The 143,753-nt window shown below is 47.4% G+C and overlaps 4 protein-coding genes across 6 annotated transcripts; 3 read left to right on the forward strand and 1 right to left on the reverse strand.

Annotated features, from left to right (window-relative positions):
- Positions 1-5,928: 5,928 nt before the first annotated feature.
- On the forward strand, positions 5,929-15,519 carry LOC149325296 (thiol S-methyltransferase TMT1A-like). Its single transcript, XM_089564227.1, has 3 exons — positions 5,929-6,303; positions 11,647-11,796; positions 15,232-15,519. The coding sequence occupies exons 1-3, from the start codon at positions 5,929-5,931 to the stop codon at positions 15,463-15,465; spliced, it is 759 nt and encodes a 252-aa protein (XP_089420353.1). The 3' UTR covers positions 15,466-15,519.
- Positions 15,520-26,225: 10,706 nt separating this feature from the next.
- LOC149325297 (sulfotransferase ssu-1-like) lies at positions 26,226-49,892 on the forward strand. Of its 2 annotated transcripts, none has more exons than XM_089563113.1 (5): positions 26,226-26,258; positions 40,809-41,001; positions 42,910-43,059; positions 47,529-47,844; positions 49,056-49,892. In XM_089563113.1, exons 2-5 carry the CDS (start codon positions 40,817-40,819, stop codon positions 49,353-49,355), a joined length of 951 nt encoding a protein of 316 aa, XP_089419239.1. In that variant the 5' UTR covers positions 26,226-26,258; positions 40,809-40,816; the 3' UTR covers positions 49,356-49,892. The 2 variants fall into 2 exon arrangements, with proteins under 2 accessions (XP_089419239.1, XP_089419238.1); XM_089563112.1 differs by lacking the exon at positions 26,226-26,258 and adding an exon at positions 39,773-39,885.
- Positions 49,893-50,076: 184 nt separating this feature from the next.
- On the reverse strand, positions 50,077-85,319 carry LOC149325298 (thiol S-methyltransferase TMT1B-like). Of its 2 annotated transcripts, none has more exons than XM_089563115.1 (3): positions 84,514-85,319; positions 80,229-80,378; positions 50,077-50,332 (listed from the first exon to the last, which is right to left on the reverse strand). In XM_089563115.1, exons 1-3 carry the CDS (start codon positions 84,892-84,894, stop codon positions 50,099-50,101), a joined length of 765 nt encoding a protein of 254 aa, XP_089419241.1. In that variant the 5' UTR covers positions 84,895-85,319; the 3' UTR covers positions 50,077-50,098. The 2 variants fall into 2 exon arrangements, with proteins under 2 accessions (XP_089419241.1, XP_089419240.1); XM_089563114.1 differs by lacking the exon at positions 50,077-50,332 and adding an exon at positions 75,002-76,204.
- Positions 85,320-120,837: 35,518 nt separating this feature from the next.
- On the forward strand, positions 120,838-124,368 carry LOC149325299 (uncharacterized). The gene is made up of 2 exons (XM_089564228.1): positions 120,838-120,982; positions 124,112-124,368. The coding sequence occupies exons 1-2, from the start codon at positions 120,838-120,840 to the stop codon at positions 124,366-124,368; spliced, it is 402 nt and encodes a 133-aa protein (XP_089420354.1).
- Positions 124,369-143,753: the final 19,385 nt, after the last annotated feature.

A 143,753-nucleotide genomic window follows, 5' to 3' on the forward strand; every position in this document is an offset into this window, starting at 1 on the left:
TCTCCTCCTCTCCAGGAGGCGTCTGCATACACGGTCCTGTCTTGAGGAGTGTATGTTTTCTCGATGAATTCGGCCCTCGCTTCTGTTCTGCCTCAGTGGAGGTTGGGTTCCAAGTTCCTTGGTATTGGCCCTACCTTGAGGGTCTTGTGAAGCTTGTCGGGGATCCTTTCCGTAATCGTCATTTCTCTCACCGGCTCGCGGTATCCGAGTCTGTGTCAGAGCGCTCTTCCAATCGTTTTCTGTAACAACCTTAGTTTTTGTGACTCAAGCTGCGCCACTCGTACCTCCTCAAACGTGTTTTGCAGTCGCAGGGTCGCGAGTTTTTCACTAGACGTGTTGCGCGGTATTCGGAGCGCTGTCTTACACGCTTTGCGTAGCAGAGCTATCGCTAGTTGTATTTCGCTGTTTTTGAGGTACTGGTAGGGCAGGCTGTACGTGATTCGGCTAACTACGAGGTTTCTGACTAATTTTAGTGTCTTCTTGGCGCATGCCATGTCGCCTATTGGAGATGCGGATGGTCATGCGTGCGACTTGTACCGTTGTTGCTTTGAGCAAGGTGAAAGTGTGAGTACTGCGCTGGTTGGATTGAACCCACATGCGTAAGCTTCATATTGTTGTCTTTACCAGTATGGGCGTCCCTGCCAGGTAGACGTTGACGATCAGATCCTCGTTGGTTGGGACGGTCCGGTTTTGCTTGCCTCTCCAGACTCGCAGCAGTCGAGTATGCGAGTCCACTTTCTCCAAGGCATTGCTCTACATAGGAGGCCGCTTTCTGTAGCCTTTCTTCCTTCTCTCCGAGAGACACAGGCTTCCTTAGAGAGAAGGAAGAAAGGTAGGCATACCTGACGTGCCTGATGCCTTCGAACTCCTCTAGTTTTCGAGTTAGGCCTATAATAGCTATGCAGAAGAGTATGGGTCAGATAACTGACCCTTGGGGTGTTGCCTCGTCTGGCATGCGAATTTTGTCCGATCGAAGGTCTCCTATGCCGACGGTGGCGCTTCTATTGGACAGTAAGGCTTTGACGAAGCCGTGGAATCTGCGTCCGCAGTGCATGTCGTTTAGGCCCGTAAGGATCGCTTCGTGGCTGACGTTTACGAATGCCCCCTTGATTTCCAGGGCCATTATGATATTTTCTCATCTTCGCGGTATGTTTGGTAGCATATCTTGTATTTAGAGAATGTCCTGCGTCGACAGGTTGCTCTGAATCCGAACATAGTATGGGGTACACAGTCGTTATCTTCCTTGTAATTTTGCATTTTTAGCGTAGCAACCCGTTCGTAAAGTTTGCCAAGGCACGAGGTGAGCGAGATGGGCCTGAGATTTTCAATTTGGAGCTTTTTACCGCAATGCCTGCATGAATGCCGAGCTTTCCACTGACTCAAATGCTTTCTCGTAATCAATGTAATAGGGTATGGTGTTATTTAGCGCATTTCTTTACCACCTAACCGATAGTGTGAGTATGGTGTATTGTCAAGTATACTTTATGAAAGCCTGCCTAATCATTTTGTTGATTGAACTCTAAGGTTGTGCTCATTCTATTTCCGATTGCCTTAGTAAATACCTTCTAGGCAACTCACAGTAAGGTGATGGATCTAATTTTTCATGTCCTTGACGCCTTCTTTCTTATGAATTAGATGTCAGCCTTCTTCAAAGCTTCTGGTACGCTCGAGGTCATAAGGCATTTCGTATACAGGGTGGCTAGTTTTTCAACCACAACCTGTCCTCCGTCTTTCAAGAGATGTGTTTTTTACCTGATCCTCACCAGCCACTTACCACTTTGCATTGATCCTAAGTCTTTCTTTACTTCCTCTTTTTTTGTACTTGCGGGATGTCCCACTGCTGAGCGCTATTAGATTTGTAATTCACGTTCTGATCACATTGGCTGCTACATAGCTATGTGTGGAACTCTTCCACCACTTTAACTATGTTATCCATACTGCTAATGGCATTGCCCTGATATTGATAATTAATCTTATTTGATTACCGCCGCCTGAATAAAATGATGTGAAAAGACATTTACCCCCTTCCACGTGTTGATGATTGTGTGGACTGCCTACAAGGAGAGGAGCTCTCCTGTTCTCTATATATGCACTCTTGTCATTGGCAGGTCACAATGGCAGCCGAAGATTACCCTAAAGCCGTATTTGAGGCCCCTACCGGTCGGCATGAATTAAATGGCACGCCTTTCGGCCTGTGTAATGCTCTGCGTACTTTGAAGCGCATTATGCAGAAAATCCTGTGCGGCCTTAAGTCCATGCAAGTCTTGCCTGTGCGACCTGGGTGACGTCGTAATCTTTTCGCCCGACTTTCAGGCTCATCTGCCCCGGCTCAAAAATGTCTTGACCTGCCTTGCGGACGCTGACCTGAAGCTCAACTTCAAAAGTGTCGCGTTGCTACTTTGAACTCTGCAAATTAGCAATAATGATAATGGTAGTAAAAAAAAGTGGAGGCGACATTTAAGCTCCCACTTAAAGGTATGTCGCGATAGCTAATAGGTCAAAGCCAATATATGGTCATTCTCTACTTATCATTCATAGACCCATGGGAGTCCTCATACACTCATGAGGCAGTCGTGCAGCGGTTGTGATGCGCCACTGTGCGGGGACGGCAGATGTTGCCACCAGTGGGACTTGTGCATTCCAGGTTCCTCTTCCCAGCAACATCTCGCGAATAATATTGATTTAACTGCTACCTGCCACGATGCGCAGTTTGCTCACAATTCGATGAGCAGGTTGTGATGACGTCATAAGATCATGTGACCTAGCTGGCCCAACTACCTTCTAGGCTTCTTCTCTGGGGCCGGCCTTTCTGCGACATGAGCTCCTTAAAGCATTACAGGTCATGCTGTGCGCTGTGCAAGAGCAAGCTTAGAATGCGCTAGCAAGCAGTTGACCACACCAGCAGGCGTTTAGCTGTTTTCCAAACCACTGAACACACCTTTTGTCAGCCGGCCGCCGCGGTGGCTCAGTGGATACGGTGCTCGGCTGCTGACCCGAAAGACGCGGGTTCGATCCCGGCCGCGGCGGCTGGAATTTCTTTGGAGGAGAAATTCTAGAGGCCCGTGTACTGTGCGATATCAGTGCACGTTAAAGAACCCCAGGTGGTCGAAATTTCCGGAGCCCTCCACTACGGCGTCTCTCATAGCCTTAGTCGCTTTGGAACGTTAAACCCCTTAAACAAACAAACAAACCTTTTGTCAGCCACTGCAAACGCCTTTTATTCACTCCTAACTGCCACTGAACCACTGCCACCATCGTCTTCTTCAGACCGCATTCCTCTTCTTCTGTTTTCATTCCTAAAAGTGGCGTCGTTAGGACTTCGACACGCCAAGCCATTGCCCTTTATGCCTGTTCCATGTTTGCAGCGAGGTCCATGCGACTGGGCGGAGCCCCGAGACAAAAACTTTATTAAGGCAATTGTGTTGACCCCCCCCCCCCCCCCCCCCCTTGGGCACCTGGACGACGGCACTGCCTCACTCTACGTCGAAATGTTCATATGGCGCTTGTTCATGACGTCGGAACCCCGAATCACCGCAGCAAGCTGCGACCAACACAACCGGAGATGCCCAGGGACTGTGGGAGGGTTGTATGACACCCCTACGGAGCATGTCGTCCACGTGATCAGAAATGAAGCGGCGCTCGGAAGCCGGCACATGATAGGGGAGATGGCGCCGAGGTGCGCGTATACCGGTGTGGATGGTGCGCGCAGTGACAGACGTCAGTCTGAGGAATATCAAAGGAAGAACTGAAGTGCTGGAGGGGGGCGACGAGTTCATCACGTAACGCGTGCGGAAGGTCAGCGTCAACGGCACGTTGGAAAACGTCGGGGCGTGGTGGATCGGTCGCAACGTCAGAAGAGCTGAGCACATCCGCGTCAAAGCAAGAGGTGGTATCAAGAACTGGGTGAGGAAGGCAGGAATCAAGTTCCAATACGCCCGAAGCACTCACTTCGGAACACGCCTGCCGTGCACGAAAATGGGTTTGAGTCGTGAATTGCACTTTGTCCGTTGTTCATCGTGAGACAGCAAAGGAAAACAGGAGGCAGGGATTGTGGGAAACGGGTCGGAATGCGTGAAGAAAACATTTGAGTGACGCCGGCAAAGGATAGTGGTCCAAGGGCAACAAGAAACGGAGAAATGTCGGTATCAGTCGCGGCAAGAAGTTTGGCAGACTGGGTAGGTACGCTGCACAAGGAGCATCACACAGCAGAGAAAAGGCAATTTCCGCTCGGGCACAGCTATAGCAGCACGATGAGTCGAAAGGAAGTCACATCCGAGGATGATGTGCCAGCAGTGAGACAGAACAATGAACTCGATGCTGTACACAACATCTTGAATGAGGGCACGGGCCGTACGTGCGGCAGAGGGATGAATTCGCTGTAAGGAGGCGGTGCAAAGCAAAAAGTCAGAAATCGGGGTAGTAAATTTGCGCAGTCGACGGCAGAGAGCTTCACTGATGACGGATTCTGCAGCAACTATGTCGACGAGAGCGAGAACTTCGGCGCCTTCGACGAACACTGCGATTGCATTAGTGGGACGACACGGAGGACTTGCGGAGTTCGAAACAAGCGCATTTCTTTCCCTCGGAACTGCGACTGTTAGTTTCCCTCAAGGGCGGACGCTATATCGGTGAAAGGGAACGGCGACGAGGGGAAGGCCATCAGTGAGTGGCGTAAATTTGGCGATCTGGGAACACAAAGCGGAGACCGGTCGGCCTCCGCGGCGAGGATGGTTCGGCATCGTGCGGGTACGAGCGCAGATCAGGTCTAGAGGGCGGAAGACGCTGGCCGCAAAGTCGCGCGACTTGGCCGGGCAGACCACAGGTGTAGCGGATCGGTCGGTTCTCCACAGTGCGCCAAGGGTTCGTAGGAGGGGGGGGGGGGGGGGGGCGGTCTCTTGAGAACTGAACCTGAGATAGGGGCTCAGACGGCAGCGAAGGACGGAAAGAAGGGGCGGCTTGGTAGGAGATGGGTGCTGCACCCCCCCCCCCCCCCCGCATCTCCATGAATTGTAGGGGTGCGTTTATTATGTGTCTTGGGAGAGACCGAGCCGCTGCGTAGTATCTTGCAGAGTATCAAGGCAAAGCCACACACGCACAGCGGGGCAACTTCTTCTTCAGGCGCAGCGTAGTGTCGGCACATGCCGGTAGCGGAACCCGTCACTGTTGGCACACTATAATAAATATATATTATGCTCGGCTCTACTTACATCTCCTTGACGATATTATTGTAAGGGCAGAGTTCAGAGCAGTATATGTGAGCAAAAGCAAACGCGCCTACGGCACGTGCAGAGATGAAATCCACACGGCAAAAAAACGCTAAATTGAAAACGGTACCTCACAGCCGGATTTTACCTGCAGCCCAACATTTTTTCTAGTGTAGCGGTACTCGAACAATATCTCTAAGCACTTATTCTAAGTAACGCTCGTCAAAGCCCCTTCTATGTTTGTCGTCCACTTTTTTCATGCTGCAATCACTTTCAGCGAAGCGCAACTTTTTTTTTTTCATAAACATACTTTCCACCGTTTTAGAGTCGCAATTATCGCCTTGTCTTCTCTGCAAGCGCAAAGGAGCCTAGCAAGTTTCAGTGCAATTTTGCACATAAGCGCTGCACGTGACAGGGCTCGCCGGTAACCTCCCTGCAGCGACCGCAGCTGCGGTCGATTTTTCCCCGCTATTCGCAGCATGTACACGAGGCCTAATTGCTTGAACAACTGCAACACCGAACCTACAGTGCGTGCCATGAGGCCATCCTGACACCTTGATAAAGTGGAATATGAAGGCTACAACTCCCGCACATTCCTTGTTAGTTGCCACATGCAAGACCTACCCGCTTTGTCCTTTCCCCAGACATAGAATTCTGTTGTTCCAGCTGCTCCTGTGTTGCCCGGACTATAGTAGGCACGCGCCGCACAACTACGTTGAAGAACATGGAGCGGTTACGCAGCCAGATTTTGGGCCTGTTCCTCATCTTGGCAATGTTCTTCTTTGGGCTACTCCTCCTCCTGCCGTTGCTGCTGTCACAGAAGCTTCGGGAGCTCTACTTTGTCACCATCTACCGCCTGGTCGTCGTCATCCACGGAGAAGCCTTGGCAACAGCGCGACGCGTTGCCATGAAGCCGCTCCAGTCGCTGGTGTCGCATGACGACACACTCCGGGAGCAGGGTGCGCTCCGGGTGCTTGAGATCGGTGCGGGCCTCGGAGACAATTTCGAGCACATGACGCGCCCCGTGAAGTACACCAACGTGGACCCCAACCGGGAGTTTGGCCACGCATGCTTCAAAAGGCTGAAAAAGTACCCGCAGGTAGGAGCACGTCGGGATCAACGCAGGAACAGAGACCCCGTTGTCAAAGCAACCAAGTTGTATTCGGTGCGGGCGACAGACTGCATATGTCGGCGCAGGCGAGCTCAGAATTTTAAAAGTAGACTTCTAGTATAAAAATAGAGAAATACGAGAGGGTGGAAGGCACAATATAGTTTAACTGTGTTACGCAACAACGTGGCTAATTATATTCTAATAGTTAACTCTACAACTATTACATTTGGGAGAATGGCTTGAAAAGCACTTGAAGCCTGGTACACATAAGTAGCCCCGTCATATTTTTAAATTCGGCAACACGATTGAACACCGTTCTTTATCCCGATTTGGCTCACCCGGCGTGCCAAATCCGTACCGCGGCACCTTTGAGAGTGCGCTCCTGTCCCAACAACTGAACCTTACTCGGCACCACGCATGTTAACAGACCTGAGCTGGCACACCTGACGCAGTGTGCAGCCGCTTCTCGGATGAAAGATAGTCACGCGACCCGTGAGGCACAATGCGACATCAGCTCCTGTGCATGGCTGCTCGCGTTCTGCTGCTACTCGCCGTTCGGTTAGCACGCCTTGCGGGTCAGTTTTCATTGCACTAAAGCGGCGAGCGGAACCTCATTTTCAAAAATTCCAACTATTGACTGGGCAATTACCAACTCTCTGCAGCTAGCCTGTAATAAAACAATCGTGCCTAACTCTTATAGTTGGATGCTGACTACCGAAATTCAATTAACCAGCTTCTAATTTATGAAAATTGTGTGTTCTGATATGCGCCGGCTCTGATGTCACTATAAAACAAAAGCCAACTTCACCCGCGAAAGAATTGTTTTCGCGAGCTTCGCTAAAACACCTTGTATGTGGTGTGAAAACATCTTTCGACTGGTCAAAAGGACGGCGTCATCATGTAGTGCAAATTTTCCCGTGTTGAGGACCGCTTAAAAAGGTGACCTGAACCAGAAGCATGTCGTTAGTTTTAGTTCCTCTTCTAAGAAGGATGTACATACAATATCATCATAGAACGTGATATTTCTATCACTTTAAGGCACTAATGTAATGCATGTACTATGTACTGCATCTAATAATGAGTATTACCTTCCTAAAAACATAACACAAAATAAAACCATCAAACAATTTTTGTTAGCACTTAAGCAGAAAATTTTGACATCAACAACGCTCTATAAACACGCTGGCATCCCCGCCCGTTATTTCCATACGACGACTGGAATGACTCTTCAGCTCACGCGTTCTGAGTGTTCCGGTTTCGTAGGCAAAGTATCCCATTATTGCCAGTATTGGGACTTTATGTACACTTTGAGTCATATGGCGCTAGATATCTAGCACTCAAATATGGAAACGTGCATTTAAGTTTCCTTCCATTATATCGAAGTTTTCTTCCGTTAAAAGAGTCGACCAATACGGAAAGGTGCATTAGAATAAATATTTACCATGCATATGCTGTTTATTAAGTTTCATACCTTGACGACAGGTTGAAATTTCCTCATTCGTCTTTCATCAGCAATGCAGTTTCGCACAATTGTTCCTCGTGCATTCTTGCTGTCCGTATAACATCATTTGTTTTCTTCCTTTCTGCTTGTCTTTTGCATATGCGAACTGCTCTGCATCGCTTAACTACGCGTCACAGATGTAAGCCAACTTCTCTGCAAATGTAAAAGATTAAAACTGGGTGAACGAGTGGCAGGGTCATTGCACATGCCAGGCGCAACTGAAATGCCCAGTTTTTTATTGCGAAAGCAATACTAGTTTCACTTTCAGCCCGTCGCGTAGCGAGGCCGGTAGCTACCATGTTATCATATTCGAATGGATTGTATTGGATTGGATTGTATAACCGATGCATCACCACAAGTCTAACCACAAGCACCACCACCAGCTACACTACCAGCTGAACCATGTCGTAGCTACAGATATTGCTTTCGCAATTACCGGGCTTAACCAAGCTAAGCCACAGGCATTTTTTTCCGTTTCAGCCAAATGCATCCCGCCGCATGGGTACTCCAGCTCAGTACCCTCAACTCAACAATTTATTCAGCGCAACCAAGGAATTCACATTTCAGAAAGTGCGGATTTGGTGGCAGTGTTACACTTAAAAAGCAACAGTATTTAAACGGTACCCACCTATGGGGCACGAACATGGAAGGTAACCAAAAGGGTTCAGGTAAAGGTAAGCAGAATGCAGCGAGCTATGGAAATAAAAATGATAGGTGTAATGTCAAGTGACAGGAAGAGAGCACAGTCGATCAGGGATTAAACCAGGGTTAATGACATCCTACGACACTAAGAGAGAGGAATGAGCTAGGGCAGGGTATGCAACGCGAAGGCAAGGTAACTAACGGTCGTTGAGAGTAATGGACTGAATTCCAAGAGAAGTCGTGAGTAGCGGGGGGAGCACAAAGTTAGGCGGAGGGGATGTGATTACGAAGATTGCAGGGACAGGTGACCGCAGCTGGCACAGGAGAGGTGTAGTTGGAGAGATGAGGAGGAGGCCTATGACCAGCAGTGCTCATAGTCAGACTAACGATGTTTATGGAGAAGATGTAATGCGTTCATAAATTCTCACACCACTAAAAAAAATCAAAATAGATGGGTTTTCAACGTACTTAAACCGAGTAGACGTGAGAAAGCGCGCACATGTGTTCAGCATGTTTGGCCTATTCTTTTGCTTCGCTGGGTCGTCGGCACGTCTGACGACGATATCAGTTTGATTGGAGTAGTGGTTGATGAAGACGGCGACGTGCCATGCACGGCGCGAGAGTGTGTTGCAATTTAACAGGAGGCGTAATCGGCTGCTGCGATACCGTAGTGCCCTCGTGCTCATACCAGCGAAGCTGACCTGTTCGCGCCGCCGCGTTTCGAAACGCAGTCATGCCAATATTTATTTTATTTAGTTATTTATTCAAGGCAAGGATCCGGAGATGAAACGGCTTTTGCAACTTTGGACGTGAAGTAGGGCCCTCGCTCTGAAATTGGTTGGTACACTTAAGCGTTATCCTAGCGGCATTACCGACAGCAGTAATAGGTTAATTCCCGTATATGCGGAACCCGTCAACTTGTACTTAAAGGTGGAGGGAAGAGGAATCTGAACTCGTCTTTTTGCCGCCCGAACTCAATCTCCACGTTCCGAGCATTCTTAGTAGCTTTTTGCCCTGTGTGGCCGATTTCTCTATTTAAATCCAATTAACGTCCGGCTCCCCTCTTTTTTTTTTTTTAATTCTCCCCGTACGGTGGGCGGAGTTGACCAAAGCGTGGAGTGGCTTTCACCCAGTCCCGTGGCGGCTTGCCGCTCTGTCATCGGCGGAGTAATACGTAGTAATCCGTAGAAGCAAATAGTCCGCACGTATTTTTATTTCTGCGGGCTTATTTAGCGGCTATATTATCTGCGAATGAAACTATTTAATCACGGAAACCTAAACAACAAAATAAACCGAAAGCAAAGCCTCCACAGAGCTTGCTGAGAGGCACTCCAGGCGTTGATCGACCCCGCCCACCGTACGGGGAGAATTCAAAAAATAAAGGTGGGAGCCGGACGTTAATTCGAGTTAATTAGGGAAATCGGCCACACAGGGCAATAAGATGAAGTTTCTAAGAATGCTCGGAACATGTAGATCGAGTTCCCGCGGCAAAAAAAAAACGAGTTCAGATTCCTCTTCAGTGCACCTTTAACATACATAGATCCCTCGGAGTTCTCATATCGCTCCTGGTGCAGCGGTTAAGCGGTGCGCGACTGTCAGGGCCTGTGGTTGCAAATGCTGCTGTTGGTTGGACTCGTGCGACCCCGGTTGCTTTTCACGAGCGACCTGTCACTACCAATCATTTTTTTAGCTGTCACATGCCACGGTGGCCAGTTTGCTCACAATCCGGTGGGGAGGCTGGGATGACGCCACAAGGTGACGTGACCCTGGCGGCCCACCTTGGTTGCTTCTCCGCGGTTTTTCGCTCACAACGCCGACCAAGCGGCCGCATTTTCTACAACATAGTAGCCTCAACGATGTCGCGTTAAATGAATGTTCATTTTCATGTTTTCGTGTTCATGACGCAAGGGAAGCTTATTCAGAACGCAAGGAAGCTAAAGAGTTTTTTGTCTTCAAGAGGTAGGGTTAAACGCCTGTCACCCTAGAGAAGCCAAGCATAAGGACTGGGAAAGGCTTGAGCCCATTCCGAACCGGATTTGGTACCAACTGGCACTGCAGATGTAACTCTAGATCCCGGTTACTGAGGAGATGTTGAAACCTCTAGGACGAAGAGCTGATGTAGCGAATGCAGGTGAAGAGAAAGAACACTCTAATTGACCAGTAAAAGGTATTGCCTCTCCGAAGGCCTCTTTGGAAGGCGTGAGGAGTTCAAACAGCTGTGGAAAAAAAATGTTAGTGACATAGTTCTGGTTGTTGGCTGCATTGCGCATGCGTTTGCTGTTATCTGGCTGATATTTTTGGGCAGCTATTTATCCCTGATGTAGCAAGGCTGGATACTCGGGCAAGTAGGCAATTTACGACATAGATGTAACGCAGAAACCACGAAGGACGTAGTAATGAGACACGCACCACAGGCGCTAAGTTCAGAACGCTTAATTTCAAACAGAACCGTGCCGAATGTGACATGTAATGCCTGTAAGAGGAAAGTTAGAAAGAAAAAGGAAAACAAGAATGAATGGCCACCGGTGAAAGCCGGATATCATCGGATGTCGCCAATAATGGTATATACGAAGCGCCTCCAAAAGTCACAGTGCACCTTTGCGTACCAAACAACTTTGTGAAATGTATCGATGGCATTGTTTACAACTTCCTGCTTTCTTCTAGTAAGCAATATATTGGTAAATCGGGGAGGTGCCCAAATTAAAGGCTCCGTGAACCACAAAACAGCATGAGAACATAGGGAATCAATACTCGATCGTGGCCACCATCTAAAATTACCTTACTCGGGAAATTGTTCAAGCTGCACGGTTCACCGCTTTTCAAAGCAAAATTGTGCCAGCATGCCGTCTGTTTGCCCGTACTACATTTCTCATGTATTGCAGATCAGTAATTCGTGATGTTATCCGGCTTTCACTGGTGGCATTTCAGCCCTGTCCTCTTTTTTTTTTTGCTTTTTCGTGACACGTAAGACAAAGTCCTGACATGTCACTTTTCCCATGGTTGCCTTGGAAATTAATCGGTCAGAAATTAGTGGGTGCTGGTTCTGCATCCTTATTTTTTGTGCTGTACACTTATAACATCAGTTAAGTAACACATCTTCGCCTATGGTATGATGGTGCCCAGAATGGAGGCCAATGCACCAAGCAATAGCACCAGCACTCTAAGGGTTTCTCGTTATTCTTTTGCAGGTTGAGTTGGAGCGCTGGGTTCAAGGTTACGGTGAAGATATGAGTGAGCTCGAGAACGGCCTCTATGACGCAGTTATTTTCACCTACCTTTTGTGCTCAGCCAGAGATGGGAATAGGATACTCGAAGAAGCCAAACGATTACTCGTCAAGGTGTGTGCCACTCCATGAATATTTTTATGCTGCTCTCTTAATGTAAAGAATCTTCATAACACTGCCCACACTCCAATAATGACCAAAAGAAGGAAACACATACGTGTGGATAAAGTAAAGCATACCGTCAAGAAAGCACGGTCGTACTTCTAGTTGCGTACTAACTCGTCATAAGTGAATTTTGTGCCTTAAACAGTGCCTATCCTCGCGCTTTGTTTTTGCCTGAGTTTACTTTTTTTCCTTAAAATACTTCTAAATGCTTAGATTTCGTTGGTGCACCAACGCTTTGTTTTTGCCTGAGTTTACTTTTTTTCCTTAAAATACTTCTAAATGCTTAGCTTTCGTTGGTGCACCAACCTCAATTAGAGGATTTAAGAAAAGAAATACATTGGTTGGATCAGATTCTTGTACTTATGGAGAGAAATGAGGATCAAGAAACGGCATTGGAAAGGGGGATCAGGAAGAGGTTAAATATACGAATAGCGACAGAGTCGAAAATACGTGGGACGGATAGAGCAAGGCGGCTCATACGACGAGCATAAGATTGGCTTGGTTTGGTTTATGGGGTTTAACGTCCCAAAGCGACTCAGGCTATGAGAGACGCCGTAGTGAAGGGCTCCGGAAATTTCGACCACCTGGCGTTCTTTAACATGCACTGACATCGCACAGTACACGGGCCTCTAGAATTTCTTATCCAAAGAAATTCAACCGCAGCGGCCGGGATCGAACCCGCGTCTTTCGAGTCAGCAGCAGAGCACCATAAGAGCGATTCAAGTCCTAAGAACATGTATTTTCCAACCCTGGTCTTGTATCTTCCTGCGCCTTTGACCGACGACGGCACTATTACAAGGACTTTCGCAACAGCGAACGACCAAGCGTCCGCAAGGCTGAAACAGTGTTACACTGAAGCAGTGATGGCACTGTCAGGAGCTTAATGCGCATGCGAGAACACTACATGAAATTTTCGTTTCTTTGCAACAATTTCCGTTGTCAAGCACTCACGTCAATATTGTGACGAAGAAGACGAAGCTGGCAGCGGCGAGGGGCGGAGCGCTTACGCACCCTGGCCAATCCCCCGCCGTGGGTATGTGCCATTCAGCCCGAGGACATCATCATCATCATCATTACGCTAGGCCAGTGGCCATTAAATCATCCCGTTACCATCAGTCGTCTCGTCTCATTCGTCGGCTTGCCACCACGTAACGTTATGTACCGCTTTCAGAAGCTTATTGTAGCGTGGCACGAAAAGCTAGCTATTGTCTTCCATTTGTTCCGGAGTACGAAGGAGACAAGGGTCATGGCTGCGAGATGTGCTAGAAAAACTCAAGGGGCTTTCAGGCATTGCGAAACTTGTTTAAGTAGTATCTGAAAAGGGGTCTTACTATATACTATATTGAACAGGGTAAAATATGTGCAAGGGGGTCACCATCATGTTTAAGGGATTCATGGTTGCATGTGCCATTGACTATCCTGGGCTCTGGCATATGAGACGCATATTTTTTTTATAATTCCCTTCATTTTCTGCATACTCTCTAAGTTGCTCCGTGTGAAGAAGCAGTCGGGATATCAGCAGCCGAATACACTTCAAACAATGGCATAAGACACGTACATGTTTTTTACTTTCTTTTTATTTCTTCGTAGTGTCGATCTCGTTGAGACGGAAGAAAGAGTGGGAATATCAGCAGCCTTATAGACTTCACTAAATGGTATACAAAGTGGACAGTCTGAAGAAAGTGAAGGGTATTAAGCATCTATAGCACACAAACGGTTGCATTTGGCAAGATTGGGCATCATAGAAAACACCAAATGGGACGGCAGGGCACAAATTACGCCGACATTTTAAGATGTTTCATACAGAAAAACCGCATTGAATGTTCCGAAGAAATGCATCGGGTGTCTGTGTGTCTATCCATTCCTGCGGCAGTGTGCTGTAGTCTTCTGTAACCAGCGGAGGAAAACTGCGAACTACTCTTACACCATATGTATATGCGAATGACAGTGACAGATGTGACTGATATCAGGTTTAGAGCGATGCTGCAAAAATCAGTGGCTGTGGTCTGCTTTAGGGGTGGCTTCCAAAACGTTTGGTTCAAAAACGGTCCTGGTACTGAATTTTGAGGTACGTGCTATAGAAGATCACAGAAAGTTTGTTAAAACTCATTAGCATACAGCCTAGCGCCACCATACGGATACAAAAAAGGGCCTAGTAAAAGAAAAAAATTGGTGTGGTCCGAGGTGCGAAGCTCGGACCCTGCCGGTCCGGGGCAGTTGCTCTCCCAATATTTATTTATCATTTATTTAAAAGTTTATCATGTATTGCTTTTTCTTCTTAGGCGATTACAAGAATGGCCTTGCGTTTCGTGTAATGTGCTCTAAGCAGGGGCCGTGTCCCTCATAAACACTTCTGCATTTTATTCTGTTGCAGTATGTATTACCCTTTTGCTTGCGTTTCGTTGTGTTGTTGGCTCTGTTTCTTCATTTTATTTCCTTGTGACACTATAGTATAGGTTGGTTTTGTCTGCTTCCCAGATTCATGCATCATTCTCAAATTTTTTGTGAATTGCACGCGTCGTATTGCAAACAAATTATCTGGTCATCCTGCTCAGCAGTATTTGGGTGGCGCGACCACGTGAGGTAAATGGCATTTTTCTTTTGTCCCGTCACCTCGGACCTAGTTTGCCTTATCTAAAATATCAATCAGTGAATGTAATCACTTATTTAACGGCGTTGGTCGATGCTTTCTTGACGCATATCTCACGCGGCGTTGGGGCATGTACACGGAGATGCATGCGCGATGGTTCCTGTGCCAGATAGCCGAGGTCTTGCGTGGGTCCCCGTGCTCGGGCTGCCGGACCGATTCGCAGTTTCTCCCCGGCACGTGCCGCTCACCATTCCCGATTTTAGAACAGTGTGCGAACTTTATGTGGCCTTGGAATTTCTGCCGAAAACTGCCCCGCCGTTGCACCTTACACACGAGCAACACGTGCCTGATGCGGCATCTGCGGTTACACAGCAGAGAAAAGATATTTTCTTTCCGAACAGGGGCCAATAAGAGGGCCATGCACATGGCTGCTACAAAGAACGAGCGATAACTCAAAGGACACAAAACAATAGAAGTATATGCATACATGTACAGTGAGTATTTTCTCTTACTTTCTCGTGTTCTGGACGCGCATTTTGTCTTAGTGCACCGATATTAAGGTGCAGCGCGCTCAGCGCCGTGTTTCGCAGGGGAGTCTTACTAATTGCTACTCCAGTAATAAAGCGGAAAAGGGAACAGAAAAGTGCTGGTCGTTATGAGATACATGACGGAAGCCAACAGTCACTGAAACCAAAGCGCATAATGTTTTTTCAATTTGTGGTGTTCATTACTTGGAAATTAAGTTTTATTATTAACTGGCTATAACGACAATTTTGCATTCCCCACTCTTTCAGGGTGGGCACCTCATCTTCCTAGAGCACGTGGCTTACCCCCGGCGAACCTGGCAGAGGCTGCTGCAAGACCTGCTGACTCCGCTGTGGAAAATCACCTGTTGCAACTGCCACCTGAACAGGGAAAGTGTGCAGCTAATAGAAGAGGCTGGGTTTGCCCACGTCACTACATATTACATCAACGCGCATATGGACATCATACTCTCGCGCCAAGCGCACGGGATAGCTATCGCATGATGCGATCAAAGCTACCCTTTATGGGTTTCAATTATATTTTACCATGTCGGCGTTTCCGGGCGTTATTTTTTTGTTTTGTAATCAGGAAAAGTAAAAAATGTTGATCGAAAAAGGTGCGCAGTCTAGGATTTTGCATTTTTGGCCCAATCTCCTCAATGACAGTGCAGCAAAAATGCTGTACGGCAAAGAGAAACCTTCAAAGATGTTATTTCCCATTTCCATACAAAAAGCTATAATTTCTACAAATCACTGTTTTGTTAAATAAATGGTCCTGTAACTGGAGTACCGAGTACTCACTGTGGTGTTTAGACATCGTGCTAAACACTAAATATGAAATCCTGCCAGTTTTAGCTTTACACGAACACAGACTTTTAATGAGTTTCAAAAGTGCTTCGCGGTGCAATGAAAATTATGTTGGTAATTTGGCAGAACTTGCAAAAAACACCCATATTTCGCAAACCAGAAATAAAGAAATGTGGCTAGTTCCTACACCTAGAGCATATTACTCACAACAATCTATCTCGTATACGCTGCCAGTGCTATTAAATAACTTAAACAAAGAAATGTTTGACCCTTTCCAGCATTCAAATACTGTTATTAAGAAATTTTTTTCTGAACAAGTTTTTGTCATGAAGCTGCATGTATTTTTGTGTTGGTATTTTTTGCTGTTTTTTCAAGGTGTGTTATTTTCTTTTGTGATATAATGTATAGCGCAGAATTTATTGCTGCTTGTCTGTTGCAATGCCAGCGTGAAAAAAGGGGGCAGGACCTCTGTCAAGCTTCCGAGCTTTTAGTCCTGTCTCCTTCTCAAATATAGAGAAAATAAAAGGCTGATTGATTGATTGATTGATTGATTGATTGATTGATTGATTGATTGATTGATTGATTGATTGATTGATTGATTGATTGATTGATTGATTGATTGATTGATTGATTGATTGATTGATTGATTGATTGATTGATTGATTAGGGCGGCAGCGAATGGATAGTTTCTGGAAAGACAACACATTTTTAAACGCAGCAGATAAAGCAGAGTTAGTAGAGGTGTAGAAAGGACCAATAACCAGAACGTAAGTTAGATCAGCAAATTATGAAAAGGGAGGGTACAGGAAGCTCAGAAACCATGAAGGAGCTCTGCAAGGAGCAGAAGAAAAGACAGCACTGGAGTATATCGTAAGTACGCATAGTAAAACATAAGGGCACTGTGCTATTAGCACTTCGAATGAAAAAAGCGAAGTATAAAAGCGAGCACATATTGCACCTAAACGTAGTGCTAATTTTTTTGACACTGACAGTACTCTCGCGCATGAAAAACAAACAAATCTGACTACCTCAGATGATTGCATCTGTTTTGCAAGCGAATGGCCATTAACGCTACTTCCCATGTGCTACAATGGAACTGTCGGGGTCTTACTAATAAGCTCCCTGAATTGAAGCTGCGTATTCAAGACGGCAAACTCTCTGCCTGGGCTTTCCCTCTACAGGAACATGATGCCATCCTTCCTCTGTCTGGTTATTGTGCATATCACTGTCCATCAATACCCGACCGCCGAAGTGGTCTTGCTCCTGGAAAAGCAGCTATATATGTTCATTGTTCGACACCACATTTATTTATTTATTTATTTATTTATTTATTTATTTATTACAGTACCCACAGCGCCGTGAGGCATTACAGTGGGGGGGAAGACGACTCAAACACAGTCGAAAAAGCAGGAAATGCAGATAAAAAGAAGATAGGCAAGCAACTGAATTTACAATCAAACAAGCAGACAGGTAACACTTTCACAATCATTGAAGAAACAATGGCTCAATTACAATGCATATTTCGCAGTGAGGAAAAAAAAACATCAGTGGAGGTAATGGTAGCAATATCATGGGGGAGTTTATTCCATTCTCGAATTGTTTGGGGGAAGAAGGACATCTTAAAGAAGTTCGGTTTACACCTGATCTCTTTAATTTTAAAGGCATGATCAAGACGCGGTGAGACATAATCGGGATGTCGCAAATAATGCTCCCTGTTAATACCAGTCTTATTGTGAAAGACACTGTGGAGAAATTTTAGTCTAAGAAGTTTCCTTCGCTGCTGGAGTGATTCCCATCCAAGGTCATTCTTTGCAGCGGAGACGCTAAAATTTCTGGAGTAGTTGGCATTAACAATTCGCACGGCCAAGTTCTGGATCCTTTCAATCTTGTGAATATCTACCAGCAGCCAAGGGTCCCAGACACAACAAGCATATTCAAGTACTGGTCTCCCGTCGACCTATCTCGTTCGTGCAATACCCGTCAAGAAGTAATTGTCATTATTTATTTATTTATTTATTTATTAATACTGCAATCCATTACCACTAAGCCGCAGCGTACTCCAGTATTATTGGTCTCTTTTTATGGTCAGCCCCAAACCTCTCTACTCAACTTTGGATGGCTTACCTATCTACGCACCTCCTACCCAGGTGTACCCATACTAGTTGGAGCAGATTTTAATGGGCCACATAGAGCGTGGGGATACACTCATAACTCTAAACGTGGAGATCAGATTTACGACACGTTTTTCGACCAGTCCTTTACACTTCTGAACAACTCCTCTAATTATACCCGACCGCGTGCTCCTCCATCAACTCCGGACCTTACCTGGTGGCTGGGTCCCGGCAATCCTCACTGGTCTTGCGAAGCAGACACCTGGGGCAGTGATCACTCCCCCATTCTAATTGACTTTGTCTGAAGTACATTACGTAAAATTCGCCGCAAGCTTCATTTCACTTCTTGGGACTGTCTTCGTATGAATGGTCGCCTCCTCTCAATAACTCCTGCCTCGGCCCTTTCTACATTCAGGCTTGTCTTAACTCAGAACACAATTTCTTCTACTATCAACGAAGACCAACCAAATCCTGACTTTCACCGGCTTAATCTCTGGGCAAGGCGCAACAGCTGGACGTACACGTCACTCACCATCCATCAGATCAACACGCACGATCGGAACTTCATAGAGTCAAAGCTAAAGCACGTCGGTATTTTAAATGCCTTCTGCACAAGCGCTGGACAGAGTGGTGTTCTCAACTCAACACCCCTGTCGGCAACCGCCACTTGTGGCGTGTATTTCATTCCATGGAACGCAAGCCGTCCGTCAAAGACTATGCCGAGAGTATTCGCCTTGCCCTTCGTGTTTCTCCAGATGAATTCGCTTCGCAAGCTGCACTTCAGTTGTTTCCAAATTATGATTGCTTACCTGCGCCTGTTCCAGTCAGTCCTACACATGAGGCAGAGGATAAGATCACCTGCCCGTTCACCATGGCTGAGCTTATAGCTGCCATTGAAGATATCCGCCCTAACACTGCACCTGGTCATGACGGTGTACCTTATGCCTTATTCCGGAACCTGGAAGGGGAAGCACTGACTGCACTTCTCAGAATTTTTAACCAAATCTGGACATCCAGTGAAATGCCATCCGATTGGAAAGATTCAGTGGTTGTTCCGATACCAAAGCCCGGAAACCCACCCACAACTCTTGGAGCCCTACGACCGATTTCTCTTAACCCAACTATTTGTAAACTCTATGAAAAACTGCTTGCCACTCGAATCTCTTGGTGGCTCGACCATCATCAGAAATATTCGTCTGCTCAAATTGGTTTCCGACCAGGATACGGAGCTGAGGATCGTCTTGACCGCTTTGCCAACGACGTGATACGTCGCTCACCTCACAGCCGTCTCGTTCGCACAGTCCTGGCAACAGACATCACGAAGGCCTACGACAACATTCTCCACGCAGCCATTCTCAACACTATGTCATCACTTGGCATGCCCTTGCAGCTTTGTCGAGCAATTCATGCCTTTCTTTCGCAACGAACATTTGCTATCCGCGTCGTTGGTAAACCCACAGGCCACTTCATTTCTGATCGGGGTGTACCGCAGGGCTCAGTTTTAGCCCCAGTTCTATTTAACATCGCATTCATTCCTCTGATGCACAGTCTCTCCACCCTTCCTAATGTTCAGGTTCTAGCATACGCAGACGATATCACTCTCTGGTCCACAAATCGCTCAGCTCAGGTGCAGCAAGACTCCCTGCAAAATGCCCTCAATATCTCCACAACTTTCTTGCCGACACTGGCCTCTCTCTCAACCTCTCCAAATCCTGCTATGTCCATGTGGGCAATAAAGCTGGACGCCGTACTTTCAAAGCCACTCCGTTCGTGCTCACTATTGACAATGCCCCACTTCCTGAGGTGGAACATACCAATGTTTTAGGCCTGCACGTTCATGCTTCAGGCAAGGGCACGGCTTGGTTGTCAGCTATGCGCAAGAGTGCTATAAACACACTTGGCCTCATCCGCAGAATAGCCAATCGCTCTGGAGGTGCCCGTTCTGATACAGCTCGTCGACTTGTTCGTGCTGTCTTTCAACCTCGGCTCCTATACCAGGCTCAGGTCCAACAACTTACTAAACGACAGTGGTGCACACTTGAAGCACTCAACCACGAAGCCGTGCGAGTCATTACTGGCTTACCCCTAGCAACTCCTATTTGTCTGCTGCAGCAGTATGCGCAGCTCAACACACTGGAAGATTTAATTACCCGGAGACAAATCAATAGAGCACGGAAAGTTTCTCTTCCTCCGATGTTCGCGCCTCAACCACCTCCATGGGACTACTGTCACATTACATCAAACAAGCCTGCTCGTCATAAGAAGTCAGAGTTCCTCTCACCGCCGTTACCACAAACTTTTTCTACGCAACATGACAGCTGCACTCTTTACACAGTTGTTGCCATAACCCCAAAAGGAGGATCAGCTACTTTTATAAGCCCGACACACCCTCAACTCTACGGCCGACAAACCGACCGACGTGCTCTCTCAGGCGGATGTTGAGGCACCTTCCAGTCTGCCCATAACAAATTAATTTTATTATCTACAGACTGGAAGGTGCCTCAACATCCGCCTGAGAGAGCACGAGAGGTCGCTGGGGACGTCGGCCGCTTCTTCTAATCTCGCTCTGCACTGCCGTAAGGAAAATGACAGCGTGTGTACTCCTGACTTGGGGCGTGCCGACGTTGTCTTCAGGCACAGGAATCACATGTGCCGGGAAATAGTGGAGGCGTATCTGATCGCCACATCGCGCATTCCATGCGTTGCAAAACCTTCGGTGGCGTTACACCAGGTAGAACTGGAATATCTTGATAGTACTGCTGCAGTGCAACGAGGCTAATGCGCACGTGTGGTTTGGTTTGCTGTTTCTGTTGTTTTGATGTTTCATGCTTGGTGCGCCTGCGCGTGCTGGGTTGAAACCTTTATAACCACGAGTTTTTCCTAATAAAAATTTCAGTTGATAGTCAGCGCTTCTTTGTTTGCGTGTTTCTTCCCCTGTCTTAGTTTTTCGCGCTGTACATAATGTTGAACGTTCACCAACTCGCCCAGTTTTCGGTTCTGGTAGGAAACTTGCACAGGCGCCTGCCAAGGCTAGGCTTGCAAGTTATAAGGCGCTTGTATGACCAATGCTTGAATACGGCAGTATTATCTGGAACCACCACCAAACGTACCTTGTCAATGAATTGGAAAGAATTCAGAACAAAGCACTTCGGTTTGTATATTAACAGTATTCACGTAACGTCAGCATAACCGCACTACGCAACAGAGCTAAGATTAAAACTTTGGCGACTCGGCGACGCGTTGCTGCCCTGAAGTTTCTTTTCCTCCTTCATCATGACTGCATTCATATCAACAAACAAGAACACCTAAAACCGCTATACCAGCGCTCAGCCAGAACAAACCACGACAAGAGTATCAGGCAATTCATTCCCCACTGTAACACATTAAATTATTCCTTATTTCCATCAGTCATAGAATTATGGAATAAACTGCCACGTGACTTTGTGACCTCGGTATCTGCTGATTCACTTGTCACTAATATTGAAAGTTATTCAGGAACAGGATGCATCTTTGTAAAAAAAAATAAAAATTTATGGTAGCCAGAAAGCAGCGTATCTTTTCATGTGAATTTTGCTCGTAGTACGTTTTTTTTTTCATTAGATGTGAGTAATGTGTACCCTTTTCTGTTAGTCTGTACTGTTTTTATTTTTGTATTTTATTTACTGTTAGATGTATTGTTTGAATGTGTCGTATTGCTATAAATGTGTTTTTTTTTCTCACTCCTATATGAGCCCGTCATGGCTTACAGTATTAATAAAATAATAAATAAGTGCGTCCGTCACTACATAAGAACTTTTCGAGAGTGCCAAAGGCGCAAAACACCACCCACACGACAAGCTGATCTTGTCCAGCCACTCGAACCACCGCCTGTTCCGTTCCACAGCGTCGGAATGGATTTTCTTTGCACATTTTCAACATCGCAGTCGGGCAACAGGTACGTTGTCATAGCGACGGACTACCTAACGCGGTACGCGGAGTCCCGAGCTCTTCCGTTGACGACGGCTGTTGAGACAGCCCAATTTTTTTTTTTTTTTATTTGCCGCCGCAGTGGCTCAGTGGTTATGGTGCTCGGTTGCTGACCCGAAATACCCGGGTTCGATCCCGGCCGCGGCGGTTGAATTCCTTTGAGGAGAGATTCTAGAGGCCCGTGTACTGTGCGATGTTAGCGCACGTTAAAGAACCCCAGGCGGTCGAAATTTTCCGGAGCCCTCCACTACGGCGTCTCTCATAGCCTTAGTCGCTTTGGGACGTTAAACCCCATAAACCAAACCAAACCAAACCAAATCATTTTTTATTTAGTGCATTGCGCTCCATCATGGTGTTCCTGCCGTTTTGATCACTGACCGGGGTGCCGCGTTTCTGGCCAAGCTCACACAGGAGATCCTCCGTCTCAGTTGAACCAGCCACCGCCGAACTATTGCGTACCATCCGCAAACCAATGGGCTGACGGAGAGGCTGAACAAGATGGTGGCCGACATGATCGCCGTGTAAGTGGGCGTCGCCCGTTGCAGTTCGGACGAGGTACTGTCATACGTTACATTCGCACAAAATGCCGCTGTCCAGGAGACGACAGGTATGTCCCCTTTCCAGTTGGTCCATGGCAGAAAGGTTACCCCGATGCTTGACGTTATGCTCCCGCACGAGCCGCCTGTCGACGTAGCCGATGATGCCCGACTAGTCTTAGAGTGCGCCGAAGAAGCTCAGCAACTCGCTAGACTCCGCATCCAACCCCAACAGCATGGCGACGCTGGTCGGTACTATCTCCGTCGACGCGACGTCCATTTTTACCCTGGAGATAAGGTATGGGTGCGGACGCCGGTACACCGTCGAGGTCTTTCCAAAAAACTCATGAAACGCTACTTCGGTCCGTATACATTTCTTCGCCGCATTGGTGAACTTAACTACACGGTGCTGCCCGAAAGAACGCGACCGTCCTTACTTCGTTCATCCCGCCCTGAAATGGTGCATATAGTGAGGCTTAAGCCGCATTACGCACAATGATCGCCTGTCCCCTAACTGATTTCCCCACTTCCTTTTACATCATTCAGCACGACTTCCTGGGCGCGTGTGTGGTTTTCCGCCGTGTGCTTTTGCTGCCGTGTTAGCATACGGATAATGCTTCTTTAGATGGGGGATCGCAAAATGAAGCTGAGCTCAAATTTTGTATAAGGCAATGCAGGTTTTTTTATATTGAATCATAACTAGGCAAAATGTGAAAGGACCAGCGCTCGAGTGCTGAGTGAGGAGTACGAACACAGTGATCTCCTGTGGTTAGGAGGAACAAATAAATGAGACAAAAAGAATAGAATATTTGTATTAAAAAATAAAGAAACCTAGAATGAAGCTGCTCCTGAAGTAGCAATTATTAAAGGTGAAAAATCAGCCCCTTGAAATGAGAAATAAACGCAGCCAAAGGAATTCAAATGAAATTGAACTTGAGCAAAACCGCGAAACAATGCGCCTGATTGTTGCACCGAACAGACAAAGACGATGGAAGATAATGGCAGGTTCGCGCAGGAAAAGTAGCGGGCTGCAGAAGCTAAAAACAGCCCTCTCAACCTATTTCAAGTTCATGCTGTGTCACACACACCTAAAAACTAAAGTTTTAGCTTTAGTCTTAACCGTTTTGATTTGCTTAGCATGGCGTTCCTCTTGGCCCTTTGAACACAGTGGAGATTGTCATTGGATTCAGTGCGTCGAGAAGTTGGAACCGTGTGACAAACTTAGATCCGAGCCTCTGTCCTCCTTTACGTACTCGTCACGGTAGATTCGACTAATGTTGCCAAAGACGGCTTCCACTGGTCCGGCCCGATGTAGCACAGCTTTAAGCCAACGAAGTTACGGCCGCCTATTGCGTTGCTAGAAATTTTCAACTCTAGATGGTAGGAGGTGTCCTTGAATAAACGCGCTTCGCGCCTTTAGCTCGCATTCTAAGCGTGACAAGTCATTTCATAACAGGCTAACACATAAAGAATGCCGGTGGCGACGTTGTCGCGAGAAAGAGCTGCTTCTCGGAGCACTTCTGCAGGAGCGTTGCTGACAATACAGAATTTGTTCCCTAAAGTGACTCTGACTTCGTCTGCGAGCTGTAGACGGCTTCAGGTGAAGAGAAGAGCGACAACGACGACGACGGTGACACACTGGTTAGCGCACGTTAACGGCTAATGATGACAGTTTGTTAGGGTTAGGTTGAAGCAGCGTCTACGCAGTTTGCAGTGCGTTACAGAGCACTGGATCAAACATATACAGCGCATTTCAGTACGTTGAAACCCATTACTATGGTATATATTCAAGGAAACCTGCTTTCAAAAGCAGCTTATTTTTTCGAAATTTTTGTGCTAACTATAAGAAAACCTCAATGAAGTTACACATTTTAAGCATTAGTAATATATGGGGAAAATTATCACTACTTAAAAAATTTCGCCAATTTGGTAAGTTTTCCGGTAATTTTGCGGTTAAAGAGTTAAAGCTGCCTGCTCGCTGTCAATAAACACACCTTATATTTACGGATTATTCAAGCGCTCCCACGACTCTAACTGTTCGGTTTTATGCGACTGCTCGGCGTTTTCTACGATGCGCTCACGATTTTCTTCTTTCAGCTCTTGACTATCACCCTTGAGCTGTTTCATGCCATTAAGACCGTCCTTTGCACATTGAAGTTCTGCCCTCACGTCCCGTCTCATGTGTTTAATGACTTGCACAGTTTCAAGTCGATCTGGAGGGTGTTTAAGTTTTCTTGAGCACAAAACACTTTGAAGGAAATACCTGGACTTAATCTCCTAGATGTAATCTACTGCACTCGGCCTGTAAATTCATTTGCCTTGACGGCGAGCAGCTGCGCTGAAATATCTGGCTGCCAACGCCCAGCTGGATGGGCTATGAAAAGCGTTAAGAATGGGATACTAGTATGTCAGACGCCTTGGGGGATACGAGCGCGGGCAGTATTTTTCGCGGCCGCGCATGTATGCATTGGGAGTGTGCGTTCATCCCGTGCGCCGTAGTTCGGGACGGACACCTAACATCCATACAGACAACCCGGTTTCGTTGCTCGCAGTCGAGCTCATGTACGAGCTTACTCTAACGAGCCGGAAAATGCGCAGTGCGTAGAAGGAATTCAATCGAAAAAGGTCGTGTTGTGAAGCAGAAGATGGGCATTCCCGTAGCCGAACTGCCATCGCTGAGAACGAGACCCTGCTCAGCATGATCGATAACGGACTGTGTTTCATCGTCGTCATATATAAACGACTGTTACAATGGAAAAAAAAATCCTATTCTATGTAATGTGGAACGAAGTCAAATGCCTCTGACCCCACTTCCAAGTTACGAACTGTGCCCCTCTGGGTGTCGAGACCAGTGCAATGCACCAGACTCGGCATTGGGAGCGCACCGTCAGGCGGCGCCCGCATGCACCGCTGGGTTAGGCTGTCTTAGAATGCGCCGCTACAAAAGGAAATTTAACGAACATGATAACAAATGTGCTGTGTGTGGTAGATCTGTAGAAATAATTGAACACCTCATACTCAAATGTGATGGTATCCATCCGGATGTCAATGCAGGGGCAGGCACTCTTCCTGAGGCCCTAGGGTTTAGAGATAACAATGGTGAAGTAAATAAATCTGGGGCCGAAATTAGCAAAAAGCGATTGGAGGATTGGTAGCTGAAAATGATAGAGCTGACATGAGGTTACAAGCGTTGGAAAACGTATTGAAAGAAGATAGCGAATTCTAATTAAAATTTACAGCACAGCTAAGCAAAAATTTAAAGAAAAAGCCGAGCATGGTGGTAACTGCCACCACCCCATTCATTTCAAAGGGACGCTCCTATCTTCCATCCATCCATGTTCAGACACTTTTGACCCCGACTGTACATTTCAAAGCTAAAAACTACAAACTGCCATTCTGCAGCTGAGCATAAAGATCGGTCCTTTGCAGCACGGAGCCCACACAACGTCCGTATACTGACACAACGAAGAATGACCTATTTTTTTTTTTATTGTTATGGTATTCACGGCCGGGGAGTTATCAGCGAAATGCGGATTTCTGCATAATTCGTGGGGGCGTCCTTCAAGGGCAATAAAAAGCGGCGATGAGCACCACTTGGAGCTCAGCGGAATTTATACGATACCCCCGTTAGACAGCCCTCATTCAAGCCTAAGCGGAGCTGCTGAGATTAGACACGCGCGTTTGTTCCTTGGTGTATTCTGAGGTAATTCGGTTTACAACATCCAAGATAATGGGCTCAACGTGGATGTTTGTCCTACTGCTGTCGCTTTTCCTTGAGCCTTGTTGGCTTCTTTACACATTACCGGTAATTTTACTGGTGTTTTTGCTTACATATGTCGGTTGTACGGCTCAGCAAGACAGAAATTTGGGCGAGTTGGTAAGTATTCACGATTTTGTTCACAGCGCAAGAAGAACGGGAAAGACGAAAGACGAAAGACGAAAGAGTAACAGCGCTTGTTTGTGTTACTCTTTCGTCTTTCGTGTTTCCCGTTCTTGTTGCGCTGTGAACAAAATCATGTTGTACTGTTCTTTGCTTCGTCGATGTTGGGCCTTTTTTGTTCGATTAAGCGTACAACGCCAACTAGACGGGTAACGAAGCTCGCTGATACAGCGATATTGAGACAAATAAATTCTCAGAAAGAAGTAACTGTGCCTTACGTCAATACGGAAGAACCATTCCGCTCCTAGCCTTTCAAGCAGGTGCAATCGGCTATTCCAAAAGTTCATCTTAAAGTTTTAGCGCGAGAAATACAATGCACAGAAATGAAAGACTATATGTGTGCTATTGCAAAGGCTGTTGCGTGTTCAATCGCATCGGCCTAAAACCACGCGGCAGCGCTAATCAGCCGCTCATTCTTATAAGCTTGCAATATTATAGGAGGTATTCACATGACGTCATCCGCGAGGGGCGCTAGCGGCCGGCGCGGCATTCGCCATGTTGGTGGTCGCGCGCGCGGCCGCCGCAGCCAGCCGCAGCGTTAAATAGCCGGTGATGTGTAAAATGTGAGTGTATTTCGCGTCTCGCCATAGATAATTAGATAATTACTGTCCGGCCCGTAACACCGCGTTACTGAGAGGGTGTTCCGGGAACTGCGCGAAGCAGAAAAGAGCGGCCGCGCTCAAAAGGTTCCACTTTGTGAAAGGGTCGGCCCGTAAGAAAGCGGAGGCGCCGGCGCAGTGTGAGACGTACAGGACTGCTGCCGCGCGTTGAATTCACCGGTATAGAGGCCCACCTTGTGCACGGCTTAAGTTTGCTGGCAGGCCAAGGAATTAAAGGATATAAACCTATGAGAGGGTGCAATTACTTGACAAGCGGGTGAGTCCAAGAGCCGTGCTGAGGGTGCCGGCGGCCGAAGTGCCGTTTTTGAAGAGGTGAGTAATTCGAAGGGTCTGTTCACTTAGCTGCAGCTTAACTTGTCATCTCTATCGGCTGAAAGTGACGTGTTACTACTGAATCTAGCGGAATGGCTGCACACTGCGTTGCTGCGAAAGCGCTAGACGTCTGGTGCATACGAAGCAGCGATACGTAGCTACAATCAAAACTGCAAAATATTCTCGCTGTGTCTGCCATTCGTGCTGCGAGCGCATGACAGTATTTTTGTCTGACCGTTCTGTCGTGTAAATAAGGCAGCTATGACGCTTTGCCTTTCTGCTGAAAGACCGTCTGAGAAGCGTCAGCAGTTCGCGGACTACAGGCGCTTGAATTATCAACTTCTGCGGCGGCAGTTTTGGAATTTCGGTAATTAATTGTGCCGTTTATCCACGATGTGCCCTGCATGAATAGCTGACCGTTGTCAACTGATATTAAAAGCTGCCAGTCGTGTACATTCTTGCGAGCAGCGCAACCAGCCAGTTTTGCTGCCGAGTTGAGGCAGCTCGGTTATATCACGGCGCAGAAGAATTCGGCTGCAAACTTCATGCACAATACGCGCTCCACAAAGATAAGTGGTCACTGACGCATTCAACAACGTACAAATATGTTATGCATCACTAGCAGTTCAGGCCGGGCACCTCACGGCGCACCGTGACACTGCGCGAGCTGGCCTGAAACGACCGCAAACATGGCGCGCTTGCCGCGACGACGCTCGCGCCGTCTGGTAGCGCGGTCTCAGTGAATACCTCCTATTAGGCAAACGTATGTGTTCTTTGCTTGCAACCTTTTTTAAGTTAACAATGTAGCTTTGTTCTTTTCTTGTTTTTATATTAGCACTTTTATGGTGGACGCTCTGTAACGTACACTCAACTGCAAAGTTCCGTTTTATCCTTTGTTTTTATTCAGCATTCTGGGTTTTAGTCAGCGTTTTTAATTTTTGCTGTTTCACTGTGGAAATTCACTACATTTCTCTCCACTAGGGAGTATCCCACTGTCGTCTCCGCTCTTGCCATTCCTGAAAATTTTCAAATTGCATACTGGAATGAAAAAGAAAACAGCCTCGTGTGGTGCGTACTTCCCCTGTAATTTTCTTCTTGGCTGGAACAGTTCTTCTAACGAGCATTGTTCGGGGCACTACTGTCGGCCTCAGTTATCTTTCAGCACTAATCTTGAATTACAAAAAAATTATAATTGACGCCCTTCAAAGTACGTATGCAATCAGTATATAAGGGCAGCTGGTAAGTGGAAAGTTAAAAATCATCCTTATGCACAACTCTAAACTGGAATCAAAATAAATTTTCCTTTTACTACAAGGGTTGCAGGAAGGATTTGGTTAGTTAGTTTGGGGGGGTTAACGTCCCAAAGCGACTCAGGCTATGAGGGAGGCCGTAGTGAAGGGCTCCGAACAATTTCGACCGCCTAGGGTTCTTCAACGTGCACTGACATCGCACAGTACACGGGCCTCTAGAATTTCACCTCCATCGAAATTCGACCGTCGCAGCCGGGATAAACCCGCGTCTTTCGGGTCAGCAGCCGAGCACCATAAGCAGTGAGCCACCGTGGCGGCTTAGGAAGTATTTCAAGGATCAGTTTCCTATGGGACATTCATGTGATCATTGATATTATTTGTGATGCTAATAATTTTTTGAGTATCACTCGGAAACCTTCCACTTGAAAGTTTAACACTTAAGGATGCCTTCTGATGTCTCATCATGTCATATACAATCACTCAACTTAAATGGCATTAGCAGTTACCTGCAGAGTGAACTGCTATATGGAGTATGAATCAACAGCGGTTTTCTGCAGGGATGCTTTCTCTTGACAGCCTGTTCCTGCAGATTTTAGCTTTACTTTTATACCTGGCATGAAAGGATGACGGTATGCTGAAAAGACTGCATGATAATGTGCGAATGGAACGAGTTTCTTATCAACTCCTGAGTTGACGGCATTTACTCTCCTAAAAATTATTTGCTGACGGATTTAAGACGCTTTCCTGCTCACTTCCTGCTCAACGCAGTTTTAGCAATGCAATATTTTTTATATGTGCTACTTTTCTTAATTTGATAAATAGTGAGTATATACAGTGAAATGCCATTTTCACCACTCGCTCAAGTGTTTCGAGACTGCTTTTTGTGCTTATCACCGTTGGTACAAATTTAGATGATAAGGGCAAGAATTTCTGCCCACATTGCGTGCCCAGGTTCATTTACGTATAGAATAATAGTGCGTTATCAGGTCGGTTCAACAGCAACTCTGAACGTCTCGCCTTATCCAGTCGCAAGGCAGACTGTGTACCACTCACGTACACATAACCGATTTATCTATATTTACGGGCCATCGAAGACCAGAGCGCCAGAGCATATTGCGTTGATTGTATATTTAAAAGGGGCCCGTAGCGGGTTTTTGATATAAGGCGTTCTGTCGTTTTTAAATATCGACTTTTCTAGCTATAACCGCGATTTTTCGGGCACAGCCTAATCAGGGCTGCACAGCGTAAGATTACAGCTAAGTCCTGCCCGCTGTTAGGCTGGTCAACTAATATTCAATAGGTAACTTTTTACCTGTTACTTTTAGTCGCCTTATTTTTATATGTGGCATGTTGGCCACCATAAGTAATATCCCTATGACTTTTTAGAATTTCGAAAGCGCAGTTAGCCTTATGGCGGTGACCGAACAAATTCTGGATATTTAAACGAGGTACGTGTGCTGGAGGAGTTGCTTTACTTGCAAGGTTTCTGAAAGCGCATGAGTTTTGGCGCGATGTAGCCAAAATTTGTTTGGCCACAGCCCCGAGGGCAAGTGCGTTTTCAGAATTCAAAACACTGATAAGGCTGTTACTTAGTGTGGGCTACACGACTTTCAATAAATAAGGAGGCTAACGATAATAGTTAAAAGGTTAACAATCCCATATTAGTTAACCAGTCTACTAAGCACATACAGGGTCTGTTCTGAAGGTAGTAGGACTCTTTTTTTTAAATAACATTTACTCATGAGAATCAATCAATCAATCATTTATTCATTTTATTTCCTTAGAAAAGTAAAAGTACGGGACTAAAAGCTCGAACAGCTTGACGAGGTCCCGACCCCTTGTTAGTTGGCATGACAGCAGGATGACGGCCAGTCTTACACAAAAATGAAAAAATATCACAAAGCAACGGGTAATACAGAATGAAACAAGTCGGCAATCAATCGGAGAAGCATCAAAAGGTAATACAGATAAATCAACACACATAGGCAACAGTGGTGAACAAAATTAGGCGAATAGGAAGGCATGGTTTAGTCTTGCAAATGAATAAGTTGACAAAAACGTTTAATGCGACAGTTTCGGTTTCTGGAGGGATCAAAATTTTGTCGGTCTAGTAAGTTTAACAGTGAAGGTAATGTATAAGATAGAGATTGTTCATCATAGGAGGTTCTCGGGGTGTGTACAAACCACATTTCTTTATGTCGGGTCTGACGAATATTTATGTTTTCATGTAGTTTTGCCAGATGAATTATATAATCAATGCCAAACTTTACGAAACCTTTGTAGCACAACATCAACCTGTAATTATAAAACAAAACACAGGAAGAATTTCATATTTTCGAAAACGTGGTCCTGTGGAGTATGTATAATGGACATCAGCTATGTAACGTACAGCTCTTTTTTGTAACAAATGTAGTTTCTGCAAGTTTGTCATGCCAGTTGTGCCCCACACCACGATGCAATACTGCATGACAGATACCACCAGTGCATTGTACAACATTAATTTTACCTTGGTCGGGAGAATGCGACGCAGACGAGCAATGACACCAATGGCAGATGACAATTTTGATTGTAGGTGATCAGCATGCTCATCCCAGGTAAGGTGCTTTGAAAAATGCACCCCAAGGATGTTAACGGAGTCCACTATCTCTAACTGCTCACTGCCCAGACACAAATTCATATTAGTTGTCAACATCTTACCTCTAGGCGTGTACAAGACTACTTTTGTTTTCTTCGAGTTGATTTTTAAGCCGTTTATCGCGGACCAGCGTTCTAAGTCAGACAGCGTCTTATTAGCCTTTATTTCTAAATCTGTTTCCACGTTGCCTGTAATAAAAATGGTTGTGTCATCGGCATACGAAACGAATGTAGCATTATCTGTGCAGCTTGCAACGTCATTTATGTAAATTAAGAATAAAAGTGGGCCTAAAATGCTTCCTTGCGGCACACCAGTGGTAACTGCCTTCCGTGAAGAGATTGTGTTATTGGCATCTACAAACTGTGACCTGTGGGACAGATAAGATGACAAAAGCGAGTGGGCGATTCCACGCACACCAGACATTTCTAATTTGTTAAGAAGGATGGAATGATTAATTAAATAAAAAGCCTTAGAGAAGTCTATATATATATATATATATATATATGCCTAATGCCATATGCTTACACCTGAACGCGTCTAAAATTATTTCTTTTTGGCTCAGGAGGGCTGTTTCCGTAGAGCGATGTTTTCTAAAACCATGTTGAAAGTCTGCAATCAAATGGTGGCGGTTGAAGAATGAGAGTAATCGCTCATGCATTATCTTCTCAATGCCCTTAGAAAATACTGGAACTATTGATATAGGCCGATTATTATTCAGTGCAGTTTTATCACCGCGCTTGAAGACGGGAACAACGCGGGTGATTTGCATCCTCTTAGGAAAGGTACCTGTTGATAATATTATGTTATAAACATGGGCAAGAATAGGGCTTATAATATCGAGCACAAACTTTAGAGGGCGAATCTGGATACCATCGGCATCTAGTGACTTGCTATTGCTTGTAGCTCTGATACATGAAAAAACTTCAAGAGAGGTAGTGGGAGCAAGGAAAAGCGATGCTCCATTCCTGTTTACTGGAAGAAACTGAGCGTAGTTAGTGAGGCTGTGTTCTATGTCCTGCTGTGGTGCTTGAGTAAAAAACTTCATTAAATGCGTCTGGTACTGCATCTCCAGAAATTTGCTGCCCATCATGTTACAATATATCAGGAATAGCTGAGTAGGAGCTAGGCTGTAACAAAGCATTCAATTTGCGCCAAAGTACATCACTTCGCTGGTTAGCAGGGTCACTAAATATTGCTAAAAAATAAGCATCTTTGGAAGCTCTAAGTTTTTTTGTTAAACTGTTTCTGTATTTCTTAAACTTCTTAAGTAAGGCTTCATCCCTAGATTTCACAAATTTGGCATATAAAAAATGTTTTTGTTTAATCATGTCAAGAAGCTCAGGGGTCAGCCAAGGTTTCCGCGCTTTCGATGGCCTTGTAATTTTTTTGCGTGGAAAGTGTGTATCATATAATGGTTTAAAAATATTAATAAAAGCGGAATATGCAGAGTCACTGTCTTGTGCGCAATAAAGGCTATCCCAAGTTTGCTGAGCAATGGCGTGATTTGATGGCGTGATTGACTGAACATAAACTGGTTCCTTAGTTTTTTTAATCATATGATTGATCTTACTTACTAGTAAAATGATGCCTAGATGGTCACTGATGTGTACAGAACGTCGGCCTTAAACGAATGAATATTTATATTTGATATGAATACATCCAATAAGGAGGCACAGTCAACAGTCACGCGTGTTGCTGTAGAAATTGTATTCGAAAAACCGCAAGTTGTAATTAGAGTCTGGAAATGCTTTTGCAGCGGAGAAGATGACAGCATGTTTATATTGACGTCACCTCCTAAAACTAGATTTATTTTTTCTTCTATTGCATAACTAAAAAGGTTTTCAACGAAAGCAAGAAAGCGGGTGGCATCGCCTGATGGTGGTCTGTACACAACAGAGAACAAGTTTGTACGGTTTTGTGATGTTAATACCTCATAATCAGAAGTTATAGCGGTGAAATCGTCGACTGGTTCAGCAACAATATCATCTTTGAGCAAAAGCGCTACACCGCCCCCTCGCTTATCATGTCGACTACAGAAGAACGACTGATAACCAGAAAGCCAGAACAATTGTGATGTAGGCGTTAACCAAGTTTCGGTTAACATTATGACTGTAATCGGTATCCTAAAGCTATGTATTAACATGGTCAGTTCATCTGTCTTATGTGCAAGCGATCGAACACTTTGATGAAAAAATGTCATTGCTGGTTTTTTATCTGATATAAAATCTCTTACCTCGGACAGCAGATAACCCATATTTTAAATAAGGAGCCACCAGAAAATATGAACACATTTGTTGTTCCTAAGTCATTTTCTGCAAATCATCAAGATGGCAAATGGGGACAATGAGACTCCCTTCTGATTTCCGGGCGAAAATCTTGCCGTTTCGATACCAGGCATATTTCCAGCCGAGTTCTTTCTTTTTGCTGTTGACCGCTCCAAACAAGCGTTTCATGGGAGGAGATAAGTGTTCATTGATGTAAATCGGAGTACTGGGCTGCAACTCTTACTGTATATCTTCTGTTGTCAGCCGTTTTTTTCTTGCTTTCTCTAGGAAACAGTCGCGCTTGGCTCTCTGTGTGAACTGCACCACAATATTAGGACTATCAGCGTTTCCACTTTTCCTAACCCGGTGGCAAATTTCAACATCAGAATCCTCGAAAGGTACATCAAGTGCATCTGCAAGTGTTCTGGTTATATCCAGGGTGTTTTCTGCTGGCTCCGTTGGTACACCTTTGATTTCTATGTTGAAACACCTGGCATGCTGCTCATTTTGCATCAGCCTTACTTCTTGATCCTTGAGTTTTGCGAGCAGGGCATCTTGGTCCTTTTCCAGACCCTGTAGTACAAACAATTAGAATAGTACAAACAATTAGAATTTTTCAAAGTAGAAACCTTCCGCACCTGCACGCTGCTGCCAATGAGTTTTCCAGTTTTCGTACGCCTCCAGGAACGCCTGGACCGGAATGCTGTTTAGCTCCCTCTTCACGGCCTGTTGAACCGCCTCTACCGATCAGTGATGTCTCCCCTTGAGCGTCGATTTTATTCTCGGGCATAGAAAAATGTCTGGCGGGGCCAAGTCGGGGGGCTGTAGGGGGGCGGAGGAATCGTTGCCGCCTTGTGCTGGGCAAAAAATCGGGGTCCTCATTGACATGATGAAGAAGATCCTCGCAGATCGCTTTCCGGTTGGCCTTTTGCTCCTCTGACAACACTCACGGCATCAACTTCACGCACACTTTCCTCATGGATAAGTTTCATTTCATTTCATTTTATTTCATTTATTTCATGTACTGAAAGGACATGAGGGGGCGAGAGAAAAAAGCTGCCTTACGGGCAGCTTGACAAGCTCACACCCCCTGTTACATATGGACAAGTGCAGACACAGTACATGCGCGAAACATTAAGGAAATTACATATTTTGTAAAGCCATTAGAGTAATTAGATAACAATTATTATCAAAACACATGACAACTCTATAAATACTGTAATAACTTGCAAATTTGACAATCCAGAGGGTGGCAATTTTCCATTGCCGCGTAAAAAAATGTCGACGTAATACACATCACTTTCACACAAACATATACACATCAACTGCATTCATCAGAATTCATATACCATAAATAAAATCACCTGTACAGGACGTCAAGGTTTCTAATATGCTCATGCATTGTATGGCCTTTATTAAGATTATTTAACAGTCTTGGAATTACATTACACAACATTTGCATTCCATAGTTCGTTCGTGATAAGGGAACTTCCCAGAGTTCTGTGTGTCGTGTGTGATAGGGGTGAATGTTGTGACCTATGTTTGCTAACTGCAAGAGGAAGTTACTTTGTTTTTTATCTTTCACTAGGGCCTTGCATAAACAGAAATCATAATAGTGTTCCATGTTTACTAAGTTAAGTTCTTTAAGAAGTGCAATAGATGAACATATTGGAGGTGAGTTTGTAATAATTCTTACAATTTTCTTTTGAACGCGACCAAGTTTAGCAATATTTTTACATGTACTATTTTCCCAGACGCGAAAACAGTAACGTACAGTCGACATGAAAACTGTATGGTATAGCAAAAGTCTGACGTTAAATGGAAGTAGGTCGCGATGGCGATAAAGCAAACCTGTGGTGCGAGCTAGTTTAGTTGTTATGAAGTCGAATTGCAAGTCCCGCAGCATGTGCTCGGAAAATATAATTCCTAGAGTTTTGAAGTTACTCACGATATCTATGGGTTTTCCATTTAAGGAGAGATAATGGCCTTGTTCCACTTTATTACCTTTTGATCTGAAAACTGCAGCTTTTGTTTTCTTAATATTAATGGTTAGTCCATTACTAAAAGACCAATCAGTTTACTTAGATAAAACTTGGTTGCCACAGTGGAAAAGAGAGTCAATATCGCTATGTGCCATAAATAAGCTGGTATCATCAGCGTAGATTATATACCTTACAGACTGATCAATTTGTGTGATATCATTTATGAAAATGTTAAAAAGAAAAGGCCCCAAAATACTGCCTTGTGGTGCACCAAATGATGTTGTTTTAGTCGACGAAACCCAGTTATTTAGAGATACCTACTGTTTACGGTTCTCAAAGTAAGACTCCATCATATTAAGTGCGACACCACGTACACCATACAATTCTAACTTTTTCAAAAGTAAGTTGCGATTTAAGGAATGAAAGGCGTTACTGAAATACACAAATATTCCTAACACAAAGTTATTTTGTTCAAAATTTTCTAGGATGTATTCTTTTTGATTTAATAGGGCAAGTTCTGTTGAGCGATGTTTTCTAAATCCAAATGGCGAGTCGGATAATAAACGGTGTTTGTCTGTAAATGACGCGAGGCGAGAAAGAAGAAGACTCTCTAAAACCTTTGAGAAAATAGGCAATATTGAAATAGGCCGGTAGTTGTCTAGGTTGTTCTTATCACATTTCTTATAAAGGATATTGACTCTAGAAATCTGTAACTCACGAGAAAAAAATGCCAGCATTAAAACAAAGATTAAAGATATAAGTTAAAGGTCTGGCAATAATGTCCGCGACAAATTTCACTGGTCGAACTTGGATATCAAAAACATCAAGAGAAGTAGTGTTTTTTAGTTTCAAAATTACTGTTTGAACCTCAGATTCTGTTACAGGGTTTAAGAAAATTGATTGCGCACACTTATTAGTCACGTAGTGTGCATTGTCATCAACGACTAATGAAAAAGGCAGATTGACTAAGTAGTCATTGAAAGTGCTCGCCAGTTCCCTTCCAGTTACAATTTTTCCATCAATATTTAGCTCAGTGACTGGAATTTGGGACTTTCCGGTTCCGAAAAGTGTATTTATATTTTTCCATGTTGCTGCTCAGTCCGAACCTGTCATAAATACATTATTAAAGTATTCTGACCTGGTACGCTTAATGTCCTTGTTAAGTCGATTACGGTACTGTTTGAATTCTTTTAATAGCTCAGGATCACGCTCTGTAAGAAATTTAGCGTACATAGAGTACTTAACTTTAATTTTCTTCAGAAGATGTTTATTAATCCACAACTTTCTAATTTTTCGTGACTTTTTGTATTCTTTCTTCGGAAAATGCTTTGCGTATATTGCTGTGAATAGTGAAAGAAATCTGTCAAAGGAATCATTAGGATCATCCGTGCTAAATACATTACTCCAGGACAAGTTTAATATTTCCTCCCGAAAACTTTCGAGCTTTTGAGGTGAAATACTTTGCACGATCATTGGAGATTTAGATTCATCACAGTGATCCAGAATAGCCATGAATATTGGAAGGTGGTCACTGAGATCACAGGACAATACTCCAGCTTTTGTATTTGTGGTGGTTGAGCTAGTAAGAAAGATATCAATTAATTGTAGTTCAGAATGGCGCAAAAGACACACACACAGGAAAAAAGGGGATGACACAAAGAGCGCTCTTTGTGTCATCCCCTTTTTCCTGTGTGTGTGTCTTTTGCGCCATTCTGAACTACAATCATGAACCAACTAGCCCCAAAGCAAGTTCTTCTGCAACGCATATCAATTAATGTTGCATATTCAGCGGTAACCCTCGTAGGTATACTAATAGCGTTCATTAGGCCGAAACTTTCGAAAAGCCATTTTGTTTCATTTGCCATTGATGAATCTACGAGTATATCTATATTAATATCACCGCCACAGACTACTTTTAATTTATTACTTCTGCTGCACTCAAAAATATACTCAAGGTGCTTGAGGAAGTTAGGAATACTAGAGCTTGGAGGACGGTAAACTACCGAGACAAGATAACCGTTCAAATAAACAGATAGTACTTCACAGTCGGTGTCACTACGGATGAGGGCTTCGATAATGTCGCATCTGTATGTGTTTTCACTAATAATGATGCACCGCCTCCACGCCGCGTTGGACGATTTAGGTAAAAAACGTTGTAGCCTGGCAGAGTAAAAACATCTTCGTCTGTATACCATGTTTCGCTGAGCATGATCACATCAAAATGAAAGCCGAGCTGGCCAAAAAGTACTTGTAATGGTACAGGCTTACTTTTTGCTGATTGTGCATTTATATGAATAAATTTGATGCCAGATAAATATTATTTTCCGAGGTGCTTTCTTAAGTCGCTAGGAATAGTATACATGAAAGAAAGACCGCAGACTGCCGAAGTTTTTGTCTCCTAAGCAATAGCTGTCAAATCGTCCTTTGACCTCACAATCAGAGTCGAGTCTCCTTCGATACGCCTGACAAGAATTTTGCCGCTGCTGTGCCAAACAAATTTGAAGTTTTTTTCTTTCGACCATTGCTTCGTCAGCCACAGTAGTGAACGTGTTTGTTTGGTTAGGTTTGCGTGAATGTACGTCGATGAATTCTCATCCTTTAGCTGCTTGCGTTTTTCGAACCACTGTTCCCTCAGAGATTGCTGGGCGAAGCGAACAATTACCCCTGGGGTTTTATCCGCTTTTGAGGGCTGACGATGCATTGCAACGACATCACTGTCTTTCAGTTCGGGAAGGCCAAGCGAGGCAGCAAGTGTGTTAACTTTAAGACGAAGATCTTCGTGTTCTGTCTTCTGTATGCCATGAATCTCGAGATACAGCTTTCTGTTTTGCCATTCCAGTTCATCGTCGTCTTTCTTTATACTTTTTATTTCTTCACTGGTCTCGTTCTTTTCAAGTGTTTCAACACGCTCTTGGACTACCTTCATGCATTTTGCTTGTTGTGCCATTCTAGCCAACACTGTGTCGTACTTATCAGATAGCAACTGCATGCTTTTCTCGAATGCACTGACTGCGTCTTTCATGCTCTTTACGTCGGCTTGCAGCTCGGCTATCGCAACGATGTTCATGTTATCGGCTACGGTTTTTTGTTTAGCTCCTCGGCATTGCGGACAACGCCACTGCCTTCGAGTTGCTTCACCTTTTGATTTTAAAGTTTTCTCAGAGATACCAGCGCAGTTTCCCGAGTGATAGGAATGAGAACATTCTTTGCAGGTTATGTAGGCATCGTCACCAATCGGCAAACCACACTCCTGTCACGATCTCAAAAATTGGGTTTGAGGAATGCTCAAGTCATTATCAATCATTCTGATACTCATCCTACGACCACTGTTAAGTAAATGTTTCCCTCGCTACACATTTTCGTTGGTCTTGCTGGTCGAAGGGCATCTGAAGCGGTCGTCTTCCTCCACTCTTTCCTTACCTTCTCGGAACGCTTGTGCCACTCAAAAAACACTTGATCTATTGATGGCAGCGTCACCATAGGCCTCATTAATCATGTCGCGACTCTCTTTGGCCGTTTTATCAATATTTACACAAAATTTGATCGCGTATCGCTGATCCATAAACGCTCCATGATTCTGCGTGACGAGACGTTTCGACAGGGGTTCACAGTACAAGCGACCTGCTCTCTTCAACGGCCGAGAGCCGACTGCCGATTTTCTCCAGGATTCCCAGCATCCCCCTTCAACGATCCTGCACGCATAGACCGCCTCTGGCCCGCCCGTTCGCCCAGGAAAAAACCAGTCCTACTACTTTCAGAACAGACCCTGTAGCTCATTCGGATGGGTGGCACCGCTGCCAACTCTATTCTGAAAATGCGCTGTTCTAACATAAAACCTATACTAAAAATTTCAGAACATCCTAGGTGAAACACCAGGCATATGAACGCCATCAGAAGCCGTGAAAATAGTTCCAGTTACAACGGAGCTGAATAGGGTTGCATTGAAAAGTCATACTGGGATATGGGAGCTTTGTCAACTCGCGTGTACGGCTTTGTTTACAACTTCCTTTGCCATTTTACACAACTTAAATGAAGCTAAACTGAACTGAATTTAAGATAAAGTCGCAGCAAGTAGAGTCGTTATCCTCCCTTCTTGTAATCCGTGGCAAGCGACGCTATGGGAGGCGTTATCGGTGGCTGTAATCATCCTTCTCTTGATGAGGTAGCACTCCGTGTCGAAAGTGAGTCTTATCGCATCGTTTATTAGGCGGCCTTCTAGCCTTGTGGTATGTATTTCTCTGACTCAGTATTTCTAGATGTATTCTCCACGTGCGGTTCTTGTCTTTATCTGTCCTTCACCGCGGAACCGAGCTCGCACTAACACTCCCTGTCGTTCCTCGTGTCATGGCCCAGCCTACGCCATAACCTGACGCCGCTTGCCAGAAACTCGTGCCCCGCTAGAGGTAGTAGCAAGCAATGAAGTCGCGTGTTCCTCACTCAATCCCGCTTGCTGCAACGATGAACAGTTCGTAGTAGACGGCGTGGTGCGACTTCTCTCAAGGTGGCGTTTTCCATTGTAGTTGCTCCACGGGGTCTCGCATCACTTGGCGTTGGAATACAGCGTGCTGTTCTTTGAGATCTATCTACAATCTGTAGGCGCTTTTTGCCTCCCTTGCTATCGATTTGAGATTTATTCCCCGTTGAAGCTTCTGATAATAAGTGTTTATGCGTAATTTTCTCTCAGCCTCTCAGACCTCTGGTGTTTATTGCCTCATTTCCAGTGATGAATCGGGATTCTAAGGCGGTGGCTTTGCGGCTAGTGGGTTCTATTTTATCCGAACAACGTTTCTGGGGTCTTGTCTTATTGACAGAATTACTCTCAGAATGCCAGCATTTTTGAAAATTTCTTTTTCGTTTTCTTTGAGGATGCCGTAGTTGCCACACAGCTAGCTCCCTTACAGCTGGGGAAACATTTTGTTCCTCGAGAACCAAGCGACTTCTGTCATGGCAAAGGTCATCCAACACTACGGAAATTGTTGCTTTTTTGTACTACAGTTTCTTTCTTAAATTTATGTTCTGAAATATTACTGAAATTCTTCTCTAACCGCCGAAAATATTATCTTCTACTATAAGTGCCTGTCGCGTCCTCCTTCATAGCGTAGAGCAGCGAGTTCGGTAAGGACCACTTCTGCAACACTTCTATCGATGGGAAGTGAAAAAAGCTTCAAACGTTTAGGAAAGGCAGAGGTCACGGTAAAGAACCGTACGAGCGCAAATTACTCCACAGCACTTTATTACGAACGCTTCCGAGGTGTACCCATGACTTTTCCATCCGTCATTTAGAAGTTGTGTTCTTGTTAACTCTGGCCAGGATTTCTGTTTTCCTTGTTCACGCTTTTCCAGTAGCTTGGCCCGAAAGTGCATGGAATGCTGGTATGACGCAGAGCCTACTTGAAGATATTCTATCCACATTGAAACCTGCAGGTGCAGCGATGAGGCCCAAGCACGTGCCGGTGTACCACGTCATCGACGGACTGAAGTACTCTACGGGCTACACCGCCGAGAATGTGCGTCAGGCTCTGTCGTACATGCCTCGAGATGGCGACATCGTCATGGTCTCCTACGTCAAAGTGGGCAACAACTGGCTAGAGCAGATCATACAGCTTATCTTGCACAGGTAACCCCACTACGAAACAATCGGTTTGGTTGATAAGGAGAGATGCCTCTTTTTTTGGTATTCCAGACTGGCACCTGCAGAAGGCTTTCTTTGTACGGTGTTCGACAATGGCCTCAAAAGGAGGCTTAATAACTAGCACCTCTGCTTCCACCGGCATTCAAGAAAGCCTCTGTGGTGGCTCAGTGGTTATGATGTTCGGCTACTAACCCGAAATACACGGGATTGATCGCAGTCGTGCCGGTTGCATTTTGATGGAGGTGAAATGCTAGGCGCACTTGTATTACACGCTATCAGTACACACTACAAAAACACCAGGTTCTCGAAATTTTCCGGAGGCCTCTACTACGGCGTCCAAGGCAAGCCCGTAATGTTTTACAGTACGGTAAGCTTAATAGCAGGCCCTGCACGTAGATTTGACAACAAGTAATGAGTATTTTTCCTACGTTTCTAGCCTTAAGTGCGTATATATTCGTATATATCTCTTGAGTACTCTCTTTACAAATTTCGTTTTTTTTTATTTTACCCCTGCGAAGCACATCGCACTTTCTACTCAGTTTCGTAGATGCCTGTTTAAAAACTACACTTGGTGCTCTGCGTTGACAGCCTCAGAAATAAGCCTTTCTTTAGGCCCGCAAAAGGTACTTAGGCGAAAAAAAAATTTAAGAAACGACGAGCGGCAGTGTCAATGGGTAATATCGGAAGGCGAAAAATTTGAAAGCATGCATGAACAGGGTGTAGCTTATATGTACTAATAGATTCGATCTCAGCACATACTGAGATTCATATCTTGCGGCGTAATATGATGTCCAACGGCCACTTATGCCGCGCTAGCCTTAGGGGCCATTCACTGTGACTACTGTTAGTAGCAATGTGACAGAAGCCAACAGCCACAGAAACCAAGGGGCACAGAGTTTTTTTTTTAATTTATTTATTTAATTTGTGGTGTTGATCAATTTAGAATATTACTGAATATACTATCGCAATGGTATGTTGCTTGTCCTCAAAGACACTAAAATTAGCTTTGCAGACTGAAAACACTGCGGCCCAACGACGAAAACACCAGAAAGAAAGGACAACATGTGCGTATTTCTCTACTGACCTTCGCAGCAAAGAAAACAAATAAAAGTATTATTTGCAAGTTAAGCAAAATGGTGCAAACACCATTGCAGGTCTGAGAGGACATAGTAGTAGCGCTAAAAAACAGGGACAAGGGCAGACGAAGACAACACAGGCGCTACACATCAACTTACTGCATTCTAGAAAAGAACCACAAATTTATAGGTGACAATCAGGAGCAAAAAAAAAAATCAACAATCGAATCGCATGCGTGACGGCACTTCCTGATACAGGAACTTCAAATCTTTAGTACACAGATAAACATGTCATCTATGTCCTCTCAATCCAAACACCAACTAGCCTAGCTTTCTACCTTAAATTACATTGCAGGTCGCCCTCCCAAGAGACTTGAGTTCGAGCTGTTGCCACCTGTTGATCAATTTTGTCCATTTTGGCGTATCTGCCGATTGTTCTATTCTCCACTCCCCTATAAATAAATCCTCTTTTCTCCAGACTTCACATAAAGCAAATTTAGGACTTCGCGCAAACCCTAGGGATCCATTTTAGACTGCCGTGAAAATGAGCGGTATTACGCTGACTATCATGTCTGTCTTCTTCGCAACGTTGTTCCTGATTTTTGCTCTGCTCTTGCGGGAGCAACAATTGTACCCAAAGTGCGGTTTTACGAGAAGCGCATCATGAAAAGTAAAGGGGTCCCGCCGTCTCGAACACCTCTTCGGGAGGTTTTTACAGTGCAAAAAAAAAAAAAGTTTCAATTTTTTTACGTCTTAGTGCTGTCGACAGGGGCCATATAGTTCCCCGTCGAGTCTGGTTTCTGCTTTACTGGCGCAGGGGCGAGAGTGCCGCCGGCACGGCCGACTACCACTTGCGCACACCGTATCCAGAGCTGATTGGTACAGCGCTTCTGGAGGATATGCCGCCACCCCGATTTATGAAGACGCATTTCGCCCACTCCAGGCAACCAATCAACCCAAAAGCAAGGTGGGTGGATTCAGATATCCCATTTCAATGGTCTCATTACAAAAACCGCTATCAAGCCGCTAAAAACTTACACGTGACGTATCACATAGCGCACCACTACATCTGTTCTCTCTCTCTCCTGGCTCGACCTTAGCACGATATGCGTTAAGAAATGGACTGTTGAGGGGTAGCTTTTTTTACGCAGTAGAAAGGAACAGCGCGGATACAGAACGGTGAAGATTTTATGATTTTTCTATGTTATGAATTTTGTGATTTCCTTCTCATAAACTCTAGAGAGGAATAAGCCGGGCTAGTTGGTACATTATTTGCATAAAAACAGCGCAGTAGACCCAAGAAAAGAGAACACACAGACACATAAAGTACAGCAAGTCCTGTTAGTGCAGGACTTGCTCATAATAGTGCAGCTGTTGCTGCTACTGCTTGAAAAGCGTAGATATTAAATGAACACAACAAATTGAGGTACGCTAAACTACAGTAATAAACACTGTAGGTGAAGAAATTAGGACAGTCGTACAACGCGATGAAGTAGGCCAGCATCTTTACCGTTCTTTGCTTCCAAGCTTCTTACCTGACACTGAGGAAAGTTGCACGCTGCCCACTAGCCTCTCAGCTCTCAGCAAATGGCCCCAAACTAACGGAATCTAGCGTTCCTCTGAAGATAACGAAACGCATTGCAACGAAGAGTTCAAAGGAGTTTACTCACTTGACACACCATCTTGAGGGAACTCTATATTTGCAATATGGCTTGTTTAAAGAGCTGAATATAGGAGAAGAAAACATACAGAAGCTTCGCTGCGCAGAGCTGAAACAGTTACGGCGCTACATGGCCACATACCAGCAAAATAAAACTAGCGCTTACCGCTTTCTGCGGGGTTAATTTTAGCAGTTCCTCAGTTTTACCGGAAAGTAAGTCGCTTCAACTATTGCAATGGTATGTAGCGTGGCACAGGGAAACTGTTCCCAATGGTTCCTCAGAAAGTTTTCAAACATACTGTCATGATTACCGGTTTGAATTACATGAACAACGACAACAGCGGCCTTTCTGTTGTTTTCATTGGCTAGTTAGCGCTTCTAAGCAAGAAATGCGTTTTGCCCCTGCTGTCGGCCCGCCGCTTGTGACCTTGAAGCCAGAATGAAGAGGAAGGAACACGGAAGCGAACCTAAACGAACTTTGGCGAAGATTTAAGGCCGCCTGGTGCTAGGTGCTGCGCAGCCGTCGGAGCAGCTCATGCTTCAGCAACAGCGTATTTGTGGTTCTCTTATTGGCGAAGCTATGAAGCGGCACGAAGGAGGTTGATTGTTGCCGTGCAGCCCGAGAGACGCAAGCGCACTTCTGGTTGAACTTGATAAGTTAGGCGACAGCGCCGCCCGAGTTGCCGTCATTACGCTCTGCATCCGAACCCTAGAACACATAGGACAGGTATTGTGTCGACGTCTATTAGCAGGGTCAGTGATCAGCTTTAGTTTTTTGTTCGGCGTGGTGATCGGCGGAGGCGGTGACAGCGGCGTTCATCCGCACCGAATATCCCAGTGTTCTAGGTAATATGTTCTGGCACCACCCCTTCTTTTTCGGCGCATGACGAGCACTGGTCGCGTGGGTCACCGTGCGTAAGAAGTGACTAAGGCCGGGCGCGGTATCGCTCGTGAAGAGCTGAAGTGGAAAAAAAATGGCTCATGAGTGAAGCTTCCCAAAACTCGTGTGCATGAGTATCTGTAGGTCTTCCCAGAATAAGGTGCACCTTTCCTACAGTGAATTTCATACTTGCATGTACTCTCAGCGCCGAGATAGTCTGTAATCTTTTGGCAGGAGTTTGGCACAGTCTAAGCGGAAACTGCCGAAAAGTGGAAAGGGGTCGCACTTTGGGGGACTTATTGATATTCCTCAACTATTAGTCACTGTCAAAAGTAAATGCTGAGATTTTAACACTTACCTATTTTTTTTCCTGGCAAGCAGCGGCAGATATGAGCCGATAGGCACCGCTTCGCTCATAGAGAGTGCATATTCGCAAACTTGCTGCAACGAAGGAAAGTGCGCATATCCTTAAGGCATTCTCAAGCAGCTGACACTAGGTACGCTGCGAAAAAGTGTTGTATATATATCTTCACATTCCAAGCTACCAAGCGCTCGTGCCAATAAGTATGTCTGGCAGCAAGATGTTTGGCGTCGGCACAGGGAGCGACATTACTCTTTTTTGGAAAAACTTTGTTCGTATATAATGCGAAAGCACTTCTAGCTGCATTCTCAAAGAAACCCGAGGGATCATTGAAGCCTCCTGGCATGTCACGTGACTCAATCTGCGGCAGCTGTAATAACAGCTGTTAAGATATTTGGCCATAGCCCCGAAGGTTGGGGATTCGATTATGGCATACATTACACCCTGATATGGTGAATGCCAATATAGGTCATGAAGCAGCCGAAATTTGACTTTTAAATCACTATTGTAACCAGATACCTGGTAACCAGACGCCGGCCAGGGAACGGGACGCTTTATTGCGAGGAGCTCACTAGCAGCCTAGAACCAACGACAACCGTGCTTGGCGTCCGCACGGGGTTAAATACATTTGGTGAGACGCTGGCGCATGCGCAGCGGGGCATGGCTAACGCGACAAGCCACGAGCAGACGTCGCGATACGATATACAGTCGCCTTGGTCAAAATCAGCGAACACTGAACGCTGTGTTACGTCCCCATGCCTGAATATGGACCACCAAAAGTTTCACCTTGACTGACCTTGACCAAATTCGACGAAAATTGAGTGCTGGGTTATGGAGAGGTGGCATGAAATGGAATGAGAGGTGGCATGAAATAAGGCATGAACCACCAAAAATTTGCCCTTTAGATTGACCTTGGCCAAAGTTGACTGCCAGGGAATATTGATGTGCTCGGGTGGGAGACAGCCTTGGCCTAGTCACAAAATGGAACTGGTCCACCTCCAGAAATGGGCTTAGCCCACCTCCAAAATATGGATTCCCCGGAACAGAAAATTTGAAAATTGAGTTGACCCAAGTCCGAAACCGACCTGGGACACCCTCAGAATCAGTCTGACCCACCCACAAAATTTAGGTGACCCACCATGCTTCCGGACAACATTTTGTGCTCAGCAATGCTAAACCACCCGTCATTATTATTTTTTAGTTTTTGAGTACCCGGAATGATTTCGATTAGTAAAGGCAACCATTTAATAAGCACGAAACGTACCGTCAGTGCTGGCGAGACAAAGCGCTGGAGAGAGAGCGTGGAGCAAGTGAATAATGGGGTCTAAAATTAGTGTCGTTCGACTCATTGGTACTGCGGCTGAAAATTTCTCCTTGAAATTTGTAGAGGGCGTCTCCGTCCAGCAGTCAGCCTTTTCACTGGCCCAACTTAGTCACCGGGAGCAACAGTCGTCGTTAATCCCGAAAAGATTAAACCTCGCTTAATTTTTTTGCTGCTACGCTTGGTACACATTGCTGTCTGGGTTAGAAAATCGTCCGGCCGATTGTCGATGACACTTTAAAGGCGGTTAAGAAAGAGTTTAAAGCCTTCAGCGCTTGTGGCGATATTTTGTGATGATTTGCCTGCCCCCACGACATACAACAAGGGCCAATTCATCGACATTGAAAAAAAGGAATGGGCCACTTATTATTGCATAGAGTGTACAAAACATCACAGTTGCGAAGAAAATTACTGTGCGAAAAATTAAATTCATTTATGAAGACACTGATGCGAGGCAAGATGTTTATACGGCGCCTAGTCCAAATTTTAGCATCTTAAAATTTGGAAAGGGTCATCACGATGGCTGTCTCATGCGTTCACAAATACACGAAATCTATCGGATTTATGGGTTAAAAAATGCAGGTCAGGCTTTCTTAACGTAAATTGAAACAAGCCTTTTATGCTGTTTCAAGTCGTCAAACTTCAATATATCCGTTTGAAGAGCAAAATGAAATCATTCGACGATTAAGACTTTCATGGCAGACATCATGAAAAAACAGGTCACAGCTTCGAGGTTTGAGTTAGAAACTGATGTCACATGTCTTCGGGGAAAGCGCTGATTTGTCATTTCTTCCTCTTGAGCGACAAAGGAATAATTGCTTTGTTGCACTCATCGCTATGCCTGAAAACTTCCTCGATAAGGATTGAGATTGGCGTCAACTAAGTATTTTACTGACCATATCACGAAAGACAAAAGATTCTGCAATACTTCTGCATTTTGGGAGAGCTGACATCTTTCGTTGTTCATATTTCGCATTAAGCTTCGTGAAAGCAATATTATCGGCAAAACTATTACACACCTAACCGTCTGCTGGATGCTACAAGGGGGGCTAACTTAGTGACATGGCTTTTGTTTAACCAGCCCCCACTTGAAGTGGGCAGTACAGCCTATAACAAATGAAAAACACAATTTTAAGTATTTACAACTCCACTCTTAGGCAGCAGAGTCTGCGTTCTCTTAGCGCTTCTCCCCTGCCTCTTTGCACTGCGTGCAGGTACGTGTATCTGGCGCGTAACCCCCTGGACGTCTGCGTCTCCTTCTTCCACTTCACGCGCTCCATCGAGGCGTACAAGTTCAAGGAGGGCAGCTTCGACGACTTCTTCGACCTGTTCGTGGCCGGCGAGACGGACTGGGGCGACTACCTGGACCACCTGTCGTCGTGGTACGAGCACCGGCACGACGACAACGTCCTCTTCCTCACCTACGAGCAGCTGAAGAGGGACTTCCGATCCGCCGTGCTCCGCGTGGCCCGGTTCTTGGGCAGCGAGTACGAGGACATGCTCCTCAACGACGCGGGAGTCTACGACAAGGTACCGGAGACCGCAGCTATAGGAACATTCAGATTACGCTCAATAGAATAACTGTAGAGCCTGTTTGAAAAGCAGTGTGAGAGCATGTGAGGGAAGACCGCAGCCGCTCTAGGGTGCACTATCGTTATCTTCGTGCTAACATTTTGTGCCGAGATGGGATGCTCGCCTCCAAACACGAGAAGCTCAGTCAAAATCGGCAGGTTTACGATGGCCACTTTCATACTCTGAGCTGACACCTGCTTTAGTTTTTAGTGTAACACTGCATTGCTATGGTAGCCATCTAAATTATAATTGAAGCAGACATACGCTTCGAGAATTCGTTCAGAAGCTATTGCAAAAATCCAGCATATTTTGTACTAGCAGCAATAACTGAAACAATACCGTTAAAACACCAATAGCAAAATGAGAATTATCTTAGCCGGAGGAAGCTCAGTGAATAAAAAGACTCTCTCTGCCATCATAGAGAGTGGAGGTGAGTATGAAATGCTTTGTAGTACCGATGTACCACGTTCTAAAGACTGTGCACGGCAAGGTCTCGTCCCAGCCAAACATAGTGATTAATAGCCATCTGTACGCAGCGCCGCCCCACCAGCAAACTGCAAGTTCACTGTTTACAACCGAGTCCGTGCCGCGCGGATGGATGGCGCCACGGCTGCGCACGAGAGCGCGCATAGACCGCGGGTGTGTTGATTGTTCAGCGTACGGGGCTCTCGATTCTACCACACGTAGCGACGAATGCTAGTGGAGCGCTCGGGCTACAGGACAGAGCGTTGTTTTCATCGCACCGCGCGATGCCTTCGACCACCACGGTCATGACCACGGTACTAGGAAGACGCTCTTGTTGACGCGTCCGCTGCTCCGCGGAAATGCAGCACCTAGGCACCAGGGGCAGGCGGAAAGGCTCGTCTCCATGTTCTGTCTCCGCTTCGGCGCCGTGTTCTGCATTCGCTGTGATGCCGAGACACTTGCGGCGAGCTGAAAACGGGAGCTTAGTTGCGCAGGTTAATCCACTGCGAAGGTGCGAAGACTGTCTTCAGGAGTATTGATTAATATGGCTTGTATTTCGTCTCCAGGAGCTAATCTGATTGCATTTTGATTGTGTGGGCATTTCGGTTCTTTTGTTCGCGTTTATATTGTTCCTGATTGAACAAAGAAGTGCTGCATAAATGTCGTGCGTAACTATAGGCTCTGCTTTGCCCTTTCTCACGAAGCTCGTGCAGAAGAGCAGCATTCCATTTATGAAAAAGTTGCTGGAGGTGAACGAGCAGATCAAGTCTGAAATGGCTGCGACTGACAACGGTGCCGTTCACGACGCCATGAGCAGACTTCTGTGCGACGGCGAGGGCAAGGTGCGCCGGGTGACGCTGGTGCGGAAGGGCGTCATTGGCGACTGGAAGAGCCTCTTCACGGCCGAGCACCTCAGGCGCATGCGTGAGAGGATAGCGGAGAAGGGTGCGGCCCACATCATTGCCGACATCTGGGGCACGGAGGACTTGGGCGGCGTGGTGTGAACAGTTGTCGTTTGTGATGCTGTTTTTATCTTTCCTGCTGACACAAACAACGCAGTGCTTTGTGAAAGGGCTTGTTAAATGCGAGGGAGCAGACTAAAGGCGACGTGTCCGAGTTTGCCGCAGTGTTTGACCTGTTCACGCCCTGATACTTAAGACTTGACGTGCTCATCCTTTAGAATACATGAGATATTGAATAGACGGCAAATGTCGTGGGAAAGATGAACGAAAGAGGAAAGAATGTGAAAGAAAAATAAAATGCATTTCGGGATACACTTACATTTAATGAAATCAAACGCCTTCATTGAAAAACCGACATTTCACACAGGAGTCATTGGAATGTACATGTTACTTAGATTTTACCGTCCACTCCATGAGACATTGCATGGTGGACGTGACAGTTGTGCGAGAAAGCGAATACCACGGTAAAGAATTGTAATAAATAACGAGGCTAACACAACAAAAAGCCTAAAAATATATATTCCATTGCCAGGCGATATGTACAGAGACTGATTGATTACCTGGCACTTCCTGATTAGCCGGCAGAAATGACATGCAAGTAAAGTTATTTCTTTCCAGTCACGATGGCCTTCTCGTAAGTGAACGGCAACTATCCATCTCGCCTTAACGACCATGCAATGAGTGTGCTGAGCGTTTGGTATCCCCTCCTACGTATAAAAGGGTCCACACATTCTATCAGTAAAGTTAGCAGGAGCCCGTTGCGTCCCAAAACGCGTATTTATTTTTCACGCCACAGCGCTGCCATACACGTGTCGAGTAAGAATAATAGGCAGATCCAGGAGCGCCTCCTTCATGTGCACTTGGGCGAAGCTGGCGCCTCGTATGGTGTCTGCCGTGTTTCGGTTCGGACAGCAACCGCACCAGAGGAAACGCCAGAGAGGGGTGACGAGGTTTTGCAGAAACCAGCCGAGGCTGCCTTTGGGATGCGCTACGTGTTCCATGAAAAGGAGTCGGCCACCCTGCAAAATAAAAGTTTGCAGCATTGGCTAACCAACAACTGAACATCGCGTTATTGGTATTCAGAGCTGCGACGACCGCTTTGAACAAAAAAAAGCAGTTAAAAGTGGTACTGGTGGCGAAATTTCCCGACATGAAACCGGCAAATGACGTGTTACCAAGATCCTTGTTTTCAGAAACTATATTACGCTGCGGCATTTTCCATATCAATACTATTATTTGCCTCAAAACATTAGATCAGTGCCAGGTACAGTAAATGTGCCGTGTTCTCAACATACATGTCAGGTCACAAGAGAATTTCAAAAATAAGCATTGAAACTAATACTCCTCTCTGTTTTATGTTAAAGCACACGGTAAAATCGAGAACCACGAAAATGCAAAAAAAAAAGATGCCCAGGCTTAGCTTGGTTAAGCCAAGAATGCGTTGCATATTGCGCGGTGTTTTTGCGCGAGGTGTTGCTTGGCGGCACTCGATTTTCGCAGCAGCTTTTCCTCCGTGACGTATGGATGAATGGATGGATGAATAGGAGCGCCCCCTTTGAAACGGGGCGGTGGCAACTGCCACCATGCTCAGCCGTTCTTTTTTTTTCTCTTTTTCTTCTTTTTTGTTTTGTTTTTCTTTTTATGCGAAGCATACTACTTTAGCTACCACTTCAGCCCTTCACCGTGGTTATGCGCCTCCAAATCACGTGATACATGACGTCACACCACGTGACACGATGACGTCACGACAGTGGAGAAACGGGGGCCCACCTCGCGCCGTCGCTGTGGTTGTGCGCCTCCAAATCACGTGACACGATGATGCCACACCACGTGACACGATGACGTCACGACAGTGGAGAAACGGGGGCCACCTCGCGCCGTCGCTGTGGTTGTGCGCCTCCAAATTACGCGACACGATGATACTTCGCATTCTCCAGGCTTAACCAAGTTAAGCCTCAGCCATTTTTGTTTTTTTTCTCTTCACTGTGTTTGCAATTCTCACCAAGAATCGCCATCATCTTTACCTACGGTTTTTCCTCCGGCTGTCGTGACGTCACGTCACGTCGTTTGGTTGCTGCCCGGCCGCGCCCAAGGGCTGAACTGAGTGATTGCAATATGCTACGCATAAAAGTCTGTCGGGTTGCCAACAGTAAGCGTAAAAAAAGTGGCTGGGGTTGAAGGTGGCTTGAACCTAGTTGTGAGAGCGAAAGCTCTCTTAAGCGCGCTCTCCACTTTCTCAAATCAAATGTCAGGATCAAGGGCCAGTGGACAAGAACAAGGTCAAAGGCCAAGATCAGGTACCCAATGGCCATAGTCATATGATCACGTCGTCATACTAACCTAGCTTGGGCCATGCCACCACACAGTTTACCCTTTGAGGGTCGAATTATTTTGAAGAAAACTTTCCCAGGTGGTAAAATTACTTTATTGCGGATATTGAATCTACAAAATGTATATAATCGAGAATAAATAGTAAAAAAAAATAGGAACAGTACTTTGGTGACAGCATCACTCACAACTGGAAAATGTTCAATAGAATTTCACGAGCCACGGTGATAAACAAGCTAAGAGCAGCACCAATAAAGATAGAAATCAACTGCCGCCGCCTCTGCAAGAGAGTGCCCAAAAAGAGAAAACAAGTTTCGCGCGACTCCGTTGCGATCCCGCGGCGGAATCAAAACCGCGTAGGCGCTTTGCCGCAGAGAGCGAGAATACCTCGCGAGCAACGGTGATGAGCAAGCTAAGAGCAGCGCCAATAAAGATAGAAATGAACTTCGGCAGCCCCTGCAAGATAGTGCTGACAAAAAGAAAACTCAAATTTCGCGCGACTCCGTTGCGATCACGCGGCGAAACCAAAACTACAAAAGGGGTGTTGCCGCAGTCTGTGCCGCCGCGCTAAAGCTAGACATAAGTTCTGCTTATCTGCGTAAGAAGGCAGCACAAAATTCAAACACTTCTTGTAAGTCCTAAGAGGTGACAGCACCCCCCAGTGAGCACGCATTGCTCTTTTGGCGCAAAATTTCAAACGGAAGATCAAACCCGTACCCGTACGGCAAAGACCTTGCGGGACAGAAAACCGCCGCCGTACATATACGGCAAAAACCTTCAAACGGTTAAGTTCGGTTTTACTTTGAGAGGCACTGAAGGTCAACGCATCATCCACATCGTAATCGCGTTTTGCCCCGAGGAGTAGAGCTCTCGGTTTTAAAAAAAAAATAGTTTTAAGTAAAGAGAATGGTAGTCTCACACATTGGTGGACACCCGATCCCCGCCCTAAAGGAAGAGAGGAATTTGGAAGTGACAGAAAAAGAGGTGCTGCAGTGGAGGTCTTCGGAATAACTACGACCACCTGGGGATCTTTAACGCGTACTGACATCGCACAGCACACGGGCGCCGTTGCATTTCGCCACCGTCGGAACGGGGCCGCCGCGTTTCGGTTTGATCCCAGGTACTTTGCTAAGTATCTGGCTCGAATCTCGCTGTTTTCTGCTGCCTACCGAGTCTCACAAAAAACTGGGGAATGTCTTGCGTATGTCCAGAATCATGTTCTTACTCAGGTTAACTTCATGTTGTTCGGAAGACGGTCGCCGTAATTTGTCCAGCATAAGAGCTAAATGCATTTTCATGTATAAGCTTCTGTAAAGAGTGAAGAATTTACATTGTCGGTTTCAATCAGAAATTAGCGTCCCTGCAGCGTGCCTTCGAGTTCATACTGGTGTGGCACCACAGGGACAGAGACAGAGTGACGTGACAGAGACAGAGTGGCGTGAGTTTGCCATCCTTGCTGCTGCTTGACGCCGAGGTTGATTATCTTCAAAGAACACTAAACCATGATAACAGGTAGATTCGTCGTGATTTAACGTGTTCTTGCCTGTAACCTTTGTAACCGTGTTTGACTGTACATGTAACCATAGGTTTTGTCTGTATATTTTTTGTGCTTTTAATAAACTTTGTCAGTTGTTAGTGAGCACTTGTGTTGTTGTCACTCTGTCTCTGTCCCTGTCCCTGTGGTGTCACACTAGTATGAATTCGTACCAACTCGCCCAATTTTCAACCCTTTTGCCTTCGAGAACTGCATTCAATGGGCTTGATAAGGAGTTCGTGAATGGCATGTTATGATGAACGCAACCCAGCTTTCTTGCTTTCGAGCGTCAGGCAGCAAGGCTGAGGAAATAAAGACGAGTAGTGCGCAGCGCATACATACATAAAAAAGTAATCAAATGCTTGTAGGAGGCAATGCGCTAGCAGGAATGCCTATAGCCTCATCGCCATCTTTGCACGGAGGTAAGCAAAATATCGATAAATCATTCTTGTATGAAAAATAATCAAATTTCTTTTCAAAAATGACGTTCCACAACCTTTGACGGTGCGTGTGCTTACTAAATGTGACATATGGAGGAGAAGAAGACGAAGTTGGCACTGTCGCGGGACGGAAATCGCGGGCTAGGCCCTCTCGCCATTACGCATTTGCCATCGTATCATGTTCTGTTCTTCCACTTGGCACCGCGTGAGATTTTGACGGAAATGTTGGTGCTCGTCCCCATGTGAGCCCCGAAGCGTTGCGCCTGTTGTCTGCCCTCGCGGCCGGCCAAGCCGTCCTGGATGCCGCCGCCCGCCTGCGCCCCAGCTATACTTGAGCCGACATGACCACCCGCTATCCACCGGGCATGCCCGCTATGTGCATCCATAGGCCTGCGCCTTTGACTCGTGGCAACTGCTGCTACTTCAGCTCCATGGCTAGAACTGTTCAAACCAGTTCATTCATCACACAAGCAAGCTTGTCATTCTCTTCTGTTCCTTCCCTGCTCACATATCCACTGCAGTTTCATCCCTCACACTTTCAACCATACATCGGGACGATCCCTTGGTGGCCCCAGTTAATGTTATGGAAAACAAGATGGAGTGGGCAGTGGCGTAGGACAGAGCACTCGTACTAGGCCCGCTGGCCATTAAAGCATCTGTCACCCTACCATGTCGTTCTATTCCTCGGCTTGCCACAGCGTTACGAGAGCGTTACATTGCTGTTTGCCCCCAAGTCGGCCGTCGGCATCATAGCTCCTTACATATAGACAACCTTGAGAAAATGCACAACAAAGCAGCCCAAGCAGCACATGACAGTGGTCCAATGTAGGAATTGAGTTGGCAAACTACAGTCCTATGAAGGCCCCGCGTTGCCTATGTTCTCCCCGCCTTGGCTCAGCCATTTTCAAAAGTTGGCAGTATTGGACCAGATTCTCGGGCGTTTTCCCTGTCTTGGCTCAGCCATTTTTAGAAGTTGGAAGTATTGGACCAGTTTCTCGGGCGTTTTCCCTGCCTTGGCTCAGCCATTTTTAGAAGTTGGAAGTATTGGACCAGTTTCTCGGGCGTTTTCCCTGTCTTGGCTCAGCCATTTTTAGAAGTTGGTAGTATTGGACCAGTTTCTCGGGCGTTTTCCCTGCCTTGGCTCAGCCATTTCTAGAAGTTGGCAGTCTTGGACCAGTTTCTCGGGTGTTTTCCCCGCCTTGGCTAAACCTGTGCTACACGGGCACTTTCGAATGACATCTGAGTGGAATGGCAGTCGAGACTTGGAATGGCATTCGAACTCGATGGACTCCCGCGGTGCTACACGACACTTTCCAAACGCATTCGAAATTCTCAGCTCGTTTTCAGTGTACAACGACGACGACGGTCACACTAGTCCGACAACGGCACTATCACGGTGAACAGCAGCATGTGATTATAGTGAACTATCTAGTTCACTTTAATATTGTTGTAGTGGGACAAGTTTTTTGGCTAAACGACACCGACGAATCCGATCGGCGGACGGTCAGCCTTCATGCCCTCGGGAGTTCGGCGGCTAAGCGAAAACACGCTGATGAGGTGACGGTGGGAATACATGTGCGCATATACGTTATCCGCATTGGAAATAAGCGAAACGAACGGCTATATTTCACATGTGCACACTTGGACACTCACTAGCGATAAGCACTTGACAAATTAATTTCAGTCGACGACGACTCCGTTCCCTTCCGCGACGACTAGGCCTAGCGAGTCTGCAGGGTTGGATCGGTGACTGCGGTGGTTGTGAAGAACGAATTCACAAGTTCTAGCGAATGCAAATGGTCAACGAGTGTAGTTTTGACAACAGTGACATGAAATCAACTATTGCTTACATCGCAGGACGCGCATACGATGAACGGGAAGCGGCGGTGTGACTCGGGCTGCCGAGCCGTGCTTTACGGCCAGCAGCAGTCGTCGCCGTCGCTAGCTTGTGGGTAACAAGTTAGGCCGTTTCAGTTAACGCGAACGGTCGCCAAACATACTTCTGGATCAAGTAGTTTAAAATAAAGTACTGGGCATGTCGGAGGAAGCCGGGAAAATTAGCGAGAAGCGCCGGTCCTACGCGATGTCAACCCGGCTGTCAAGTGTTTCTCAGGCGAGCGATCGCGTCGGCGCTTCCCACAGATTACAACCGGTACTGAAGAGAAGAGACTATTTAATAGAACTAAAGCGCATATTTCGTTTTCGACGCTGCCTACGACATTGAGAGCAGTCTAGGAGCAGAAAAAAGGGTGGGTTAGATAAACAAAAAAAAAAGTCTTGATCCCCGTTCTGAAGTCACGAAGCTATGTTGGAAAGCTTTTTCTGAAATATGGAGATTAATGGGGCAACAGCCCTCCTGTAGCTTGAAAAAGAATTAGTTGAGCGAGAACGAAGGCTCTCTAAGAGCTCCGCGTTTACACAAATACCGCAGTAGCGCATCGTAATTCCCAGCGGCGGGGCTAGTTGGTGACGCATTTTCTTTTCCCGAAATTTCCTCGCGGAGGGGAGACGCCATGCTCGCATGTAAGCACACGGCACGCGGAAGTAGGGGGAGGGGGGGGGGGGGGACAGCCGGTCACAACTTGAGCGTGGTCTGCTTTGTTTTCCTTCCGAGAGTGTATTGTGTAGGCGCCCAGGGCGGAAGAGGGGGCCCCAAAACGAGGGTGTCTCGATGTGCGGGAGGGGAGAGCGGCGAGAAGCGCACGCACATCTAGGCGCCCTACGGCTACGAGCACCTGTTTCTATTCACCCCAGCACACCACTTGCACTTGCCGATCTGCGCCCTGCCTCTGGGATTAGTGCATTTTCCTGGCGCATTTTCCCTGTTTACATGAGTGGGATGCACGAGAAAGTTGACATGTTGCGCTGCTCTCGCGTTCATGTAAACGGAGCTTATCAGCCGTCCTAGTGTTATGCGCTTTTCTTACAGTTGCACTGTAAAAACTAGCCGTCACTTTGACGGTCATCCTTTGGTCAATTTTCACGGGTCCGCGGCGTATTCCGAAAAGACCATTCCTTCGGCATGGATCGGGGGGAGAGGGCAGAGCAACGAGGAGCACAAAAAATAAACAAAATTCTCGGCCTTCTGATTAGCTCTTCTTCGCAAACGTCATACGACCGTTGACCTATCGCGATGCGGTCGCGTTTGGCGTCGCGCGGACTCTGCGTGTGAAGCATTTCTGGCCTCCTCGTGCCATCTTGGCGTCGTCGGTGTGCGCGGACCTTGTTTTTTTTCGTGTTCTGGCGCCATTTTGTTTTTCCGCGTTGGTGAGAAGACGGCGAGGCTTGGATTCATGGAAGCGGCTGCTGTCTCAAACCAAGTGCGCCTGATTACGGTAGGTGTACTGCATGTTTACTATATTTGCTTACATTTTCCTTTCGGAACGTGGTGTATGACACAAGCGCGGAGGGTCTCGTTCGAGCCGTCGTGGCGTGCACACCGCGGCGGCCGGCGTACATACGTACAGGCGCGGCCATAAGTAAACGTAGCACGCTAGTGCGTTTGAAGTGCAATCACGTTTTCTCCATTGGTAATAAAGAAGCGTTGTTTGTCTACAAGAAAGCCCACCAACCTCCTCTACCAGCATGCGCGTACCACTGCTGGAAATTTTAATTAGGTGACGCGTGAAAAATATTCGAAGAGAATTGCGTGCTCCGTTTACTTTTGTCCGCGCCTGTACGTTTTTCGCCTCAAGCCCGTCGTGGATTCGTCTCGCGCTGTGTTCGCCCGCTTTCCTATACAAGGGTTACCATCGATGCAAACTTTCTTCTGTGCGTTCCCTGTGAGCCCGCTCCTTCCTAACGCGAGAGGTGGCCTTGTATGCTTCAACACTCAGGTGAAGGGAACACGCGAGCCGATCGCGCGCTTGTGGCTGTTGTAAACAACGCGCTGTCGTGCTTTTGCGCGGTCTGCTAGACTGCTGGTCGCGCGGCTGGTAAGATGTGATGTGACAGCTATTACCCCATTGTGCTCCTTCGGTGCGTATTTGGCTTTTGAATTAAATCGTCCTCACTGTTTTAAAACTCTTACTGTTCCAAAAGTATAGCACGCACGCATCGTATTGCTCAAGACGTGGCCTGCCTCCAGTTTTTAGAACAGCCGCAGGGGCTCGATCGGCCCGCATCGCGATGATCCCGCGTGTTCGCTGCCGTATTGCTTCAACCTGCATTAGGTGCGTTCGCCTTTTCCTTCGTTTTTTTGCGGGGACATCTCGAGCACGCCTGTATCGTTTACTTTCGCGCTCTGCCGCGCCTATTTCGTCTGTCCGGAACTGTCCTGCAGCTCTTCGGTCGGCTGTACTCGCCCCGGCTCCTAACGCTGCAGCCGTGCGAGGCGGCGGCGGTCGGCCCGCTGGTTGTTTTATGTTCCTGCTGCACTGGCCGTAGTTTGACGTGATAACTCCGAGGTCCGCTGTGCCTGCAGCAAGCTGTGATAGCTTCGTGCAAGCGGGCCCCGATTTTCTAGAACGAGCATCTTGCTAGGAATTCATATTCGAAAGCAAAAGATCAGCCCAGACCGAGAGCCTTCGCTGCCCTGTAACCTTAAGGGTGAACCGAGTATAATCTCTGATGTCTTTCCTATGGCACCAAGCTTGCCGTATGCATAGTTTGTGTTAGTCTTGAAATTACACAGCAAAACTTTTGACTCAATAGTATTACGTGCTAGTAATTTTGTTCCCATGCAGGCTCAGGTATGGGCGACATCCACCTACTTGCCCTTGCAGTCGACAGAGAGGAGTGGACAAGTCTAGACAAGGCAGTGGGACTCCTTCTTGGAGCCTTTCTTGGTTTCAACATCTGTGATCCACCCGGCAGCCCTCTCACTATGGAACGTTTGCAGAGGTAAATGAGTGTGAAATAATTAGAAGGACCTTTTCTATAAAGGTTGGGATTTCAGGACCAGTCAAATATTTATTCAAATAATATGCGTGACTTAAAATCGAGTACTTCTTCGAACGAAGAAGCTTAGGTGATTATTTTGAAACGAATTCAAGCGCACAACAACACGCACACAAGAGAGGAAAGACACAGGATAGCGCCTGTCCTGTGTCTTTCCTCTCTTGTGTGCGTGTTGTTGTGCGCTTGAATTCGTTTCAAAATAAGCTATGCACCATCTAGCCCAAACAGAAGTTTTGTTAAAGCTTAGGTGACCTCTGGTCAGCTTCCTTGGCTTTGCGGGTTCTTATAGGGTGCTGCAATACAAGGTGCAGGACTGAAATCTTTTCTTTCAGGGATTTATGGTTTATGCACTAGTGAGTAATCTCATAACTTGGCAGCCCTTAGCACAGCAAGCTGGCACTATTCATATCGTGCATCATCGCTTACAGCTTGAAACTTGGGAAAAACCCACCTAGGCACAAATGATTTCACGACACAAGAAAGAGACGAGGAGACAATGGACAAGCGCCAAGTTCCAACTATTTTTTGCTCGAAAAAAAAAACAACAACATACATTTATAGTCTCAGGTAACGCCCACATTTACACACCACGTGCCTTATCGCAGCCCTAACTTATCGCCTAGCACGAACATTATTGCTAAGAAAATCGTACTCAGCCGCATACAACCTAACTGAAGTGTCACTCACGCACAAGGCTGCCTTTTTCTTTATGTGAAAGGCTTCCAATAAAAGCCTCGCCTGCTTGAGTTTGCTTTTGCCCACAATCCTCGCCTTTTCCAGTCGAGGTGCACACTTGCACGTGTTAACGTGGCTCACCAAAGTGGCGTATTTGTCTTTGTTATTCACTACCTTTTTGTCATGTTCCCCAAGGCGTTTGTTGATGCACCTCCCCGTTTGCCCTATATAGGACATACCACAGGTCAGGGGTATCTCGTACACCACTCCTTCCGTGCAGCGTATAAAGGTGCGCTGATGTTTTATGCTGCACCCAGGGCGCTCAGTGCCACAAATCCGGGGTGTAAGTTTGCTCAACTTGTTTGGGGCTGAAAAAACAAGCGGTACCTTGTGCCTGTTAGCCACCTTCTTCAAATTGTGTGACAGTTTGTGCACATAAGGCATGACTTCAGGTTTTACCACAGGGCCCCTTTCTTCAAGATTCTTTGGACTGGTGCAGCGTTTTGTCTTTTGGAGGAGGGTTTCAGCGACAGCAGTCAACACCACCGAGAGGAAGCCAGCAGCCAAAAGGCGTCCAATCTGATTTCTTAAGCTATCGTGCATTTGGTGCGGACAGGACTTTGAAAGCAAGGACTCAAAGCATAACGAGGCGATGGCGCACTTCACAATTTTTGAATGCGCCGTATTGAAGCGCAGCAGTTCCTTGCTAGTACGAGGAAAATAACCCCAACATAAATGGTCCTCCCGGAACGCCAAGCTTAGGTCTAAAAATTGTAGTTTCCTCTCCCTTGGGAGCTCATGCGTAAAAACTAGGACACACACTTTGAAGTTAAAAACACTTAAAATCCTGGACACATTAGCTTTAAAAGAATTGTAAAAACCAGTGGATAAAAGGATAAGAAAATTGTCAACATATCTAAAAATTTTAAAAACAGATCCTCCTACCAATAATTGTGCAAGTTCCTTGTCCAAAGCAACTAAAAAAATTTCACATAAAATAGGGGCGACACAGGAACCTATACATATGCCTTTTCTCTGTAAGTAGGGTTGCTCATTAAAAACGATAAAAGTGACCTTAAGATATTGCTCCAATAAATTCAAAAAGTTTTCCACAGACATACAAGCAGCATCCCGGAAGTCCATTTCCCCTGTACCTTCAACACACGAAAGAACAGACGCCAGTAGCTCAGCATGCGGGACGGAATAAAACAAATCTTCTATGTCTACAGCAAAGGCAGATCGAATTTCTGGATGCGTTTCAAAACAATGAACTACATCTATCGAGTTCTTTACCCGAAAAGGGTCGTCCAGTTTAAGAGAGTTAAGCTTGCTTTGCAAGAAACGGCTAACATTATGCTGCCACGAACCATTTTCGCTCACTATAGTGCGGAACGGAATGTCAGGTTTGTGGGTTTTAGCAGTAAAGAATACGGAAAGACAGTTCCGTTTGCTTTTCGCTATATCACTAGCGAGCTTCGGCAGATGGAGGTCCTTACAAAAGTTAATGAACCTGGTTTTAACTCTCACTGCTGCTTTTTTATTGGCTATAAAATTCTTGTCTACTGCTTGCAATGCTTTTTCATTGTAAAGTCCTTTTTTCATGACCACAAACCTGCCATCTTTGTCTGACTGAAGGAGACACAGCTCATTCCTATTAAAAAAAAGAGGGAACATGACTGAATCACGTTCCAGTCGACTGGTTACAGCCATCTTAACAGATTTTTTGAGGCAGTCCACTCCTTCCAACAAAGACCGTTCTTGGTTTTCTCCTTTTGCTTTCGCAGCAATGTTCCTGTTTGTGGCGAGCAGTTCATGGGCAGGCACATCTGGTTGAATGCCGTACTTTGGTCCTCTCTCAGGCACATCTAACAACCTGTCTGGGACATTTGCATCCCCTAACACCACCACGCGGCTCGTGCTGTTGTCCTTTTTCTTGTTAACATCACCGAGCAGACCTTTTAGAACCTCCCTCCACTTGTCCTCTGTCCGCTGGGCAGCTTGCCGCTTGAAGAAAGCGTAGTTCTTCTCTGCAAGCCACTCTGGAAACTCACTGCGGCAGATGACATGTAGCCAGTCGTGAAAAAAAACGAACCGGGCGCCACAGTTCAGATCTAAGTATCTTGCCTACCCGCTTAACGTGTCCCCAAGAAGGCTTCACAGCACCAAATTGTAGACTTACATCGTGCGGAATAGTTCCTTTCCGAAGGCAGAAGTGTCTGTGTGTCTACTCTCCGTGCTACGCGCCAGCTTTTGGTGTGCTCCATTGTGAATGCCATGTGCCAAGCAAGACGCTACGCCTTCTGCCTTCGGAAAGGAACTATTCCGCACGATGTGCAACACGTGCACAGTGTTCCGCAACACGTGCAAGTGTGCACCTCGACTGGAAAAGGCGAGGATTGTGGGCAAAAGCAAATTCAAGCAGGCGAGGCTTTTATTGGAAGCCTTTCACATAAAGAAAAAGGCAGCCTTGTGCGTGAGTGACACTTCAGTTAGGTTGTATGCGGCGGAGTACGATTTTCTGAGCAGTAATGTTCGTGCTAGGCGATAAGTCAGGGCTGCGATAAGGCACTTGGTGTGTAAATGTGGGCGTTGCCTGAGACTATAAATTTTATGTGTTTTTTTTCCGAGCAAGAAATAGTTGGAAGTTGGCGCCTGTCCGTTGTCTCCTCATCTCTTTTTTTTCCCAAGTTTAAAGATGGAAAGCCTACTAGCCTGTCAACATGCCTTCCATCGCTTACAGCGTTTACCAAATTTGTTACACGTTATTCAGTGTTCTAGCAAAAAAACAGCAAAAACTGAGACACAGGTCGATGAGACGGTACACACACTACCGCCGAATTTACAGCTGATTTATTTTTGCAAGCGCATATGCAACTGAAACAAGCCCAGTCGTCATTCCATTCCTGATAAAAAGCGCCACTTTTTTTCTGTGATAAGGACAGAGAACCACTTATTCTTTTTTTATAATTTGTTAGAAGTGTTTCAAGCAGTTCTTGCTCATGCCTGGACTTACCCCTGCTAATAATGTTTGTACCACTTATTCTTTTTATAATGTGTTAGAAGAGTTGCAAGCAGTTCTTGCTCATGCCTGACTTAACCCTGCTAATAATGTTTGTGCTGTGAAACAGGCTGGCATCTGCTACAGTCCTTCACATACAAAGCAAGGTTGCTACAGGTGCCTGCTTGCAACTTCTTGCCATGTTATCTGCGACGTTCATTCAGGCATTGCCGAGTCTGCCTGATGTATACTTTCCCACTCGACATATGGATTTAATACACAACCCTCATTACACACACTGTGAACTCCAATTAGTGGTTGCTCTTGCAGGCTGAAAACACAAACTGGATACCAAAATTTCGGACACTCTTTCAACCCATGGGAAATTTTATGGAAGTATGAGACAAGAAACACTGAGGTGATCCTGTTCTTCCATAAAATTTCCCATGGGCTGTAAAGAGCGTCCGAAAAATTTGGTATCAACATGGTGTTTTCAGCCCCTCATGAGCTATCTGGTCTTTTCACCCGCATCTCTGGCTGTGCAGAGAACAAGCATGCAAGACCAACCACCAAACGAGGTTCACAAAGTGTGTGGTGGGATTTGTGTATTCAACCCCATGTGCTGTGGGAAAGTATACATCGAGCAGGCTGGGCAATGCCTGAATGAATGCCTCAGGAAACAAATTGCATGTGAGCACAGGGAGCAACCTGGCGTTGCATGTTAGGGACTGTAGCAAATGTTTACCACTGTTTCACCACACGAGCATTACTAGCAGACGGAAGTCCTTGCCGAGCGAGGACTGGTTGAAGCATTTTTAATAAAAAGAAAGAGCAATCCTGCATAAGCGAGCCATCTATCCTTATAATAGTGAAAGACTGCCGTTTTTTGCCTTGGATGGAAAGATGATTGAACTTGATTTTTTCATTTGCATCGGCGCTTGAGCGAGAAAATGGCTTCAAGTACATGGATGAGCCAAAAATGAATCATTTGTAAGTTTGCCAAAAGTGTGTGACTTCTTCTGGTCCTGTGTCACGGTTTTCAGGATATTGCAGAAAACACCTGGTATAATTGTTTATGTAATTCAAAATATCTTTGGTCATCTATGATGCTCACTTAGACTAGAAGCAAGTAATGCGTAACCCTATCAGTACATGTGTTGTACACCTTGTGATGGTCACAAGTGCTACCTCCAGAGTGATGCATTGATCTGCCAGAGTTGTCCAGTTGAAAGGAATGTTTCTGATACCTTCCACTTCCAGACCTGCCCTCCTAAGACCGCCTAGATTGGTTTATGTGCCGTTGCCTGCTGATCAAAGCTTTGCCTTGAGGAAATGTGATGTGTACTCTCTTTGACAAATTCAAGTAGAGTGACTGTGTTGCTTTCAAGTGGTAAATGTAAAGGTAATGTCGTGTATATAGCATGAATGGTTGCATCAACAAAAGGATGATGCAATAAGGGAACAAGACAGTACACCTTTTGAACTACAGTGTAAAATATTTCCGCAAGGTGCGATATATTACAGCGGTGGACTGTCGTCGCAACTTGACAAAGCCCATGCCTTGCAAGCCACGTTAAAGAGTTAGAGTCAGGTTAAAATTCATTGTTGTGCATGACAGTTGAAGTGCAACACAGTTCATAAATAGAAGTTGGACAGATGCGTTATCTCCCTTTTATAGAAAAGAGAATTATGTTTTGATTTCATTTACAAGTATTTAATGATGGCAACAAATTCTAGCTTTAGTAAATAGTTTTTCATGTTCCCTTTAATTAACATGCTTTCACAGTTTTATTTTAATCGTTTGGAAAGCTTATTGGAGCTGAAAATGCCCTTCGAACCTGCGGTGTGTAATAGAAGCTGCAGTCACTTGCCTTCTATTTATAGGCATCTATGATGCCACTTAGCAGGTGCAAGGTGGTCAACCGCAACGAGAAGTCAGTGTCAATGGATTGAGGCCCCTCTAGTGATTCTTTACTTGATTGTTTAGTTGTGTCAAGGTTTTGTATGTTGCCTTGATTTATGAGGCACGTAATAATATATCTGTTTACTATATTTTTTACCTGATGTCCTTCCTGACTCAGGTGCTCAGCTACTGATTCCAAGTGAGGGATCAAACACCATCCATAGTAGCTGCATTGCTCTGGAGGCTAAATGCAAAGAAGCACGTGTGCTAAGCGATGTCGGTGCATCTTAAATTAAGAACTCCAGGTGGCCAAAATTAATCTGGAGCCCTTGAGTACAGCATTTCTCATTGGCAATTTCCTCGAATTAATTTTCTACATTTTTCTAAAATGATGGACATGATTTTTGTGTGTTTGGAAATAATGTCTATTTTCTTTGTTCACTTTTCCTGTGCAGATACCATTTGCGAAAAACTGCATTTGATGTATCAGAGGCACAAGGTTTTATTCGCAGGTAGCTGCCCGGTTCATGTGATAGAGCGGGTGGAAGGAAGAGACGCTTTGCCGAAGTCTTCTCCCCCCTTCAACCAAGCACGCCACCTGCGAGTGCGGGGACAGCCCCCTGCACTGTGCCTGCATGTGTGCCTCCCAATCCCCTGGCCTCTTCCACTTCCCGAGGGCCCTCCCTCCCTACAGCCCCGGCCATCACCCATCCGACAGCACCTGCCACCACCCTTCCCAGCCCCTAACGATTAATTCTATTTGGACTTTTTCGTAAAATAAATGTTCTTTTCATGAATACTTTGGTTGTCTCATTTTATGAATATTTGCGTGGTTGCTTACGAGTGAACATTTGCATTAATGTTGCCCACTGAAGATAAAAATTAACATAGGCTTTACTGGTGAGTAGTAAATAGAAAAGGGCAGTGGCATGCCAATCTTTCAGCCACTGATGTGACAGGTTGTATGCGCTGTCATGAATGGAAAAGCCTGTGCTTAGTCTGCATTGACAGTGCCAAATGGCTGAACATATCAATCTTGGCATCAACAGTGGGATATAAATGGAGTATATGAAAGGAGTAGCTGGTTTTCAGTACATATTGGTATGGCCAAATGGCTATCCATGGGACTAATATTGGCATCAACAATGGGACATCAATGGAATAGCTGATATTCAGTACGTATTGGTAGTACCAGCATGGCTGAACATTGGACCGATACTTGCAGGACCAATGAAGTATGAGTGGATAGGCCAGTGATATGCCCATACTGGCAGTGCCAGAATGGCTGAACAATGGGACAATCTTGGTATGAAGTATGGGCCAAGGTTGGAAAATGTAGTAATGTGCTCCTATGCCAATGCCAGCCCAATATTGATGCCAATGTATTCCAACAATGAGCCATTGTTGGTACAATGCTGGCGTGCTGCCTGGGAGTTATATTTGTAATTGGTAATTATATTTGTTATTTGTTATTGGCAAACAAATGATAAAAAGTTAAGCATGAACAGCAGCAAACATAATCTTCGATGGACTGAACTGAAATACCGCCAGGAAAATCTTCGCCTTAAGCTATTCCATAGCGTATATTGCTCACACACAGGTATTGACCGCGAAAAATACATGTAACAACTTATTATGTTTCTCGAAGAAGGAACCACGAACAAAAAAAAAACAAACAGATTAGTCTTTTCCCATTAACCCACTTCGTTACTCCTTTTCTTTACGGATGGCCTGCAAATGGAACATACTGCTACCCGATACTGTGGCTATTCACAACGGTGATATTATTCTTCATGCTTTAATTGTCTGACAAGAATTGTAATGCTTGATGTTTTTGTTAATGTGCAGTGTTTTGAATTCTTCACCACTTTTTGTAACCTCCCCCCCCTCCTCCGCTTTTGCAATGCCGTAAAGGGATAAAGTATCTAATAAAGTAGTAGTAGTAGTAGAAGACGTTTATTCGGCCAAAATTTACAGGCCGAGCATGTCGACCGCCTGGGCGACCAGAAGTCGCTGTTCTTCCTCCCCTTCAGCGCCAAGCCAGTCGAGCCAGGTGGTGATGGATAAAGAACGTGGGGGGTACGAACCCGACTGCTGAGCAGCCGAGCAATAGAAGAGGCAATGAGCAAGGTCCGCATAGATACAGGGGCAGTTGGGACAGGAAGGGTCCGATCGATAGCGATAGAGAAAGAGGCGAGACGGGGTGATGATTGTATTCATTTGAACGTGCCGAAGAAGGCGAGCCTCCGGCACTGTGAGTGATGGATGAGGGGGAGGGTAAAGGCGTTTGTCGAGGCGGAGCTCGAGGTAGACCTCTTTTATGGTGCGGCGAAGGGTGAGTCTCCCACCGTCCTCCGAGGGCTTGGGCCAGGGGATCAACGGTGCCCGGAAAAGTGTGTCACGGGCGAGCTGATGAGCCAGCTCATTGCCGTCAATCCCTGAATGCCCAGGGACCCAGCGGAGGAAAAGAATGGAAGGCTGCAATGCGGAGACCGCTCGTTCGACCTCCTGTTGAAGAGAAGGGGTTAGGGTGCGTTTCTGTATGTGGTGTATAGCGGCTTGTGAGTCTGAATAGACTGTGTACTCTTGAAGAGAGGGAAGGAGGGCAAATGACTGGAGGGCATGCGCAATGACGAGGACCTCGAGGGACAATGCATCCGGAGGGCGTAGAAACGGCCCGCTGGTGTGAGTTTCAGGAGCGGGGAGGTGGGGGTGGTACAGGGCGTAGCCGCAGGAACCTCGAGGAGCCACGAAGGAGGCATCCGTGTAAGCTACACCCTGGGTATCAAAGAGGGGGGAATGGTGCTGTGCGGCCGCATGACGACGGCCGGCGTGCAAGACGGGGGACATGTTGGACGGAAGGGGGAGGATCCGGAGATTGGGAGCCGGGGTGGGAATAGGAAAGGTAAACGGGGCGCAGGGAATGGGCGAGATACCCGCTTGAGTCAGTAACCACTGACCCTGACGGGTAAGGGAAAGCCGGGCAATCTGCGAGTCATGATGGAGAGAGAGCAGAGAACGGAGAGGATGAAAGAGGCCTGTTGCAAAGTTCTTTGCAGTAGAGGTAGTGATAGGGAGGTTTAGAGCTGCCTTGTAGAGGCCCACAAGGGCAGTCTCAAGAGCGTTAAGTTGAGTCTGATTGAAGGAAACGTGGGGTGCAAAGTACAAGACCTTGTTGAGGGCCAGCGCGTGGGCAACTCGGCACGCATGAGCCTCGTGGAGACCTGAGCGCCGAGTGACCACGCGCCGCAGGAGGTATGTTACGGAGTGGCAGGTGGTGAAAGCACGGTGGGGGGCTTGCACGTTCTTGGCTGCATGCAAAGGAAAGCCAAGAACTTTGCACTGCGTGACGACAGGAATGGGAGGGCCAGAAAGGTGGAGAGAGACGAATTGGTTGTGTGAGCGCTGGTATGAGGAATAGTTGAGGAGAAGGAGCTCGGATTTTTCAGGAGCAGGAGAGAGGCCAGCAGTGGTGAGAAAGGAGTCGATGAGATCTAGGCCACGTTGCAGGGTGTCCTGTACGTGACCGGGAGAGCCAGACGAACACCAGAGAGTGATGTCATCGGCGTAAAATATATGATGCAGGTCGGGAATTTCAGCTAGCTGGGAGGCGAGAGGGGCCATAGCAAGATTAAAAAGGGTAGGAGAGAGAACAGCACCTTGAGGAGTGCCTCGGGTGAGGTTGTGGGGGTTGGACAGATAGGTGTCGACTCGAAAGCGAGCGACACGTTTAGAGAGGAATGAGCGGATATAACAGTACATGCGGGAACACAGTCTAGGGAGGCGAGTTGGGAAAGGATGTGGTCGTGGCAAACACCGTCGAAGGCCTTGCGAACATCGACGGTCACAAGTGCGTGAATTTGAGTGGGGGTAGGTGACAGAAACGTGTGCTGGAGAACCAGAAACATGTCCTGTGCACAGACGTGGCGTCGGAAGCCGATGAGAGAATGAGGGAAGAACTCCCTCGTCTCGAGAAAATTAGAGAGGCGAGTCAGGGCCATTCGCTCAAGGGTCTTACCAACACATGATTTCAGGGAGACTGGGCGGAGATTAGAGAGAGAGGGAGGCTTGCCCGGCTTTGGAATCATAGAAATGAGGGAGGAGATCCAGGAGCTCGGCAGGCAGCCGCTGTCCCATGCATCATTGTAGGTTTTAAGGAGGAATTCTTTGGCGCAGTCAGGAAGGTTGCGAAGTGTGGTGTATGTAATGGCATCCTCACCGGGAGCCGAGCGTGTAGCATTAGCAGCCAGAGCCGATTCCAGCTCCCGGAGAGTGAAGGATTGGTCCAGATCGGGGTTAGGTCTACCGCAGTACACCGGGTAGGAGGGTGCCAGAGGGGGCGGGAGATAGAGAGAGGCGAGCTGATCAAAAACATCGGAGGGAGTTCCTTGAGTGAGGGCTTTAGCTAGAGTGGGAGCAAGGGCAGGCTTAGTGCCAAGGAGGGATTTGAAGAGAGACCATGTGGATCGCGAGTGCAATGCAGAGTCAAGACGGTCACAAAGAGCACTCCAACGAGAGTGCTCGAGTGAGGCGCAGTGGGCGACGATCTCGGCCCGCAGAGCAGTGATCCGGGAAGAAAGTTGAGCATTGTGGGGTTGGCAGCGGAAGGAGCGTTGAAGACGTTTACGGCGACGCCATAAACGGAGTAGGTGAGGATCTGTGTCTGGGAGTGGGTGACAAGAGCGAACACGACGGCTACTGGACGTGAGCGCTGCAGTGATGCGCGACGTCCAGTCGTCGTAGGATTGAAAGGAGTCAGAGGCGAGATTAGCGCCTAAGGCGTGCCAGTCAGTATGAGTGACCGGATGACATCGAGGGATGTGGGAAAGAGAGGTGGAAATGTGGACAAGATAGTGGTCACTAAGAAGAGTTTCGGCTGTCACTTGCCAGTGAAATGAAAGTGTTGTGTCCCCTTGCTTTTGTGTGTGTGCGCCCCCTCCTAACGACCACTCGCATTCCCCTCCTAACGACAGTTCGCATCCTCCTCCTAACGACCACTCAATCCTCCTCCTAACGACCGCTTGCCCCTCGTCGCACGCTGTCGCCGGATGCCCCCCCACGGTGCGCCCCCGCACCCTCCTCCTGTTCTGGGAAGCCACTCCCTGCCGTGGACGCTTCTGCGCTCCCTCCTTTCTTCGGGCGGCCAGTTCGGCTCCTGCCTCGGTCGACGCTGGTCGCACCCTCATCGGCTTTAAATAAACGAAGTCTAAAAGTACCGTGTGCGTCTTTCGCTGCATTCAACACAGCGACCGGACACGACAGTGGCGACGAGAAAGTGGATTCGACCCGCGCTACGCAACGCTATTGACAAGCCATGGCTACGCGAGGGTTTCCCAATCAGATACCAGAATTCAACGGCTCATCGTGGTCATCGTGGGTTGGACGCCTTCAGTTCTACTTTGAAGCTAACAACATCACAGACCCAGCCTTGAAGAGGGCCAACCTGCTGACGCTGTGCGGGGAGCAGACCTACGATACTGTCTGCGCCCTTATTCAGCCAAGCACACCAGCGGCAGTGTCTTACGACGACATCGTAAAAGCGCTGCAAAAGCACTACGACCCAAGGCCATCCGAGGTCTACAGCCGGGCTCGCTTCCAACGACGAGATCAACTGGGAGGAGAAACTGTGAGCGCCTACGAAGCCGCGCTCAAGAAGCTCGCTGCCGACTGCAATTTTGGAACGCTGTCGACAACAGCTACCGGGCAGGAGGGAGACGCAGCTTCTTCTGCTAACACCACCATGCTTCCCTTGGACGTGATGTTACGCGACAGATTTGTGTGCGGACTGAGTGACGAGTCACTGCAGCAGCGCCTGTTCGCTGAGAAGGACCTCACATTCAGCAAAGCTTACGACATCGCCGTTCGAGCGGAGAGCGCCGGTCACCAGCAGAGAGGGATTCGCCGGAACACCGAGCCGGTACACCAGACAAGCACCCAGGTGCGCAAGCCTTCTGTTGTTGTAAAATCGGTCAAAAAGGCACAACGCTGCTGGCGGTGTGACGACCAACACAACCCCCAGGGATGTCGATTCCAGTCAGCCACGTGTAATTTTTGCCACAAGCGAGGGCATATCGAAAGAGCATGCATTACGAAACGGAGACTTGCCAAGATAAAGTCACCTTCCCAGCCTAATCACAGCGTCAACGCCTCAGAGAATACGCCGCTATCTGATCTCCATGGAACAACATCAGCAACATTATCTGTGTTGTACGACCTGAACACCATGAATCTCGGCACGCGACCGAAGATTTTTACAGAAGTAAGCGTACATCACCAGCTGATTAAGTTCGAGGTGGACTCCGGCGCAGCCTGTACTCTGATCAGTGAGGACACGTTCCGAACTTCATGGCCATCTGACGCACCAGCCCTGCAACAAGACGACACGCACCTGCGAACGTGGTCAGGACAGAATCTGCCACTATTGGGCTCTGCCAACGTGCAGGTTAACTACAACGGCCAGACCCATACGCTACCTCTGCTTGTTGTGAAGGGCACAGGATCAAGCCTTCTAGGGAGAAACTGGTTTTCTCCACTAGGCGTGATGATATGCGGCATACACCAGACGCCGAGCCAGAACATGGTTGAGCAACTGCAAGAGAAATACGAAAGAGTATTCTCGGAAGAGATTCCAGGAAACGAAGGGCCCCCGGTCACACTGGAGTTGTTGGACAACGCGCAACCCAAATTTCTGAAGGCCAGGCCGGTGCCGTTTGCTCTCCGAGCTTCAGTGGAAAAGGAGTTGGACAAACTGGAGCAACAAGGCGTCATCGAGCCGACGCAACATTCACAATGGGCCACACCACTTGTCGTAGTTCGCAAGAAGAACGGAACCATACGCCTCTGCGGAGACTACCGGAGCACCGTCAATCTTGCGACTAAAGCGTCCTCTTACCCGCTACCGACACCTGAAGAAGTATTCAGTGTACTGCGTGGCGCAAGAGTCTTCAGCACATTGGACCTCACCCAGGCGTATCAGCAGCTGAAGGTGAGCGAGTCAACTGCTGAATTATTGGCAATTAACACACTGAAAGGCTTGTACAAAGTCAAGCGACTGCCTTTTGGCGTAGCTGCAGCCCCGGCCATATTTCAAAAATTCATGGAGACAGTGCTTCAGGGCATCCCAGGAGTTTGTGTCTACCTTGACGATGTCATCATCAGTGGCACTTCCACTGAAGAGCATGCAGTGCGCCTAGAGCTCGTTCTCGAAAGGCTAGCAAACGCTAATTTGTGCATAAGCAAATCGAAGTGCTGTTTTGCGGTGCCAGAGGTGCAATTTCTGGGACACCGAATTGATGCGGAAGGCATTCACCCTACCGAGGACAAAGTGCGAGCGATCACAGAAGCACGAGCACCAACAAACAAGCAGGAGCTACAGGCTTTTCTCGGACTCTTGACGTTCTACGACCGGTTCTTGGAACAAAGAGCTACCGTGGCCAACGACTTATACCAACTCCTTCGGAAAGATGTGACATGGACATGGTCGCCACGCCATCAGCAGTCATTCGATGCCCTGAAAGACCTGATTCGAAGATGTACAGTCCTCCGCCACTACGACGAAAGGAAGCCTCTGCTTTTGGCTTGCGACGCATCACCGTACGGAGTCGGCGCGGTTCTATCGCAAACTGACGAGCAAGGAAGGGAAGCTCCCATCGCCTTCGCCTCACGTACGTTGTCGCAAGCAGAACGCAACTACGCTCAACTTGACAAAGAAGGGCTAGCCATCGTCTACGCGGCGACACATTTTCACCAGTACATTGCCGGCCGGAAGGTGACCTTTATAACCGATCACCGACCGCTATTGGGCATTCTGGGACCACAAAGGCCTATGCCACCAACTTTGTCTCCGCGAATGACACGTTGGTGCATCAAACTCTCAGCGTACGACTACGCTCTGGTCTACCGCAATGGGAGTAAACATCAAAACGCCGATGCGCTAAGCCGTCTGCCACTAGACGCAACTGTTGACGAACCATTTCCACCAGGAGACGTTCTGATGTTCGAAGCACTGCCAGAACCTCCGCTTACAGCAGGCACAGTTGCAGCATCTACGCAGAAGTGCGCAGCTCTCCGGCTAGTTTACACAGCTGTTCAACAAGGCAACCTGCATAAACTCAAAGGGGACAACTTCGACGCTTACCGCAGGCGAGCTACAGAGTTGAGCACCCATCGCGGCTGCATCATATTTGGGTCCCGAGTTGTGATGCCGAGAGAACTACGCGCACAAGCTATGTCTCTCATCCACGCCGGACATCGGGGCATCGTTGCAATGAAAAAGTGTGCCAGAAGCTACATGTGGTGGCCTGGCATTGACAACGACATCGAAACAGTGGTGCGAGAATGCAAGCCTTGCCAGAGCAGCCGGAGCGCCCCGCCGAAAGCTCCTGTCCCAGAATGGGAAAAGCCAGACACACCATGGCACACACTGCACATTGATTTTGCAGGACCAATTGAGGGCTGCACTTTCCTTGTGGTCGTAGATGCCTACACAAAGTGGCTTGAGATAAGGCAAATGGGACAGACGACTTCGGCAGCAGTCATTGACAACCTCCGATCACTATTTGCAACGTTCGGCCTGCCGCGCAAGGTAGTGTCGGACAACGGAACACCGTTTGTGTCTGCGGAGATCCTCAAGTTTTATCGCGACAACGGGATCTCATCAGTTACATCGGCCCCCTACCACCCAGCGACAAACGGACAAGCCGAGCGCTACGTAGCCGAGCTAAAACGCGCCCTTGAAAGAGATCAGACAGGCTCGCTGCAGCGCCGCCTTGCGCGCTTTCTCTTCAAGCAGCACACGACGGTTCAGAGCACAACAGGCGAGACCCCCTCGAAAATGATGTTCGAGCGTGAAATGCGAACCCAGCTCACAGCCATCCTCCCCGAGCCAAAGGCAGAGACGTTCCGGGAAGAAAAAGCAATTCCGCGCTGCGGCACGCTTAATGAGGGGCAGCGCGTCCTCGCCCGACAGTTTCTGAAAAAGCCACGCTGGGAGGAAGCTACAATTGTCAGACGCATAGGCCTGCGCTCTTGGCTCGTCAACATACATGGCACAGTAGCACGCCGACATCTCAACCAGCTGCGTAGATTTACGACGCCGTCTGAGAGCTGTCCGCCAGCGGAGAGAACACGTGCACCATTTTCCCACATAGCCTGGCACCTCTTCCCGGAAGAAGAGACTTCGCCCAGGACAGACCCAGGAGACACAGCGAACAACAGCCAGCCTACAAGTGTTTCTCCCCCGAGCGCACAAAGCCAGCGCGCCTCCACGCGTGAGCGCCGACCCCCTGCACGATACCAGGCAACTTTCTAAGGGGGAAGGAAGTGTTGTGTCCCCTTGCTTTTGTGTGTGTGCGCCCCCTCCTAACGACCACTCGCATTCCCCTCCTAACGACAGTTCGCATCCTCCTCCTAACGACCACTCAATCCTCCTCCTAACGACCGCTTGCCCCTCGTCGCACGCTGTCGCCGGATGCCCCCCCACGGTGCGCCCCCGCACCCTCCTCCTGTTCTGGGAAGCCACTCCCTGCCGTGGACGCTTCTGCGCTCCCTCCTTTCTTCGGGCGGCCAGTTCGGCTCCTGCCTCGGTCGACGCTGGTCGCACCCTCATCGGCTTTAAATAAACGAAGTCTAAAAGTACCGTGTGCGTCTTTCGCTGCATTCAACACAGCGACCGGACACGACAGAAAGTGAACCCCGAGAGAAAGTGAGATCGGGTGTCGTGGGGCGCTGTGAGGCAGTGCCCGCTCGAGTAGGGGAGCCAGGAGTATTGAGAAGGGTGAGGTGGCGTTCCTGGGCCAGACAGTGGAGGAGGCGGCCGGGTTTGAGGGTTTGAGGGTAGCCCCAGAGTGTGTGAGGGGCATTAAAGTCACCACCAAAGAGGAGATGGGAGTTAAAAGGAAGAGAGTGAAGGAACTTGCCCAGGGCGGAAAATAAAGAGGTGGTAACAGGGGGGTTGTAGAAAGACAAAAGGGCGAGTGAGACGCGGGAAGAAGGGTGGTAATAGACCACACCAACTAAATATTTAAGAAGGACGGAGGGGATATTAAGTGGCTCCACGAGCACGTCGCTACGTACATAAATAGACGCAAGTGGTGTGGCCGTAGTGACATGGTAGGCGCGGTAGCCTGGGACAGTGCGGGCCGTCCGGGTCTCCTGGAATAGGAGAAAATGGGGCAGGTAGGGGCGGGCGAGTAGATACTGGTGGAGGGGGGTCTTATTATGGCACAGATTTCGGCAGTTCCACTGCACAATCTCGAGGTCCTCGCCAAAAGCCATTATGATAGTGTAGAGGTAGAACTTCGTGAGGGTACGCGTTCCTTCTTTTTGGTCGGGGGCAGTGACTCATGCATGGATTGGAGCGTAGAAGTGAAGGATTCTAATTGTTTGGATTGTGCTTGGAGGGTGGTAAGAATCTGCAGAACCGATGTCTCTAGCTGAACCAAGCGAGTGTGGTGTGCCTGTGTGGTGGTTTCGAGAAGATCAGCCAAAGGGGTGACCTGGGCGGTGGAGGAGGGAGTGGTGAGTGTGGCAAGGTGCTCATTTAGCTTGGTAAGCTGGGAGGTAAGAGAGGAGGTGGTTGTCTGGAGGGTTTGGGTCAAGGCGTGGATCTGTTGTAGGTCGTGGGAAATGCGCTGTTGCTCTCGCTGCTGGCGTTCCAGCATAGCGAGCCGGAGGTCGAAGGAGCGGCTCTCGTCAGTCAGGGATGGAGAGGGTGGTGCAGTGGAAGAGACGCTGGAAAGGGACGCTGGAACCGAGGAGCCTTTAACTTTGGCGGCGTAGGAGCCTGGTGGTGACGTGACCCGAGCTGACGGAGGTTCATGATTAGAGGAGGAGGAGGGGGTGGGTTGCGTGGCCCGGCGCAAAGCTAGGCGTCGTAGCTACGCAGCTTTGGCACACTCACGTTGCTTACCGAGGAGAAAGGGGCAAGTGGGGTCGAGGGAGGGGTGGGTGTTTACCTGGCAATGAACGCACCAGGGCTGGACACATACATGAGCGGAAGGGTCGGCGGGTAGAGGAGTAGCACAGCGACGGCACTTTGCCGGAACGCTGTGCTGTGGACACTGGTGGGCGCGGTGTCCAAGAGCGAGACAACGGGTGCAGGTGGGAGGCTTAGGCTTATGGGGACGGCACCGGAAGGCAACGCGTTTGAAATACACAAAGTGGGGGATTACGGTTCCAGCGAAAGTTATGAGCACCCATTGAGTGGTGCCCATCATACGAGCAGCAAGAATATCGGTTTTGAATGATTCGATATCATGCATGAGGTCATCAGGGGTGAAGTGGCCACCGACGTTATGGATGACGCCGAGGCATGAGATGGGAGGATTAGGGGCATATGTTTTAATGGTGATAGGCTTACCGTGAAGTTGAAGATGCGTGATAGAAAGCAGGTGGTGGGCGGTGAGAGGGGAATGAGTTTTTAAATAGACGAGGCTTTGGGCTGGTTTGGCCTGAAGGGTAATCTCCGCACTGCTCTCGGAGGACAGTTGTGCAGCGGAGACGACTGCGGCGAGGACGTCGTAGAGCGGTATCTTGGGGTTGAGGGTCCCAGGGGGAAGCTGGATGGCAACTGTGATGAGCTCGGTGCGGGGCCGGGTGGCGGAGGCAGGCTTATGGCAGGCACCTATGGTGGTCCAGCCGACCTCAGGGGCCGGAATGAGATGGCCGTCGACCGGGGACGCCGTAAGGTCCATGTCTGCTGTGTCGTCAGCCTGAGCCGCAATCTGCGACGCAGGTACCAAGGTGCTGGACTTGCTGTCAGCGGGAAGTGTGGTCCGAGTAGGTGCGGCGGCACTGGCGGCGGCGACGAACGCAGTCGACTGCGATGCGTCTGTGGGCCCGAAGCTCTTGGCTTCCCTTAATGCGTGGAGTTGGCCAGCAGTGGACGCAAGCGGCGGTGACGAACGTCGCCGGCTGCGTTGCGGCTGTCGATTCGGAGCTCCCAGCGTCGGTGAACGCGACGGGAATGGGCGCGGTGGTGTGGCCGGTGTTGAACGCAGCCGGTTGAGACATGGCTGTAAGCGTGGTTGGAGTAGGCCCCGCGGCGGCCGCGTCGGAAGAAGTTGACACCGGCGAGGTATGGGTGGGTCTCGGCTTCAGGGGCTTGTTGAGACGCTGCATGCCAGAGGTGCAGGCGCGGCGCGTTAGGGTTAGTGAGGCGCCGCGCCGCAGCAGATTTTTGGAGGCGCTTGGAGCGCCAGCTCGACAGCGGGCCGTGATGCGAATGGTGTCCCTCTAATAAATAAATTTAAAAAGCTGCTAGAGACCAAGGCCTCTCCTATGATCTAGGCAGACATCTCTCTAGCTATGCTCACGCTTTCTGTTTTACTCAAGTGTATCTGTTATTGCCAATCTTCGCATTCATGGCTGTGCAGCCCCCGGCGGAAAAGGGAGGTGAAACGCTTTCTTTATGCCATCCATACCGAGGATGTCGACAGACTATACAGCATGACATGCAGCTGCAGCATTGTCCGTGCCCGCCATGATCTCTCCGCGTGCAAGTTACGCCGATATAAAGACAAGTGTAGGGCTTTGATTCAGGCTTTGTATATTCTTGGGTGGCGAGAGCGTCAGGGTTTTCACAGATTTTTGGGAGCTTTACTTCTAGCACAACAGCTGTGTGGGGCCCGCTGCTGGTCATCATCATCGCCATCAGCAGCAGCACCAGCCTGACTACGCCCACTGCAGGGCAAAAGCCTCTCCCATGTCTCTCCCATTAACCCTGTCCTTTGCCAGTTGCGGCCACCGTATCCCTGCAAACTTCTCAATCTCATCTGCCCACCTAGCTTTCGGCCGCCCCCTGCTACGTTTGCTATCTCTTGGTGTCCACTCCGTTAAGGATCAGCGGTTATCTTGCCTTCGCATTACATGCCCTGCCCAAGTCCATTTCTTCCTCTTGGTTTCGACTAGGATGTCATTAACACGCCTTTGTTTCCTCACCCACTCCGCCCTCTTCCGATCTCTTAACGTTACACCTATCATTTTTCTTTCCATAGCTTGCTGCGTTGTCTTTAATTAAAGCTGAACCCTCTTTGTTAGCCTCCACATTTCTGCTCCATAGGTGAATACAGGTAAGATACGGCTGTTGTGCACTTTTCTCTTGAGGGATATAGGTAAATTGCCATTCACGGTCTGAGAGAACCTGCCATATGCGCTCCACCGCATTCTTATCCTTGTAGTTATTTCCCTCTCATGATCAGGATGAGCGGTCGCTAGCTGCCCTAAGCAGACAGATTCCTTTACTACTTCGAGCCGCTCGCTACCAATTGCGAACTGCGCTTCCATTGCTAGACTGTTGAACACTACTTTGGTTTTCTGCACGGTAATTTTAAGACCCACCGTTCTACTCTGTCTGTCCAACTCATTGATCATGCTTTGCAGCTTCTGTCCTCAGTGACTTAGAAAGGCAAAGTCATCAGCGAATCGTAAATTACTTAGGTATTCTCCATTAACTCTTATCCCCAACTGATCCCATTTCAGGCCCCGGAATACCTCCTGTAAACAAGCGGTGAATAGCATTGGCGAGATCGTGTCCTCCTGCCTGACACCTTTTCTTATTGGAATTTTATTGCTGACTTTATGGAGGACTATGGTAGCTGTGCAATCGTTATAAATATCTGCCAATACTTTCATATAACACTGCTCAATTAATAGAAAATGCTCTCAGAAGATTGACAGAAAAATAAATTATTGAGTGAAGGAAATGGCGCAGTAATTGTCTCACATCTCATGGACACCCGAAGGGACGGAAGGAAGGAAAGTAGGAATGATAGAATAAAGAGAGAAAGAGGTGCCGTAGTGGAGGGCTCCGGAATAATTTCGTTTGCCTAGGGATATTACCGCAGTAATTTAATCACAAAGCCTCACTTAGATTTCTCCTACGTTTTTAAACTGCTATTCAGATATGTGTGTTGAAGCAGTGGCGATGGTATGAAGTGAGCAGGTAGAAAAATCCGAAGTACTTTTGCATATGCTGTCGCTATTGGCCATTTTTCGAACCTAGGGATGCCGCTTAATGAACCCAGTGTGATTGCGCTAAGGAGGAGTGCTTCTCGAGTCAGCCTAAGCAGAATCGCGCTTCTCTTAATATTTTACATTTAACTTGCGTTTTTTTTTCCTTGGTTGCAACCATGTGCGTAGCAAACCATGTTTCGCTTCGCGAGCATATGACAGACCAGGTAGCAATCGCTTTTTTGCTTTTGAGAACCTTGGACATGAATTTCTAGCGGTAGATGGTCTGCATGCGCTTTGCGCCGAACTTTAAAACAGCAACATTGACGAGGAAGGCTCTTCTGCAAAGGGTGAGAAAACTAAAACCGCGATTATTCGCATTTGGCAGCATTGATAAGCAACACCCTGTGGATGTCTTTCGATTTATGATTTAGTTCGTTCGATTTATCCCGAAATTTACCTTTTTGGATGTCGACCTAAATCAATATCCAGGCTATTTTGAATGGGCCCAATAAGGTGGTGACCTCCAGATTTGACCAGGGCTGCTCCCAAAATTTCGCCCAGCCCACACCCGAAATTTGGTCTCAGATTTGGACCAAAAACGATGTTCAATCTAATTTGATTGTACTCGACACGATGGCTACCTCCAATTTTGGCCTTGCGTGTGATCTCTGTAACGATGACCATAGTGAAACCGCAAACCATAGCCAACTACTTCACGTAACACAGGACGGTGCTTGCCCGAATCGATGCGAATTAAGAAGCACAGCTTAATACATGGATAAAACTTCCAAACTGTGTACTTAATCCTAGTACATATAGTAGCTAATAGCAGCTAGCTAAGCCAGAATAAATGAAAGAACAGAATCATAGTAGAAACAAGATTAGCTATCACTTGACCATTTGGTGTAACATAGCGACACTGCTTTTATTTTTTTTTCTTTTGTGCGGATTATTTCATTAACAACGGGTTGCTTTCAACACAAGTATAGATTCAACATCTTGAGTACACATGGAAAGCGAGAACAACGAGGCCTGCTTTTTTATACACCCTTTTCTCTCAGAAATTACCGCCCCTTGTGCCCTTATTATCTTCCCAAACACTGAACAGGTGTTTCATAAATACAAGACAGGTATGATGCGCTTCTTTTTACTCTGTTTACACGCTTTTTACTACCCGCCCGTGTGTCTCACTCCAGTGAAAGCGAGGACAAAGATCCATAAGAAACCGCGAAAATATCAGAACGCAGCAGAATTCGTAAGGAATGTGCCTGTACGTCTTGTGGGCTCAGGAATATTTGTTAATATATAGCGCCCCCAGTATGCCGAAGCCCTTCTGCAGTCCGGTGAAATCACCTTTTCAATATAAAGGCTCGTTGCCTGATCAGAACTGTGCTATCATGGTGCCGCAAACGTCACACCACACGTAGAAACATCACCCTGTTCTGAGCTCTCGGTGTATGACTGTCACCTCAGGACGCATGCAAAGGCACTTGGAACCTGTTTTGTCTCGACAGCATGCAAATATCTATATGTTGAAATGTAACAAAATATCTTTTTACTGCTAAACAATGACAACAACGTCTACATGCGCCGACGAACCAATGTCGCAATTGAAGTGGCGTGGATCAGCACGCGCTGATCCTTTTAGGACGAGTTTCTTTTAGCAGTGGCTCTCAATTTCCTGACAGTCACCACAAGGCTGATCGCTCATACGCAGAGAACATTTCTCAGGACCAAGAGGTCGGCAGTTCTTGAGTTCTGAGTGAGCGAGTAAGTGATTGAGTGAGCAAGCAACCTGGCAAGTTAAACTTTTATTTCACGAAAACGCGAAACATTGTTTTTGCTGCGTTGTTACTTTGCAAATCAATCACGAAGAATTCTAGGTAAAGTTTTACGAGAGCCTTTACACTGTTATTTGGTCTCTTCAAACGTGGTAACAACTGGTGTGATCAATTTCAGTGCAAAGAATGAGTGCTGAAAATGAAGTTTCCACCTAAAGAACGGTGTCTAAAACCTTCGAGTCTTTTGAGCAATTAAGGACATTACGCTCACTTTTCACGGCCTGCAAAGGGAACTGAGGTACTAGAGCTAAAGAGGCGACGTATATATGCAATGAACTTCATATGCCAAGTTTTAAATTTCAGCCGGGATGAGAAGGTTTCTACTCTGTTAGCTTTATACTCACCTTGACCAACACACGCCTGCACTCCTGAAGTACTTTTTCGGCGCAGCCAACGGAGCAGAAAAGGTGAGTCGTGAGCACAACGTCGAAGTGAGCGTCAGGAACCTCGCGCATGTCCTCCCCGTACCCGGCAACCCAGAGCTCCATCTCCACCTGAAAAAAGGTAATTTTCACGCATTTAGAGACACCAAAAATGCTCTGCACACCACCGGTCAGGTAAACTCATTATGCTCGCTAAAGTTGGTATTTGAGTTTTAGCTACCCGGGCCACAGTGCCATGCGATAGCAAGCAGCGGAAATTTCAGATCACAGAAAAGATCTGAAAAATTAACTAGCATGCGAGAAATGATCTGAGGAATTGACAGTTTGGGGAGTTAAGAATGCGCCGCTGAAGGAACTCAAGTTATTCACAGAGAAAAAAAACAGCCCCACACAGGCGGGCGAAAGAACGGGCCGCACATGCGCTGAATTAAAAAGAAAAAAATTCGAGTTGCAACTTTAGACGTCCCATGCACAGGAAGCGAAAACCCAGACTGATAGTAATGATAGTATGGCGAACAAGGAGATGGGCATTAGCCGCATACCCGTCGTTCTCAACCAGAGACTGCTCAGCCTGACCTGCCACCTGCTGTAGACTTAAGGTCAGCAAATAAACCCATTTTGCTATTCCTTCTCTCACAGTGCAAAACTAGAGCGATCCAACCGCTTGTCCGACTGGTTGCCTTCAATCTTTCCCCCATAGTTACTTATCACGCGCCATCCTCTGAGAGTGCGCACACGGGCAGGACCACGGTCACATGCACTCGCCAGCACGAATTTACAAGCCTATCTACAGCCTTCACATAGGCGTGACTACACGCCTGTGTAGTGGGAGGAATGCGTATAACCCTCCGACTATAAAATTGTGCCCAAGTTCGAACTATGTGCTTATCAAAAATTCGCAATACACTATAAGGCTGTCGGGCTTAACCTGTGGAGCACAAGGTGCCAAAATATTTTACGAAAATTAATTATCAACAGAGACTATCGCTGCTATCAAGCAAATTCACTATGCTTCTCTTGGCACTGCAGTCTTTGAATGGCTTTCACCTCTACGAGCGACAAGCCTTCGTGAGCGAAGTTTTCTCCTTGTCAGGCATTGTTAGCGGGCGGCGAGGGCTACTAAGATGTGTACGTCTTTACGTCACCAGTTATTTTTTCTTCATTTTCACTTGAAGACATCGCGGTATTGTTGAAAAAGGACTAACAGCATTGGAGGGCGAGGCATGGTACACTCGAGCAGACTTCTGACGAGATTTATAGGAGCTCTGAAGAGGACTCTCAATAAAAGTGCGGTATTCCTGCGATATTAAAGGACGCCGCTGACCGTATAGCCACCAGCAACTTTTTTTTTAATACGTTTTGTAGAACCTGAGTTATCAGTAGGAATAATTAGAATTTCAGCGTATTCCCACCCATCCTTCTTCTCTCGGCACTTTTCGCACGCTCAAAGTGGACGGTCCTCTGCCGGCTCAACTGCCGACGCACGCCGGAATTCCTTCGGGGCGGAGCTTGCAGACCCGCCGGAACGGGCTGTTGACTGACCGCTGCCATGATGTCGGCGTGACGCCAGAGTCTAACGAATAGCCATCATTTCTGAATAGAATTACTCAAGAGCGTGTGACAGAGGAGTGCATGAGCGTTGAAAAGCAGTCGGAAAGGACTCGCAAACTTTCGTGAGTGATTGTGGGCTCTCTGCTCTGTGTAAAAGAGTACTATCCTGATCAAAGGTTCATGACAATTAAATGTAGCGATTGGATGGGTTTATGCAATTTCCCGAAAAGGTGTTTCAGAGCCCCTTTAAAGGGTACCTGTAGAGGTTTTAGAATGCCATGAGGTCAACGGCGGTGAAATGCTTCACGCGTGTAAAGCGTGCGAAGTAGTCTTGTGCTAGCATTTAAAAGCATGATGTATTGCTGAAAGACCGGAGGGTGCATTCAGGCTACTCCGCATTGCACAGAGGTTGGTATTGAGCCCGATGATGGCGTCGTCTACCACGGCGGTACATTCCTAGGGCAAAAACTTTTGCTCGGAGTAAGAAGACGAGTTGTTTGCTGGCCTCGGTCGGCACATGGCATGAAGTGGGCGAAGGCAGCGGAAATCCGAAACATCGCAAACCATGACATCAATGTAGAGTTAATCCACACTATTTCGATAGTATGATGAGAAGCATGAAGAAATTCGCGACTTCATTTTGCGAATACATATACTAAGTTTAACCGCTTCGAATCCGTGAATCTCGTCGAATTTTCGAAAAAGGCTTTCAGCTTCCATTGAAGCTTAAGTTTGCTATAAATGCATTAGCGATGATGCTTCCAAGCAATGGACAGAAAGCTGATCGATGTATAATTATTCAAGTTTTCTTTGATCAACTTTCATAGGCATTTCGACAATTTTTGGGGTTCGTTCATAATTCCGCTGCACTCGAGGTTTGAGGTGGTCCGTGTCTAGGTTGGCAAGTTTTTTCAAGCAAAATGTCTCATCCATCCTTCGGTGAAACTGCAATTTCTTTATCCTATTTGGTCACATTGCTCCTTTGCATTCTTTCGAAATCTTTCAACTTCTCCATGTGTTGCTCAAGTATGCTCATTTTATCACCACCTTTGCTTAGCGTCCTAATTATTTGGCTGGTGTACAAATCCGTTCACAATCCCTGGCTTCTGTAACAATCTCAAAATATATTGCTAACGAAATTTCCCTGCCTGCTTCCTATTACGTACATCTGAATTTTTGTCATGCCGGACATTCTCTATGTTGTGGTTGGCTTCCTCCTATCTTAAGCGTTCGCGCTATGCTCTACGTGCTATCTGCCCTTGACTTCGACCATCTTTCACTTATTGATTAGTATTGGAAGTTTTGTTCTATGGGCTCGCGACCCTAAAACAATGACGATTGAGAACTGTGTCCTTCAATTCCAAGGGAGAGATTTTCAATGCTTTATAAGGCTGCTCTACCTTCCGATTCTTTTGCGCACACCGTGAGTACTCTCAAAGCTCGGTCCGGGGAAGGAGCACCTCGTCTGTGTGTGTACACGTTATATACAGCGTTTTGTGGTTTGGTTTATTGGGTTTAACGTCCCAAAGCGACTGAGGCTATGAGAGACGCCGTAGTGGAGGGCTCCGGAAATTTCGACCACCTGGGGTTCTTTAACGTGCACTGACATCGCACAGTACACGGGCCTCTAGAATTTCTCCTCCAAAGAAATTCTAGCCGCCGCGGCCGGGATCGAACCCGCGTCTTTCGGGTCAGCAGCCGAGCACCGTAACCGCTGAGCCACCGCGGCGGTCATACGTCAGCGCTGTGCACTATTAAGCGATGAAGTCGATGAGTGCATGCGCAACATTTAACATAAAGCAGTTTGCCTGCAGCTTTCATACATAGCACATCCACTTTGAGGAACACTGAACACGACAATAGGCTCGAAGAGATTTTCTGGGCACCGGTGTCTCACGCCTTATTCTCTGACGTCTGCGGCGTCCGCCTGCTAGGTTTCTATGCGTAGCATTTTGCAGTACGCTTTTGTAGCCGAAGGACATTTTTGGCTGTCGAATTAAAAATTTTAAAAGTGAGGACTTCATCCAGGGGGCAGACCATATTGAGAGTTAATTTACGCCGTTTATTTCAAATTTTCACATTTAACTTTCGTATACATTTCGAAGGAAAAAAAATTCATGGACAGCTGGGGCATCATAGTGGAGCGTATTTACAGTGCTAGGGGCATTGAAGAAACATATAGAATAAGTAACAAATTAAGTTTTCAGCGATTCTGAATCTAAACGTTTTCCGAAATTTCCTGCGTACTTCTACAATCTTGCGCGAGTGCGTGGTAACTAAACACTGACTGATGTCCACCCCCCTCTCCCGCAACGAATGAATACGGCCTCGGTTACTGACCTGTCGATTCAGCATTTCCCAATATGAGAAACTTACCTCTGTGGCAATGTCATTTCGGTTGGACTGCGCTATAGCTGCCGCAAGTAAAGAGGGGGTACAAATCTCTTCAGTTTTGATGCCACAATGCACCAGTATGCAAACCTGTGTTGATCACCAAAAAAATCGCGTCTTTTTTTTTTCCAAATAACGCTTCATTCAGCAGGCCAAAACGCTTTGCGCTGTGGTATGTCACAGTCACTGGGGTCACAAACGCGTTAGCTGGGACGCTTACTGTTTACTCGATCGCCAGCATTTTTTTAGGATATTCACCAGAGATAAACGAAGCAAAAAATAGCAAAGCTGCTCGGATACGAACCTTGGGGTACTTCTTCAGAGTGTCCAGGAAGGCGGTCTGGAACTGCGTGTTGGGGTCTACATTCCAGTACTTGACCTTGCGCTTTATGAAAGAAAAATTGGGCCCAAAGCCGGCACCAATCTCCAACACTCGAACCGCACCTTGTGCGCGAAGCTCTGGATCGTGAGACTCCATCTCGTTCAGCGGAGCCAGAACTTCCGCACGGACGCATTCGAAGCACTCTCGCCAGAGGCGCGTCACCACGGCGAACTGGCGCACGAAGAACCACTGGCGCGCGCGTCTGCTGAGGCGAAGCAGCGGCAGAAGAACGAGGCCAAGAACGCAGCAAGTCCCGACGGCAGCATGCAGGAGGATTCGGCGGTCAAAGACATTGAGACCCATTTTGCAAGTTCCTCACAAACTTCAGCCTTGAGGGAAGCTTTAAATCCTGGAACTATTTCGTTTGACTAGGCCGATCAAATTTCGGGGTTGGCGAAGCGAAGAACGGCTGCCCGCGCTACGTTGTTTATAAGAAGACGAAAATTTAGGACCTATTGCTGTCTGTAGACGTCGTTGCTATATGCACTGTACAAACAAATTCTGCCGCAAACGGCAGGAAGTGGAAAAGAAGTGAGCTTCGCGATCAACAGAGTTGTTGTTGTTGTTGTTTAGAGCCGGTTGAAGAGGTCACGAACTAATAATACGCTGCGTCCTTTTCTCACGTTAAAAAAAAAACCAAAAGACTGTCACTTTTTACCGCAAGTCTACAAAACCTCTTTGCCTCGTCCCGACCCTCAGCGGTAAGAAAACGGAAAGAAGTGCGCCGAGATATATAGCCTGGCAACGAATGTTCTCGGTGTTTATATCTTTCGCACCGGTGACGAAACGCGAAGAAACCACGCTGAAACTCCGCGTGCATTTGTACCCGAGGCTGCAAGCGGCTGATTGACGACCATGAAGTGGTCCATATCGATAGACTTGGGATAACAACTTGAAACGTAGTCGTGGTGATAAGAGAGACGGTCACTAGGCTTGCCGGCAGGTTTTTCACGAAAAACAAGTGCTCTTCGGAAAGCGGCGTTATCAACCGTCCAATATGACGACCAGTGAGCATGGTCTCGGCGGTGATATCCAAGTATACACCCACCGTTTTTCTCCTTTCTGTTTCCTGGAGTTGTTGAGGCAAAAAAAGGGGCCAAACCTTGAGCTGTCCTCCTAACAACTGCAGCACTACACAATATATTGAACTTCAGACACTACTTGTGCCACCTGAGGTTTGTTCAGTTTTGCAAACCATTCAGCAAAAAAAAAGCCTGTAATCTTCGGCAGTTGCTATTATTATTATCACGAGTTCACAGAAAGTAGAGAAGATAACTTTAGCTAATGAATTGCTACATGTTTTTAGCGTTATACAGGCGCTGACAAGTCCTTGCCGCCAGCTGGTTCTTAGAGCGGCCTATGTGCGTACGCATTAAACATTGTAGGAGTCTGAGCGGCTAAAAGCGATTCTTAGAAGTGCACTTCTGCAAGATTGCTGAATAGGGAAAGTCACGACTCATCTCTGGCTGTCTGACTTTTAACAGAAAAAAAAAAGGACGATAACTGGGTTCACTCCATGAGCCTGTTGAAAACTGCGCGACCGCGAAAGAAATTATTGACTCGACAAAGCAACGGTTTGATTAGAGACTTTCTTCGCGAGCGTTCCACCCAGAATAAAGCTCGCCATCTTGAGGGAAAGCTTGTACCCTATTTGAAACCTGGTGGGAGTCTGGCGGAGCTTGAAAACTGAACCCAGTACTTTCCAAGTACAAATTCTATGCTCATACTAGTAGGTGGCCTGCTTCTTCAATCAGAAAATTTATTACCGTGCATGGCCGTAATATGTAGATGAACTGTTTACAGAGGAAGCCACTTAAGACAGATCAAACACATCTATGAAGAAAACACACTAGGGAATCACAACACAAGAAGTGTGGCAAAACTGTGCATGTGACAAAAAGGATGCCAATCCGGTTTCTGCTTGGTCCGGCTCTACATTCCTTTGTTATTTTCTAGAGCCACATTTCTTTTTTCCTAGATTTTGGCATAAGCATCCGCGTCATTAACCAACGTCAAGCAATGATATAATATTTTAAACATAAGTAGTGAGGGGAAAATAAAAAAAATACAAATATTCATGGCCAGCCCGCACCGACTACAGCAAAAGGGGCTTAAACCGTTATAAAGAAAAATAGTAATAATTAGTACGAATTTAGCTTCGCCTAAAAAAAGAAAGGGGGAATGTACCACCAGCGATCCACATCCAAAGGGGGGTCGCAATGGCTCAGCGGCATTTATTATAAAATTATAAAATACTAACCATTATTTTCTTGATTTCCTGACTAAAAACCGAGAAGGAGGAAGAGCAAAAGTAATGAAGGTCACCGAGGAGTGTTTAAATGAGCAAAGGGAAAAGGGGACGACTTTAGAGAGCGCCTATGAAGCACGCTCTAGTAGAAGGCTCCTGATTAATCTCACCACCTAGTATTCCACTGCTGGAATCTAAGCACAAGAGCGCTTTCAAGTTTCGTCTCCACCAAAATGCTGCCATCAAGGAAGAGTTCGGAAGGGCACCGCCGCGGTGGCTCAGTGGTTACGGTGCTCGGCTGCTGACCCGAAAGACGCGGGTTCGATCCCGGCTGCGGCGGCTGAATTTCGATGAAGGCGAAATTCTAGAGGTCCGTGTGCTGTGCGATGTCAGTGCACGTTATAGAACCCCAGGTGGTCGAAATTTCCGGAGCCCTTCACTACGGCGTCCCTCATAGCCTAAGTTGCTTCGGGGCGTTAAACCCCAATAAACCAAACCAAACCGAGGGTTCGGAAGCGAGATTTTGTGCTCACGCACCTTCAGCCACGGAGTTTCTACGTCTTGTTCAACCGAAAATACGTTCAAATTTTGTACACGTCCTGGGTATGCTTCCACTGCACTGCAAATGGAGGGTTAAACACCACACAGTACTTCTCAAGAGCCCGCAATAAAGAATTATCAAAAGTGCATGTCACTTTCAGGGTCACAGTTTCAGATGCCGCAAAAAAGATAATTTTCAGCTCTTCCTGAAGGTCTGACAAATGACGCTACAAAACCGTCATTAAAGATGCACACATAGGCAAGCATATCGAGATCTCTGCAATGGGCTTAAGGTGTATTCATTTTGCAAACGACTCAGGACAGTTAGTAAAGCTGGACGGTGAGCTTACTTCAGCACTGAATATTAAAAGTTCTTTGGCCCCTTCACCGCAAGTAGTAATTGAAAGAGCTAGCCTATCAGGCAGGGTAGCATCAATGTCATCTGAAAGGAGCGGTCACATAAAGGCGCCTTAACGGTCACATAAGCCGCGCTGGCTGCATGATTTTATCATGCAAAAGCCGACCCTGTCGCCAGAAGTGAGCGGCTGCAGTTTAGTTGTTAACCCAACTGGATATAGCATTGTGTCAGAATGGAAGAAATGCCTGTGGTAGATCTTCCAGTGTTTTTCAACTAAGATATTTTGTTAAATAAATCAGCCTCTGAACAACCGCTGCGCAATCTCTCTCATGCAACAGTATTTAAGAATTTCAAACTGAGAAAGAAGGTAAGAATTGGGAAACATTTCCTTTGCCAGCAAAAATGAAACCCTCCTTTTTTTCTTTGAGATAACCAATTTTCCTACGGCTTCCCTGTGGTATCTGGATCAGCTTACACCACACAGCACTTTCTTACCTCAGCGTTAGGAAACGCGCCTCATATTGAAGTTTTCAGGGGTGATGGCGCCAGGTAATCTCTGCCACACCAATAACCAAGTAAAGAGTCCCTCGACAAAACTGTCGCACCAAGAGGTCTCCATAGCATGGACCATCGAAAAGAATGATGCGTTGAGTGCAATGACAGCATAAAGAAGACAGAACAGTACAAGTACGAAAAGCAATGCAAAGAACAAAGGGATGCATTGTGTTCATGAATAAGAACCTTGGTCAAGAACAGTCCTGACTGACGCGCATAGCAGGCACTGGCTTATTCTTTTCTTTAGGCATTAAAAAAAACAGACAGGAATTGTTTGTATTTTAACGCCTCTACCGTTCGCAAAACCAGGCCCATGTTGCATGAGACCAGCGTATATCGCTGCGACAGCTGCAGTCCGCCAATGTAACATCACAGTTGATTGCAACAGCGACCTTGTTGAGCAAACAAGCCGCGACGCTCAAGAAAGCGACAAGACATCATTCAGACAAGAGTTCCTCGTAAATGGCATAGCGATAACGCTGATAAGAGGCAGAAAATATGGAACGGGCCCTGAGTGAAACGGCATTCAAGAGACAATCAGTGGCGCTTTGCCAAACACAAGGGCTGTTCTTGACAAAGCTTTTTCTTTGAACCAGCAGGACAGATCCGCATTTCATAGTGGCTGCCGGACTCGCGTAAGAAATTTTTTACATGCACCTGACACTCACTTTTACAAAGTTGGCGCCAGCGCAAAATATAGCATGAAAATTTAAAAAAACATACAACACGATCATGAAATCTGACGAGAAATTTGGGATACGATTTAGATTTACCCTCGACGATTACTTTGATGCTTTCACTGTATAACTGCATTTACTCTAGGCCGAGGCTTCAAACACTCGAGAGAAATTTTCTGGCGGCTGAAAGTTGGCGCAGGGGGGTGGAGGGGGTTCTCTATAAACTGATGGGTGGCGTATGTATATACACTTACTGCAAACAAGTCAATTGGAAGTTGAACTTTTTAGATTCGTAATACCTAAGCCGATCGGAAGTCATTAGGCTTATGTATATGCAGTCTAGAGACGAATTCCATAGGAACTCATCGCTGCCACCTATTCCAGGTCTCCGCACTGGACTATCGCTATTGACACAAGTAAATGTTTATTACCTCAGTCCACTTGCTCGCTACAGACAGTAGGTAGATGTAAGCTGAAACGCAGCTTCATTTATTTAATTTTAAGCAACCTATGGTAGCTAGCGGACCAGAACATTTGTCCTTTGCGTTGGTGCTTAATGAAAGTGAGTTCATATGTCTATTTCTGTCTTTTAATGTGTGAACTGTCGACGCAACTTGGCCTGAAATTGATATATTTTTTGTAAACCAAGCATGGTCTTTGCAAACACAATTAAAATACTTATTGTTTTCTTTTTGGCTGTTGCCTGTTTTGATCCCCAGTCCAAACTCTTCCTATGAATATCCCTTGTAAAATTAAGAATCTGCTCTCCAAGTTTTTATGGAGATTAAAAAAAAATCCTGCCCCATGCAGTAAACAAAAGTTAGCATGGTAGCCAGCGTGATTAGCTTAGTCGTTCCTCTGGATGACGCAAAACGCTTGTGTACCGTTTCCTGACGACACATTTTTTTTTTTTACTCCGGAACAGGTGAATGGAGTGGTTTAGTTGTTTTTGTCGAAGCTGGGGGTTTGAAGATGAACACTGTCTAGCGCATGTGAACCTCATGCTTTCTTCACGCGCCGAAACGTTGGATAAGGTGAGCATTCAGGAGTGCATGCAGAGAGAAATTCTGCAGAAGGTAACCACAGAGTCCTGTGCTTCCTCCGCTTTTTAGGGAATTAAAAAAGTATTTTTTGTTTCGAAATTGAAATGCAACGTCCTATACTGTGTTCCTTTTAGGAAGCCTTAAATGGCGGTTTTCTTTAGTGCATGAGGCGTATTTTAATCATCATCATCAGCCTGACTGCGTCCACTGCACGGCAAAGACCTCTCTTTTGTTTCTCCAATTAACCATGTCCTTTTGCCAGCTGCGGCCATCCTATCCCCGCAAACTTCTTAATCTCATCCCCTTACCTTTGTGCCGCCCCCTGCTATGTTTGCCTAATGGTTAAAGCGAAGAAAGGTAGCTATTGGTGACTTCGATATGCTCGTAAACTGCACACGTTGAAAAAAGAACTCATCTCCTGAATGGAATCGCTCGAGACAGTTCCATTTCACCTTTTAATCGTTGCCGCCCAAAGCGCTTAATACAGGAACGTTTCATCAGTGATTTGACATATCTGCTCAAAAAATCTAAAAAATGGGAAATCTGTCTGCAAGAAGTTAAGAATGGGTCCATCTCTTTCAAATACCCTTAGTGTATATCTGAAAGCGCATTGCCTTGCGTGCGATTAACATCTACCTTTTGTGCCTTGCCCATTTGCATCCCCGTGTGAAAGTGGCGCAGTGTATCGATCATGAGGCCCAAATGTTTCTTCCTTCCCATATATCAAATGCTTCGAAGCTGGTGACGTGCTTATGCCTCCCATGACAGTTCTGTCACGCGAGGTAAACATTCCAATACCTAACTATGTTCAACCTTCTACCACCAGACGTACACGACACACTAAGGAAAACACACTGCAGCCTATCTTTGCACGAACAAATTCATTTAAGTATAGCTTCTTCCTCGAACCATCTCCGATTGGAACATGCTCCCAGAATCCCTTTTTCAAAATAGCAATTTTAGCAACGCATTGGAAGAACATTCCCTTGATTAAGTTGTCTCATTTTGTATTTTTTAATGCTGTTGTTTTTATCTTCTCTTTGTTAGCGCCGAATGATGCTGTGTGTTGTTTTTCGTTTCTTTTGTGTGTTGTTAGGTTGTTTGCCCCTCCTGTTTGGGCCACATAGGCCTGCAGTATTTGGAAATAAATAAATAAATAATTATAAACACGGGAAAAAAATTTATACAATACAAAACCAAAGCTACCTAGACTAGGCAAGGCCTGCTTGCTCTTTCTTTCCGCAGGGGCCTACATCACACTAGTTGCCCGAACGCAAGCGATGAGAGAGTTCAGTGAAACGCAGAGGGGTGCAACCCACTTGCGAAACACCTGGGAGAGAACGGTGGTTAGGTTAGACAGCGAATGTGCTGACCTTTCACTTTTCCATCTACTGTTTTCGCTTGGCCTGTACGCGTTGAAACTATGATGTGGTGCGGAAGAAAAACCCACTTATTTTGTAATCGCCGCGACATGGGCCGATGCGGTGTGCCTGGGTGCCGCAGAAATTACGACGGTGGCCCAATAGTTACGGTGTTTGGGTTTCCCAACAAGGAACCTCACAGAAAAGCTTAGATGAGAGCTGTTCCTCGCAGGATTTTGCGCCAACCATACATTCCAAGGTAATTGAAGTTTAACACCTTTTGATAGCCTTAGCTGCAGAATTGTACTTTCCAGAGGATTGGATGGTATTTTAATTAAGCTTCCTCATGCAGGCATGAGAGTTCCATTTACATGAGGAAGACATCATCACCAAGCTACCACATCATGATAAACGTGAAGAATCACAGACCTGAAGCACGGTCGTGTTCAACTGCAAAAGGACGCAGTGCCTTTGATCTTCTCCACTGCCCCCGGTACCTGTCTTCTATTCCTTCACGTCGTGAGTTCCCACCAAGAAAGAGAGCGCGTGGGGAAAATTATGGCACCTAGGAAGCCATCAAGAAATCTATCAAGGAAATCGAGGAAGATAAACGTAAAAATTCAGTGTCTTCGTTCCAACAATGGCAAAGCAAGTTAGTCAACGTTTGCGACACCATGTTCTGGGCAGTAACAACTGCGAACGAAAAGTCCGTCATGTCTATTGTTGAAACTGAGCTATCTCTAATGTGAAATGTGCTGTCATAGTCGCTCCTGATCTGGCAGGATCTGTGAGTATAGGCATGGTGAGGCTCCACCCAAGAGCATTGAGATTGAAGAAAGACACCATTCAGGTCATCAATCAGAAGAACGCAGCTGTCATGAAGCTAAAAAAAATAAAGAATTGAACTATTTCAATGCAAAGCACAGAGAGCATGAAAGTGTTCATAAATTCTGCATGTTACTGTTTTCCACGACTTAATTTTTTTTGTTTATTTTTGTTTAACACACCATCCGCTTTCGATAATGAGCAAAAAAAGCTCGTTTCTTTAAAAAGCTGTAGAATGCATGAGATTCAGCTAGATACTGCATCTCGTGCATTCTACAGATGTGCTGTCGAGGAAATAACTTGGCGGCGTTAATATGAACTAATAGCAATGAACTGAAGAGCCAGGAAGTATAGCAATGCAATGCTTTGTCACAAGTGTTATCATGAAACAACTAAGAGCGAAGCACTTAGCTGCAATACGAAGTGCATCGCGAGGGCTACGAAAAGAATCACAAATTAAAGATCAGCACAGAAGACATATAGCGAAGTTATGCCCCCAGTTAATAAGCTGTTCTTTATTCGCTAATACATGTTTATTGGCTCGTTCCTACAGCCACAGTAACTCGGATAGTAAAAGAATGCGTTCAAATCTGCTGTAGAGCCCTCGTAGCCGCGAGCGGAGGACAAGACAAGTAGCGTGACGTCACGTAGCAATCCTTGAGTAGTCTAGGAGGCTTCGACCAAACTCCTCAGTCAGTGGGAGAGACGTGGCCGCGATGGGCAAAGCTGTAAGGTTTCGGCCTTATTTTCGAAAAAACGCTAAGGTTTTTAAAGCGGTTATGGCCAATTGTTGCAAACGAACACATTGCCTCTGTGCTTTCTGATACCACCACATGCCGAACACTACAAGTGTGCTACTGATAAAATTAAGCCCATTCAATTCTTTCACCACTCAACTGCGTGGCAAACGCTTATGACCAATTTTCGCATACGAACAAATTGCTCCCTGTGCTTTCTGATACCACCACATACCGAGCTCTCAAAGGGTGGTACTGATAAAATTAAGCCCATCCAATACTTTTACCACGCAACTGCGCGTAAGGCAACTGTGCGCGCTTATTACCCGGCGAGTATGTGAGTATATTTTTTTTATACCTATTACACTTGCAACGAAATCTAACAATCATTTTCTTAAGCAAAATTAACAAACTGTTTTTCAGCGGCGATATTCAGCAGCGATAAGATATTATTTCAACGGCGATGGGGAACTGGAATTAAGACCGATAATGATAGATTATCTGCACTGCAGCGAAGGGCGATTAGAACATTATATAAAGAAAATGTACACCCTGTAACCTTAATGAGAACACAAAATATCCGACCTTTTCACGAAATATACACACAGAAATTATCTGCCTACATATTCTCTGAAGTATCAAGCAATTACAGTAGATTTGTTAGTCATTATCTAAATAGAGATACTGGCCACAATTTGCGTAGGACTTTCATTGTCATAGAAAAACCAAGGACAAATTATGCTAAACAGACAATTGATCATCAAATTATGAAACTATGTAATAATTACTCAGACATTCTCGAGATCGCAAAATCATGTAGAAGTCTGAGAACTTTCAAGCGCAGAATACAACTTCTTTTCACTCCAAACAGCTTGCCAAACATGTACGAATAATGATTTCTAATTGCAAACTTATTGTGTTCTCGTTTCTATATTTGTGTACAAAGTGTTAACAATATGTGTTTTTCTTTTTGAACTTGCTCCATGTGCATTTTTGTACGGTGATGACTGCTGTATCCAATTGTATGTGTACTGTCTCCATGTATTTTGTAACCGGAATTGTATTTTGTAACCGCTGCTGTTGTGCCCAGTGGGGCCAGGGCCTCGTCAGGAGACAATTAACTCCTTTTGTCCTGCCCCACGGGCAGTACCATGTATTGCCCATTCAATAAATAAATAAATAAAATAAATAAAATAAAATAAGCTTTCCATTCACGTTTATAGTTAGTGTTGTGAGCAGTGCAAGCCATTGTGCTCGACAAATTATGTCGATTATGTCCGTGCTGCTGTACGCTGCTTAAACCACGACAAAACTAATCGATGTGGAACCCGTGATGTCAAGCTGCCCTTCACTAGCAGTTCGCTGGCTTATTCCTGCTGCCTTGATAGAGGTGCGGCCTGAAACTGCCTAGCCCTTGAATGCCTGCCGAAAGGAGTGTTTCCTCAAGTTACCGGCGGGTCAGCTCGATTTACCTGGCTTTCTAGAAGCAAACACTCATCGTCCTAGGTGGATTGCGCCTATTTTTTTTATCTTTGTGCTATGACCTGTCCGGGCCACGAAACACTGATTTCAGAAATAATACAAGGTGTGCATCACTCCTCATGTGTTTATACTCGGACGCGGCGCGCGTCTTGGACCCCTGCGTTTGACCGAAAGTGTTTAGAGAGGCTATACAGGGTGTTTCACCTAACACATTACACAATTTTAAAAAATACGCTTTTTCAGTTTTAAAAGCGCTTTGTTCGACATAGCATTGTCAGCCGCGTATTACATTAAAATACAGCTGTGGCATTAAAATACAGCTGTAACTAGCAGGATTCTTCATTAATTTTGAATAGTTAACTATATTCAATAGTAATAGTTAACAGTAAGAGTTAACTATTATTGTTATTCTCCTTAATTACAGAGGGGCGTGAAGTCCCCCGCCAGTAATATTGATATCAGTTTTTAGAATTTGGAAAACGCGGTTACCTTCAGCGCTCTGTCTCAACAAATTTTGGCGACATCGCGCCAAATTACCTGCGCTTCAGAGACGCATGCAAGCAAAGCAACCTATCCAGTGTACGTAACTCATCGAAATAGCCAGTTGGACCACAGCGCCGAGGCTAACCGCGTTTTCGAAATTCTGAAAACAGATACGGGTATTATTTAAGGTGGGCTACACGCAGCTCAATAATTAAGAAGCCTAACAGCAATAGTTAACTTTTTAACTATTCATCATTACTTCAACATTTTGTTAGTTAGCAAGTCTTACCTGTTTTATGACGTACTGCATCACTGGCAATGTTATGGGCAAAAAATGCGCTTTTCTAACTCAAGAAGCCTATTTTTAAAAATTGTGTAAAATCTTAAGTGAAACACCCTGTATAATAGAGCAGAGTACGTTTGTCGAAGCTGCAGCCGTGCGGCTTTGGACGGAAGCAAATAGTGTGATGGTCGAACAAAAGCTATGAATGCTATTAACGGTCTACAACGCTGCCGCGGTGGCTCAGCGGTGATAGCGCTGGGCTGCTGACCAGAAAGATGCGGATTAGATCCAGGCGGCCGTGGTGGTCGAATTTCGATGAAGGCGAAATTCTAGAGGCCCGAGCACTGCGCGGTGTCAGTGCTCGTTAAAGAACCCCAGGTGGTCGAAATTTGCGGAGCCCTTCCCTACGGCGTCCCTCATAGTCTGAGTCGCTTTGGGACGCGAAACTCCCATGAACGAAACGGAAAGCTGGTGCTGCCGCGAACGGCCAACCTCAATACGTCAACCGTCTCCACGTTCATTGCCCACCACCATTGGCCTGCGCGCTCTTCGTTTTGAAAGCAGTAGAGATGTCGCCGCGACGAAGAAATGATTCACATTTTTTGAAGTGATAGCTTCCCTCTGCTAGGTAACGCCGGGTAACGCCATGTGTAGAACAAGACATTGCCTGCCAGAGTCAGGTGGTGCCCCAAGAGCAACCTAGGAGCCTTGTAGGTCACCTAGGTCACCTGACCTGGCGGCGTCATCACAGACCGCCATCCGAATAGTGATAAAACTGCCAGCCATGGAAGGTGGCAGTTAAATTAATGATTGGTCGCTCGGGAAGATCAACCTGGGCCCCACAAGGCCCACAACTGGGAGCACCTTCCATCGCAGGACAGTGGCAGATCGCTTAACCACTGCAACACTGAGCGAGGAGTGGTATGAGGACTCCGATGGATCGATCTGTGAATGTAAAGTATAGAATGACATTCTACGTATATGGGAATGAACCCTATACGCTATCACGTCGTATTCTTAAGCCGGAGCTTAAGTGTCCCCTCTTTTTTCTAAGCATGAAATGCTTTTAGCCCCCGTTGTCGGCAGTGTGGTGACGTCACGCCGAGACCGAGAGCCATCATCCGGGCACTTAAATCCACTCATCCGGGCACTGAATTCCAGTCATCCGGGCTCTGAAACGAGAACATCCGGGCACCGTACGAGACTTAACGAGATTTAACGAGACTCTGTAAGCCCTCCTACGCGACCGGCATGCAAGCGCCGGTTGGTCTCCAAAGGAGTCACAAAAAATAACTGCTGCCAGTGCCTTCTCAATGTTTATCAAGATATCAGTCGCTGTGCGTTTGATAATGCACGGAATTGGAGAAAGAAGCCTTGGCCTTGGCCTCCGCGTTACCAGGTGTAGAAATTAGTGTTTGGCGAAGCATTTTAACTTGGTGACGGATCACAAGCCACTGACACCACTCATTCACCCGGAGAGGCCGATCCCGCGTAAGGCCACAGTAAAAATTTAAAGGTAGGCGTTGCTCCTGTCGGCTCACCATTACGATCTCTAGTATCGCCCGGGACAGCTATATGCGTTTTGTTGTGTGTTGTGTTGGGTTTAATGGCACATAGGCAACTAAGGCCATCATGCGCCAAGAACAAGGTATAGGAAATAATTTCTGCGTGATTTAATAAAATTGTGAAAAGTGATCAGTGGTGTAAAGGGCTTAAAAGTTTACCTACCTACTAATAACCGAGAACAAGAGATTTAGGAATGGCTAAAGGTAAAAACATTAAAAAGGTCAGGTAGCCTCAGCGTCCATCCTTGGCTGGGCAAGGATGTCGAGAATCCCAACCGATAGAATAGTGACCTCAGCCCTCTTCTCACGACGAGAGGGTGGCTGAGGTGGGGTTCGAAAAAAATTCGCAAGTAGTAAACAACTGACCATTGTTCACAGTTTCGAGAGTACATTGGCTTCTTTTAAAAAGTTAAAAACGCTTGACTTATCAATAAGAGCTTCTTCACCTAAAATCAATGACGGATGAAAAGGGATGTGCTGGTTGTAAAACGGGGTAAAAAACTTCTTTCTGAGTGTTTCAAGTTCTATGCATGAGATTAAGATATGAGTTACTGTCAGTTCATCTCCGCATTTTTCACAGCTAGGTTTGTCTTGTTTTGTTAGTAGAAAGTTGTGGGTAAGGTGTGTGTGTCCAATACGTAAGCGACATAAAATAACTTCAAAAAAACGCTCCTGATGTGTGCATGATTTCCATTCCCCTAATATTGGTTTTATTAAGTGTAGCTTGTTATTTATCTGACTATTCCATGTGCTCTGCCATTTGTTCCTCAGTCTACTCTGAACTAGCTTCATACAATCATTATGTGGTATGCTTATTTTCTGTATTTCCTTGTTGTGGGCTTGAGCAGCACATGCGTCCGCTGTCTCGTTACCATCAATTCCAACATGGCTTGGAACCCAACATAATTTTATGTTATGCCCTTGTGTTACGATCCTTGTTATGTTATGTATGACAGTACCTAGTGATGGCATGATCGCACTTCTGGACTGTAGTGCTTTCAGTACACTGAGGGAGTCTGTGTAGATAATACTGTTTTCAATGTTTTTGCTTATTATTTTCTCCGTAGCAAGAAACACAGCATAACACTCGGCTGCAGAAACTGATGCACACTGAGGAAGCCTTACTATTTTTTCCCAGTTCCCTTCCACTACTGCACTTCCAACATAACCTGTAGTTTTCGATCCGTCTGTGTAGAACTCGGTGTAGATATCATATTTTTCCTTTAGTGTAAGGAACTCTTGTATGGTGTGTTCTGTTGGAGTTTGTTTCTTGTTGAACTGTGTAAGACATATCACAGACCGACGGAAAACTGTACCAAGGGGCAAATGCGTCGCAACGTTCTGCTACATTTGGTAATGTTTCTGATAAGTCAAGTTCTCGGCAGATCTCCTCAAACCGCATTAGCAAAGGCCTGGTTGCTTGGGGCTTATTTGTAAATATTATTGGAGACGGGCATGTTGGGACGATTGAATAACACACGTGTTTTGTTCGCGACCTAATTCTAAGAATGTATGAACATGTAAGTGCTTTTCTTCTATCTTCTAGTGATGGCTCATTTGCTTCAACATGAAGGCTCATTACCGCAGACTTTCTGTATGCTCCACAAGAAAGGCGGACACCTAGATTATGAACTGGATCTAATCTTTTTAGATATGAAGGCCTTGCCGAGCCGTACACTATACTCCCATAATCTAGACATGAGCGCAATACAGAACGGTAGATATTGCCACGTATCATTGCAGTGTTTGTACGTTCACGCTCAAGGCAGCAGGAAAGGGTCGTTATCACTTTTGTTCGTGACGCGAGAAGCGACCAGACTAATCTCGATTGTTCGCAGCCATGAAAGGCTGCATCTAGGTTTTTCCGGATTACCGTAGATGATCTTGACCTGTTATCTGGAAGTTTCCTTGCCGGCTTTAAATTGAGCGATGCCGCGAGCGGCGGGCATTCGTAGTTCGACGATTGACGAGCACGGTTGTTGCTTTTGCGGGCGCAAGTCAGCCCAAATAAAGAGCTTCGATTTCAAGTATTTCTGGTGTCTTCCTGACCGCTGGACTGCCGTCACTACAACGTGACATCTGGTGGAGGTGCGGGGTAGCCTTCCAGGTACCGGACAACCCCTGCAAATCGTGACGCCAGCCCTTTGAGTTATTCGCCGGAAGACCTGACTCCAGTCTACCACGCGGCCTCTTGAGCCTCCAGCCATGACTTACGCCGCAGCAGTGCGCCGTCCTGTACCTCGACGACGGGACCCAAGCCCCTATCGCCCTTAGCCAGCTGCGCTGGAGCGCCGCCCTCTCGCCCCAACTCGCGTCGGAAATGCGTCGAGTGGAGAACACCCGACTAGCGCCGCCCACAATGCTTCCACTGCGGAGAAGCCGGTCACATTCTCCGATACTGCCCATACAGGAGAATGGGCATCCGAGGGTTCCCTTACTACGCCCCACTACCCCGACCCGGCCAGCGACCAGTCGAAATCGAGGATTGTTTGCGTCGGGAAGGATACTCATCGCCGAGCCGCCTATCGCGTTCTCCGTCGCCATCGTCACCGCGCTAAGTATCTCCTAGCTGAGGCTACGCAGTGCGTGGACTCTTCCCCAGCCCCCGAAGGTTAAACTGAATAATGCAGCCTCTGGAGGTGAGGTTGCTTCTGAGCACAAGAACTAAGATCCTCCATCGACGAAAACAGAAGACCATGCCCCCCTACGACGACGACGAACCCTACGACAACAACGACCCCTACGACAACGACGACCCCTACGACAACGACGACCCCTACGACGACGACGACCCCTACGACGACGACGACCCCTACGACGACGACGACCCCTACGACGACGACGACCCCTACGAAGACAACGACCCCTACGAAGACGACGACCCCTACGAAGACGACGACCCCTAAGAAGACGACGACCCCTACGAAGACGACGACCCCTACGAAGACGACGACCCCTACGAAGACGACGACCCCTACGAAGACGACGACCCCTACGAAGACGACGACCCCTAAGAAGACGACGACTGCTACGACGACTCCTACGACGACTACTACGACGAAAAATACGACGACAAAAACTACAACACCGACGACAACACCGACGACGACACGGCCAGATTTGAAGCTTTTACCGCTGCCCTTACACCTTATTAGGAACGCTAAATGACTAAGTTCTCGAAGCGTTCTCCGTGTTTATTTTCATTTTAAAGCATCGAGACGATGCTTCTTTGGAAGGGGGGTAATACCACGTATCATTGCAGTGTTTGTTCGTTCACGCTCATGGCAGCAGGAAAGGGTCGTTATCACTTTTGGTCGTGACGCGAGAAGCAGCCAGACTAATCTCGATTGTTCGCAGCCATGAAAGGCTGCATCTAGGTTTTTCCGGATTACCGTAGATGATCTTGACCTGTTATCTGGAAGTTTCCTTGCCGGCTTTAAATTGAGCGATGCCGCGAGCGGCGGGCATTCGTAGTTCGACGATTGACGGGCACGGTTGTTGCTTTTGCGGGCGCAAGTCAGCCCAAATAAACAGCTTCGATTTCAAGTATTTCTGGTGTCTTCCTGACCGCTGGACTGCCGTCACTACAACGTGACAATTTGAAGTAGGCATGCTCTGTCCGATCCCCAGCGTTTCCTTGAGAGTACTTTAAGGGTATTCATTGCACGGGAGGCTTTTACTTTCAAGTTGTTTATGTGCGGCAGAAATGTCAGTTTTTTATCAAATGTTATTCCTAAAAATTTATGTTCTTGTTTTACCGGTAGTGTGGTTCCATTTAGGTGTAAGTTCGGATCGATCCGCAAACCTCTTTTAAGCGAGAAAGTAACAGCCACTGTTTTCTGTGAAGAGAACTTGAACCCACTTTTGTCTGCCCAGATTGCTAACTTGTTTATAGTGAGTTGTACCTGCCTCTCACACGTTGACAGGCTGGAGGACGTGCAAGCAATCTGAAGGTCGTCGACATACACGGAATACATAATGGAGTTAGGAATTATTTTCGCTATGGTATTCATTTTCACGACAAAAAGAGTGGTACTTAGGATACAGCCCTGCGGTACCCCATTCTCCTGGACAAAGCTCTTCGAAAGGGTTGCACCCAGGCGCACCTGAAAAGACCGGTCTGACAGGAAATCCTTCAGGCTGTTCAACATCCTACCTCGGATGCCAAGATCTGCCAAGTCGCGTAGAATCCCATATCTCCATGTGGTATATTACGCTTTCTCCATGTCAAAGAAGACTGCCAGACAGTGTTGTTGATGTATGAACGCCTCTCGAACTGTGTTTTCTAAGCGGACGAGATGGTCAGTTGTCGAACCTTTCTTAAATCCGCACTGGTGGATGTCAAGGAGTTCGCGTGATTCAAGAATGAACATGCGCCTAACATTGAGCACACTTTCAAATGATTTTGCGATACAACTTGTAAGAGCTATGGGCCTATAACTATTAGGAGAGGTGGGCGGTTTTCCAGGTTTTAAGAACGGTACGATAACTGCTTTTTTCCAAGCCTCCGGCATCTTTCCGGACACCCATATCTTGTTGAAAAATTGACGAAGTGCTCCTACAGCAGCTTCAGACAGGTGGGCAAGCATTTGATAATGTACATCATCCGGGCCAGGTGCTGTCTGTTTACCGGAGGACAGTACGTTTTGGATCTCCTGGATTGTAAACATTGTATTATATGTTTCATTTGTACTGCCAGTCGTTGGAAGTTTCTGCTTTTCAGTTGTGTTTTTGTGTTTTAAGAATGACTGTGTGTAGTGTGAAGAGCTTGAAACGTCAGAGAAATGTTGTCCTAGTATGTCAGCCTGTTCATCTACACTTGTTTTTGTTCCAGGGGCTGTTAGAAATGGTACTGTAAAAGGAGAGAATTTGCCGTCTAATTTATGCACTTGTTCCCACATCTTTTTTGATGTAGTTGAACTGTTGATGGATGAAACATATCTCTGCCATGAGGCTCTCTCAGCACTGCGGCGAACGTACCGAGCTTTAGCTCTCGCCTTTTTAAAATTTAAGAGGTTCTGATGTGTCGGATACCTTCGAAACTTACCCCAAACTCTATTTTGTTGTTTTTTTGCTTCCTTGCAGTATTTTGTCCACCACACTTTGCGGTTTTGTGACACCACTCCTGAAGACTGCGGAATAGCTAACTGTGCGGCAGTTACGATACAATTTGTGAGCAATTCGTTTATCTGGTCAATGCTTAAATTATCTAAAACTATATTTTCTAAAGTTGCGTTAGCTCTAAAAAGTGACCAGTCAGCGAGATGAAGCTTCCAACGTCGCGGTTTTGTTGGGATGATTTGTGGTGCAGATGTTAAACTAATTCGTACTGGAAGGTGATCACTGCCATATGGGTTGTCAATGACATCCCATTTAAAATCTTTAAAGATAGATGCGGATGAGAAAGCTAGGTCGAGGGAGCTCATCCCTCCCGAGCTTGGGCAACAATATGTCGCTTTTCCTGTGTTTAAAAGACAGATACTATTTGAGAGGATAAAATCTTCTATTATTTGGCCCCTCGAGTCACAGCGTTCGCTTCCCCAGAACGGTGAGTGAGCGTTAAAATCACCAACTACCAGGAATGGCTCCGGTAGTTCATTTATCAGGCCTTCTAAATCTCTAAATCTTGTATTGTTAATGTTATGTGCGGGGGAAGATATACAGAACATATCGTTATGGTTTTGTAGCTAACGACGCTAACCGCAACCGCTTCCAGTTTTGTGTTAAGATTGATTTTTTTTTTTTGCAGGGACACCGCTCTGAGTGACAATTGCGACGCCTCCTGAGAGTCTGTTTGCATGCTCGCGATCGCGTCGGAATGTTTTATAATGTCTCAGGATATTTGTATGTTGTGGACCGAGGTTGGTTTCCTGAAGACACAAAGCTACAGGAAGCATTGACCCAAGAAAATGTGTTATGTCATTGTAATTCCTAAGCAATCCTCTACAATTCCATTGAAGTAGGAAAGTCATGTTTATGTTTTTGGATGAGAACTGAAAGGATTTTCTTGTCTTCTGGGCCCGTTATCGGGGTCCTGTCTTTTCTTCGCTCATGAGAGCGATTCCGCCGCTGCAAAGCGGGCGGACTGGTAGTTGTATCCATCACCTCACCAGAGGTGCTGGAGGACCGCGAAGCCGCGGATGTGTTGGTGTCAGGCCTCCCCCGACGGGGGGAAGTCCTGCGGGATGCTGGCCCATGGGCCGGCACTCCCTGGCTTGTAGTTGGCAGAGCAGCCTTGGCTGTCTCTGCCTGGGGCGTTGATGGCACTGCCACAGGCGCGGTGGGAGTGGCCGCGGCAGGTGCCGGAGCGCTGTGTGGTGCTACGCCCCCGCGCACCACATCAGCGAAGTTGGGTTTTGCTGTGAAGGAGAATGAATTGGTAAGCGTAAAACGCCTCCTCGCTTCTTTGAATGAAATATTTTCTTTGGTCTTTATTGTAATAATTTCTTTCTCCTTTTTCCAGGACGGACACGCCCTGGAGTATGCAGCGTGGGCTCCTTCACAGTTCGCGCAACGTAGTGCTGCGTCGCATTCCTCAGACTGGTGATTCTTTGAAGCGCATTTCGCGCAGGTCTTGCGGCCGCGGCAGCTCTGTGAGTCATGGCCAAACCTCTAACAGTTAAAACAGCGGCGGGGATTGGGTATGTAGTGTCTGACGTTGACTTTCAAGTATCCGACATCGATTGTTTCGGGCAAGCTGCTGGTGTTAAATGTGAGCACCATGTGTTTGGTGTTTATTTCCTTGTTATCTTTGCGGATTTTGATCATGTGGACAACAATTACATTTTGTTCGGATAGTCCTTGAAGCATTTCAGTTTCTGTTAGATGGATAAAGTCAGCCTCTGAGATCACGCCTTTGACTGTGTTGAGGGATCGGTGGGGAGTTACGGAAACAGAGATGTCCCCTATGGAATCGATGTTTGAGAGTTTTGAGCAGTGGATGCTCTCGCGTAGTTCAAGAAGTAGGTCGCCGCTGGCCATTTTTGATACCTTGTAGCCAGGCCCTAAGGTAAGCCAGGCCCTAAGGTGTTAAGCATTTAGTGACAAGAAATGGGGATATAATTCGTGCTTGTTTTTCTTCACAGTTGCTGTGAATTACGTGAAACTTTATGAATGACGGTTTCTTTTTCGCGAAAAAGTCTGTTGCCTCATTACACCCTCTTTTGAGAGAGCGATCAGGTTTGGAAAGGGGGGGAGCCATAAAAAATTGATGTTTTTCGGTCATGGTGCCAGCCACCCACCATGGAGTCCAACAAGGGGACGCGACAGGAACTTGAAAGTCTTGCCAACGCCAGCTGTACACCTTAACTACAAACTAATATGACTCAACTCAGGGTAGTTGGTCCCACACGGTTAACCCTCGCCGCCAGGAAAAAGAGGAAAAAACGAAGAAGGAGAAGGATACAGGAAAGTTGTAAAAAAGGAAATAGGAAAGTGAAATATAGAGGGAAGGACAGGAAAAGGCGACTGCCGATTTCCCCCGATCGGGTCAGGCCGGAGGTGCCGTCTACAGGAAGCTGGGGCCAAAGTGGTGTGTTGCCTCCGCCGAGGGGCCTTAAGGGTCCAAACGCTCGGCATCGGCTCAACCACCAGGATCCCCTTTTCCCCGGACACGGCGGTGCCACGCACGGCTAGGCGCGGATGCTCGGGTCCGTGGTGACGCATTGCTCACCATCATCCCCCTGCGGGGATGTCCCTGCGGATGCTTGGGTTAACCCCGTGGTGTCGCCACTCACCAACGTCTGCATGCTGCAGACGAATCCCTGCGGGGAACAGCTATATGCTAATGCAGATGCTCTGTCTTTTACCACTGCGGGGCTTGGGTGACCGAGGAGGTCAAAAACCCATGTAATACATGTTTTATACGCGGGGCCTAAATTCTATGGCCCTTCCCTCTCTGCAATTGGCGAATGTAAGCTGCTCGGACGATAGACTTCAGCAGATCATGGGGTAGATCTCACGCGCCTGGCCACGGCACTTATCTGCAGAACCGCGACGCCTGATGCTGTACTTTTGTTGTCTTAACGACTTCGCGGCCAATCACGGTCTGATTTACTGGGCCATCGAGTAGTGTTGCCGGGTGCGGCGCCATGATGCATGCTAAGGGAACTGCATGACAGTCACGCCGGTATCAGTGCCATGAAGCCCACAGACCGGGAGTTGTTTTGGTATTCTAGACAGGGACATCGAAGTGTTGGTTCAAAGTTGCCCTCAATAATGCTATGCTGGCCCAGGCCGGCTGCTGCAGTTGCGTCTCTATGGCCGGCGAGCAATAAACCATGATACAGGTTGCATACGGATTTTGCGGGCCCTATCAATTGCTGCCAAATTCTCATGTTGGTTGATGCCAAGAAGTGGATTGAGGCCATTTCTTTGAAGACCACCACAGCGGAGACAACCATTCAAGTACTGCAACTGCAAGTAGTGCAAGTACTGCAAGTATGTTTTGGCCTGCCACACTGTTTAGTATCGAATAACGAACCACAGTTTTCACGTGCAACTACGTCCGGTTTCTTGCAGGAATACCATGTGAAACACATCAGGACAGCCCCATACCGTCCTCAGTCAAATCCGTTCGCGGGACGGGCCGTGGGACAGTAAAAAAAGGGCTTCGAAAGAATGCGGCAGGTACATTGCAAGAACGACTTACCAAGGTTTTATTCTTTTATAGAACGGAACCGCTGGAAGGAGGAAAATAGCCAGCGGAACTACTGTTCGGCTTCCGTCGCCAAGCCAGGCTGATAGCTTCACTCACAGACACCAAGGTGACAGGAAAGGATGGTTCCGGCGAACCCGTTCCAGGGGCCGCAAGGGACCAGCATAATTTCAATACGGAAGGCATGTATGGTCGTGCCAGTTTCCGTATGCCCGGACGTAGATGCCGGTGACAGTAGTATCCACGACGGGAGCACGCATGCTTACACTGGAAACACCGGACGGAGAGCAGCGGCGCCAAGTAGACCGACTCCGGCCACGGCTCGACACAGTGTTGTCAACCAGCAAAGCTGAGCGAAGTCCGGACAAACAACGAAGGTCAGCGCAGCTCTGAGCGGGCAGAAGTTAATCCAGGTGTGGAGGCACCAGAAGTCCGCTCTCAAGCCGAAGACCAACAACCACCACGTCGTCTGACACGCCTATGGAAGCCACCAGAACGTCTCACTTGCTCCAGCTAAGAGGTAAGGGATTTAGTGCTATCAGGCACGCGTGATGTAGTTTACAAGCGTTGAAGTGCGGGCTAGTTGGTTGCCCATTAGAAAAACAGCGCGAAGGACGCAGACGAAGAAGAGAAGACACAAGACACAAACACAGCGCTGACTGAAAACTGATATTTATTTGCAGAAGTGTACAAATATATATACACATGGCTTGATGCGCAACAGAAAAACAAAAACAGATGTGATGCGCATGCCGAAGATGAAGCAAATCATCTAGTCTATCGCCTTGCCAAGAACGCCAGCTCTTTGTCAGATAACGCGAGGGAAGGAGTGCTAACGCAACTGTCCCCAAGCTCCAAAATTCTTTTAGCTTCTATTATCTCCCTTGTGATGCGGTCTTTGTTTCTCTTATAAGTAATGTATTTATCGAAAAGCGGTTTGCATTCTATTTTGCGTTCCTTAGTGCATTCGAGGCAGTGCAGAGGCAGGTTACGGTCGTTGGAATTTTCGACATCCTTATTATGCTCTCTTAATCGGTCGTTCAGGCATCGTCCCGTTTGCCCTCATACACTTTCCCGCATGAAAGAGGAATCTCATATACAAATCCCTCAGTGCAGTCAACGAACTTATTTTTATGTCTTGTCTTGCAAGCAAGAGTTGGCTCAGTACCGCGATTACTGACGCGACTAAGCATTGACAGTTTACACGGAGCGGAGAAGGCTACCCGTACCTCAGAACGCTGTGCTATCTTCTTTAGATTGGAAGATAGGGTGTGAATGTAAGGAATGACAACTGTGTTTTTTGGCTTGTTCGAGATATCAGGTTGCCGATTTCGTCCGTTGTAAAGTTCGTGCCTGAGCAAGCCTTCCGCAACAGAAACCAGCATATAGATCGGGTAGCCTGCGGCAGCTAATTAGATGCTTGCTGGGCAAAACTGATGTCGAGTAGGTGCTCACAGGATTTCTTAAGGGCATTCTTAAAACACGAGGTGACTACGGCTCTTTTCACTAGTTTGGAATGCGCCGAGTGAAATTACAGTAGTGGCTTCTTGGAACGGGCCTCGTACGCCCAGCACACATATTTGTCAGAAAATGTAATATTTAAGTCTAAAAACCGAATCGATCCACCTTCTGGAAGTTCGTGAGTCAAGGTTAGTGGATTAAGACACTCACGAAAAATGATGAGTGTTAAAAACATCACGCTCGTAAAATCCAGAGCTGATGTCTAAAACCAGTAAAAAGTCGTCTACGAATCTGAAAACTTTAAAAACACTAGATCCCTGAAGACGGTCTTGCAGAAGCCGGTCGTATTTAGCTAGTAGTAAGTCACTATGAATAGGAGCTATGCATGATCCAATACATATGCCCACTTTTTGACGATAAAGGTTGTCTTTCCATTTAGCAAAAGTTGAATTAAGATAAAAAGATAAAAGTTCTAAAAACCCACTAGCAGTTATTCCCTCAGAATTCTGAAAAGCCACCACTCCAAGTTCATCAATGCTTTCCTCAACACACTCTAACAACTTATCTTGAGGCAGGGAGTAGTACAAATCTTTGAAGTCAATTGACATTGCACTGAGACGGTTCTTATGGTAGGCGTTCAAAAAGTTGACGACATCGTCGGACTTCATTACCAAGAGCGGATCATTCACACGCAAAAGGGCCAGTTTATCTTGAAGAAATTGGGCTATTGATTTCTGCCAGGAACCATTTTTCGAGATGATAACACGCAACGGGCATTCTGGCTTGTGAGGTTTTGCGGAGAACACTTCTAAATGACTTTTGTTGCTTTTTTTCAATAGACTTTACAAGGTGTTCCAGGTTCAATCTGGCACATAGTTTCTTTGCTTTAGCTTTGAGCTTAGACAGGTTAACATCATCCCGGAGTTGAAAAACTTTCGAAATAGCATCACCCGCTTTGGAATTAAACAAACCAAAACATCAATCCGTGAACCCACCCTCTTTGTCCGCGGGAATAACACATAAGGAATGCTCCTTAAGAAATTTCACGACACGTTGAACAGGAGGGCGTGACATACCAGGCTTGCATTTGGCCACAGCGTCGACTCCTTGAAATATGCACCGCTCCTTTTCTTCTTCCGGAGCTTTACTTGAAACCTGTCTCACAAGTGACAGGAGCTCAGGCGCTGTTTTCTTCGGTTGGACAGCAAATTTCGGCCCAAGGGCAAGAACCTCAACGACGTCCTTAGGAAGCTGCAGGTTTTCAGGGTTGTGTACCTGCCCACAAGTCTTCAGGGGTTGTCGTGTCCTCAGGTACGTCAAGGTCAGTTACCACAAGAATTCCGCAGTGCGGTCCGCGGTGAGCATGAACTCCCGTAGTCGACGCGTTGCGGTTGCGGGTTCCAGGTAACTGCGTAACTTGACGGAGAGCGGCGTTCTGTGCAGGCGAGCTACTCTTTGCCATTCCGATCTCAAGATCCTGCAGATCCGAGCACCATGACCGGCTGAAGGCTGGAAACCGCCGAACAAGGCTATGACGTCTTCTGGGAGCGTCTTGGTTCTGAGGCAGAACGACAGCGAGCGTGCTCGGCAAACGGCGATGGCAATGAGCGCAACGGTGGAATGAGGATCAGTAGACACATAATGAAAAGGGCCCGCGGAACGATAAATGAAGCTTACAAGCGTTGAAGTGCGGGGTAGTTGGTTCCTCATTGGAAAAATAGCTCGAAGGACGCAGACGAAGAAGAGAAGACACAAGACACAAACACAGCGCTGACTGACAACTGATATTTATTTGCAGAAGTGTACAAATATATATACATGGCTTGATGCGCGACAGAAAAACAAAAACAGATGTGATGCGCATGCTGACGATGAAGAAAATCATCTAGTCTATCGCCTTGCCAAGAACGCTAGCTTTTTGTCATATAACGCGAGGGAAGGAGTGCTAACGCAACTGCCCCCAATCCTGTGAGCACCTACTCGACATCAGTTTTGCCCAGCAAGCATCTAGATTAGCTGCCGCAGGCTACCCGATCAATATGCTGGTTTCTGTTGCGGAAGGCTTGCTCAGGCACGAACTTTACAACGTACAAAACCGACAACCTGATATCTCGAACAAGCCGAAAAACACAGTTGTCATTCCTTACATTCACACCCTATCTCCCAATCTAAAGAAGATAGCACAGCGTTCTGAGGTACGGGTAGCCTTCTCCGCTCCGTGTAAACTGTCAATGCTTAGTCGCGTCAGTAATCGCGGTACTGAGCCAACTCTTGCTTGCAAGACAAGACATAAAAATAAGTTCGTTGACTGCACTGAGGGATTTGTATATGAGATTCCTCTTTCATGCGGGAAAGTGTATGAGGGCAAACGGGACGATGCCTGAACGACCGATTAAGAGAGCATAAGAAGGATGTCGAAAATTCCAACGACCGTAACCTGCCTCTGTACTGCCTCGAATGCACTAAGGAACGCAAAATAGAATGCAAACCGCTTTTCGATAAATGCAATACTTATAAGAGAAACAGAGACCGCATCACAAGGGAGATAATAGAAGCTAAAAAAAATTTGGAGCTTGGGGACAGTTGCGTTAGCACTCCTTTCTTCGCGTTATCTGACAAAGAGCTGGCGTTCTTGGCAAGGCAATAGACTAGATGACTTGCTTCATCTTCGCCATGCGCATCACATCTGTTTTTTTTTTTTCTGTCGCGCATCAGGCCATGTATATATATTTGTACACTTCTGCAAATAAATATCAGTTTTCAGTCAGCGCTGTGTTTGTCTCTTGTGTCTTCTCTTCTTCGTCTGCGTCCTTCGCGCTGTTTTTCTAGTGATGTAGTAAGCCCACGTGCTGATGTATAGCCAGAGCAAGACTGTTTATACGAGTCGCACTCTGGCATTCCATGACCCGTGTGACGGCATTTTCGGTTTGATTATAAAGCCAGTAACACTAAGCATCAAACGCTCATTCTTGGGCCTTGAACTACGCACCGGCTACTTTCCGTTATTTCAGCCTCCACTGAATACAAAACGTTTCTGATCTTCGATTGCTACATCACGAGAGAGCAAAAAATTTGACTCAGCGCCGATTGGCGCTGAGTCAAATTTCATCTTGAACGTTGTTATGGTCGCGGCAGTATTTGAAAGCGCGCACGGTTTCGTTGAAATAGTTCTCGATTTAAGCGCTTTCCTTGCATTCTTCCATTTTTCTGGCAGGTCTAGGCAAGATGCGATGCATGCAACAACTCTTTACCTCAACAGCTTGAATAATCTAACTTTGTAAATTTCTGATGTATTCCATGATGAAGGTAACACGCTTAATGTCTCTTGCTCACATCTCCTTCTTTCTAAAACGCGTAGCTGCAACCGAAATCTTCTGCTAGCATTTCTCTCAATTCTGCGTACTGCTACGGCGCAATGCAGCCTGGCATGTATCTAAGAGGGGGCCTTATGTGTGGCCACGCAGCGCCTCCTTTTTGCTTCAAGTTAAGGAGTCAAAACCGTAGTGAACTGGTTCACGGTCTACATAGAAGGTTTTCAAAGCCTTGGGCACGTTTGAGTAACGGAGCGCAAGGTTTCATGCAGTGTAGCTATTCAAGGCGGTTGCTTCATAGCTGGAATGAACTTAAGTGCTACCTCTTTTAGGAGCTTTCATTGTGACTTTTGTGGGAGTGCCATATTCAACAGCCCGTACTGAGTCTCTGCTGACACGTGCCGCTATTCTTCGCAATTCTTCTTTTCAATGTAAAAGAAACTCTATAGAGAGATTTGTCTTGCAAGTCGGTATCCAATACAGAGGAATAGTACTTCTGAGGTTATGTGTATTACAATATTTTATTCAATTCATTTCCAATTTGTCAAGAGTATATACCGAAGCGATAATTACCTTTCTACAATAGCGTAACCAAGATATGCGTTGTGTTATAAAGCATGTGCATAGAGATGAGTTGAATAATTTTTTCAGTTGCTCTTTTATTTTTTTCTTTGCGCAGTACAGGTCAACATGGCCAGACAGTTAAAAGCAGACTCCGGGCCCCAAGATTGCTTTTGAGGGAACAAGCCACACCGTTACTTTAAATTTCTTGTTCCATGATCTGCCACATTTCTCTTTGGGGATATATTTCATATGCCCAGCCTTCACAGCTTTGCAATAAACTACATCTGTAAGAATATTCCTCGTCGTGTCATTTCTGACAGCTATGGGGTGACATTTTGCAGTGGTTATAGGTAATGCCTACAATATGGTAGTGATTCCTCATTACCCCTGGTGGTTTAGAAGATAGTGGTCTAGAACTGCAACGGCCTAAATCTGTAGTATGCCTATAGCAAACCACTAAATTTTTGCACACTGAAGTGGATGACTTTCGTGTGTACCTTATCTGCGGACAAAAGCGTCCAAAAAGTGTTCACCCAATTATCTACAGACTATCTGTGGACTGTCCATCGACAGTTGCCTATTATACAGCAGACTTTCACTCATGTACGACTGGGCACAAAAATTTACTGAAAGTGTGTGGCCAAAAATCATCAGAAAATCGATAGAGAGAGAGAGAGAGAGAGAGAGAGAGAGAGAGGGAAAGGCAGGGATGTTAACCAGAAAGGATTCCGGTTGGCTACCCTGCACAGGGGAAGGGAATGAGGGGAATTAAAGAGGAAAGAGAGAAGTAAAGGGAAATAATCACAGTCTGTCAATTAAGGCAGTCGCTCTCAAAAGGCGAAAGAGTGCCTTGTAAGCCTTGATGGCAGTTGACTGTTGTGGCCATGGACCGAGGATCTTGGCCTCTGTGAAAGGGCGAGGTTCCAGGCGGTCCAGAGCACATCGCAGCTTATGTCTTTCGGCTACAAAGGCAGGGCACTCACACAAGATATGGGTGATTGTCTCATCACAGGCACAGTTCACACAAGAAGGGCTGTCGGCCATCGCGATCCGGAAAGCATACTTATTCGTGAAGGCAACACCGAGCCATAGACGACACAGTAGTGTTGCTTCACGACGCGCTACATTACACGGAAGACGGAGGCGCAGTCCAGGGTCCAAAGTCCTGAGGCGACGGTTGCACAACTCACCAGAGTTCCACGCTGAAAGTGTGAGCTCCAGTCTCAAGGAACGAAGCCCACACGCTGCGTCAGCTCTCGTTACGGGGATATTAACGGGGATTCCGTCATTGTGGGCAGAACGGGCAGCTTCGTCAGCCTGGTGATTGCCATGAATGCCGCAGTGGCCCGGCAGCCACTGGAAAATTATGTTATGTCCTTTCAATGTGGCGTCATGGTAGAGCTTGCGGACTTCGGCAACGAGTTGTTCGTGTGACCCACGGCGTAGTGCAGTTTGCAGGCCTTGAAGGGCTGCTTTAGAGTCGGTGAAAACTGTCCAGTCATGTGCAGATTCCTGACTAATGAACTGAACTGCAGCCCGTAGGGCAGCTAGTTCTGCACCAGTTGAAGAGGTGAGATAGGTAGTCCTCACCTTCATTAAAATGGACCTGGCCGGTATCACCACAGACCCAGCAGAGCTTGTTGAAGTCACTGAGCCATCTGTGTAGACATGTATGCGGTGTGTATGGTTAAAATGCAAATTATGCAGTGTCAGTTGCTTGAGAGCAGGCAATGATAAATCAGATTTCTTATTAATTCCAGGAATAGATAGGTGCACCCGGGGTTCATGGAGACTCCATATGGGTGAGCATGATCTTGATGGGTGGGCGAACTGCGAAGGAAGATAGGCACGGTGAGCTTGAATTACATTTGCAAATGCAGTATGTGGTCTGAGTACGGGAAGAGCTGCAAGATGATGACTCGGAACTCGCGTGAGGTGCCGAATGTGTGTTCTCATGGTTTCAACAGCAATGTATGAAGTAACAGGATGCTCCCCAGCGACAAGAATAGTGGCTGCCGTTGAAGCACATTTAGGTAGCCCAAGGCAGATTCGTAGAGCTTGCGCTTGAACTCTTTGAAGTGTCTGAAGGTTTGTCTTTCTGATATGGTTTAAAATGGGAAAGCTATACCACATGTATCCCAGGAACAGCGAACGGTACAGTTGAAGCATCGAGCGTACAGATGCACCCCAGGACTTTCCCCCGAGGAAGGAGAGAATATGAACAATCGCTGTCAGTTTCTTTCGCATGTCGTAAAGATGGGGACTCCACGAGAGGTTCCTATCAATAACAACGCCAAGGAAACGATGGTTTTTCTCATAGGGAATGGCGTTGCCATTAATATATATGGGGTAACTTGTCATTTTTTTTCGCGTGAACGCCACGAGGGAACATTTCTCGGTTGAAATATTTAGGCCCTGCTGACGAAGGTATAACGTCAACTATCGTTGCCGCCTTTTGTAGTCTCGCACGAACTTGGGGACGGGTCACGCTTGATGCCCAAATACAGATATCATCGGCGTATATTGAGATCTGGACTGATTGTGGCAATGAGTCAACCAGGCCGACGAGAGCTATGTTGAAAAGAGTTGGGCTCAGCACTCCACCCTGCGGGACTCCGCGCGAATTTAGATGCGAAGAGGTTGGTCCATCTTCAGTCTGGACAAAACACGACCTCCCTGACAAATAGCTGCGTATCCAGCTGAACATGCGGCCTCTAATCTGAGCAGCTTCTAATGCGTCCAAAATGGCCTGATGCGTTACGTTGTCGTAGGCGCCCTTGATGTCCAAGAATAGTGCCGCAGTCAATCTTTTCAAGTGTTTTTGGTGCTGGACGGACGATACAAGGTCAACCACATTGTCAATGGAAGAGCGGCCACGTCGAAACCCAGACATAAATGCAGGGCAAATTTGGTATCGCTCCAGGTACCATTCCACGCGTGTTAACAACATTCTTTCCATGACTTTCCCGACACTGCTGGAGAGTGCAATTGGTCGGTATGCTGAAATGTCGAGTGGTGATTTTCCCTGTTTAAGGAGTGGTACGAGACGACTGGTCTTCCATGCATTAGGAACTATGCCCTCGCACCATGACTTGTTGTATGTGTCCAGAAGAACCCGTCGAGCCTCTTGGCCAAGGTTGGCGAGCGCGGAGTATGTCACACCATCGGGCCCCGGCGATGACGACCTTCTGCAGCAAGCCAGCGCAGCGTCAAGTTCCTCCATGGAGAACAAGTTATCCATTCGTGAATCCCGCGAGGGTGGAACATCACTGCAGTGTAGCGTTGTGGATGGGTTCGGTTGGCCTGTTATCCTTGCGCAAAATTCTTCGGCTACCGCGACCTCGCTGCGTTTTTGGTGGAGCGCGAGGGATTTAAACGGGTGGCGCTGTTGAGGGGACGTACGAAGGCCACGGATCACATTCCAAACGCGTGACAAAGGCTTTCGTGGGTCAAGTGTCTCGCAAAATGTTCTCCAACGTTGTGTCTGCAGGGCTTGAATTCTGCGCTGGATTTTCTTCTGCAGGCGTCTTGCATCTCTGAGGTCTAAACGTGACTTTGTGCGTCGGTATCTGCGCTCTGCCCTGCGCCGTAGTGCCCGCAGTCGTTGTAATTCAATATCAAAGTCGGTGTATACTTTGCGACGGGGTTGTAGCAACACGTTGCGCTCTCCATGACCTCCTTAATTTTTTGTTCAAGACCTGTCGAGAATCCTTCCATGCATGCATCCTCCATACGCGCTTTAAAAACTGTCCAATCAATGCGCTGCATACGTGTGGCAGAGCGGGACGTGCAATGGCCGGTAAAAATCAGGTAGGTTGGGATGTGGGATGTAGTCACTGCCATGGGTTTCTACATCCGAAAACCATTGGACGTTGTTGGTTAGGCATCGCGAAACGAAAGTCAAATCTAGGCAGCTGCTATAGGTCACCCCTCGAATATACGTCGGGGTTCCGTCATTTAGGCACTGGAGGCCGTGGTCAGAGGCGAAGGAGACGAGTTTCCTTCCACTAAGGTTCATCCTAACGCCTCCCCACATGGTGTGGTGAGCATTGAAGTCACCTATAATCACCCATGGACCGGAGATGGCTTGCATCAAATCACTCAACCTTTTTTCGTCACAGCGGCTTGACGGCGCCATGTACACAGCCAAAAGCGTAAACGTGAGGTCACGGCTCTTCACTGTGAGGCAAACATACTGGTTGTCATTGTGTGGGGGAACCGAATGATGCACATATGTAAGTTCACGTCGAATGTAGACGATGACTTTGCTGGTTCTGTTGCGCGTGGGGGAAGTAAAAGCTTCATAACCGGATAATCGCAAAATGTTGGGTAGATTCGGTTCACAGATAACAAGAATGGGGAAGCGGTTTTCATAAACGTAATTTCGAATATCTGAAATCCGGGACTGGAGCCCGCGAGCATTCCACTGAAAAATAAAAGCTTGCTTGACTTTCTTCGTAAAAGATTGCTCCGGGGGAGCCATGGTGCCTTCTAATGAAGAGATGCAAGAACTGGCTGTAGCGCGTCCAGTACTTGCAGTGCGTTGTGTGCTGCTGGCGTGCGCAAGCCGGACAGTAGAGCACGCATAACATTCATCAGTGACGTTAGCATTGCAATCACTTGTATATCTTGGCCGTGGTCGGAATCGTGCCTTTTGCCCGGATCAGTTGTAGGTGTTGCAGACATGGGGAGCGGCAACGTACCAGACGAAGTGTGTGCTCTAGGATTTGGTAGTGGTGGCCACGTTGTGTCAGAGGCAGCAGGGCGTGTTTCACGAGTCGCCAGGCTTTCCTGATTTGTTGTAGGTGGAGGCGGACAAGCTGCACTGCCGCTTGGGGTCTTCTCTTTGAAGGTATTTGTGTCATTCGACGACCTTCGGCGGCGGCGCGAACGACGTCGTCGCACCTTTGCAGCGGCTTCTCTGTGGGTGGAATGATCACGCACCATTTGCTTCAGTACCGCCCTCTCTGTCTTTAGGCGAGGGCAGTCCTTCGAGGAAGAAGCGTGAGGGCCACGACAATTGGCGCACTTCAAGGCAGTCGCGCGGCAACTGTCGCCGCTGTGTGGCTCAGAGCGTTTTGGGCACACAATGGTGTTTGGACAGACCCCGCTCACATGACCAATCTTCATACATTTCCGGCACTGTAGCGGCTTAGGTACGAATGCACGAACTGGGTGACGAAAGTGCCCCACCTTCACATATGATGGAATGCAGTCACCCTTGAAAGTGAGCTTAATGCATGTAGACCTTCCAAGGCGCTTAACTTGCATTATAGAAATGCTGTTGGTTGCCGGCTTGATTAATATGGGCAAGTCGGCGTCAGGGATAGCGATGTCGACGTTGTAAATTACGCCAGCCGTGGTTCCGCTGTCTTGTAGAATAAGTGGGCGTACACTGATATTTCCCAGTTTGGTGATGGCGGCCAAACTGTCCAGCTCGCTTCGCTTCATGACATCAATGGCAATGATGTTCTTGTGCGGGTTAACTCTAACGTATTTAATCCCTCCTGGTACAAGGTTTTCAAGGAATACGGAGATGGCTTGCCTGTTCAGGAGATTCAAGTTTTCTGTTTGCTCCAATGGCACGAACAAGGCTGTATGGGCCTCGGCACTTCGCGCCGTGATGACCGTATCCGTACTTGAGGACGTCGTTGACGTCGACTCAGTTTGTCTCCGCAGTCTGCGCTTGGCCTTCTTACTGACGACGGGTACAAACCCATCGTCGGTCGAGGAGTCATCACTTCGGGGAGTCGAGTAGTCATCACCGTACACAACGGTGTCCTGGCTGCTGGAGTCACTCGTGGCGTACAGGCGCTTCCTCTGGGCGGCCGTTGCCGACCCACCGGGATCCACAGAAGGCACAGCAGCCTCCACTTCCATCGCCGTGACACAAGGGGAGCGGCGCCTCCCTAATTACGGCACAAATTATCAAAAAACTGCAGAGATATGAAGCCAGCGTTCTGACACAGAACAACTTCTTTCTCTTCCGCCAAAATCGATAGACTGTATTCACAAAAGTCTATGGACAGTCTATACAGTCTCTGTAGACTCCTTAACATTTTTGTAAGGCTCAGGGGCTCCAATTCCCTCTTATCTGCGCCACCTGCGGGCGGATAACAAAGCAAACCTCCTAATCTCTACTCTCGACCTGGCTCTAAGCAATCGCGGCTGCATTTTTCATACCTTGGTAATAAATCTGACTTTTTTACTGACCCCCTATCATCTACTTATTACGCGTACACCCGTAAGACATCGCTCCGTCAATTTGAAATTATAATTGACTTTGAAAAGAGCAATTTAGCGGATTCCGTGAAAACGAAAGTATTGAGAGTTCGAGGGGGGCAAACGCTTGTTCCGAACATGTCAAGCTGGAAACAAACCAGCCTTATATCGAGCTCCTTTCCCGCGACCTACACTGCACATCAGAAGCTTAGCTTTGTCGTAATAAAAGACGCTGTAACTTCCTCACTTGTTAGTTAACACCTCAAACGCGCCGTGAGCGAAGAAAAGATGCGAGGACATAGTAGTAGCGCTAAAAAACAAGGACAACAGGGTAGAGAAAGACAAAGCAGGTGCTAGACATCAACTGACTTTATTCTCGAGAACAACAACGAATTTATAGGCGACAATCAGAAACAAAAAAAAATCAAGAATTGAATCGCATGCGTGACGGAACTTCCCGATACAGGAAACTCAAATCTTTAGTGCACAGATAAACATTTGGTTTGCTCACGCACGATTGCCTTTCCATGTGAATGAGAAAGGCTTCCAATACTTCCCGCTCTTTCTGACCTGCATTGACATATATCACACGTGTCTGCTCAAACAAAGGGGTACATGTTTTGTCATCATGCTTACATCGTTTGCAATGTGCTTCCAAGTGTCCAGGGCCTGATATCGCAGCTGCCAAATTCTTGTGCTCCATTGGGCGAACATTAATGCAACGGCCAGTTTGGCCGATGTAGCACTTTCCGCAAGATAGCGGAATCCGATAGACCACATTGCTCCAGCAGGCCATAAACGGCTTCCCATGCTTGATGGGGCATGGCAGTTTTCTGTTGCAGTGAATCACACGTTTGCCCCATGTACCAGCCAAGGTCCAAAAAAGGAATTTTGAATTTTGATTCGGCCCCCTCCAAACTGGTAAAAAGAGGCATTGCTAAGACATGCCTTCTTGCAGCTCTCGAAATGTCTTGCTCGCACAAGATGCTTCAGGGCGTTGAAAAGCAGGCGGGTCGCTTGACTGAGGCAGGTTTTCCTGTGGAACTGGTGGCATCGGTCGCTGAGAGTCTGATTTACAAGATAAAAGCTGGGGTCCATAAGCTGACGACTGAGCGACAAGCTCACGAACGGGCTAGATGCGTGGCACTGCCCTAGGTTCACCAGTTTACGCACCGCCTTAAAAAGGTGGCCTCGAAAGGAAATATCAGGGTAGTGCTTACTGCACCTAACAAACTCTGGAAACTGTGCAGAGTTGTGAATAATGACTGCAACAGAAAACTGCCATGCCCCATCAAGCATGGGAAGCCGTTTATGGCCTGCAGGACCAATGTGGTCTATAGGTTCCTGTATCGGGAAGTGCCGTCACGCATGCGATTCAATTGTTGGTTTTTTTTATGCTCCTGATTGTCGCCTATAAATTCGTTCTTGTTCTCGAGAATAAAGTCAGTTGATGTCTAGCACCTGTTTTGTCTTTCTCTACCCTGTCGTCCTTGTTTTTTAGCTCTACTACTATGTCCTCGCATTCCAAACACCAACTAGCCCAGCTTTCTGCCTTAAATGCGAAGAAAAGAAAGTGGAATGAAGAAAGAGAGAAAGAGGTGCCGTAGTCGAGCGCTGCGGAATAATTTCTTCCACATGGGTATCTTTAAATTGCGCTTACATCGCAGAGCACACGGGCGCCTCTTGCGGTTCGCCTCCATCGAAACACGGCCACCGCGGTAGCGTCTGAGCCTAGGTACTAAGGCTCAGTGGCCGAGCGCCCTTCACGAGCTTGCTACAGCTGGAAGTAGAATACACAATCTGCCGCATTGGCTGAGTGGCCAGGGCACTTGACTTTTGAGCCGGAGCACCCGGGTTCGAACGCGACCGCGGCGGCCGCGGTTAGATGGAGGCGAAGCACGCAAGGCGCCCGTGTACTGTGCAGTGTGGTGGTCGAAATTAGTCCCCGGTATTCGAAATTATTCCGATGCCCTCCACCACGCCATCCCTCTATCTTTCTTTCTTCTTCCACTCTCATCTTCCTCCCTTCCCTCACGGCGTGGTTGAGATGTCCATCCATAAGTGAGATGGTTACCGGCCCATTTTCCTTCTTCAAAAACCACTATGTTTAGAATGCGGGATTGGGCTGGGAAGCATAGGAGTTTGGAGACTGGCGGATATCGCAGATGGTGACGGCGTTTAGAAAATCTTCGTTTTAGACACTTTTCTTCCTTATTCGCACAAAAAATAGCTTCTAATAAGTAGATTTCCAAGCAATTGCAACGGAGCCATAGAAGCTGTAAATAAAGGGACCGTGTTTTCGTGTCCTAAAATGGCATTTAATTTGGCCGTTCTCATAGATTCTTAAGGTTGAAATTTTATTTTTTAAAAAAACCTTGCTGATGCATCGAAGTGCATTTGCCTTTAACGAGTGCGGGAGATCATCTAGAAACAAAGAAGCATTGAAAATTCAATTCTTTTTTTGTACAATCAGCTAAGGCTTGCAAAATCATCACTTTTATTTTGGCCATCATGCCTCGCTAGGCTTGATGGCCAATGTGGTAATGTTGTGGTAATGTTGAAAATATCAAGAAATTATGCTCGCTCCGGGTGGCTTTGGTTTGCCTATGTGCCTGGACCCTCCACAGCTTGTGTACACCTTTTGCCCTAGCTTTCGTTGTCCCCTCGTGGTGCGCTGAATGCATAATCTTAGGTAGTGGAGGGACTAGTATTGGACCAGCGATGCGTTTAGGTATTTGTGTCTTGGTATCTAGTGGTGGTAGCTCGATGCCTAGTCCTAGCCGATCTAGTATGGCCCTTCCTGCTTTGGTGCGGGAAAACCGGCCTGGTTGCTTTTTTAAGCGTGCTTCCTTAGGCTCGTAGCTCTACACAGAATGTACAGCCAACATGAACAAGCGGTATATATCGATGCCGCAGAATACTCACAGAAACAAGCGTTCACACTAGCGGCGGTGGATACGCAAGGCGGACTAATAGTCTCCGGCACTACTAAAACGAGGTCCTCAGGAAGGGCAGAATAGGCGGCTATTGCCCTTGCCATCATTAACACCAACGCTGATACTATACTAAGCGAATCTATATTCGTCACATGCAATTATGTGAGGGGCAGAATTTTCCAGGCACCAATGGTGATATCGGGTAAAACAAGAAACATAGAAGTATTTAGTTGATATGGGTCCCGGCTGACTCGGGGAGCCCTGGTAACGAAGCGGCACACATCAAAGTTCGAGTATTAGTCAGCCGAGCAGGGGACGCGGTAGTTGCTGAGAGTTTTTCGAAGGCCGGCCTAGCATCACAGCCCGACATTACTAACCACTTTAAACTAGAAAGTAAGATCTTCCCTCTCCAGACAGAAGCTTAGATAAGGAGCAGGAGACCACCTGGAGGCGCCTCCAGACGCAGTCCTTCATGACTACTTATTTACTATCAAATGATTACGCCCTTTCAGTGTACACTATGTGACGAAATAGCCACTTACAGTCGCATATTGTGCAACTGTAAAGACGAGCCGCCACCGGAATCTTGAATACAAGTTCCTACTCTCGAGCAACGGGACGCCGTGTTGGTCAGCTCAGACCTGGGCGTTCACACCCGGGCCATTGAATGGACGACTCCGGTCGCTGTCAGCCGTGGTCTGATAGCCACCTTGCACGGATCGCCTGCATTCGCATTTTGTGACGAAATGAATGTTTTGCAATCCAGTCCACACCTTTTGTCGAAGACGAAGTGCGAACACAACTGCAAGAAGGAAGAAGAAGATTGGAAGCAGAAAACGTTTACTAAGGAGAAGAAGAAGGAGAAAACCGTAGCTCTGCCTTTCAGTCTTCAAGCGCACAAGTACGCCGACGGGGCAGCTTCACCTTTCGAGCTTGACCATGTTCGACGCTCCTCAGCACGGCGTTGGCGTCTCGGATGCACCTCGGATACCAGGCGACCCTCTTGCGGCTTCCGATCTGAAAAAGGAGCTCGGCAGACCGGAAGGCGGCATTAGAGAGGATCCATATCCAAGCCAGCGCCCCGGTGAGTCTACAGGTTGTTTCTGCAGTGCCACCGAAGAGTAATAAGGCACTGTGTGATGACAAATTTTTAAAATGTGCTAAGAGCACTCACCCTCACAAGGAAAAGAGCGCATGGTAAGTGACCGTTCTGTCAGAACATTTTCGACCTGTGGCATCGTCCAGGTGGTTTTAGCACAATGAGCTATCTTGCCTGCTAGTTCTGTTTTGCTGAAGATAGAAGGAAATTCGATATCCAGAAGTCGTGTGTTGCTTTAACAATTCGAAAAATGGGATTTGTTGAACGCCAAACCAAATTTTCTCATAAACAACGGCAATTCACTTGATATCCGCAAGGAACGGAGAAAAGTTTGTTTTCCCATGAAAAAGATCACTGTTGACGGATGTGATGTTTTCCTTGCATGACACAATACTGCGTGAATGAATCGACAGGCGGATCTTTTCCTTTTCTAGGCGGAAAGGTTCCAGGCGCCACCTCTACGGAACTGTCCGCTCTTTTTCTTCTCCTTGGCGTTCCGAGGCCCCGGTAGTGAAACATTAGCCAGTTTTGAAAAGTTAACTTGATATTTTTCATCTGACTTATTGCAGTGAGTTGAGTCGCATTAGTGTTTTTTTTTTTGCTTTCCTTCGACTTCTTAGCCACCAAAGCTCCACTCTTGTTTTTGCTTATTTCTATTGCATGCCCAATTTGTATGCCTTCTGCATCAAGCCACAGGACTTCAAGAATGTAAACATTCGCGTCCTTTATTACGTTCGGATATGTTCGCGCTCTCCTAAAATAGGTTCGAACGTTTTCGGCTATTTTCTAAAACCCAAAGACAATGTCTTCACCTGTGCATGCTTCTTCATTCAGGTTCCTCTCATCCCAGGATTCAGCTTACAACACGCTTCCTTATGTATGCTAGTGAAACAGTTCATTATTTCTGACTACCTAAATTCTATACTTCGTTCTTACAGACCGTAAATCCTTTCCTTAGAAGCATTTTAGATTTTTCTGCTGTGTTTTCAAATAAGGCCTATAGCATAACTTGCTGCCATCCAGTTTGTGAGTTTTTATTGGCTCTCTATTACCCCCCAAAAAAACCCTTTCAAATGTGACGCAATAATAACACATATAGAACTGCAGCGTTTCATGCTGTCGGTTTGGTTTATTAAGGTTTAGCGACCCAAAGCAACTCAGGCTATGAGGGACGCCGTAGTGAAGGGCTCCGGAAAGTTCGACCATCTGGGGTTCTTTAACGTGCACTGACACGTTAATATGTACCACCAACTTTCAATATGTACCACCAACTCGCCCGTTTAACTGTTTCGGCTATCACCTTAACAAGGAACAATGCGCGTCAGATAACCGTGGTAGGGTCTGCTAGAGGGAAAATGTGAGTAGTGATGCACTCACGTTAGCTGACGTTACGTTAGGTGATGGAGTGCACCAACGACGGAAGCGAAGAACACGTTAACAAACGTTCTACGCGCGGCGACGGCGCGACCCGCAGACGACCAGGCCGCGCCCGGCGACAGATGCTGACTGGTCTCGAGAGTAGTAGCGCGCCCTCAGCCTGCGTGCGAGGGTAAAATAATCTGGCCTATGCCAGTGGCAGCAGTCCCAACAGGAAGAATCTCGTTAACTAGTAAAGTTGATAACTAAACTCGAATAAATAACTTTTTAACTGTTATTCATAGGCGCCTGATGGCAAGTACAGATTTGTAGCCGGCGGTTAGTAAGAGCGCTAAGAGGATTTATAATTTCTAAAACGCTGCTACCGTCGTCACTGTGGCTTAACTATTTTAAGCCATTTCTCACGCCATCGGAATACCGCGCGCCTGCGGGAGGGCGCAAAGCGATGTCCATCAAATCGCGACACTCGGTGACGCAGGCGCCACGTGATATCCTCTGCCCCGCCCCCTCGATGGAGCACCGAAATGGCGAGGTGCGGGGAGCAGCGCAACGCAAGCGGGCAGAGCTTGCCAGGTGGTACGTTCGTCATGGAGTATTCTGATTTGATGGACGTCGCCTTGCGCCGTTCCGCAGGCATGCTATTTTAGAATAGCACGAGAAGTGGCTTGAATTCATTGAGCCACAGCAGCGAGGGTAACTGCTTTTTCGAAATTCTGAAAATTGGCAAGGCTGTTCCTAACGGCCGGCTTCAAGTCGCCAATTTCAAGCAGGCATCTATCTGCAATAGTTAAAAAATCAAGTTACAAAATTTAGTTATTTACTCTACTAGTTAACATTAATCATCTGTTTTTTGACGTCGACCACCACTGATATCACTATTCCGTAAAGAACTTCTCTTTATCTCACAAACACTAATTATAAACAATTAGCGGCGGGCTTCCCGAAAACACTTGCGCGTGCGCTCGCATTGGCGGAGAACGGCAATCGGTTCCCCCGTCAGTTTTTTTTTTGCACGACGTAGAAGAAGGCGGCGTCGACGGTGCCGCTGCAGAGCGCCGCGTTTGCGACCATAAGCGAAAGCATCGGGCTCGTTCGGATCTGAAAATGCGGACTCAAATACACGAACAGCGGCACATGTGCTTATGCAGGTCAGCTGTCGCTTAGCTGAGTTTTATTGCGAACGCAATACTACGCTCATGAGCGGTCTTTCGCGTAGCGCGGCCGGTAGCCACGTTTGACCTTTAGAGTGACCTCTGACGTCATACCAGGGTGACAGATGGGCTACCAAGTCGAGTCGTCGTGTACCGGCGGCCGGTAGCTACGCGTGACCTGTATACGCGGCGCACTGCGTTCCTTCCTTAGACGCGGCGCGCCGCGTTCCTTCCGTTAGAGGTGCTGCGCTCGCTTTCGCAACCTACCAGGCTTAACCAAAGCTAAGCCCCCGCCATTTTTTTTAATGCATCATTGGCTGGCACCTCTGCCACGCCAAAACCAAGGTCTATATCACTTCCGCAACTTATGTTGTTCACCTTTAGAAAGATTCATTAGGAATTATGCTGCGTTGATTTAAATAGAGCGGCTTGTAGAAGACTAGTATCATTAATATGATTTTGCCCTTTGCTGTGCGACTTTGTGGTTCACTTCTCCGCTTCTGTGTTAGTCACGTTATTCGTATGAGAGTTAGAAGCTCTGAGAGCATTCTGTCGCTCATGGCAGCTGTCTTCACCGCTTCTTCAGCCGGTGCACCTGCGAGGCTGGAACAGAGACTGTCGTTGGGCTCAGGCGATGTCATGGGTTCGCACGGTGAAGAGGCGCACGAGATGGGCACCAGAAAGGCTATGGTCAGCATAGCGGTCATCATAGCGGCGGTGACCGCAGTCTGCATCTTCATCATACTCGTCACTCGCATCACGGCCAGCCACTCACGCCGGGCCATCCGGGCTCAGCCGCCGCCCCTGAACACGACCCCTGTGTGGCTACCTGTGGCTCACTAAGTGAGGTCACCAACAGAAGAAACTCATGGAAGGGCATATTGTGCCTGCCTACAGTAGACAAATTATGTATATGCATGTGTTTGATTTCAATATAAATTTGCGTGATCAGCGAGTGTATGATCATTCTGCAAGGCCTGTGCTTCCGCTTGCGAGCATAAGCGGTAAACTGCGCCATTTTGAAGAAGAATCGACATCTAAGCTAGTTGGTAATGCATCACGAAAAAGTTTGGCGCACTCACGACGAACGACAAGGTAGACAAGAGAACACAGGCGCCTGTTTTGTCTTGATTACCTTGTCGATCGTCGTGAGTGCGCTAAACTTTTTTTGATGCGCCATTTTGTGGCACTACTCTTCTTCATTATCATTTATCATTTATTTTCCCTTAAGGACACCTAGGCGGGGCATTACATAAGGGGGGATCAAAAAAAAAGAAATCACAAATAATAGGAACATTTGGAATATAACAGTGAAGAAGGCAAAATAATTGTTAAAAGAGCATTACAAAATGAAAGAGGGAACAATCACAGGTACACCGTGGCCATCACGCTATATCAAGAGGAGGAAAACGGGAACACTGATTTGCAGACAAGGGATTAACAATGTAACACGTGCAGAGGAGGTACTCAAAACTGTACGGCATTACACTAAGTGCGGTAAGCAAAAAAATAAGATCAAAGCCTTTTAGCCTAGCTTCCGTGTTTCAAGACGATGCATATCTTTACGCACATAGCCGCCTGCTCGGGTGCGCGGACACTCTACATTAAAGCTGGAGGAACAGAATTTGTACCGGAAGCCCTAAGGCCGAGACGCAATGCTAACTTCCCCTATGCCAATATTTCACTCAATGTCTTTGAAGCGCGGAAAACGTGCGTCAGCGACGTGTATATACTTGACGCTGTTGTCGCCACCATCGGACCGTTGTCGTATCGAGTGATTAAGTATGTGTATTGAGGCCAGTGCTTTCCAGTCCCGTTATTTTGGGAAGCGCATCGTTTTTTCAGTTGTTTTTGTTGTCGCCTAGTGGCATGGCACATACCCATGACGGGCGATAGGTCAGAGTTCAGTGACGAGAGCGAAAAGAAGGTAAATAGGAGCCAACCTAATGGTTTTAACTTTTATTGCCAAGCTAATGATTTAACTTTGGGGAATTCAGAGGAATTAATGCTTAAATTATAAATTAAAAAAATCAAAATGAAATAGAAAAATTAAACGCGCGAAAAGATTAGAGAATTCAATACAAGAAACATTTCTGAGAGATTTTTCAATGCGGAAAATTTGGATGTCATTAGCAACGTAATCTGCCGATAGCAGTTATGTAATTGTGGAGGAATTCGTAAACTTGATGATGCAATGCGAAACCTCTGGCGCTAGCACCGAAGGAGAGAAGCGGAGCCAACAAAGTGAGTCCCATTCGAGTAATTGGAATTTCCAGATTAGTCCTTCCGTAATGGGCAAACTTACGGCAGTAGAGTAGGAAATGCTCCAATGTTTCCACGTCTCCACAAGTCGCGCAAAGGTTTGAGGGACTGAACCCGCATCTGCATAAATAAATATTTAAGCGGGGGATTATGCACCGCATGAGTGTAATCGCCACCTCAAACTGCTGGGATTTACATGCACGGACAGCCTTTGTCAAAAGTAACCAGGGTGCATGGTTTGCATCTAATTCGTATAGTAGAGCCCCCACGGCTTCCCTAAAAATCAAGAAGTTATTTGAAGGTGAGAACAGGGGTTCTTCTTGCCATACACAGATTTAGAGCTTGAGGGCTGGCATAATAGCTTTAATATACGACTGAGAAGAAAAACGTGGAGCCTGGTTACTTTTGGCAAATTCTGTACCTTCCAAGGGTGCGTGAGATGTTAGTTGCTTGGGAGGATACCGCTTGGGAGGACACCCAAACTGCTTGGGAGGATACCGGCTATACTTCAGGTGGATTCTTTATGTCACAGAGATGCTGACTTAAAAAGAATTACAAGAATCGATGCACAGGAACGGGAGTTATTCAATGAAGAAATTTTAAAATACAAGCAAACAAAACGCTGCCCTCAACTCGATTTTGGCGGGGCTCCCCACTCCTATTTCACTCTTCCAATGACGGCACCTGGCGCAACCAATCAAAATAGCCTGCCAGAGCACGTCGTGGAAGTTCGCACTCCATGGTTGCCTGCTCTCTGTAACTCGTTCTTGCTGGAAATGGCAGCGTCGTCTCCATGCCAGAGCCCCTGGTGGTGTATTTTTATTTTACTTGCTTTGCAGGGCTTTTATCTAAGACGAACAAGTTGTTTTTGCTGATCTAATATAAAACACCGACAGGTGACAAGATGTCTCTATTTATTCACACAATTTACAATATATTTACTGTTTGTCCAATCAACAAGCTCGCGCCAGGTGATCTCATATCCGCTGCTAAAATCCGCCACTGTGTGGGGACACCATCAGAGCCATGAATTTGTTTTTGGGAGGACATTAAAATATTAAAAACGGAATATACGCGGTATTACCGAGGCTAATAGCACCATTGTAACTTACTGTATGCGATCAACAGGCAAAACAGTCAACTAAGATAGTGTTTCTGGGCCCCTTTAAAACCAGTTTTTATTTCATTTCCCTCAGGGCCCTTACGGCGCGGTTCTGGTATCCACCGAGATATGAGAGAGACTTGCGTCGTTTCCTTTCCTTTAAACCAATTTTCTTTTCATTTTCCTTCCCTTACGGCGCGGTTCGGGTGTCCACCGAGATATGAAAGTTTCCTGGCGCACTGTTTGTCTTTTATTTTTATGCGTTGCATATTGCAATCACTCAGTTCAGCCCTTGGGCGCGGCCGGGCAGCCACCATTCACCTTGAGCGTAACCACGTGACGTGACGTCATGACAGCCGGAGGAAAAGCTGGGCCCCAACTCGCGCGGTCGCGCGCGGCCGCAGCCACCACCTGACTCCCGCTCCTCCCGCTAGGGGCGCTGCGCCGGCGCGTGACGTCACGGAGGAAACGCTGGGCCCCAACTAGCGCGGTCGCGCGCGGCCGCAGCCACCACCTAACTCCCGCTCCTCCGGCTAGGGGCGCTGCGCCGGCGCGTGACGTCTTGCCGAGAAAATCGAGTGCCGCCAAGAAATACCTCGCCCTCAAAAAAAAAAGACCGCGCCATATGCAACGCATTCTTGGCTTAACCAAGCTAAGCCTGGGCATCTTTTTTTTATTTCTGATAATTTATTTCGTTCATTTCTTTTTTATTCTCGTTTCTGTGCTCATTTTTATTCTTTTTTTTTTCATTACGGAGTCGGCGACGACCTGCGCTGCGCGTGACGTCGCCCGCTTTCGTGCATGCGCAGAAGTGGCAAATCTGGGCTCGGGCTCACGCGAAGGGCCGGGGTTGGCGAGCCTAGTGAAGCTTTTCGCTTCAAAACTCCACGAGAGAACCTCTGAAAAATGCAAACCGCTGTCTTCTGACCAGCCCAGGACAAATCTGTAGGAATCACAGTGTGGTGGGGGAAAGTGTCAAGGTGTTCTAAGAGGAGACTAATTAGTGCAGGGGAAGGAAGATGCTTTGCATTAGGTGGGAAAATGTAATCAAAAGCAATATCCACAGGGGACGTTGCAGAACCTACTCTACGAACAAAACTGAGGTCTACACCAATGATCGATAAAAAGTTTTGAGCAAAAACCACTTGAGGGAGGCGGAACCTTGGCCTATGATAACTAAAAGAGCCGGGTGGGAAACAAAAATAGGTGTAGCCACTCAAGGAGCCCCCTCAAATGTCCGAAAAAAGTCCTGCTAGTCAATAGCTGAAAACGGGAGTTAAGGTCGGAAATACAAGCCTCCAGGTACTGAACTGCGGTGGAAACTATCTGAGGGAGACCAAGGCAGAGGCGCAGTGCGCGCCTTTCTAGCAGCAGCAACGGACGAAGCTTGTATTTAAGGGGAACCAGAAAATAGTATGCAGCCAAATTCCAAAATGGGTTTGACATGGGCTTTGTAGAGGAATAGGAGCGTGTCATGGCGCACGCCAAATTTCCTATTACTTATTCGAAGAAGCCGACCGAGGGCACGCTCTCCTTTCTCAACGTTATTCTTGATATGGGGCCGCCAATCTATGTCTATATGGCGTCATAAATTACGCCTAGATACCGCAAAGATTCCACCTGTGGTATGCTGTCCGAGCGATAATGTAACGATATACTATATAAAGGCATGTTGGATTGAAAGACTAACACACTGATTTTATGCACATTTAATGCCGGATTATTGTTATTAAGCCAAATCTCGAGTGCATTGAGGTAAATCTGAAGACAACGCAACATGGCATGAATGTCTGTTTCAGAGGCAAAGAAGGCTATGTCGTCTGCATGAACAAACTTTAACGTCAGGTTGGAAGGAAATGTCGCACATTAGAATATAGAAAAGTGGCGAAAGCACAGAACCTTCTGGCACACCTCTGGTCTGGGCATATGCGTCTGAAGTGAAGGAGCCGTCAGTGCAAAAGAACTGCCGTCCTGCTAAAAATTCAGGGATCCACGCATAAATGTAGTACGGCAGGTGTAGTAATGACAATTTCAGGAGAAGGATGTAATGTTCAACACTGTCGTATGCATTAGCTATGTCAAGCGTCACTAACGCTCATACTTTGTTGTCTCGCATAGCAAGGGGGATTCTGCTCTCTAAATCGACATAGGCAGACCATATTGATTGAGTTTTATTATCCAACTGGCGAACTTGGGTTTTAGATGCTGCTTGGTGCACATATTGGCTATTGCAGAATTATCCATTAAGGCCGTGAATTTTTCCCGAAATGGTGGTGGCCAAACTTATCGCCAATGCTCCATACTGCAGCGAGGCACTCCAGGTCTTTGGAGTGGTAGTGGCTCTCTGCAGTGCACAATTTTCGTCTAGCGTAGACAGCGATGTGCTCAGCCCCCTCTTGGTCACGGTGAAGCAGAACCGCCCCAATGACGGTCTGGCTGGCATCGGTGTGCACTTCTGTGTGCCATGCTTCTTGAAAGTGGCTCAGGACATAGCATCGAGTCAGCTAGTCTCTGAGCGTGTGGAAAGCTCTTTGCTGCCTCTCACCCCAAATAAAATTCTCACCCTGCTTAAACAATTTGGTGAGGGGAGCCGCTGTGGAAGCAGCGTTGGCAACAAATTTGCTGAAATATGAAGCCATGCCAAGGAACGTCTGCAGCTGCTTCGTATTAATGGGTATGGGATAGTTTGTGATGGCCGTTATCCGTTCAGGAAGTGGTTTAATGCCATCTGTAGCAATCTTATAACCCAAATAAGAAATCTCAGATAGGCCAAAGTGGCATTTATCGCGGTTCAGCCGGGATTCAGCTTCGTAGAGCCTCCCGAGGACGTTATCTAGGTTCTGGAGATGGTCATCGAAACTTTGTCCGGCAACTAAACGGTCATCCAAGGAGACCACGCAGGCGTGATCTTTGAGAGGTCCATGAAACTATTTTCATTGCGCACTGGAAATTGCTGGGAACAGAGTGCAGACCGAAAGGCATGCGATTAAATTTGTACAGCTCTGAGGGAGTACGGAAAGCAGTCTTGTGTTTATCGTCCCCGGCGACGTTTATCTGCCAGTACCCGGTGCGCACGTCTATAGACAAAAACAATTTGCCGTGCAGGATGGTATCAATGGCGTCATCGATAAAGGTAAACGGGTAAGAGTTGGGGGTGGTACGCTTGTTGAGCTCACGGTAGTAGACAGAAAATCTCAAAGTGCCATTTTTTTCGTGCAAGAATAACAGACGTGGCCAAAGGGCTAGACGATGGCCTTATAATGCCAGAGGCCAGCACTGCACCTGGTCAGTTATGACCGTGCGATCGCGCTCTGCGTAGCCTCGCTGCAGCACACATATGGGTGGGTGATTGTCGGTCGGTATGTGGTGCACAAGCACATAAGTTCCTGGAAACTGGGCGCTACTCTCCGCGAAAATGGTACCGTGTCGGCGGAGCTACGCGGCAAGGTTCCCAGGTCGACAGGCTCACCTTTGGGCATGTCAATCGCGGAAAGGCCGGAGACGGTAGGGCCCGGGCGGAGCTGCTCGTCTGGGCCACAGATGGTGAGAAACACGTCGCCCGACCGGAGATAGTCGGCACCCAAGACGAGGTTAGCAGACAAGTCCGCAAACACCGGAACGGCTGTCAGGACCATGCTGCCCACCTCGAACAGCGTTTCCTCCCAAACCGTCCTGTGGGGTCGAGGTTCAAGGGCTGAGAGCGACCAGCGCCTGGCGCCGAAGCAACGCTGTGCGTTGAGCATAGGCGTCGACAAGAGCTCCCAGCTCTCTGACGCCCTTCCACAAGCAACGGCAGGAAAGGAAGAGGATGCTTCTGGAAGGTAATTATCTGCTGGGAATCTTGAGGGCAGTCTTTATAAATGTGGCCCTGTCGGCCACTTCAATGCACCCGCGACGCGACACTGGGGGGAAGCCACGGCAGACGAGCCGGTGGCAGCAAATATCACGTTCCGAGTGGCGGTGTCGTGCAATGCGGCAGCTTTGTGAACGCAGGTGTGGAGGCTGTCGGTTGGCCCTTGCCTGCTTAGCGGCGGGCATGGGCCACAATATGTTGCAGGCGTGGAGAAGACAGAGCCTCACATAAATGCAAGAGGCGAAGTCCTCATCTTGTGCTTGATGGCCCGATCTCACACTCAAGTACTTCGAATCATGCGCGCTTGGAAGTGGGGCGAAAGCGGCCACTAGAGCTGCTGTCCAAGCCGACCAGGTGGAGCAGTGCCCACCTTCATACTGTTGCTAAGCCTGCGCAGCACCGCGGAGACGGCCTTCCGCCATAGCTAGAGTGGTCTCAAAAGACCAGGCAGAGCAACGGGTAGCCGTTTCGATGGCCCCAACCCACTACACTGGGTCCTCAGGAAAGCAGCCGTATATCCGAAGCTACGCTGGACGAGTGGACGGCACCGCGGTGCTGCCAGTCGTAGCTGTGACGGAGGAGCTGATTTAATACGGCTTTCAAGGTCAGTATGAGCACACCAATTTGGCAAGGATTCAAGGGATCATTTGCAGAAATCAAAGCCGTGACAAGACGGAGCAGAATCCGTTCCACCAATTTCACTAGGTTCGATGCTAATGAAATTGGGCGTATGTTGTCTAAAGTAAAATTCTCCCCTTGCTTTTTAGTTAGTGGATCTATTTCCGCAAGACGCCACCCATGGGGTATCCAAGGACATTTAATGAAATGGTTAACTAGAGCCAATAAGTGTTCAGGTTATTAGTTGGTTGCGCATGGGTTACCGCTGCACCACAGGGCCAGGAGCGGTATGAGGACTCCCAGCGATCTACGAATGCATAGAAAAGAATGACTATATCCGCTTATATCGGCTTCAGTCCTTTCACGCTGGCGCGTCATGCCCTTAAGGAGGAGCTAAAGTGTCCTCTCCTGTTTTACTGAGCTATCACGATGGGGCCCCCTGTAGAATTTCGCCGATCTATGCTGACACCCGCTTGACCTTAAAAACTGAGCCTCGACCAGAAACCGAAGTGTAACCCAACTGATAGCGTACCTAATTCCCATTCGACCGAACCACAATAAATGATCCGTCAGTTGTTTTAGTTTTTCCCACATACTCCCTCTTCAACTAGCACACCTCTACAGTTCGCCGCTCCTAACACGCGAAGCATTTCGGAACAGCCGCAGCAGACGGAGCGTGCCACGTCCCTGCGCTGTGGCTATAACCTGTTCCTGCTTGTATGGTAGCCGTCCTCCGGATGTTTTCCGTGGCAAACTCTCTTCGATTACGCATTCTTCCTATCTCTCCACGTACCCTTCTCCATCCACATTAACGACCTTTCGAGCAAACACCTCGCCCGGTCACACAATTTCTCTTCTGTCGCCATTCCCCACCTTCCGAGGTGACCCTCCTCCTTCCATAATCCCAGCCCTCCGGTTGGTTCCCGTGATAATCGCTCTCCAGGTCGCGCATTCCTCCGTTCTCGTCATATCGTCCTTCTTCCGTTCTAATTCTGCCCCGCTTCCTTCCACGTTTACGCATTCCTCCGCTTTCGCTACACCGTTCTCCTTTCAAGGTACCCACCTTCTGGACGCTTCCCGTGGCTACTGCCCTCCGGTTGAGCATCGCTTCGCTCAAGAATTCCTCCGCTCTCGCCATACCCTGTTCCCGTAATTCTGAAAACAAAAATTTCCCGCGGATACCACCTTTCTGTTACGCCGGCTACTGGTGCTATGGCACTAAAAACACGGATCGAGCCTGCATTCATGGTAATGGGAATATAATTCAGCACAGTAGCCATAAAAATAAGTTATCAACTTTAAAACCTTACTTCACAAAGTCTGTCTGCGCAATGTAAAAAAAAAGTCATTTTCGGTTCAAGCTTTCAAACGACAGCGCTTGTATGTGGCCAATACTATGGCATGAACGGGCGCGGTGTAGTAACCGAGAAGTTCCATCTTCCAGCACTGGCCAATGGCATTGGAACACATGCAGCATTAATAATAATTATGCTGTCGAGGTGGCCCGGTGAGTGGGCGCAAGCGGGGTCGTATTAACGCGACAGCGTTAAGGCTCCAGTTGCGCAGAAAACTCGCCATGGTCATTGTCGGCGTTGTGAGCGAAGAATAGCCAGAGAAGCAGCCTTGGTGGCCCGCCTAGGTCACGTGACCTTGTGGCGTCATCAAAACCTGCCCACCGGTTGGTTGGTAATATTTTTCTTAGCCCCACTTCAGGGATCAGTTGAGGGTGGGTGAAGGTGGAGGGTTGAGTGACCACCGCGAGTGGTGGTAGTTAATTATTTACCGCGAGAGTTTGCTCGGGAAGAGGACCCTGAGTCGCATAAGCCCTACCACAGAACTACTGCGCCAGGAGTGGTGTGAAAACCCCCAAGGATCTGTGAATATAAAGTCGAGAATGACCGATTCCGCATATATGCGTAATAAAACACTAACACTATCGCGTAACTCGCTTAAAGCGGGGCGCAAGTGTCGCCTCCAATTTTTTTATAATCCTTTGAGGGCCCTTATGGGCATGAAACATGCATTTCTGATTAGATCGTAGCAAGGAGCAAGTAGGGCAGAAGTCTAGGTGTATTTTTTCTGTTTTTTTTTAACAAGTTGGTGCAAGTTTTTAGCGGCAGTAATTTCCGTTTGTGGAGTTGAAATGTGCACTCTCTGTGGCGCCATTTCTCGGTTGACAGCGATGTATATACACGCTCGCAGTATTTTTTATTAGTGAATCAATAATGATAATAATAACACACGCATTTCTTGGTGAGTCCAACTGAAGGTCGGTCCCCCTATTCCTTAGCCATTCCCACCCGCCCCAGCCACTCTTTCATCCGCTCTAGCCAAGAAGAGCCTTGTGTCCGGCGCCTTAGACCACTCGGAAAATCCTGACACTCTCCTTTCTCTTCCATTTTTTATCCCCTCACCCCCTTCGCCCGTGTGGGGCAGCAAACCGATTATTCTGCCGGTTAACCTCCCTGCCGTTCCTCATATTCCTACTCCTCCTTCTCCGCTCTAGCCCTTTCGGTTACCTGCTGCTGAACCTTTGCCCCGTGCTGGGAATCGAGGAAGAAGTTGCCTGTCTCGAGCAGGTGCCCTCACGCTCGCGTGCATGCGGCGGTCCAGAAGAAGATAGCCACGAGCAGCGACGCCACGCATCCATGGCCCAGCGTCGCTCTTCAAGGCCTCTCGGAGTCCCCCCTGCGGACGTCAGTTGCCCTGGTGCTCTGAGCACGGACGCGGTGAACTCGGCGGCAGCGTCCCAGTGCCGCCCGCTGCAGGCCGCCAGCGCGGCAGCTTCAGCGCCGGACTCGAAGGACGAGCAACCGTTGCCTGAACGCCGAACAGGTGAGCGCTGTGCGCATAGCGCGATGATGGCGCTCGGGCTTCAAGCACACGCGTCCATGCACTAGGGCAGGGGGCACGACACGACCGTGGCTAGTCCCCTAAAATCGCCAGGTGAAATTTTCTCATAGCTTCGTTTCTTCTGCGTACCATGTGCTTCGGCGCATGCTTTGCTCCCTGTTTCAGGCACCGCGCCGCCCTGCAGGGAACTGGTCTCAGTAGACGTGCCACTGCGCGCAGACATTTAGGGAATCGTAGCCCAAGCTACTCGCTGGCAGGTGAGCGCATAAGGGTTACCCGGTGGACAAGTTGCTGTAGATTCGCATTGCGTGGCAAGCAGGGACAAGCGAGGCACCAATGGCCACTTACTCCGTACTTTCCTGAAACGATACGCCAGAAACATCCGGATATTTCACCCAGCTGCGAGGTGTAGAAGCGGCGCTGAGAGCTGGAGAGCGACTGCTTGGAGCCCGAGGCACCGGAGCTGCGCGGAAGGCGCAAGGAAAGGCGCTTTAACACAAGGGTTGCGCTTTCACACTACTTTCTTCCCTGCTTACGTGAGAACTGCGGACATGGGAACCGGCAAGGGAACATACAAAAATAATGAAAGGCGGAAAAGGGCACGTACATTAGGGTCCTGAAAGACAGGAGCTGCTAAAAGACTATCAGCGGGGCACTTGCGACCCCCGCCTGGCGAGAATGGAGTGTTTTTGGTTTTCTATACGGCGTGGTGGTGCTGTAATTTCCGTGCTTTCCATGCGTTGTTCCTGTCTTTAATTCCTTCAGTTGAGCCTGGGTTAAAGCTGTTTTTTGTTATGCAAAGCATAAGGAGCTCGTCGGCCCAAAGAGCGGCGTGTCACACGCGGCTGCATAAGCCAGTGGCGCCATGGGCCACTGGCTTATGCAGCCAATGGCTCTCCATCGCCAGCGGACCCGTGCTTTCAGAATGCGAGGCGGATCGGTGGTGCGACAGCTTCAAGCTTCGGAGACGGACAGTCTGATGTCATGCAGCGTGCATGAGGAGATAGTTACGCGATGTTTCTTCCCTCAGTTTCTTACCCCTCATGCTGATAGTATACCGACTGCCGCGCATTTGTTTTAAGTGACCTATAAACCTTTCTTGTATGACAATCGACCTCAGGTGTTAGTTCTGGGCATGTGGTGTCGTGTCATGTCCTTGTCTTGTGCGCTGTTTCCTTGACTTGACTGCTTGAGAAACCGCGTCTCCCTCTCTATAGTCGGATACAAATTTAAGAACGAAGCTACAGGGTGCCCCTCACAGAGGCCGTCCAGAGAACGGCGTCGACTGACTTTGATAATCATGGTTAATCTAGTTAAGTCTTGGTTATTATCCATTTTTCTGCGTTTTCACGCTCTAAGGGGATCGGTCACGGGGGAGAATCGGTCGACGCCATTGACTGGTGGGGCCTCCTTGAGGGCTATTTTCCGATTTGTTTTTTAGTTGTATCCGACTATAGGGTGAGTGCGCACCTTGCCTCCGGAGCTTGCCGACGTGCGATATAGCCAGAGCTACGTCCTTCACCCGAACTGACTGCGTCGGGGAAGCGACCTGCGGCTGCCAGACTCAAGCGGTTATCTCTTCAAAACGCTGACATCGCGAGCGCCAAGCAGTCGGGCGTCGGGAGAGACACACTGTCACCTGACACTGAACTAGAAGGTCGAGAATATGAGACGGAAGCGCATGCTTGGAACTCGTAACTGTTGCAAAGACTCTGAACTGTTGCAAAGTGAAGCGTAGGAGAAGCCTGCTAAGCGTGAGGCCGACAAAGCTGGTGCTGGGTCCAATCTCAAGCAGAGACGAGCATCTTGCTGTGGTCTGCCGGGTGATTAGCGCTCCGAGAACTTTTCAAGCATCCCGACCAACAGCCTTAAGTCAAATCTACCTTCTATGGCTTGCATTGTTCTTCTCATAGCCTGGAAAGGCAGGTGAGGATTCCTTAACTATACCGCCAAGCTCTGACTGGTTGTTGCTGGCTTGCAGGTCGAGGTCATCGCGGTCATGCGTTGCGGGAGCTGCGTCCTCTCTTACGAGTCAGTGTAGCGCATTTCTCTGGTAAAGCTGATAATTTACGATATAATGCATCTCATTGCGACATACGTTTCAATAGTTTCATTCGGCTCTACACAATATCAGTAGTTCTAGAAGCGAACGTACAGTCTTTGTCCAAAGTAACCAGGCTCAATGGTTTGCTTCTCATACGTTTAACAGAGCCCTCACGGCTTCCCTAAAGATCAAAAACTTCTCTGAAGGTGAGAACACGACTTCTTCCTACAATACAGAGGTTTAGAGCTTGAGGGCTGGCATAATAGCTTTAATATACGACTTAGAAGAAAAGCGTGCAGCCTGGTTACTTTTGACAGACTGTACCTGCAGGGTGCGACTAGTGGACGGCGTGGGCTTTCACGCATTGCGAAGCAGCTAGCGTAATATTAGCCGTGTATTTTCTTGCCTCCAGCGGAACGCCCGACCACCACCACCGGTGACCTCTGCCAGGATATCGCCCAGGCCTGCGAACACCAGCCGATGCAGTGCGACGCGCCCAAGTTGGCGACCTCCTCGAGAATAAAGTCTCGGCCTCAAGCGCAGGTACGCTTTATTCGCGGAGCAGCGCTATTTTGAACCATCTCAAGCAAATCTTATAGTTCAAGCTCTAGTGTTATACCTGCCAAAAAAACCAAGCCATTGGTGTTTTAACACAACCAACACTGGAGGTGTGGGAGGCGGCAGTGTCTAGCCCGGCATGAATACACCGACGTCTTCTTATCGATCAACCAAGGGCTGCAGTTTACGCCAATGTAGTCTCGGACTCAGGACACCCCCCCCCCCCCCCTCGTCCTCCTCACCCTCTGCCTGTACTACAAAAATATTTCCATCATTACATCTACTCATTAGCATACAGTCGTGAGGCTACGCATATACTACGTCCTCTTCGTTTGCCAAGAATGGCGCAGTTTAGTGGCCTATAGTTTGCGTGTTTGCCTCGCAGTCTGAAAGTCCTGACTTCAATTTGACGCACCTTCGAAAGAAATGTTATTTTTCTGGGATACAACGGTGCCGACATCTGGGATTTTAGAGACCACTACTGGTGGTCATCGCTGACGCCGGGATTCATTGCTGATGACGCCTGTAATGCTTTGACGTTAATACTTTTCGCTAGGCTACGTCACCGTGAAGAATATTTCTCGTATTTCATTCTCAAAAGAAGAAGTACACCAATCAGTCTGCTTGTTAGTTTGCCACAACGCAGTGAAGTTCCAGTGGGCATAGCAGTGATCAATTTTTAAGCATTTTACGCAAATCAGGGCCTTTTACGATGTTCTCTGTGCTGCTTTCGATCCTTAAAACACCCCTGTCCTCTTCAGAGGTGGTTGTGCTGTCGTGGGGCAATGACATACGCAAAGGGGGCCGCTTGGATCATAGTGCAGCCAAAGCCTTGAAGGAGCGTCTGCGCTGAGCTACTGAGGTGTGTGCTTAGTGAGCGGCTTCGTCAGGGGTGAACACTAGCTGAGATTTCAACCACTTCAGCTCACCTGCTGGCGAGAGAACCGATGTTTAAAAATGAAGAAATTCCTGCACATGTAGCGTGTGAATGAATAGTCTTAGGCAGCGGGAAACGATGCTGCTCTCTTTTCGTCGAAGGCGGTTTCAATCCCACTGAGGGATGTTTTTTTTTTCTCTCCTGGACATTGCTGCCATGAGAGCGAGACGTATCTCCAGTTGCCTTTCCTCTCGCCGCTATGGGACGAATCGGCGCTGCCTACTGGATTGTCTGGTCGGTGGCACATATGTGGTCAAAAGAGTTCCTACTGGGGCTAGTTGGAAATACATTCTTGAAGGTATTGGTGAGCGCCATCAAATTACGGAAAAGTTACGAACACATAGGACGAAGCGCTTGCTTACAACAGCCAAAGATTGCTATTCTCGAGGTAGGTTAATTCAGTTCCCCCTAACATCACCGGGCCGCCGCGGTGGCTCAGCGGTTATGGTGCTCGGCTGCTGACCCGAAAGACGCGGGTTCGATCCTGGCCGCGGCGACTAGAATTTCTTTGGAGGAGAAATTCTGGAGGCCCGTGTACTGTGCGATGTCAGTGCACGTTAAAGAACCCCAGGTGGTCGGAATTTCCGGAGCCCTCCACTACGGCGTCTCTCATAGCCTTAGTCGCTTTGGGACGTTAAACCCCATAAACCATACCATACCAACCTAACATCACCGAAGGCGAGCTGAGAGAGAGAGAGAAAACTTTATTTACAGAGGAATTCGAGGCACGCCCCAGGGTCCCCGCACGACCCCACTGCACTCAAGTGTTTATGTTCCGAAGGTCCATAACACTGGCAGCACGGCCGGTGGCGATGGTCTGCACGGCCGGGTCCTCCGAGCGCAGCAGGGTCTCCCAGTCCTCCCAGGTCTTGAGGTTCTCTAGGTCCCGCGGGGGAGGGTCCGCCGGGCAGAGGGAAAGGATGTGGAGGGAAGAAGCGAAGGGTTCTGGGCATAGGGCGGAAGCAGGAGTGGGGAAGGAGGGATGATAGTGGGTTAGGGTAAGAGGCGAGGGGAGAGTATGTGTTTGTAATCTGCGCCAGAGTGTTCAGGTGGCCTCGGATCGGGGATTCACGAAGGATCGCATGCACTCATTCAGTGAGCTGACCCAGGCATACAGAGCCTCTCGCCAGCTCTACCCCCCGCCCCACCCCTCCCTGGATAACAAGGCGAGCTGACGGACTGCTTATCTGGAGCAACGTGCATTGCAACGTGCATTAAGTGATGTTAGGGGGAACTGAATTAACCTACCTGAAGACTAGTTGATGAAAGCGATGAGAGCGTCTATCACACCGCACGCAGTAGAAGTCTCCGTGTTGGGAAGTAGTGGAAATGTACCTGCTCGCCAATTAAAAGAGGCACGAGGCCGCAGTACACCATTCAAAAGAAAGCTGCTATGATGCAATCTTTCCTTTTACAGTGTTGTAGTAGTCGCTTCCGTTTGTCTAGGCAATGGAAATGCACCATGCTCAGCCCTACAACAGTCATATTTTGGAATGCCCTGGCTCCCCGGGTGTCAGGGAAAACATCACAAGTAGATTTCCCTGGGAGGCCATGCTGCAAAGCTGGGTCCCTGCTGAACAGCCACGCGCAATCCGCCTGGCGGCCGAAGACGCGAAGACGCAGTGTCTTTGTCAGTCTTCAGTCGCGGAGCCTGCGTACCGGTGGCTGAGAGTAGGGGGCCAGTACGTTAATGGGACAATAGTTGTCAATCAGCGTCATAGTGCGCTTGACCCCGTGGATCCGGTAATGGGCTGGGCCCAGCTTCCTTAACCGTCGGAGAAGCAGGGACTCATGCGCACTCATTGAAGGGAACATTTGAGGAGCCGCAAGAAGCCTGTCCCTTTTAATGTTCTTCTTTGCCTCTGTACGGGACACCAGGACTGAGAAAATGGCTGATCCCTGACGTGTGTCCAGAGACCCAATTCTTTCGCATAAAGAGTGCGTTCAAATGTTCGAGTGTCCTAAATGTCTGGCCACATTTTATTGCAGATTTTGAAATTCTACCCCATAACACACCTTAAACACATGTGTTGTTCTATATTTACCATCGCTGTTGGCGCTGTTTACGCCGCCGCTGCTTTCAGGTCATAAAAATTCGTCGTAATCACATGCATAATGCTGCGAACTGTAGCAAGGTGAACAAGGTTTGTGGGAGCTGTACGGCTAGGCATGCATTCACTTCGTGCTAAGTAGGCTCAACAACCGCGCCCGCAACTGCACTAGGTCCTAGCACAACAGCATGACGGATCCTGTGACGTAGATGAATAGCTCCCACTCGTCCTAAAGGGTGCACTGTTATGGGACGCATTCGCCTAAAGCGCAACTCCCGCCATGGCGAAGGTGCACACCGCTATGCTCTTTTTCTAGCACCCAGTTGGGAGTGGAGACAGGGGACAAAGCACGCAAAAGGAGCACCGCTGTGTGATGCCCGCTCGGGGTACATGTGGCTAGCACTCTCTAAGGCTGCGCGGTTTCGGCTTCATCGTGTGTGGCGCCAAAGTTATTTGCCCCCCAACACCGACGTGAATGGCATTTCCTAATACATAACAGCCGATACGCATATCATAAGGGTGGGCTATAAACCTTGCGATAGCTGAGAACTAGAGATCTACGTGTATTCTGACGCACCCCAGGGCTTACAAGGCTGTGCCGTAGCGGGCGATCTTCTATCCCAAAATCCGATTTTTTAAAATTTAGTAGCAGAGGCCAAACGCCTTCTCTGAAGGCTAACTAAGACGGTTAGCAGACGGCAGGGCGAGGCCGAATTCATTAAGAAATGGGAATTTTTGGCATTGCGTATTTTTATTAAAATAACTTGAAACAATTTTCGATAGCGCTATCTGCGAGCCCAAACATTACAGACAGAACGACTACCGTTCTGCGCCTGTAGGTTTCCAAGATTTTTTTATTGCCGTTCAAAGCGCAGGTTTGGTCTTCAGAACAAAAGAAAAACCGGAGGGGCCACGTAATCTCCACCTTAGAGGTATGACGCGATATCATTAGTGGGTTAAGGCCCCTATATGCGCAATCGGGCATTCTCTGCTGTCCATTCGTACATGGCGCGAAGTCACCATACCATTCCTGGCGCTGTGGTTCCGTGGTTAAGCGACGTGCCACATGATACCCAGGTCCCCCTTTCTCTAGCAGCCTCGCTATTCCGATCAATCATTAACTGCCACCTGCCACATTGGGCATGTTGTGATGACTCCTAAGGTCACGTGACGCAGGTGGCCCAACCTAGGTGGCAGGTGGGCCACCTGGGAAAACGACGCCGACCCCGACGTTTCTGCGACACGGGCTCCTTGGCGCTATCGCTTTAGTGGGGCGTGCGATATGCGTCACGTATAACTGCAACCATTTTCTGCCGGCAGCAGCGCTGCCAATGGCAGCGCCACTGGTGGTGGTAAACATTTGTTGACTGTATGTACTACGAGCAGTTGTTTGGGTCCAGGGCTCTATTGGTCCAGAACCTTACAAATATAGTGCTCCTACTCCGGAGCCTCAATGACGCTGCTCGTTCCCTGGTGATCAAGGTTCGTTGGGACTGCAGGTCATGGCAGCTGAGCAGCGCTGCCTCCCGGGTATCCCTAGAAGGATGGGAGATGATGAACGATTGGGGAGGGTGGCGATTGGAAAGGCAAGCCCAGACCATGTGGAAAAGGTCCGAGAACGTCGCTCCACACAGGCGGCAGCCACAATCAAATACTCTGTTGAAGCGTTTAAATACTGGAGGGCACAGCACTATATATGTAAAAAGCTCGCCTTTCCAAAACCTTTCGAGAAGTGGCGGAAATGAAGGACTAATGCATGCACGTAAACGTTCATGGCTGTAAAAGAAAAAAACTTGGGGGCCTTCTTGACCACATTCTTAAAGATGGAAACGCGATAGCATTTTCGTTGCCTGCTATGGTCTCTAAAAAGACTCTCAAATATTTCTCTTGCGATTTTTCCGCCCAACACTACGGTGGGAACCACTTCCATTGCCCTTATATGCTATGCATGAATCGCCACATTCCAAAACATTCCAGTAACTTCCATTGGTGCTATCATATGGATTTACACTAATCCGACTAACTTATACACCTTATCCTACCCACTAATCAGCACTAATCCACAAGCAGTTCTTTTGCGTACCTAATTTCGTTTTGATTGTGATAATTATGTCATGTTGTTTCAGTCCTTAGCGATGTTTTTGTTGCACTGTACGCCAGCAATTTGCAAGGGCGCAGGGGCCCTGTCAAGCTTTCTTCTGACAAGCGTTTTTGTCCCTGTGCCCTGCATTTCTTTGTATGGAGTGCAAAATAACGCTTTGATTTGATTTTATATACCACTTAGTATGGTGGGCCAACTTCCGAATTTAGGGAGCCCTCAAATTTTCACATTTTACGATGCCTTAGAATTCGTCCACCCGTAGTCACATAGCGTGCGTGATTTCACGACCTTCTCAATCGCATTCTTAGGTCACTGGGAGTCCTCATACCAATAATGATGCAATGGTGTAGCGATTAATCTATGTGCCACTGCACTGGCAGGTGGCTGTTTCGAACACAGGTGCCGGTGGGGCTTGTGAGAACCAGGTTCCTCTTCCCAACTTGCCCTAAGGCTCATGAGCAGCGCCATGGTGCGTAGGTGGCAGCTGCATCGAAATTGACGATTGCGGGCAGTTTCCTTACAATCCGGTAGGCAGGTTGCCGCCGACCACTGTGGGCAGATTGTGATGGCGTCACTAAACACGTGACCTCTATCGACCAATAAGAGAGTTTCATGAAGAGGTGCTTCAAATTTTTTTCCGACTACCTGCAAATGCAGTCGCATTCCAAAATTAAGGTGCCTGAAGGTTCTTGTAACAAACATAACCTCGCACTGCGCTCATTATTCTTCGTAACATGTTTATCTATCCCGACGACGTAGCATGAGTGCAAGCCGAAGTACCTGCTGTTGGGCTAGCTGATTCATCATAAAATTTTTGAATGGCGCAAAGGAACACACACACAGGCTGTGTTTGTTTCTTTGCGCCATTCAAAACTTTTTTGCAAGCAGAACGACAAGTTTGAACACAGCAACCACGGCGTCACTATGTGCCCTTTTTTCTTAGAACCGCGCGTCCTGTTCCCGTTACCACCGCCGTAGGGCTTAGCTAGCAGAGTACGCCAATATTTTTACACGCGTTTTCAATGGTAGACTGTACTTTTTAAGAAACCATGAAATGGTATTTACTCAAGCTACGAAAAGCGCTCGAGCGATCACTATTTTGCCACCGTCGCTGCAATACGAAAATCTTAACGCGACAGATTTAGGGAGCCGGATAGCAGTAAATCTGACGTCGTCGTCTGCGTTGTCATCGTTTGACGTCAGCAAAAAAATAAACTGAAAATGCCCGGAGAAGCAACCTATAGGTGGCAGGTGGCAGGTGTGCCTTCGTAGGTCGCATTGCCTTGTGTTGTCATCACATCCTGCCCATCGCAATGTGAGCAAACTGCTAACTATGACAGGTGGCAGTCAAACTAATCATTGGTCGAAAGAGCTTGCTCGGGTCCCACCGGCCTCACAGGCGGCAGCACCTGCCATCCCACTGCAGCACCTGCATCGCCTAACCACTCACTACTGCGCCAGGAGTGATATGCGGACTCCCAAGGATCCATAAATGTAGAAAATTACCTATTCCGCGTATATGGGCACCAACCCATTAAATCAATCACATCGTACCCATAAGGCGCGTCTTAAGTGTCCCCTGCAGTCTGTTAAGCTAGCTTCGTTAGGATCGAAAATATCGGCGATTAAAAATGATGCTCCTCCTGTTCCGCCGACTCCAACACGCGCACGCGCCTAAAAAAGAAAAAATAGAACACCTGATCTCTTCAACATCGTTTAGGCGCACCCAGTGAGAAGGCTCCCCCCAATTCCCTACTACAAACCGGTGGGAGCAGTGCCGGGCGCTGCGTAGTTAGGACAGCACGCTTAACCTTTTTGGCCGTCTTCATTTCCTCCCTTCTTAATATGT

The sequence above is a fragment of the Amblyomma mixtum genome, chromosome 10 (genome assembly GCF_055824585.1).
Source record: "Amblyomma mixtum isolate Tamu chromosome 10, ASM5582458v1, whole genome shotgun sequence".
Classification (NCBI taxonomy): Eukaryota; Metazoa; Arthropoda; class Arachnida; order Ixodida; family Ixodidae; genus Amblyomma; species Amblyomma mixtum.

What these genes read in the sequence shown, in the direction of transcription:
- LOC149325299 (XM_089564228.1), top strand. Translation starts at nt 120,838, where the DNA reads ATGTTCGACGCTCCTCAGCACGGCGTTGGCGTCTCGGATGCACCTCGG. An exon ending in ATATCCAAGCCAGCGCCCCG is followed by an intron (nt 120,983 to 124,111) that starts GTGAGTCTACAG and finishes CCGCTTCTTCAG; the next exon opens with CCGGTGCACCTGCGAGGCTG.
- LOC149325298 (XM_089563114.1), bottom strand. Translation starts at nt 84,894, where the DNA reads ATGGGTCTCAATGTCTTTGACCGCCGAATCCTCCTGCATGCTGCCGTC. An exon ending in CTCTGAAGAAGTACCCCAAG is followed by an intron (nt 80,379 to 84,513) that starts GTTCGTATCCGA and finishes ACCTTTTTTCAG; the next exon opens with GTGGAGATGGAGCTCTGGGT. An exon ending in GCAGGCGTGTGTTGGTCAAG is followed by an intron (nt 76,205 to 80,228) that starts GTGAGTATAAAG and finishes TCTGGCATGCAG; the next exon opens with CGTCTCAACAAGCCCCTGAA.
- LOC149325297 (XM_089563113.1), top strand. Translation starts at nt 40,817, where the DNA reads ATGAGGCCCAAGCACGTGCCGGTGTACCACGTCATCGACGGACTGAAG. An exon ending in ATACAGCTTATCTTGCACAG is followed by an intron (nt 41,002 to 42,909) that starts GTAACCCCACTA and finishes TTACTGGCGCAG; the next exon opens with GGGCGAGAGTGCCGCCGGCA. An exon ending in CCAATCAACCCAAAAGCAAG is followed by an intron (nt 43,060 to 47,528) that starts GTGGGTGGATTC and finishes CACTGCGTGCAG; the next exon opens with GTACGTGTATCTGGCGCGTA.
- LOC149325296 (XM_089564227.1), top strand. Translation starts at nt 5,929, where the DNA reads ATGGAGCGGTTACGCAGCCAGATTTTGGGCCTGTTCCTCATCTTGGCA. An exon ending in GGCTGAAAAAGTACCCGCAG is followed by an intron (nt 6,304 to 11,646) that starts GTAGGAGCACGT and finishes ATTCTTTTGCAG; the next exon opens with GTTGAGTTGGAGCGCTGGGT. An exon ending in CCAAACGATTACTCGTCAAG is followed by an intron (nt 11,797 to 15,231) that starts GTGTGTGCCACT and finishes CCACTCTTTCAG; the next exon opens with GGTGGGCACCTCATCTTCCT.